Raw genomic sequence first — 137,906 nt, 5'->3', positions numbered from 1 at the left:
TTTTCATTTTATTTGTGACTTGGGGGCCTGGAGTGGCCTGTGGAGTGGAAGGGAGTGTGGGGTAAGGTGGCTGGACTGGAGTGGCCCAGAGATAGAGGGGGGTGGGGGCTGGAGTGGCACATGAGGGTCTGCTGTTGTGACATATGGGGGACTGGAGTGACACATGAGGGGCCGCTGAAGTGACAAATGGGGGTTGCTGGAGTGACACATGGGGGGTTGCTGGAGTGACACATGGGGGGTTGCTGGAGTGACACATAAAGGGGCTGCTGGAGTGACAAATGGGAGGCTGAAGTGACACATGAGAGGCTGCTGAAGTGACACATGAAGGGGACTGGAGTGACATGGAGGGGTGGAGTGACACATAAAGGGGCTGCTGTTGTGACACATTAGGGGCTGCTGGAATGACAAATTGGGGGCTGAAGTGACACATGAGAGGCTGCTGAAGTGACACATGAGGGGAACTAGAGTGACACATGGAGGGCTGGAGTGACACCAGGTGGGTTTAGATTGTATTATGTGAATCTGTTTTTTTTGTAATGTATTTTATGTGGATGTGGCTTTTTCAGTGTATTTTATAGGGATCTGGCTTGTTTTAGTAAATTTTATATTGTTCTGGCTTTTTTTTCCCCTTTTCATAGTTACCTCCACGGTGATTGTGTGCATGCGCTTTTCCTACAAACATCATACCGGGGGCGGTGCCTAGCTGACCACACCCCTTTTGTGCATGCATCTTCGGTGTGCACATGAGCTTGGCTCTTTGACATACCTACAGATATTTTTGGGTTCTTTGCCTCTGACTGGTTGGCCACCCCTGACATAGATTATTATTGTCAAGAGTTATCGGGCATTAAAATATATTAATAAATGTTGCAAAAATTAAATACAACAATGATTACAAAAATTACAGTCTATTACTACCAGGGTAGGAGAGGCAGATATTCCATTGTTTTTATGGAAAGGGAAAGAGAGGAGGTGGTAACGTTTTGTGGATAGAAATTCTTCACACAGCGGAGATTCCAGGCTGCATGTTAGTACAGAGGCCGCTTGCTATGAATCAGGGCGTCTTTTTTTTTTATGGAGCTGCCTCCTGGCCGCTCGCTTTGCTGTGGGTTGCCACCCACAGCTAATGCGAGCGGCCAGGATGATGGTCACGATGGTCAAGACCATCGCGACCATCGGGCTTGCGACGAGACCCTTGTGGTAGGGTCTCGTGGCCGCAAGCCCCAGAGAGCTTTCGGCTCAAACAGAGCAGAAAGCTCTCCCACTGACATCACTTGTGATGTCAGTGGGGCCGCCCCCAAACGGTAGGCGTTCTCATGGGAACACCTCCGTCTGGGCAGCCAACCCCCGGCCCGCCCACCAAAGGGGTCGTGCTGTCACTCAACATCGACAGCACACCACCTTTGGTGCGAGACCCGGAGCGATGGATTGCCCGTCGCTATCCGGGTCTCGCGCATGCGCACGACGGAGCCGGATCCGTCGTGCGCATGCGCTCTGGGCCACCATCGACCCAGTTGCGAGCGCTCAGCGCTTGCGACCGGGTCTGAATCAGGCCCACTGATCATATTGTAAACCAACAGCAGCACATGTAGTGAATTGCAACACAGAAACAGAGATAGTGGCTATCTCTTACCAGAATGGTTTTACAGCACATAAATAAACTGTAACAGCAAAACTAAGCAGTTATATACTCCATTCATACTTTCCCCTGTCACACACAGCAGCAGCACACACAGCTCTATGCTGTGATGTACAGATTGCTATTACCTGTGTGCAAGGAGTTAATCACGAGTCAGCTTGCTGGGGTCCTATTAAATCACTGATGGAGAGTCTGGAGCAGTGAGTGCATCAGTGAGGAATGCAGGCTGCCTGTGACACTGCTCAGTCACAGAATCACATACAGCCATTGCCTTGCTGTGAATCCTCTGACAGTCACCTCTGGCACAGCACACGGACCCAATTACACTTTTTACAAAAAGCGGTGCCAGGGCTAGTAATATGCCAATGCACTGCCCCCTCAAGCCCCAGAACACCCATGTAGTACCTTTTTGTCGGCACTTGGTAGCTGCTATCCTTGACTCCTTTTCGACTGTATGTGCTGCTCTGCACATTTTGGACCACCCCCTTTGGATGACAATGCCCCGGCGCAACCAATGAAGTCATTAAACAGAACATATGACATCTGAGGTGAAATGCACCCTCCCCTCCAGGCTATGCCACTGCTGCCCCACAGTATAGGTGATGTAATTCTCAATCAGCAGGGCCAACTGGGGATGTTCGCTGCTGCAGCTCCTATGTTGACCATATTAAAACAGGAACACAATGACCAGCACAGCACTGCTCAGTATGGCGAGCAGCATTCCTGCTGTCATTACCTCCCCAGCGGGGCTTTAGGGACAACAGTGTTCTAATCAGATGACTGGGCCTCTAATAAGAAGAGGAGAATTAATATAAAAAATGTTATTTGAAGTTTAAATCATTAGAAGGTCAGGGTTTAAAACATTTTATTATTGTGAAGTCCCCCACCCGGCTACTTCTTGATGCCACCCAGCTGGACAAATTTTCTGGGGAGAACACTGGACAGGGTCAGGCCCATGCTGGAATCTGGTGTCCGCCAGTCTGGCAGGGGGCTCCGATCCGTGCGGTGGAGAAGGGAGATCCTGGACGAGCTTGAATCCGAAAGGATTCAAGTTCGTCCAATAGAAAGCTCCAGTTTTGAAACGGGCGCTCTTCACGAGCCAATCATGGCTCGTGGGTGGACAGCCAATCATAGTCTGCTAAGATGAACAAATCGCAGCTTGCCGCATCATGGCTCCGCCCCCTTGTGGCATCTTATATTAGGCACTGCAGAGCGGGATGAGTCAGTCCATCAGCGGAGGCCAAGTGAAGAGGATCGCCTGCAAGCGAGAAGAGCTCCAGAGCTGGAAGATGCCGCGATCAACAGGAAAAGACAGTAGCATGGCGGCTGAGCAGTGAGGAAGCCGCAGTCGGTGGCTGAGCAGTGAGGATGATGGCAGGCGGCGGTGGGCGGAGCCAAAGCTTTCAGCAAACTAAAGCAAGCTATTTGTGGGGTAGATACTATAAGTTCAGAGGTGTGAGCAGCTGTGCGGCACTCACCCTACATGTACAGTGTGAAGGGCTGTCTGGTCCCACTACAGAAGTTATCTGACTACTTCCAGGTTGGGGTAAAGGTGAAGGGGTGGTCCAGCTCCCCACTTTGAGAGTAACATTCTAAATTCCGGATATACAAAGGTATATTCTGTGAATAAATGCAATGCATTTTGGACCAGACAGAAATAGGATGAGTTTAATTGCATTGTGTGTGTCTCACATTGATCAGTCCTTGCTGAGTTTACTGCGTGCTTATTTAGAGTAAAAGAAGATTTGTTATTTCTGTTGATGACCGTTAACTGCAGTTATCTGTGATTTGACAAAGAGAGTACAATATCCAGGTTAAGTTAATACAAGTTGGTTTCTTGTACTTGGCTATCAGCAGGGTAGCTCAGTTTTCTAATATTGCTGTATATCGTAATAATTGTTTGTTAAAGTAGGTAGGCTGTTTTGTTTATCCTACAGGAGCTGCAGATCGACATAGCAAAGAGTTCCAGTGTGAGTATCCCGCTTTGTCTGTTTGTCCTACCACATGAGCAGCGGTTAAGGGATCTCACACAACAGTGTGAGATCCAGTGAACACCCAGTGTGCAAGCACTGCATAGGTGATTACCAGGTGGTTGAGGCTTCATGCCAATGATGATTATTCACCCATACGCTGAAGGTCGCAGTCATCCTTAGTGTGTTCATTTTTCCCAAGGGGTAGGAAAACTCATAGTGACTGCCTGTCTGCTTATTACGTATCCCCGAGGTGCGTCCAAATCCTAAGTTGGACTGTCAGAGGAGAAATATGAAGAACAAAGCTCCTGGAGCCCAATCTTCGGAGGGAGTGGTGAGTACCGCCTAAGGGCAATAGTCCTTGTCTTGTAGCGCATACATCTTCACAATAGGTGGGTGCACACCCGAACAACCCGTATTTTGGTCTCTGATCCCAGGGGCCGGGGAGACTAGGGCAAATAGTGTATGTCTAGAGATAGGGGTGTAGAGTGGTTAGTGTATGTCCAGGGGAAAGGAATGGTGGGTAATGTGTGATCTGGGTGGATTTGGCTATGTCTGAGGGAGGATGGGGTGTTGTCGCACATCCTGAGCCTGCGCATGTCTATGCTTAGTAGTAGAGGCTGATAGGTTCCCAAATATTTAGAGGACAAAGTAAAGCCAAACTAGCATGCTGCAACATGGCGGGAGGCCCAAAACTATGCACAATACTGGGAGAAGATGCGATGGCTGACCGCATCCAGCATGCCACAGAGGATCCAGCCAGCAGGGTCCACAAGATGAGGAAGTCTCCAGTAGAGGTGAAGATGGCAGGCACAGTAATTAGGAAGCAAGGTGAGTATTGTGATCAATCGCAAGAATCTGAAGCAGGACACCGATGTAGCCATGCGAGTCCAAGGCTGCAGAAGCGGGTCCAGGTCACAAGGGGAAGCAGTCAGGAAGCCGACGGACATAATCCCGACCGCCGGCTTCCCAACTGTCTAATCACGGCAAGGCACTAATGACAGGCATCGATATCCCAACGCATGTCAGTAGACTTACCGATCGAAGGTAAGCCGTTCGCCGGGTGCGGACAGCCGCGCGGGGGGGTTAAGGTTAGGTTAGGGGCTCCCTGGGAGGGACTTAGGGTCAGGCACTCCCCCCGGGAGGTTAGGTTTAGGCTAGGGGAAGGGGGTCTTAGGGTTAGGGACCCCCGGGGGAGGTTAAGGTTAGCCACCCCCTGCGGGGAAGGGGGGGGTTAGGTTTAGGCACTTAGGGGGGGATTAAGGTTAGGCACTTGGGGAGGAGGTTACGGTTAGGCACCCCTAAGGAAGGGTTAGGGTTAGGTGGGGGAATTAGGTTAGTTATACTTTTCCTAAGGACGAACGGGATTTCCTCCTCTGTCAGGCTGCCGCTGTCGGGATTAGGTAAATCATACTGAATCCATGGTGATGATGATCAAACAGTATGGGCCGAACTCCAAACTAAAATTCCAGATGTAACCTATGTAGTGGCCATTGAAGCTGTATTGCAGCGGGAAGCTGATGGGTTTCAGCAGCCAGGAGTCTGAGTGGTATAGTCATGGGTGACCGCATTTAATGCCCCATGGGTGGTCTGCTTCACTCCCATAGGTCCGGGCAACACTCTCTGGCAGATAGTGGTGGTAAAGTTGCCAGGAGAGATGAATCCTCCACTGTCAAAGAGCCCGGAAGAGTCTGCTGGAGTTATTGGCGTGGCAATGCTGAGGCTTTGAAGACCAAGCTAGGCTACAGAGACGGACAGTGTCCTATTGACTCAAGCAGGACACTGAATGGGAGCTCACAATGTGCTGGAGGTAGTATGCAGCTCAAGCTACAATCAGCAGGAACAAAGCCCTGCAAAAGGGGTTGGGTAGATTACAGTCAAAATTTAGACATTCAAAACTTAGACATCATATTGTCGTCAGGTACAATATTTAGGCAATCAAAATGTCGACATGGACTATTTGTAGACAATCAATATGTAGACAGGCAAAATGTCAATTAGGAGATAATTTACTCAAGGACAATGATAATATAAGTTAGATATTTCTTACATAGACAGTGTAAAATGTAGAAACAGTCAAAAGGTCAACAATAATAATATGTCTATATTTTGCATGTTGAAATGTTGATATTTTGAGTGCAGGGTAAACTACTGTGCAGTTAATTTTATTGTTACTGGCACCTTCTAACTGTAATACTAACTTGATATTAATTTTAAATATGTCTATAAATACCAATCTATGTATCTGGTAATGCCAGGCTCCAGAGTCCAGCAACTCCTGCTGCCCGGCTCCAGAATCCAGTGACTGCCGCTGCCCAGCTCCATAGTCCAGTACCGCTGCCCAGCTTCAAAGTCCAGCGACTGCTGCCCACCTTCAAAGTCCAGTGACTGCCATGGCACAAGTCTGAAAGGTGCTCACCATCTTGCCAGAGGCTTCAGTGGTGCTTGCCACATTGCCTGAGGTCCAGGAGGAGTCAGTCTACTGTTATGAGGTTCTGTCTGCTCAAGCCTCCAATCTGAGTGCCGTCGTGCCAGCCACTTATCAAGGTAGTAATCGGCCAGCCACCGTGCTGAGTGCCGTTGCCTTCAGACATGAAGTTCTGTCTGACCTTGCCTCTGGACATGAGTTTCTGTCTGCCTCTGGGCATGAGGTTCTATCTGCCCACACCTCTGGGTGTGAGGTTCTGTCTGCTCATGCCACCAGGTGCAATGTTCTCTCTGCCCATGCCTCTGTCACATGAGATCCCGCTAGCCAAAGTTGCCAGTCCTGCCAAGCTTGCTGAGGTCCTGAACCATGTATCCGTGACTGTCGAACCTATGGTGCATCAATTCTTTGAGAATTGTTGGTCTGCATCATCTGCTTGTGCCTACAACTTGGCAGTTGACTGCCTGGAAGGATCCAGTGGCAGAGCACACAGCAGCTTGTACAGGCCTTATGGTTTAGCCCAAACATACACTGGTGCCAAAAGTAATGGGATAGATGACTAGTATTGTGTAGGAGCCCCTCTATCCAGCAAATTGCAGCAACTCAACGTGGCATCGATTCCACAAGTGGATGGAAGACCTCTGGAGAGATGTTGACCCATGCTGTCTGTATAGCTTTCCGCAGCTCCCTGATATTTGTAGGTACAGGATCTTGGTGTCACAAACTCTTGGGCGGATTGTGGATGCAACCCTTATTCAGGGATTTGTCTAGACCCATTCCTGAGGCGCGGAGTCTAATGTGCCGGCGGTATTCACCAGGGACCCTCGCAAGAAGGTATGGACTTGGCTGCATCCGACACACAGGTCACAGCCCTCAGGTTAGGTTTCCCTATACAGGTGCTGGCGAGCTTAGTAGGAGTGCAGGAGACCTTAACGTAGTCGACAAGCCAGGTCAGAACCAAACAGAAGAGACGGTACCAGGGAGAAGGCGTAAACGGGTCACAGGGAGAAGCCGAGGTCAGAACCAGATAATCAATGCAGAACCAGGGATCAGGCAGAATCAGAGTCATGAGCAAGCCAAGGTCAGAACCAATAGTCAGGATATACACAGGAACGCTGGAGGGAATCAATATGATTTACCGCTGGACCCCAAATCACGACAGTGGCTGCCCGAACAGGATGAAAATCCCGATCGTCCTAAGGTAAGTATTCACTAACCTATTCCCCCACCCTAACCCTAACCCTCCCTTAGGGGTGCTTAACCCTAACCTTCCCCCCAGTGCCTAACCCTAATACCCCCTCTAAGTCCCTAAAAAGAAGTCCCCCAGGGGGGTGCCTAACCCTAAGTCCCCCGTGGGGGTGCCTAACCCTAACTCTCCCTCCCACTAGCCTAACCCTAACCTCCCGGGAGGGTGCCTACCCCTACGTCCCCCCCGGGAGACCTAAACCTAACCCTCCTTTCCCCCGAGGCTGTTCGCAGCGGCGCCCGGCATCACTTCGATCGGTATGCCCGGCGCCGGTCTGCCGGCGTCAGTAAAATGACAGGCATCTAGGTGTAGATGCCGGTCATTTAACCCTCGCCGGGATAAAGGAGTCGGGAAGCCGGATGTTAGGATTAGGTCCGCCGGCTTCCCGACTGCATACCCGCTGGAGTATGGTAATGGAGCCTATACTCTGGCACTGAGGTGCTCCCAGGAACTTCCGTATATAGGTCAGGGTTCAAGCCAGCCCCAATCAGTGACTCCCTAACCCTGCCTATTTCTTTAATCTACTTGCAGTATGGCAAGCGCGCCCCTAGGAGGAGCCGCGACCGTCTGCACATTTGACAAAGGAAGCTTGCAGCAGCAGGCGCCGGGATCTCCCAGCTTGCCGCTCGCCGAGGGACAAGACAGGCAGCAGGGGAGAACGTCATCAGCAGCGGGCGCCGGGATCTCCCTGCCTGCTGGCCTTTAGGAAACCAGTGCTGCCGGACCCGGTAAGTTACGACCGGTGTCCGGCACACTGTGACACTTGGGTGTGAATGGACCACTCCATCACTTTCCATAAATGCTTGATTTTCGTTCATGTCAGGTGAATGTGGTGGTCACACCATTCGTCCAAACTTTCCAGAATACTCCTCAAACCAATTCTGGACAACATGGGTCTGATGACATGCTGCATTATACTGTTGGAATATTCCATCGTTGTGGGGTACATGAAATCCATGAAAGGTTACAAATGGTCATCAAGTAATGCAACGTAGCGGTTACTGGTCAATGCCGTGTTCAGGCGGACCAGCGGAACCAACCCATGCCACGTGAAGACACCGACACCATTATAGAGCAACCACCAGCCTGCACAGTGCCTTGTTGACAGCTGGGGTCCATGACCTCATGGAGTCTGTGCCACACCTGAACACTACCATCAGCCCAAAACAACTGGAACCGTGACTCATTGGACCACGCCAAATGTTGCCAGTGCTCCAGGGTCCAATTAGTGACATCACAAGCCCAGGTGAGGCGCTGTGTCCACTGCCATAGTGTTAACAGGGGCACTCTGGTGAGTATTCTACTCCCATATTCCATGGAAGCTAAAGAATGCTGCAGAGACCTGCTGGATATGTGTCTAGTACCTACTGCATTGAATGTGGATGTGATTTGAGACAGGGTCGCTTGCCTGTTACCACGAAAAATTATGGGCATACACCGCTGGTCATGATCATTAAGCACCCATGGTCGGCCATTGCACTGTCCACAGTGGGTGGTAATGCCTTTCATGAGGTATTCCCGGTACACACATGATAACGTAGATCAAGGAATGTTGGCTGACCACACAACTTCGGAAATGGAATATCCCATCCATCGGGCACCCACTATCATGCCTTGATCAAACTTCAATAATTCATGTCACCTTGCCATGAGCAGCCTAGCCGGTGTTAAATCTGACTCATGAGATGTCAGATTACCACTGATGCAGGTCTGGGCTTTTCCAAGATGTCACAATACAGTGATGCCACCTACTATTAACTTTACATACTGCTATCCCCTGACTATTGGCACTTCAGTGTATGTATGACCTCACCATCAAATAATAGAGCATTCAGGTTTATCCTACCTCATTCCGATACTGCGGAGACTGTGCATGCACCAAGGTACCTCTGTGATGCCGCCCGCAATGATGATTTCTAAAAATCTAGTAGCTGGTGCAGGACCTGTTCCTGCTGCTTCTGGTGCTCCTCTTCTGCCTTCTGACTCCTTCTAGCCAACTGTCTGAAGTATCATGAACACATGCAGTCTGCACTGTGATCCTGATTTTCATAAAATGCTATCTTGTAGCACATTGGTTTGGTCCCCTTTTGTAGACATCATGATGCAGCTCAGAGCAATAGATGAGTGAATAAAAACATAACCCCATCTGCCTGAAGCAAGTGATTTTTTGGGTGGGTTTGCTGATGGTTTTCCGTAAAAAAACCATTGGATGTAAACTGCTGATCTATTGTATTCTACACTATACCTTCTGTGTGGTTTTCCATCAGTTTGGGCTTTAGTAAATCAGCAAATTGAAAAAACTCAGGAGAATGCAAAACTGTTGCTTAGTGAATTTACCCCTGGTGTCAATTACAGTAGGAAGGGATTCAGGCCCTCATTCAGAGCCACTCGCTATTTGCGGTCGTTCGTTCTAAAACAAGGGGTGGCTATTCAAATGAACCGTTCGCTGTTTGCGGTCTGTTCACGCCTCTAGGTCTGAACAAGCGAACAAAACTTGCGTTCGTTTTTTTGAAAAATACGCCCCCTGGCCGCTCGCATCCTACGTCATGTCCGCTATTTATTAGATTAATCGAGTACATCGACCAGGGTATGAACTGCTCGCTATTCTTGTGGTTGGTTTTTGCTACCACAATTTTGCAAGCAGTTCTGGCTATAAAAGAACCCAGTGACGTGGTCAATGACGCTGCTGTTTTAAATATGCACACCCATAAAACGCCCGTTTTGACCTTTAAGCACGCCTGCGATCGGATCTCCACTCCCCGTTTTCAAGCACCTTCCCCTGTTACCACCCACATGCGCCTCTTTCTGTCACTCAAATTATCAGGCATTTGCTATTTTGCGAGCACATGAATTTCGGCCGCACTGAGTGGTTCGCGCATGCGTATAACGATCCGTACGCATGCGCAGTTGGGCAAACATCGCTCGGAGCGAACGAGCAGCCACTTGCGTCCGGCTCTGAATCAGGGCCTCAATTCACTAATCCTATAACATAGGCTACAGGGGCTTCCCTGAGCCAACCCCTGGTGGATTGGTTTCTAGTGTTAAGAGGCTTGAGTAGAGGCACTGCCAATGTACTAGAAGACAACATAGAGAAGACAACATCTAGTGATCCAGTAACCAAAAAACACTGTCTGTGAGAAGGGGTTACATAAGGAAAGGGGAGAATTGGGGATATACATATAAACAATAGGATCAGAAGAGAAAGACACAGAGAAATGGGGGAAAGGGGGATAGTCATTAATGGGGTGAAGAGGGTACAGAGAAAAGGAACAAAGACAACCAGTAACAGTAATGCCGTCCACAACATCTAGTGACCCGGTGCATGACAAGTCCATAACTTGTACATTTTTACCTTTCAGCTGAGCTGGTACTTGGAGCTTCTGCTTTGACCTGTACCTTGGATATTGCAATATTGTATATAGGCACCTGGCGGCAATGAGGATTAAGAGGGAATGAAATGTGCCAATAAGGAATTAATATGTTGGTAATAACGGCTGAATATTGGGGAGAAGATCTAAGATCTGACTGCACTATGCAACCTCTTAACCTCGTGGAAAATGGATGCATGCAGAATGTAGAGCTGTTTCCATCCATGCTTATCCATGCTTTGTGCTGTTAGATGTATGGCAATGTAACCCACAGTGTGTGTCCTGTCAGGAGCTATTAGGAAAGTTACTGCACAGGTGAGGGTTCAGTAAGTGTCCGACACTTAAGGGTGTAATTATTAAAAAGAGTCCCCTATTGTGAGGGATATTTTTAATTCTGAATGAAAATGTCCCTGCTACAGTATGTACCAAAGTTAACTCACAGAGACAGTGATCTGAGGATGGTGTAAACCAGCGGGGCCAAACTGCAAAAAGTTTAATAATAATGGAGACTACGATCTGTACCAATAGTTAGCCTATTGCAGGAGATTTCTGTGAAATCTTCTGCATTAGGCTGTTAGTACATATAAGTGATACATACAATTATGCAGAAACTGTAGTTTCTGCATAATTTTATGAAAAAACGCCTTAATGAATGAATAGGCCCAATAGCATACTTACCTACTTTTTTCATCTTTATCTGTGTATAATATTGTTTATTCCACTAAGAGGCTTTAAAATCTATATTCACTTACCAGAAAAATTAGCCAAACAAAACCCCACAAATTCTGACAAACTCCAAGTATTGATTAGGCAAGAATGTCTGCCATCAGTCAGTATGTGGCCCAGAATTTGATTGACAACATGCCAGGGCGAATTGCAGAGGTCTTGAAAAAGAAGGGTCAACACTGCAAATATTGACTCTTTGCATAAAGTTAATGTAATTGTCAATAAAAGCCTTTGGCCCTGATTCAGAGCCGGACGCTCTGACCAGAGCGCTCGCTCTGAATCAGGGCCCTCCTCCATTAAAATGGAGCGTCCTCCTGGACGCTCGTATAGCTGTGGGTCACCACCCACAGCATATACGAGCATCCAAAAAGATGGTCGCGATGGTCTTGACCATCGCGACCATCGGACTTGCGACGGAGACCCTGCGGTAGGGTCTCCCAGCCACAAGCCCTGGAGTGATTTTGGCTCTATCAGAGCCAAAATCACTCCCACTGACATCACTAGTGATGTCAGTGGGGCCGGCTTCAGACGGTAGGCGTTCCCATGGGAACGCCTCCGTCTGGCCGCCACGCCCCCGGCACGCCCACCAAAGGGGGCGTACTGTCAGTCACCATCGACAGCACGCCCCCTTTGGTGCGAGACCCGGAGCGACAGCTTGGCTGTCGCAGTCCGGGTCTCGCGCATGCGCACGACGGAGCTCCCTCCGCCGTTCGCATGCGCAGTGGGGAACATCAACCCACTTGTGAGCGTACTGCCGCTTGCGTGTGAGTCTGAATGACCCCCTTTGACACTTCTGAAATGCTTGTAATTTTACTTCAGTATACCATAGTAACATCTGACAAAAAAGTCTAAAAACACTGAAGCAGCAAACTTTGAAAAACAATATTTGTGTCATTCTCAAAACTTTTGGCCATGGCTGTATACCATACGGCCCTCGATGATGAATAGAGCCCTAAGTGAATTATTTTGCTAGCAAAGCCTGTCCCTTGGGATCAATGTTATTGTCTGTGCAAACTCCAGGTCACATTAGTGTCTTGGTTTTTCTTACCAAGCTTTTGGGAGACCTACTCAGCTAGCATGTGAGAGAAATGTAAGAATTATAACTAAATGTATGATTTTAGAAAAGTAATTAAACGGGAATTGTCCTCAAAATGAAAGGTTACTGAAATTGCTTGGCATGTAGGGAACCAGCTATGACCTGTCTTATTGGAAGCAGCTGTCTAGGGCAGTGGTTCCCAAACTGTGCGCCCAGGCACCCTGGGGTGCCTCGGGACACTTGCAGGGGTGCCTCAGGTTGTTGGTCCAGCACCAAGTCAAATTATTTATGATCAATATAATGTAAATATGTGGGCAAACAGAAGCACAAACCTGTCCACAACCACATAACTGACCCTAAGAATAACAGGTCAGCACAATTTACTTCACTTTACTACTTCACTAAATTTTTTTCGGAATTTCTCAGTAACAACTTTTGGCTTAGGGGTGCCGTGAAAACAATGCTGATACTCTAGGGTGCCGTGATTTAAAAAAGTTTGGGACCACTGGTCTGGGGTAAAGATTTTCAACCAATACAATGTTCTCCAGGCATTATGGCGAGAATTCCAAAATCGAGGAACTGTTCTAAAAGAAGAGTGGGGCTGCCAGAGGAAGTTGGAGTGGAAATGAGGCACAAAACAGTAAATCTGCTCTCTAATAAATGTAATTTCAAATATTAATCTATAAAAATAAAAATTCTAAGGTAAATCATTGTATGCTATTTTCAAATCCTAATTTCACAAATAAAGACAGAGATTCCATTTTAAATAAATACCTTTTACAAGCAGATTATGTGCACTGTATTGTCCTTTACATATAAATCTGGAAAGATTCATTGAAAAAAGACCAATGTATTATCTGCAGAAAAAGAAGAAAAATAAACAAAATTTTGAGTGTATATTATAAATAGAATGGGAAAATATCATGGAGCTTATGGTGCAACTGCCAGAGGGGAGGCTGATGTAGTACAATGAAAAGAAAAGAAATAGCAGATTAAGGGGGGAATCCAATTGTGGGCAGAAAATATAAAAAAAAAACACGGCATAGGCAGTAGGTGGCAGGGGCAAAATACATTTTTTATTTTTTTTTAAGTTGGGTGTGCTTGATGGTGGTGGGGAAGGTACCAGACTAGAATGACAAGTTAAAGAGGTTTGCGTGCCCAATAGAAAGAGCAGAGAAGGTGATGTGGAATAGGTTCTTGGAGAAGATGAGAGAAGGACGCACACTTTGTTCCCAGGGATAGGGGTGGCTAGGTTGTGATGCTAGAGAAATAGGATGGTGATTGGGGTAGAGGAGGAATCTGAAGGGCAGACTTTTCATGTTGGATTCAGTCACTTTTGGAGGTGAAGTGTGTAGTAAAGTCAAGAACGAGGAGAGGAAAGGATGGGGAGCAAAGGAGAGAGTTGAAGGTGGCGAAGAGTTGGCGGGGGTTGGAGGACTGGTAGGGAATGAGTGGTTTCAAGTAAAGGCCTCCATCCATCAGCGATGGATTGCCGCAATCATGCGGTGCTGCAACCCGGCATCACCGGATCGCAGAAACCCAACATGTTGGATTTCACAGATATGACAATCACCATCAAAAACTGATCGCGATTGTCAAATTGGTGAAATTTAACATGTAAAATTTCAGCGATCCTGCAATGGATCGCTGAACATCGATGTCCACCGGTCTCCATTTCCGACTGGCAGATTGGCGTTTCCCATCCGATCGCAGGGTTGCGAGATCCTCGATCAGATGTGTGGGGCCTTTAGTCTGTTTGGAGAGCAATTTGGCAGAACTGTGAGAGGAAAGCTTGAAACTGAAGGGGAGGAAGTCATCATAAGAATGTGATTTCCACCAGTAGCTTTCAGCAGTGTGAGAGCTTTTTTGCAGGCAGCTGGGCAGTTTGGGATGCCAGGCAAAGAGTTATAGTTGGGGCAGCAGATACAGTATGTATACACAAATTTAGTTTTGCATCAGTTTTAAAGTTATCTGCATCATTAATAATTGGCACAGTGCACATTGCTTTGAGAACATACTTTCAATGCTCTGCTAAAAGAAGGGACAAACTTTGATAAGTGCTAAACATAGACATACAGTAATGTGTTAATCAACAGCACAGAAATTAAGGGGTTTGAAGAGAGCTTGCATCATCCAGCTAATAAAGTGGGATAATAAACAGACAAAGCTTCAAGAGGAAAGGGTTTACCTGTTTGGAGCAGTGCCGGCAAAACCTGCAAACTGGAGAAACTGCAGCAGACGTACAGACAGGATCAAAGTACAACAGCATTAAATGACCTAGTTGGTTAGCCAAGTCCAGGTGATTAAAATATGTGATATGTCTGTAAATGTTCAGCAAGATTTGTTTTATTGTTGATTTTTAAAGCACTAGCAACATATACAGTGCATCCGGAAAGTATTCACAATGCTTCACTTTTTCCACATTTTGTTACGTTACAGCCTTATTCCAAAATGGAATAAAAATTCATTTTTGTCCTCAAAATTCTACACACAATATCCCATAATGACAACGTGTAAAATGTTTTTTTGAGATTTTTGCAAATTTAATAAAAAAAATCACTGAGAAATCATATGTACATAAGTATTCACGGCCTTTGCCATGAAGCTCAAAATTTAGCTTAGGTGCATCCTATTTCCACTGATCATCTTTGAGATGTTCCTACAGCTTAATTGGAGTCCACCTGTGGTAAATTCAGTTGATTGGACATGATTTTGAAAGGCATACACCTGTCTATATAAGGTCCCACACTTGATAGTGCATGTCAGAGCATAAACTAAGTATGAAGTCCAAGGAATTGTCTGTAGACCTCCAAGACAGGATTGTCTCAAGGCACAAATCTGGAGAAGGGTACAGAAAAATATCTGCTGCTTTGAAGGTCCCAATGAGCCCAGTGGCCTCCATCATCATCCATAAATGGAAGAAGTTCGGAACCACCAGGACTCTTCCTAGAGTTGTCCGGCCGTCTAAGCTGAGCGATCGGGGGAGAAGGGCCCTAGTCAGGGAGGTGACCAAGAACCCGATGGTCACTCTGTCAGAGCTACAGCATTCCTCGTGGAGAGAGGAGAATGTTCCAGAAGGACAACCATCTCTGCAGCAAACCACCAATCAGGCCTGTATGGTAGAGTGGCCAGACGGAAGCCACTCCTTAGTAAAAAACACATGGCAGCCCATCTGGAGTTTTCCAAAATGCACCAGAGGAACTCTCAGACCATGAGAGACAAAGATTTAACTCTTTGGCGTGAATGCCAGGCGTTATGTTTGGAGGAAACCAGGCACAGCTCATCACCAGGCCAATACCATCCCTACAGTGAAGCATGATGGTGGCAGCATCATGCTGTGGGGATGTTTTTCAGCGGCAGGAACTGGGAGACTAGTCAGGATAGAGGGAAAGATGAATGCAGCAATGTACAGAGACATCCTGGATGAAAAACTACTCCAGAATGCTCTTAACCTCAGACTGGGGCAACGGTTCATCTTTCAGCAGGACAACAACCCAAAGCACACAGCAAAGATATCAAAGGAGTGGCTTCAGGGCAACTCTGTGAATGTCCTTGAGTGGCCCAGCCAGAGCCCAGACTTGAATCCAATTGAACATCTCTGGAGAGATCTGCAAATGGCTGTGCACCGACGCTTCCCATCCAACCTGATGGAGCTTGAGAGGTACTGCAAAGAGGAATGGGCGAAACTGTCCAAATATAGGTTTGCCAAGTTTGTGGCATCATATTCAAAAAGACTTGAGTCTGTAATTGCTGCCAAAGGTGCATCAACAATTGAGCAAAGGTTGTGAATACTTATGTACATGTGATATCTTAATTTTTTTTTTCTTTTATAAAATTTTCAAAAATCGCAAAACAAAACTGTTTACACGTTGTCATTATGGGGTATTGTGTGTAGATTTTTGAGGACAAAAATTAATTTATTCCATTTTGGAATAAGGCTGTAACATAACAAAATGTGGAAAAAGAGAAGCATTGTGAATACTTTCCGGATGCACTGTACATTCATTCATGTCAGCAACACGAAGCTCAGACCCTCATATGGATCTCCAGAGGTTTACACACTAGTAATCTGATCATAGGGTACTTTCTTTTTTCTAGTGAATGTGATATCAAATCCCAAGCACAGCAGAAACATCAGGTTGCCTATTATATGGTTGATATTGATGAACTTGCTGCTTGTGGTGTGTGAATAAAGCTAGCACTCCGATGTCATAATGTCAGGAACAGTACACATGCTCATCAGGTGCAGGAGTAGATTTGGGGATCTGTGTACTAAGCCTTGGATGGAGACAAAGTACCAGCCAATCAGTTCCTAACTGCCATGTCACAGGCTGTGTTTGAAATATGACAGGAGCTGATTGGTTGGTACTTTGTCTCCATCCAAGGCATAGTAAATAGACCCCTTAATTTGAAAGTATGTAGATTATCTATTTTGGGTGTCTGCCTGGGAAACAAATTCAGTTTTGTGGGATTACTTTAATAAATCATGTTGACTACTCCTATGTATAGCATTTCCTGGGGCTCTCTCATTAGAATAATAGCATTTTGAGAGGAATATCTAATGGGAGAGCCCCAGAAAATGCTATATGTAGGGGTAGTCAACATGATTGCCCCACAAAATGCTATATATAACGGTAGTCAACATGATTGCCCAAGGAAATGCTATATGTTGGAGTAGTAAACTGAATTTGTTTTCAAGGGAGACACCCAAAAGAAATAATCTATATACTTTCAAATTAAATCTACTCCTGCAGCTCATGTGTCCATCTCAATTGGTACTGGGGAAAGTAAATATATCTACCAATGCTGTCATTCCTGATTGGTAACACCAGAGGTAACACCTTTTTTCTCCTTTGCAGACGTCACTTGACCAAGCCGTCGTTATGGGTCTCGCACCAAAGGGGGCGTGCTGTCGATGGTGAGTGACAGCACGCCCCCTTTGGTGGGCGTGCCGGGGGCGTGGCTGCCCAGACGGAGGCGTTCCCATGGGAACGCCTACCATCTGGGGCCGGCCCCAATGACATCACAAGTGATGTCAGTGGGAGTGCTTTTGGCTCTGATAGAGCCAAAAGCACTCCAGGGCTTGCGGCAACAAGACCCTACCGCAAGGGTCCCGTCGCAAGCCCGATGGTCTCGACCATCATTTTGGCCGCTCGCTATAGCTGTGGGTGGCCCTGATTCAGAGCGAGCGCTCTGTCAGAGCGTCCGGCTCTGAATCAGGGCCTCTGTAGGATCTGTGGAGAGAGAGAGACAGAGAGAGAGAGAGACAGAGAGAGAGAGACTTTCCTACACTCCCGATTTGGTCGGGAGCCTCTTGAATATCGGGTGCCGCTCCCGACCCCCCAGAAAGGCAAGCAAGCCTCCTGGCTGCCACCTGCCCCCCCTCTACCTCATAGAAACCCCCGCAGCGGGGGGGGGGGCAGTGACGTGAATCGTGTCATCGTGGCCCCACCCCCTGCTTCACAATGCCAATATTTTCATCAGGGGCCACCTTCTAACACCCACACACAGGGAAGATCATTCATATAAAACACATGCTTACTTGTAATTCTTCTTTTGTACTATACATGATCACCTGTCCGTGTGGCCTCTGCTATGTAGGGATGACATCCAGGTAAATTTAAAGAAAGGATGGCCCCTCCATAGGTCAGCCATAAAGGCCGCACTTAACACGTGATACACCATTAGAAAATGTAGATGTGACATTTCACACCATTAGAAAATGTAGATGTGATACAGGAGAATTATGCACAGGTTATGTAGTGTCTTTTGGCTAGTTTAAACCAGTTCTTCGGCGGGAAAACCACACAAAGAAACTTCTGAGGAGCTGGGACATACCCCTAGTGACACTATGAACTGACCTATGACCTGCATCGTACCAGAATGTCCAGGAGCAAGAACCATACTTGCCTACCCTCCCGATTTGGTCGGGAGCCTCCCAAAAATCGGGTAACGCTCCTGACCTCCCAGGAAGGCAGGCAAGTCTCCTGGCAGCTGCCGACCCCTCCTGCCCCCCACCGCAATTACAAGAAAATCCCCAGCAGCGGGGGGCCTGTGACGCGATTCGCGCAGAGTCGCGTCATTTTGGCCCCGCCCCCTGCTTCACACTGCCTGTAATATCGGCAGTGTGTAGCGGGGGCGGGGCCAAAATGACGCGATCGTGTGGCTCCGCCCCCGCAAACTATTGTTGTCTGGCCGGCCCCGCCTTCGTTTGTTGGCCACGCCCCCCCAGTCAAGCCGATCTGGCTGCTCCCTCCCGGAAGGGGCAGCCAGATAGTCGGCAAGTATGGCAAGAACCAATGGAAATCTATCAACTAGTTTCTTTGTTAGAGCTTAACTCTGTAAGGTATATAACCTGAGTACTGATTATAGTATGCAGCCATTCTCTTTGGATGACCACAGGCTTCTGGATTGATGACTGGATACTGGGATCAGTGCGCACGCGTATGTATCGGTTTGTACCTTTGTATTTACTTGCTTTTTGTTTAGATCATAGCGCGTTATTCTTTTCATTGAATAATATAACTTTTTGTGCTTTGGAACCACAATTGGAGTGGAAAGCAATTATTGCTTATGCAACTTGTAGCGCTAAATAGGGACATTTAGGTATAGCAATTAAGGGGTATCAATAGGCTCTATTTAGTAAAGAAAAACAATAATCTCTTCTCTGCCATTTTTGAGGGATAAGGCCTTTTATTTTGTTTGTCACTATATAGAAAAAAGAAAAGTGCGGAGAAATCACTGATTTCTCCTTCTATTCTTTTCTCTAATAACAGTGCTGCAACCACTATAGGTTTTAATGGGGGCTTCACACAAACTGTATTTAATAAAATGAGAGAAGTGAAGCTTCTCTTTACATGTGTCAGTCTGGGTGCACACTGACACATGTAGCGACAGCTGCGGGGAGGGGGTTGGAAGCACCCCCAACCCGCTGCTGTCTGGAAGATGATGGTCATTCAGTGTATACGAACGACCATCATCTACAGATATATCTGCAGATGTACCCACCTTAACACATAACACCATCTCAGGATAGCATTATGTGCGCCCTCAGGGTAGATAAGCAGGAAGGGAATGTTCTCTTCCTGGTCTCTTCCATACTATGTAGCATCCCCACCATGCGCACAAGGTACATGTCTTTCATCTCTGCAAAAGATGGTAATGGGTTTCTTTAGCTCCTCGCCAGGACTTGCCTTTACTGCTAGGTCTGTCCTGCCACCTAAAAAAATTTAAATCTGGAGATATAAGGAAAGCGATAAATGGCAAAGTATTTATGCCACTTTTTGTTTTATTTTTAAATAGAACCCTAAAAATGTAATCATACATGGTTGAAAATTTAGAACATTTTCAGAGGGTGCAATTTTAAAATACAAGAGGTTGATTTTTCAAAGGCATATTTTCGCAAGCTCCAGTAATATTAATAATTCTATACAAAAAAATCCTATATATGAATATGAATATGCATGGACCAGTATTATCATTGCAGATATTTAATTTTTAAAAGGAACAGCTAAAAAAAAGCAATTCATGTATTATTTTACTGCAGTGACTAGGGATGTGGGATGAACACTTATAGAAATATGGCAATAATCATTAAACAATTTAAAAAAATTAATTTATTTTTCTAAACTATTCTAGCAGTCAATGAAAGGCATACAATACAGTTCACACCCTTTCACACAGATAAAACTACTTTTTCTTGTAATTGCTCCACTATAGGGGCACCCATGACACAGGCCACACCCTGTGTGGGTCACACCCATGCCAGTTATGCCCCCACATCACTAGTTACACCACTGCAGCGACTATCACACTCCCTGCAGCGGCACACAATAGGCCCTTCATAAATTTCAGCTCCAGGCCCATGAGAACATTAATTGGGCACTGCAGATAATTATATGCTGGTTGTCACCATCATTGTGTATGGCTGCCCCAGCACTCCAGCCACTGCAAGAGATACATCTCCAGGCATGTATATCTGCCTTCAGGTCTGCTTCAGTCATAATTAGGAGAACACGCCCCCTTTCCTTCCCTTCCTCACGCCACTGCTCCAGGGCCTAAGAAATCCTAAGTGTAGGAGGCGCCAAAGTTTGAGTATGCAGGTCTATGCACTTTTTATGGTATGTAGATGCAGTATGAAAATGCTTATCTGACTCAGAACAATAGATATACGTCCAACACTACATGAGCCTCACCCTGTATATGTTTCCACTGATGGATAGAATGAGCCTGAATGTATCACAGACAGACAGATAATACACATCACTGCTGTGTGTAATGATTACATTTCTGCTCATCCCAATTAGGTGTTTTTATTTACTGACATGTAGTCATACATTATATTTACTATAAACCCCCAAATCCCTGCCTGATATACATAGCAGTGCCCTCCTGCCAGGGCACCTAGTGATGTCATAGTGGCAGCTAATGATGCCACTATTGGAGGTGTGATGGGTATAACAAGGCAGCTAGATGCTTCCTGTGTAATATCTGATATTGCTGGACTAGTGACAGTACAGATATTTTTTCTTCTCATTTCTGAGTTGATAAAATGATTTTGCAATGAAGAAAACAGGAAATAACCATCCTAAGGACCATCATATTACTGTAAGTATCTCTTATAGAGCTGCCGTGGACTCTCTGTATTACTGATGGGTAATGATAATAGGTCACTGTTATATGGTTTCATATAAGTTCAGGGTAAAGGTAGATACATACTTGCCTACCCTCCCGATGTGGTCGGGAGCCTCCCGAAAATCGGGTGCCGCTCCCGACCTCCCGGGAAGGCAGGCAATTCTCCCGGCTGCCGCTCACCCTTCCTATCGCCCCCGCTATAACCCCTGCAGCCCCCGCAGAGGGGGGGCCGGTGACGCAATTCGCGTCATTTTGGCCCTGCCCCCTGCTTCACAATGCCTATTTTATCGGCATTGTGTAGCGGGGGCGGGGCCAAACTAACGTGATCGCGTGACTCCGCCCCCGCCACGCCCACAGGTGATGTCACTGGGCCGGCCACTCCCCCTGGTCTCGGCCACGCCCCCCCTGTCCTGCCGATCTGGCTGCTCCCTCCCAGAAGGAGCAGCCAGAAAGTCGGCAGGTATGGGTAGATACATTACTCCCATTTCTCTGTATTTATACTATTTATGTTTTGCCTAGAAGCTTTCCAGACTTTATAATAATTATGTTAAGGTTCTGAAAATATTTAAAATAAAAGCAAAACTATTGTGAAATGCTGTTATACAAGGGGAAGTGCATCCATATCACTGTTTGGTTTGCTTTATATTAGTGTTTTTTGTTTTTGCCTCTATAGTGGGGCTTCAATTAGAAGTCAAATTTGTGTATTAAAAAAAAACAGCCAATTCAATATACAGGCAATAAGGGACATTAGAGGGCGATAAGCCCGTTAAGTTAATACACATTAATGTTTTATCGCCTGTAATTGGATCCCCCTATGACTTTATTCCTGCAGCCAGTTATCCTTCCTGCTGATTTCCGATGCTGCCATATTCCTGAGATACTAACTCATCTCGCTGATTGGGGTTTTACAACTGGCTCCAACTGTAAAATAGTCCTTTATTTATTACACATAACCAAGTCAGACCAAGACAATTAATTGTCCTTTCTCTCGGCACAGAATAGGCTGGGTTGGGAGATTACCTTGGCATTAAAAATCCTTCAGTGTTCTTATATCTGTTTCATTATTTCACAGGTTGCTCTACGCATCCGTCCATTTAATAGGACAGAGGCTAAGAGCAGCGCCCGATGCATTATACACCAGCTCGGGCAGCAGGTAAGAAAATGCTAATGACATTATTTTAGTTTAAATCATTGAATTAGTTTAATATTTAACACAGTTCATTTTAAAATAGTTTTCATACCAATACACTATTAATAGATTTATTTGGGGTTTAAGGGACATTATTTTACATTACAGCACATTTACTTAGATTTTTCATATTGTATATATATTTGTGTTTATAAATAAATATGATAAAAACTGTATCAGAGGTGGATCGCTATCCAAGGTCCCCATATACCCATAAGCAAATTAGAGTAATGGCCTGCTGCTCAGATAGTGCCAGGTTTTGTCTCTCTGTGCACAAGAAATGGGAAAATCATGGACCATTGTTGGCTTATGCAAATGCTGGGCCTGGGCACCATTGCAGGGCTCCTAAGCTGCTTCTCCCTCTTAGTAACCATCTGATTATATTTGTCAGACAGGGGTGTGACCTCACAGACCAGTAGGAATTGGTGAGCTCTCTGCTTATGGCTTCCTAGTGGTCTGCATGATCACACACCCCTAGGCTGCACATGCAGCACCACACCAGCTATTGCCATATCCTATGAAGATAGTGTGAGGAGAAGATGTATCTATGTTTATACTGGAGAGAGGCCAGACAACATCTTCCATCTTGCGCTCTCTGCCCTATCCAGGGCTCTCAGTTAAGTGGGGAAAAAAGATGTCATGCACATATTTTATGGACAGTAACATATGGCATTTCCCGCCAATAATAAGGGTATGCTGAGACTTGTAGTTCCACTATAGGTTGCAAAACACTTGAGGCACAATCCAATAAGTTATTATAATATGTCTCACTTACAATTGGACGGACCCCCAGGCTTATTAGGTAGACCATTCTGTATCTTAAGGGCCTAAGAACCAGTGACTAGTAGAACTTTTATAGACATCAGCAAAATGTTTCTGGAAACTGTGCTAAATGCTGACAAATATCACTTTATACTCCTGGAGCACGCTCCTATGTGTGACTTCGCCGTCATCCATTAATACAAACTGGACTTAAGATGTTCTGCTCCAGCTGCAGAGATGCTTGTAGAACCTGGTGATATCTACTGAACATGTGTCTTCTCTTTCCTTACAGACAGTACTACTGCAGGACCCTGGCGCGGATCCTGATGACGTCCTGCATTGCTGCAGGACCAGAGAGAGGATGTTTACTTTTAATTAGGGGAGTGCACCGGCCACTTTTCGTGTTTTGTGTTTTGGTTTTGGATCTGGATCTTTCTTCGTGTTTTGGATCTGGATTGGTTTTGCCAAAACCACCCTTCCGTGTTTTGGGTTCTGGGTTTTGTGTTTTGGATCTGTATTTTTTTGAAAAAAAGCATAAAAACAGCTAAAATCACAGAATTTGTAGGTTTTTCTGCTCCTATGCTATTATTAACCTCAATAACCTTAATTTCCACTCATTTCCAGTCTATTCTGAACACCTCACAATAGTGTTTTTATGTCCAAAAGGTTGCGCCGAGGTAGCTGGATGACTATGCTAAGCGCCACGAGTGGGCGGCACAAACACGTGACCCATCTAGGCGAGAAACTGCAGTGCCAGACAGGATGGCAGTTTGAAAAACTAGGCCCCAAACTGTACATAATGCAAAGAAAAAAAAGAGGTGCAAGATGGAATTGACCTTGGGCCCTCCCACCCACCCTTATGTTGTATAAACAGGACATGCACATTTTAACAAACCAATCATTTCAGCGCCAGGGTCTGCCACACAACTGTGGCTGAAATTATTGGTTCGTTTGGGCCCCCACAAAACAAGCTGGCAATTAATCTGTCCCTGCACAAACTGGCTCTACGGAGGCAAGATGTCATCCTCATCCTCCTCATCCACCGATTCCTCACCCTCTTCAGTGTGTACATCCTCATCCTCACAGAGTATTAATTCATCCCCGCTGGAACCACAGGTCCCTTTGTACGTTCTGGAGGCTGGTCTCCCTGGAAGAGTTGATAATTCATTTTATGAACATCATCTTCTCCACATTTTGTGGAAGCAACCTCCTACGCCTTTCGCTGACAAGGTTCCCGACTGCACTAAACACTCTTTCGGAGTACACACTGGAGGGGGGGCAACTCAGGTAAAATAGAGCCAGTTTGTACAGGGACCTCCAAATTGCTTCTTTTTCCTGCCAGTACAGGTACGGACTGTCTGACATACCTACTTGGATGCTGTCACCGATGTAATCCTTTAACAGACAGACGCACGCTTGTCGCTGCTGCTTTGAGGATGCAAGTGCGGCTACAGCCCACACAATTCACAAAGACAGAAAAAAGAAGAAGAATATTTTTATTGTTTGTGTAGCACACTTTGAGGGTGTCACCACCCTTTAACAGACAGACGCACGCTTGTCGCTGCTGCTTTAAGGATGCAGGTGCGGCTACAGCCCACACATTTCACAAAGACCGAAAAAAAAAGAACAATATTTTAATTGTTTGTGTAGCATACTTTGAGGGTGTCACCACCCTTTAACAGACGGACGCACGCTTGTCGTTGCTGCTTTAAGGATGCAGGTGCGGCTACAGCCCACACAATTCACAAAGACAGAAAAAAAAAGAACAATATTTTTATTGTTTGTGTAGCACACTTTGAGGGTGTCACCACCCTTTAACAGACAGACGCACGCTTGTCGCTGCTGCTTTAAGGATGCAGGTGCAGCTACAGCCCACACATTTCACAAAGACAGAAAAAAAAAGAACAATATTTTAATTGTTTGTGTAGCACACTTTGAGGGTGTCACCACCCTTTAACAGACAGACGCACGCTTGTCGCTGCTGCTTTAAGGATGCAGGTGCGGCTACAGCCCACACATTTCACAAAGACCGAAAAAAAAAGAACAATATTTTAATTGTTTGTGTAGCACACTTTGAGGGTGTCACCACCCTTTAACAGACAGACGCACGCTTGTCGCTGCTGCTTTGAGGATGCAGGTGGAATCTAGATGGGATATGGAACCGGGGACACACTACCTCCATCAATTGTCTAAATCCCACTGCACTAATGGCGGATACCGGACGCACGTCTAACACCAACATAGCAGTCAAGGCCTCAGTTATACGTTTTGCTTCAGGATGACTGCTGTCGTACTTCATCCTCATCGCTAGGGACTGTTGGAGGGTCAATTGTTTAGTAAAAGTAGTGATGTTCCTACTTCCTCTCTGGGATGATGAACAACTCCCAGCAGCAGCAATAGCACTAGGAGGAAGTGGTTCTTGATTTTTCCCTATTTTATTTTTATCGGAGAAAGTTTGGTCCTCCATTTATGTTATATTGATATATACGTGCGGCTAAAGCGCACACAAACACAGAAAATATTTTTTTTTTTTTGCTGGAGAGTAGTGCACTTTGTGGGTTACACCACCCTTTAAGAAATGAGCCAGCCGGCTCTTTACTTATGGGACACAGGCGCACGCTTGGCGCTGCTCCTTTGTTGATGCACGTGCAGCCACAGGGCACACAAGTCACAAACACAGAAAATATTTTTTTTTTTGGTTTGGAGTGTACTTTGGGGGTTACAGCACCCTTTAACGGTCAAGCCAGCCGACCCTTTACTTATGACACAGGCGCACGCTTGGCACTACTTTGTTGATGCACGTGCGGCTACTGCGCACACAATTCACAAACACAGAAAATATATATTTTTTTGGTTTGGACTGGAGTGTACTTTGGGGGTTACAGCACCCTTTAACGGTCAAGCCAGCCGGCCCTTTACTTATGACACAGGCGCACGCTTGGCACTACTTTGTTGATGCACGTGCGGCTACTGCGCACACAATTCACAAACACAGAAAATAATTTTTTTTTTGGTTTGGACTGGAGTGTACTTTGGGGGTTACAGCACCCTTTAATGGTCAAGCCAGCCGGCCCTTTACTTATGACACAGGCGCACGCTTGGCACTACTTTGTTGATGCACGTGCGGCTACTGCGCACACAATTCACAAACACAGAAAATATATATTTTTTTGGTTTGGACTGGAGTGTACTTTGGGGGTTACAGCACCCTTTAACGGTCAAGCCAGCCGGCCCTTTACTTATGACACAGGCGCACGCTTGGCACTACTTTGTTGATGCACGTGCGGCTACTGCGCACACAATTCACAAACACAGAAAATAATTTTTTTTTTGGTTTGGACTGGAGTGTACTTTGGGGGTTACAGCACCCTTTAACGGTCAAGCCAGCCGGCCCTTTACTTATGACACAGGCGCACGCTTGGCACTACTTTGTTGATGCACGTGCGGCTACTGCGCACACAATTCACAAACACAGAAAATAATTTTTTTTTTGGTTTGGACTGGAGTGTACTTTGGGGGTTACAGCACCCTTTAACGGTCAAGCCAGCCGGCCCTTTACTTATGACACAGGCGCACGCTTGGCACTACTTTGTTGATGCACGTGCGGCTACTGCGCACACAATTCACAAACACACAAAAAATATTATTTTTTTTAGCACTTGGGGGGAGCACCCCTGATGGACAGAGCACCCCCTGGACAACACTACAGCACCCCTTTAGGACTGGGACACTGCACAGGACTTTGGAGTGGACACAGCCCCTATGGAGAACTGACTGCACAACACAGTCCAGCCAGCCCCTATAGACTTTGAAGTAGTGGACACAGCCCCTATTAAGAATAGCAGCACAGCACAACACAGCCAGCCCCTATGGACTTTGAAGTAGTGGACAACAGCAGCACAGCGCAGCACAGCACAGCACAGCACAACACTACTCTGCACTACACTACACTACACTACACAGCCCAGCCAGCCCTAACTCCCACCCTCCCTCTTCACTGTCCACAGCCGAGTGAGAAAATGGCGCCGACGCGGGTACCTTATATAGGTTCCAAAACCCGCGAGACTCGGAAGGCGGGATGATGACGTTTTGCCTCGATTTCAGATCCGAGTCAGGCGGGAAAAGTCGAGCCTGACTCGGATCTGCCTCGGATCGGGGGGGCTCGGGGGGGTTCAGATTTCAGAAATCCGAACCCGCTCACCCCTACTTTTAATGAGGTGTTTGATCAAGCAGCTACCCAGGTGATTGTAATACTGAGATCAGTGGCATCACAAGGGGGGTGCGGGGGGTACGGTCCACACCCGGGTGTCACCCGCTGAGGGGTGACACCAAGATGCAGACTCCTCCTCACTGACAGGAGCCGGGTACTGCCAGTGCCAGATTAAGGCCCACATGGGCCTGGAGCTGAAATGTATGAATGGCCTATTGTGTATACCGCAAGAGGTGGGTCCAGAGGTGGGGGATGACTAGTGATGTGGGGTTGTATCCAGTATTGTGGGGGTGTTGTCTGCACAGCAGGTGTGGCCTGTGTGGTGTGGTGTGGTGTGACTAGACCCTACCTTTAAAAAGTTCAATATCTCTTCCCTCTTCGCTTATATCAATAGTGTAATGTGAGAGTCTATGAATGAACAGAGGAAACCCCTCCTTGTTAAAGTGGTACAGTGATGAAGTAAATCTGAAAATTTCTCTATTAAAGAGCACAGGGGTCACTTAGTGATGTCATGAATTTTTCTCTGTCTCTATAAAAATATCTTATCCTATTAGTAGTTATACTGAGAAGATATTAGATCTAGACACCGTTCCCATTGTTCATTCTTTGTTTGATAGATTATATATATATATATTAAAATCTTGTGAGTGCGTAAATACCAGTGAGCTTTGGCCTGGTAAATCACTGACGCCTCAGGAGGATAGTCACGCAGCCGAGTTACCTTCACAGAGCAGTGGCTGTGTTCACTGGTCGGACACGGCTGCTTCAGTGAGTGGTGGTGTGGTGGCACCTATGTGAAGTCACACACAGAGACATATCAACGGTTAATGGCACACAGGGCAAAGAAAATCATGGGGCACCTTGAAAGCTGTACACAGGGCAAAGAAAAATTATGGGACACCTTGAAATCTGTTTTATAAAATTCTATCTGAATTCTTATGTTGGCGCTAAAACACACACTAGAAACGGCAATTAGGGACAATATTCTGTTATCTTTAATATTTAAAATCAGTTAAATAAAAGACATATTTGTGCACAAACAAAACAAAATGAGAATAAAAAAAACTGTTTGCTTTCCTGCACTCTAAATAATTCAGTGTGATGGAATAGCTTTTTTTGGGTTACCTGTCTCAATGATTCATTTTATTATTATTTCTCACAGTTCTCTTTGCGGGACTTTTTATGGGGGGTGGGGGTAGTTTAAAGAGGGACCTATCAGCAGGGGTCATGCTTGTGCTGTGTGCAACACTGCACATTCCCTGGCCTGCCATCAAATGATATTACATAATAGAGCCTTAATTTAGGGGGAAAAGGGGTCTGTCTCTTAAACAGTAAATCTCACAGTATAAACTAATGGTAGTTGATTGCACCCTCTACTGCTGTGTATATATATTTTTTTTGTAGTCAAACTTGGCATCAGGGGATGAACTGGTGCTTCATGACGAAAACTTACTGCACAGCAGCTTCTAATAGGGTGGGTTAAAAAGTCTAGAACATAGGATTTGCTAACTTAACATACTGAAACTCGTAATATAACTTAACATAAGCACATTTTTCACTGTATGCACACATATATATATACATGCCTGATGTACAGTCCTGATGAAAAGGTCTGCGGACCTTGAAACGTTGACAAATCTCTGTACTGAAATTCAACATGTTATAAGTATATTATACCTTTTTTTTAATTCTACAAGGGAGTGACTCCTCTGTTTTGTTCTACCCCGGGGTTTCTTATACCTTTCATAGGAAGAGCATTGGAATATATATATATATATATATATATATATAAATAAAATTAGATATTAGTTAGATAAATAGATATAATTAGATATAGATATGTGTATATATGGGTTCGGTATGGGATGCCGGTGGTCAGAATAACGACAGCGGCATCCCGACAGTCAGAATCCCGACACCTGCAGGTAAGTACCCTAACCCCTAACTCCTCCCCAGCAGCCTAACATTAACCCTCCCCCTAGTGCCTAACCCCTGCCCTAACTCCAAGCCTAACAATGTCTGGATGTCAGCGGCCAGCTTCCTGGCATCCCAACTGCCGAGATCCCAACTACATACTGAAAAAAAAAAAAAAAATTATATATATATATATATACACATATACACTGTAGATATATAGATAGAATTTGATATAGATGTCTGTAGATAGATAGATAACAGCTGGAGGCCTGTAGTTGCCCACTCCTGCTGTCAATAGTAAAATATAGATATGAGATAGATAGATAGATAGATAGATAGATAGATAGATAGATAGATAGATAGATAGATAGATAGATAGATAGATAGATAGATAGATAGATAGATAGATAGATTTAAGCTAAATATAAGATAGATAGATGAATAGATATGAGATATATAGATATGAGATAGATAGGGAATCAGTATGGTTCAAATCCTGACAGCAGCAGCCTGACACAGGAGGAAAACCCGATCGTCCTAAGGTAAGTACTAACTAACCTTATTCCCCCCCCTAACCCTAACCCTCCCCCCTTAGGGGTGCCTAACCCTAACCTCCCCCCCCCAAATGCCTAACCCTAACCCCCCTCTAAGTGCCTAAACCTAACCCCCCCTTCCCCGCAGCCTAAACTTAAGTCCCCCGGGGGGTGCCTAACCCTAACTTCCCCCCGGGGGTGCCTAACCCTAACCCCCCCTTCCCCTAGCCTAGCCCTAACCTCCCGGGGGGGTGCCTAACCCTAAGTCCCCTATCTAAACCCCCCCCCACGCGGCTGTCCGCGCCCGGCTTACCTTCAATCAGTAAGCCGGGTGTCGGGCTCCCGGCGTAGGTCTAATGACAGGCGTCGGGATTTTGACGGCTGTCATTAGTGCCTTGCCGGGATTAAGCAGTCGGGAAGCCGGCGGTCGGGATTACGACCGTCGGCTTCCCGTCTGCTTCCCATAGACAGATATATAGAAGTGAGATAGATAGATAGATAGATATGATATAGATATATAGAAGTGAGATAGAGAGATAGAGAGAGAGATAGATAGATAGATAGATAGATAGATAGATAGATAGATATGAGATAGATAGATATATAGAAGTTAGATAGATATGAGATAGATAGTTAAAAGGTTAGTGTACCCCATGTTCTGAACTTTAACCAGACAAACAATATACAGGATGGAGTGTAGGTGCAGTGGTTACAAAATAGCAGTAATAAATAATACCTACAATATTAAAAAAATATATATATTTACCATTCAACCAAACAGTATAATAAACAGAAAATAATATTCAATATAATAAGAAAAAAACAAACAAACAAACGTAAAATAGATATCCTAAAACTGCCTTTTTCATTCACTGTGTTTTTCAGTGAAGATAGTCAGCCAGCAGTTTATCTCAATATTAACCAGCCCCCCACCAGTACCTGCATCTTCATTCATCCAGCTCTCCATTCTTGCCTATTAGTTCCTCTCTCCTAGCATGTTCCTCTGCAGAGCGTGGCCGTGTGCTGACAGCGCACTGCTGCGATGTCAGTCTGCTGCCGCGATACAGTGAGACAGATGGCACGGGATCTTAAAGGTCATGGTGGCTAAGTGGCTCTTTGAAGCTGCAGCGCATGTATGCCTGTCTGGGTGCAACGGCTCTGCTTTCAGTATGGGCCTGTCTAAGGCATAGAAGCTCACCGGAGATGTCCATGATGAGCCTTCTCTGGCCCTGACGTCCCAGTGTTTCAACTTCCACAGGAGGGAGTGAGGGGGGGGGTTGGACCACGGTGCGTTCGGGGGGAGGTGCGGGGATACGGACGGACACTAGCAGCCTGCGGTAAAAAAAAAAAAAAAAACCTTGCCACAGATGCTATGGGCCTATATTAATATGGGGCCTGGAGCTGGAGCTCCATCTGCCCCATTGTTAATCCGGCCCTGGGTACTGCACTGTAGCATTAAGTGCAGCACTCGGCTCCTGACACTGAGGGAGCCGACCAGCACTGCACACAGGTACCTGCTCCCCCCCCAAGTAATAGACACGAGGGATGACCTCTTCTCACAAGGCCATGCCCCTGCCTGCATGGCTATGCCCCCTTTTCAGCAGCAGATGCCACTGCCTGAGATATTTACAATGAATAATACAAGTTAATAGTATATATAATACAGTACTCAGGGACATCTTATGAGAGGAGGATTCCTGTGTGCAGTCTCTGAAAGGGTCCTCCCCCAAACTATTGTATGTGAGGTGTAGTCTCTGGTACTGTGCCAGAGCCTATTGCGCATGCATATATCTCCAGATAAATGGTGCCACAAGGTAGATTTCTTTTGAGGCGGCTGCATGGTAAGTACATTTAATGGGTGTACGGAGTGCGGTGTGGGCCCCCCTGGACTCAGGTGCCTACGTGCACCACACACCCCACACCCATTATACATATGGTAGCGCTGCTCATGCTGCATCTTGTAAGGGAGTCAAATAGCGCATGAGAACAATTTATCATCACATGTGAATGTAGCATCAGACATTAATGCCTGTACAGCTGTCATTTCTCCTTATTCAGTATAGAGCATGTTTTAAAAAATATTTGTATGATTGCTTATGTAGCATCAACAAATGTGTCTCATTTCAGGAGCATGTTTATCAGTCCACAGTGAGGAACCTAGTGGATGGTATCATTTCGGGGTACAATGCTGCTATATTTGCCTATGGCCCAACAGGTAAACATAATGTTATTAAATCATAAGTGTAATTGTATATATTTATTGTATGTGTAAAAGTAGTGAGCTGGTGAAATGAGTGGTGGTAAAAACATGTGGACCATCTGTATTGTTAGTAATTGTTAGCTAGTTTCCTTACGGGCTGTGCAATTATCCATGTGGTTCCAGAAAGTGAGGCGTTAGGTGCATGGCAGCTTGTGAATACCACTGCTTCTAACTCTCACTGACCAGGGAATAGGTGCACCTATCACCAAACATGATAGGCAGCATTTTATTGCCAGAACAAATATACAATAGTGTAGTCTATCCATTCACTAACAAGCGATGACATACCTGAGTGTGAACTGATGAGCAGCATCCTGATGAATATTGGTTTAGTCACATGATGTCTGTCACTGTTCATTACTGACGACACATTGTATAATTGCATATCTGCCATTCTTTCTTGTAACGTCAGTGAGTGTATGCTTAAAACCTTTATATTTATTACAGGCGCCGGGAAGACGTTTACCATGATGGGCAATGGTCATGAGCCCGGAGTAATATTCCACACTCTGAAAGATCTTTATGAGACCATCGAGGAGCAGAGAGGACCAAATAAATTCTCAGTTTCATTGTCCTATGCTGAGGTAAATATGTGAGGAAAATATGCTTGGTTTATATTCTATGTGTCTTATTTGGAGTTGCATGGAACTCTGGGGGTTTCTGCATAATATATGCATTTACATACTGCACATGCACAGGCAGCGGCAAACATGCATAGGCCAAGTATATTGCAGCACACTTAGACATAATGCATAGTCAGATTTGGGGATGTGCATCTATTGCCGGTGCTGTAGGGCCGGAAGCAACTTCACAGAGTGATGATGTAAATGACACCTCTACATGTGCAATCAGGGGCATAACTAGCATTCACCAGATGCCCTAGCAAAGTTTGAGGGGGACCCCTACTCTGCTTAGAATTCCTTTCCTCATGATATACAGCATCTGGAGAACCACAAGTAACCCAAGTCCTTTCCAGAGAGTAAATGTGGATTACACACCTGTCGTGCTTGTATTGCAGAGAGCGATTATTCCTTTATTACATTTTCAGGTCTACAATGAAACCGTTCAGGATCTGCTAAGACCGTCCTCTGGATGTTTGACCCTTAGAGAGGATCCCTACGGCAACACCAGGATGGAAGGGATCTCTGAGTTCTTCCCCAGCAGCCCTGAAGAGGTGACTATCATTAGTCTGTGCTAGCCTTATGCATCGGCCATGCTCCACTACTAGTCATCCCTGTCTATATTATTATTATTGTTATCACCTTTTATTTATAAGGTAGCCTAAGGGATCTGCGGCATTAAACAAGGGGGGTACAAATAACAATGTTATATAAGTACAGACTAATACAAACAGGTTTGCTGTCTGCAAAGAACCTATTAATGTGTGAATTAATAAGAGGGCCCATGATTATGTGATCGCTGGTGTGACCCCATTGTAGCTATAACACATGGGTATAACTTTATGAGTTGTTTTGTGTAACGACAAGAGTGCTGGTGCATCTATATTACTCTCTCTTTTTCAGGCCATCGCTTTACTGATGAAAGGGAACAAGCGCCACTCTAAGGCAGCCACAGCTGCCAATAAGAACTCATCCCGCTCCCATGCTATGTTACAAGTCACCGTAAAGCAGACGAGCAGTGATGGAGTGTGCACCGGCAAGCGAGCATGCCAGGTATCACTTGTGATTTACATATCATTATAATTTTTTTGTATTACCCCTTGCAATGCCAAAGAGGTAGGGGTGTTTTAAGAGAGGAGATTGCCCATGTACGGCCTCCATTTGGGCCCCCCTCTCTACTGCACATGCGTGGGTCTCCAGGAAAATGGCGCCCGTGCCTTTTTCCCAGGGACATTTTTTCTGCACATTCACGAGTCACTGGTAAAATGGTCACCGCCATTTTCCCTGTGATTTTTGCAGTACTCTAAAGACTGCAGAAAGGTAAACATTAACTAAATATTGGTGCAGGGTGTGCGGTGTGGGCCCCCCTGGACTCAGGGGCCCGTATGCACAGCACACCTTGCACCCATTATAAATACGTCCCTGCAAATATGTGAATACCGTTAGTTTACTGTCCTGTTGCAGTGTCCATGCTTTACCACTTCTACTCTACAGAGAGAATATTTGTCATTCACATTAGTACCTAGCCCATTGCAGGTTACAGTCAAAATTCTCTAGCACACATACACACACACACTCCCATACAGGGGTCCATTTTTTGGCCAGCTGCCAATTCACATGCCAATATGATTTTGGAGGGAATCAGAGCACCCAGAAAGAACCCACGGAATCACAGGAAGATGCAATGTATTTTCAGGCATATAGAAGGTTACTAAAACTGCACTATGCTAAATGCTTTGGTTTTGGACCAGTGAGCACAGATAGTCCACCCAGAGCACGTCTGGGTCTGTACCTGATATCTGCTCTGCAACCTAGAGAACAATCTCCAGATGTGCACTGTGCAAGCTTTTGTTCTAGTTCTGCTCTGTACGACAAGGAGCTGTGATGTGCCAACACCATACATATTAGGCTAGGCAGCTAGGGACACCTTCACTCCACTTAATTTCTCCCCTTTGCCTTTATATTCTGCTCCTCCGCAGATGCAGCCACCTTGCTTGGACTCGGCAAGCGTCACTTCTGGTCTGATGGTGACATGGAAACTGGAAGTTAGACGCCAGATACCGAAGACCGGGACAGCACGCTGCAGGAAACTGCACCTTGTCTGTAAGTATAAATCACTTGTGTTTTTCATTCATTGTTTATGTCCTGATGCCGGGGGATGGACCCCGAAACATCGATGCACTAATGCAATAAAGCATTAGATTTTTTTCACGCTTATGCAGTCTGTGAGTGCCTCCTTATTGAAATTTGATATATATATATATATATATATAAAAATATATTATGCTTTTTCATTATATACTCTTATACTCTTTGCTCCACCTCTTTGGGGAATACTCCACCATTGTATCCTGGTCATTCTAGTTACTACTCCATATTGTGTCCCTGTGTACTCTAAGGGTGCCAGTGTCAGTGACTCTCTGCTATCCACCCTTCTTCCTGTAGGTGAAGGCGCACCATGTGAGTCTGGCTCACAAGATCCCTGAAGACGCCATAAAAATCAATGTTCAGCTGAGACTCCTGCCAGTACCTGAGGTTGTGGTCCCTAAGCCAAGAAAACGCCTGGCAGTACCTGAGGCCATGGTTCCTATGCTAAGAAAACACCTGGCAATACCTGAGGCCGTGGTCCCTATGCCAAGAAAACACCTGGCAGTAGCTGAGGCAATGGTCCCTATGCCAAATAAACATCTGGCAGTACCTGAGGCCGTGGTCCATAAGCCAAGAAAGTACCTGGCAGTACCTGAGGTAAGTGCTTTCAGTGTTATTGTGGCTACTTAAACTTTCCTTATGTCCTAGTATTTATAGATCTCTTTGTCATACCAATGTAATGCTTGACATTTACATCTTATATTACTCCTTAAGTGTCACAATTTCTACACAATATGGAGAAAGGAAAAATAGGTTTCTTATAGTACACATGGCCTTGCAGAAACAGTCCATTATAATTGTAAATTAAATAAAGATAATGGTAGTGGACAGGTCCATAATATAAGCTAAATATATATAACTAAGAAATGGGAACAAAGGCATGAAAAACCTCCAGATAAAACTAGTAAAACAGATATATTTCAATTATATATATAACATATCTAGTCATTTATTGTAGTATTTTAGAATAAAGATATTCTTGTAATAAAATATTACCATTTATTTATTTTTAATGTATACTACCCTTGAGGATATGAGAGTAATTACCCTTCCCACCTTCACACCATATTCTTACCCTCTTCCTGTCAGACATAGGGGGAGATGTATCAAACCTTGGACACATAAATAGGAGAGAGATAAAGTACCAACCAATCAGATTCTAAAAATTGCAAACACAGCCTGTAACATGACAGTTAGAAGCTGATTGGTTGGTACATTATCTCACTCCGGGGCTTGATACATATCCTTCATAACCTCCCTTCTTAAACATTCTCAGCATGTACTCTAAGGGTGGCAGTGTCAGTGACTCTCTGCTATCCACCCTTCTTCCTGTAGGTGAAGGCGCACCATGTGAGTCTGGCTCACAAGATCCCTGAAGGCGCCAGAAAAATCAATGTTCAGCTGAGGCTCCTGGCAGTACCTGAGGTTGTGGTCACTAAGCCAAGAAAACACCTGGCAGTACCTGAGGCCATTGTTCCTATGCCTAGAAAACACCTTGTAGTACCTGAGGCTGTGGTTCCTATGCCTAGAAAACACCTGGTAGTACCTGAGGCTGTGGTTCCTATGCCTAGAAAACACCTGGCAGTACCTGAGGTAAGTGCTTTCAGCATGGGCTTTTTTAGACAGGAGAGGGCCCGTGTGTGATCTCTGTCTGGGCCCCCTCCTCTCTCTCAGGGGGCCAGCAGTGCTCAGTGCTGTACCTGTAGACATCGGGCACTAGTGTGCGCAGGTCACCGGAAAAATGTTGTGTCTGCCATTTTCCCCATGACTCCCCTAGTGCGCATGCGTAAAATGCCAGAAAAATAGCCGTGGTGGCCATATTTCAGGTGTTTTGTCCAGTGCTACAGCCTGACGCGGGATCGGAAGGGTAAGCATTAAAGCATATGGATGCAGGGTGTGAAACTGTGAGTGTTTATATTTTATCATTATATACTCTTTGTTCCACCTCTTTGGGAAATACTCCACCATTGTATCCTGGTCATTATTGTTACTACTCTGTATTCTCTTGTCTCCCTGTGTACTCTGAGTGTGCCAGTGTCAGTGACTCTCTGCTGTCCTCCCTTCCTCCTGCAGTTGAAGGCGCACCATGTGAGTCTGGCCCACAAGATCCCTGAGGGCGCCAGAAAAATCAATGCTCAGCAAAGACTCCTGGCAGCACCTGAGGCCATGGTTCCTATGCCTAGAAAACATCTGGCAGTACCTGAGGCTGTGGTTCCTATGCCTAGAAAATACCTGGCAGTACCTGAGGTAAGTGCTTTCAGCAGGGGCATGTCTTGAGAGGAGGGGGCCCGTATGTGGTCTCTGTCTGGGCCCCCTCCTCTCTCTCCGGCAGCCAGCAGCGCACAGTGCTGCAACTGTAGACCCCGGGCACTAGGGTGTGCGCAGGTCACCGGAAAAAAGTTGCGCCCGCCATTTTCCCGTGATTCCTCTAGTGTGCATGCATAAAATGCCGGAAAAATAGCCGTGGTGGCCATGTTTCAGGTGTTTTGTCCAGCGCTACAGCCTGACGTGGGACTTTGGAGTGGCAGATATTAAAGCATATGGGTGCAGGATGTGAAACTGGGATTGTTTATACTTTATCATTATATACTCTTTGTTCCACCTCTTTGGGAAATACTCCACCATTGTATCCTGGTCATTATTGTTACTACTCTGTATTCTCTTGTCTCCCTGTGTACTCTGAGTGTGCCAGTGTCAGTGACTCTCTGCTGTCCATCCTTCCTCCTTTAGGTGAAGGCGCACCATGTGAGTCTGGCCCACAAGTTCCCTGAGGGCGGAAGAAAACTGAATGCTCAGCTGAGACTTGTCCTCCAGGTATTCTTGTACCATGCAATTAAAAGTTAGAGGGTTCTGTTTATCATAGTTGTGGTCTAATAATCTGCATCACGGCTTATCGCAGCCATACAAATTGTAGTTTCCCCAAAAGTTACCATGCTTGGACTGTTGGGAGGTGTGTACATATGTTGGTCTTTATAGTTGTTCGATATTTTATCTATGGTACATTTTGTGACCATAAAAAAACCTTCAGTGGTTAAGTGTTTAATAGAAAATATATTTTCAAAAAAGTTAAAAAAGAAGGCTGCCTTGGGGTATGCTGTAATGGAATAGTGTATATTGCACAAGACTAGATTGCAGATTAGGCAAAGGAAATAACTGACCTGGGAACAAAATGAACTAATAGTGGTTTATACTTACAAACTATAATCCATTGACTAACTGAAGCAAAACATATACCAGACACAATAATAACTGTACTATTTCTGTATTCTTTTCCGTAGGACCGGACTGGAAGGACAACAGGCTCAGTTCCAGGGATATTGTGCTTATGAGATGCACGTACGTACTTTGTGCAGATATCACATGAACAATATGTAACAATGTGATTTATGGATAGAAATTTAACATAATGACAAATACTGTAGTTTATAGATATGAATAGAATATTTGAGCTAATTCTATTTAAATGTTAATAATATATCATTATATATAGTTATGGATCCCATTCATATATTAATCTTACCTATATTTGCATCTCAGTAACATAAAGCATATTATATTTTACTTAAAATGTCACTATATATTTATTTTTCTGTATAATAATATAGAATAACTGATAAGTATAAAATGAGAAGGACAATGTCCCACTGAAGTGAATCAGCCTAGGAAGGTTGTATAATTGATGTTCTTGTGGAGTCATTTAGGCACAATGGTGTCTATTTTCTCTTTTTAGTGGTGCGCTGCATAAATTACCCCCCGTGGTCCCTATGCCAAGAAAACACCTGGCAGTACCTGAGGTAAGTGCTTTCAGTGTTATTGTGGCTACTTATTTTTTCCTAATGGCCTAGTATTTATACATCTCTTTGTCATAACAATGTAATTTATTTTTTTTAATCGTAGTCAGAAAAAAGAACATGGGGTACAAAAAAAAGGGGAAAAGGTAAACAATAAGGGTGGGGGTACAGGCACAAGATAGAATGATATAAACCACGAGCACCATTAGTCACAACCAGAATAAAAATAAATTATAATTAAAAAACAAAAGAAAAAAAACAAAACAAGAAAAGACGGATTGGCATTATTACCATACAGGGCAATCAAAAGACGAGGAATTGAGGGCAGGGGAGTTCGACAGGGGAGTTCAACAGCTCTAACATCTCCAATTTGGAGAAAGGAAAAATAAGTTCCTTGTAATTGAAATGACCTTGCACGAACATAGGGGGTCATTCAGACCCGTTCGCGAGCAAAGGACACTCGCAAACAGGTCGATGTTGCCCCACTGCGCATGCGCACGACGGAGGGAGCTCCATCGTGTGCATGCGCGAGACCCAGACTGCGACAGCCAAGCTGTCACTCCGGGTCTCGCACCATAGGGGGCATGCTGTTGATGGTGACTGACAGTGGCGGCCAGACGGAGGCGTTCCCATGGGAACGCCTACCGTCTGAAGCTGGCCCCACTGACATCAGTAATGATGTCAGTGGGAGTGACTTTGGCTCTGATAGAGCCAAAATCACTCCTGGGCTTGCGGAAGCAAAACCCTACCGCAGGGTCTCGTCGCAAGCCCGATGGTCGCGATGGTCTTTGACCATCGCGACCATCATCATGGACGCTCGCTATAGCTGTGGGTGGTCACCCACAGCTATACGAGCGTCCAGGAGGACGCTCCATTTTCATGGAGGAGGGCCCTGATTCAGAGCGAGCGCTCTGGTCAGAGCGTCTGGCTCTGAATCAGGCCCATAGTTAATTATAATTGTAAATTAAATAAAAATAATAAAACTAAGAAATGTGAACATGAGCATAAAGATCCTCCAGATAAACCTGTAAACATGGATAAATTCCAATAATATATAATATATCTAGTCATTCATTATCATTTTTGAGAACTAAGGCCCTCATTCAGAGCCGCTCGTTAGCAACAGTACGCTCGTTCCGAGCGATGTTTGCACATCTGCGCATGCGTACGGATCGTTATACGCATGCGCGAACCAGTCAGTGCGGCCGAAAATCGTTTGTACGCTATATAGCGAGTGCCTGCTATTTTGAGTGACAGAATGAGGCGTATGTGGGTGGTAACAGGGGAAGGTGCTTGAAAATGGGGAGTGGAGATCCGAACGCAGGCGTGCTTAAAGGTCAAAACGGGCGTTTTATGGGTGTGTATATTTAAAACAGCAGCGTCAATGACCACGTCACTGGGTTATTTTAGAGCCAGAACTGCTCGCAAATTTGTGGTAGCAAACACCAACCACAAGAATAGCGAGCAGTTCATACGCTGGTCGATGTACTCGATTAATCTAATAAATAGCGGACATGACGTATGGTGCGAGCGGCCAGGGGGCGTTTTTAACAAATAAACGAGCGTATGTTTTGCTCGTTCGTTCAGACTTAGAGGTGTGAACAGACTGCAATGTGCGTACGGATCATTTGAATAGCCACCCCTTGTTTTTAAACGAACGACCGCAAATAGCGAACGGCTCTGAATGAGGGCCTAAGCCATTCTTGTAGTAAAATATGCTCCTTTAGCCATCATTAGTGTATAGTGGCTAGTGTAGGATTGGATGACAAATTAAAAATATTTTCCTTTGGATTCCTTATACTGTGTAACAGAATCCCATTGGATTACAATTTAAGAGATGGGGTTAAAAAATTATTGTTTGGGGAATTGTATTCTGGGTACAATTTTCCTTTCATTGCTGATATTTTTAGAGTATTCTAACTGTTGTTAAAACATAAATGATTAATTCTTCTAATGAATTGATGATCTAATAACTTTAATTGAACTCCCTTTAGATCAAGACTACAGCTCGTTGTAGCGCATGTTCTCTCATCCATCTGGAATGTGCCCCTAGAAGGTGATGAAAAGATCCGCTTGGGCCGAGGCTGTCACCTTGCTGCATTGTCTGCTAACACCATCGGCCAACTATTAAATAAACATCTTACCAATAACATAAACATCATTTGTGATTTTACTGGTTTCAATTCATTACATTTCACAATTGAATTTTATTGTATCCTTATTTTACTGTATTCTTTTCATAAGGTTTATCTTAGGTCAGTACCCGTAGAGAGATGATAAGACCTTTAGAACTTGAGGTATTCACCCTTAGCAAGATACCTTTCCCTTAAAGCAAGATGTGCTTAAGCCCTGGGGATAGTACGGTCTACATTTCCCACCCAACAAACACACTAATATAAAGTAGGTTTTGGACTGTGGGAGGAAGACGAGGCACCTGGAGGACACTACACAAACATAAGGAGAACATATTAACCACACACACTTATAGAGCCCTTGTCAAAGTATAACCCATGACCACAGCGCTGTGAGGCAGTAGAGCTAACCACTGTATATTCATGAGAAGGCAGTTACTTTACCAGTAACAAGTAACATCAAAGAGGCGCTGGTTCCTTGTAACTACACAGACTGAATTAGCATTAATATGGATGGTGTACAGGGCCAGCACTACCATTAGGCAGCTGCATATGGCGCCAGCACCTAAGGGGATGGCACTGAGGCTAAAAGCACAATTTAAGGATGTCTCTGATGTCCTTATTTTACTGAACACTGGTGGCAGCCACAGTTTGCATAAGCCATGGCCAACACCCCTGTACTTGTCACCAGCCCCCTTTCCTCAGTCTCGGCATGATGGCTGCTTCCTCCCCTGGAACCAACATCCACCGATATACTGTTGTCTTTTTCTCCCTTCTCCTTCCCCCATAAGGCTCTGCCCCATCCCTCTAAGACTCCACCCAGTTCAGCTCCTGTGCCTAGCTGATTACTCCACAGAAGAGCGCAAAGACTCTTGCACAGTGCCAATGTCTTTGCAAGCTCCTGTGCGGAGCCATCTTTCTGAATAATCACTAAGCAGACTAAGCCTCCACAAAAGAAGCATAGGAAGCTGGCACACCCAGCGCCATGCAGAAGGCACAGTGGTTAGTCCTAGATGGACCCGTGTGCACTGCACACTCTGCTTCCATGACAGATACGCAACTTGAGGTCTCCCTGTTTTAAGTGTTTATAGTCTTAACCCAGCTCTGGTCAGCACCATGCGTGGGCCGTAGTCACACCCTGCTGTGAATACTAGGGCCTTCTGAAGAAGCTATGCACCTTTTAAGTGTCAGGGTGTGTTGATAGGGCATAGATACAATATTTTGTTATGGGTGACAGAACCACCCTCTTCTCGGTGCATGGAATAAACTCATTAGTATCTGTTCTCAAATTATGTTTGAGCTTTTGGCATCTCCCCAGTGTATTAATTACATGAGGGGTATAGCTCTTCTTTTGTGGATTTTCCAATTATAAACCTGTCTAATTAGATTTAGATAATCTGTTAAAGTGACTCTGGGCCTGATTTAGCAGTCACGCAGATTCCCGATTATCTGGAATCTGCACGTGAGCAGGTCCCATTCTGCAAGTGTGCAGAATGGCTCCTGCTAAGACGCATGCAAGTCCTGGAATGCCTCTGCCTGATTGACAGGCAGAGGCATTTAAGGGGCGGTGCGGGGGCGGACAGAGTTCCCAGAAATGGGCTTGTCTGCCCCGTTTTACGGGAGTGGCCAGCCCAGAGACTGCGTGAAAGTACACAGGACCTCATTCAGAGTCGGTCGTTGCGGCCGCACGGTCGTACGGGAAAAGGGGCCGGATATGCAAATGATGCACTCGCATGTTGCGTCCCTAAGATCGGATCGGCAGCTGGCTGACCAAGGGGAGGAAGCGGCCGGAAGACAAAAAAATATGCCCCCTTCTCGTACGCATTACATGTCATCTCCAGGCATATAAGGATTAATCGAGACCATCGGAGCTGGTCGTAGAGCTTAAGGTTGAACATACCCTCTCTTAAGCTCTACGATCATGTCAGTGTACAAACCTCCCATGTCACGTGTGCCATGACACTACTTTGTTAATTATGCACTCCCATAAAACGCCGTTCGCATAATTAGGCAAGCCTGCGTTCGGATCTCCACTCCCCCGTTTTCAAGCACCTTCCCCTGTTACCACCCACAAACACCTCAATCTGTCACTCAAACTACCGACCTGGCTGTGTTCAAGGAGAGAGAAATTTCTGATCATAGCGGCTAGCTTGCGCACGCGCATTGCGAACTTTAAGCATGCGCAGTTTAGCGAACATCGGTGGCGTACGACCGTGCGGCCGCTACGACCGACTCTGAATGAGGACCACAGTCTGCTGGGCTCGCAAGCCGGCAAGTCTGAGTAAGCTGAGGCTTACTCAGCTGGCCACCCGCCCGGCACCATCCACCATCGACCACCGATGGCGATCCCAGCCTGCAACCCCATTGCAGTGCTGGGATCGCAATGCAGCAAGAGGTGTGTGACAATTGCAAAGCTGCCTGCTTGTATAAATCATATATCTATAGCCTGCGTGTAGCTTTGCAACAGCGATTCTTGCTGAATCAGGCCCTCTGTCGGCTCTATTTATCATCTGTTTGTAACTAAAATAATGTAAAAAAGGCTGTTTTCACACCCTTTTCACATTATTTTAGTTTCACCTAAATGTATTGAAGCGCAATTAGAGTATTTTTCGTTAAAAATTACTCCAAGCCCTTTCATTCTGATTTCTTTAGTAAGCAAATCGCAATCCCCATTGTGAAAAAATTCCGGGTTGGAGACCTTCTATATCATTGCCATCTGGCGTTAAGCTGGGTTCCCCCTGGTTCCCCGGCTCCTGCTCCACTCTGACAGGCAGAACAGAGCTGGGAGCTGGCCCCCTGAGATCAACTTTGTGGTCTAAACAGACCACAAGCTGATTGCTGTTAAAAATAATAGTGTTAAAAAAAAAATACCTCAGACACTTACCTGCAGCCGGGGATCCTCTGATTGGTGATCTCTCTCCTACGGTCAGCTGGTCACTGGGGCTCCTGCACTGTGACCCTGGTCAGTTGTGCTGTAAACCGGCTTCTTAGTTTACAGCACAGCTGACCGGGGTCATAGACCAGGAACCCCAGTGACCAGCTGACCGGAGGAGAAAGCTCACTGATCACCCAGGTAAGTGTCAGTTGGAGGAGAGGGGGAGTGGCCAAGTGGGGTCACCGGGGGCACCTGCTGGGGTTGAGGAGAGGCGGGCATGGATTTGTATCGCTAGCTGGCGTCAGCGCATGCGAGGAGGCACTGTCACTGTATTTCGTGTAAAAAATACAGTGAACAGTGGGCCTGATTCAGCAAGCAATGCAATGCTGCGTTCACACGCTCTCGGGCAATGTTTGTGCTCTGCGCATGCATATAAGACGCAGTGCGTGTGCATGAACCAGGTGCTATGAAAGGGAATGCGAGCGCAGACAACACGCAGACCTATCACCCAGTGATTAACAGGAAGTACCATTTGTGGGTGGTGACTGTTATATCCTGATGTACCTTTCTTCATATCAATGACTTCAAGTATGCTTAAGATATTATCCAACGCTGGTAAGACAAATGTGGCAGATGTTGAAGATATTATTTCAAGTACAGGATATAGTGAATATTCATCCACAGCTGCTAGTATGTATTTACCATTGTATAATGGGCCATAGAAGTCAACATCAACATTTTCCCAGACATTGTCAGGTAGGTCAGTCATCCGTAATGGTTCACTGTAAGGTTGTGTAGAAAGAAGGGTGCATGTCATGCAGTTTTGGATTTCTGATTCAACATCTTGCTCCATGGAGGGAAACCATACCTTTTCACGTAAAAGTTGTTTGGTCTTTACAATTCCTAAATGACTGGCATGGGCAATGTCAATTACTTGCTTTCTCAAAACAGCTGGAATGACAATTTTGTCACCTCTGAGAATGATTGAATTATCATGCACAATTAGTTCTTGACATCAAACCTTGCAAGCCCCTGTCTCCATAATTCTGCAGCATTAGGAGCATCAACATGCAGAAACTGAGGAATTAATGCTAGCATGTCAGCCATGGTAACTGTAAGATAGCTGAGTGTGAGTAATGAAAAGTTTATCCTCGTCGCCAGTTGTTATATCCTGATGTACCTTTCTTCATATCAATGAGTCATCAAGTATGCTGTTTATGTATTTTATTTATTGTAAGTAATACTTGCATTAGTACAGGTAATAAAGACATCATATCCTCATGGCTGTTCTCCGTTCTCTTACTCCTTCTATCTCCCCACTTCCTGATCACATGTTGTGAGGAATACAGCGATATGGCGCATAGCGCAAATGATAGTTTTAATGTCATAACAGATTGGTAATTAAAAGCCATAGAATAACTGGTTTTCTGAAAGTGAGGGCAGGAGAGCTGACTGTCTTTATTAGGTCATGTATTCTTTGAGTCCTGTTACAAGTTAATGAAACGCAGGGAAGATGGAAACTAACCCTTTGACATTCAAATGGAACCTAGCTCTGTATGTTCCTGAAAGGGCCTATTCTCACATTTCGGAGCCACAGCTCAATTTTAAGAATTGTTAAATGTCATAGGACTCACATAATAATTACTCGTGGACGTGTACAAGGCAGGAAGCCTTTGGTTAGAATCTTGCCCAGGTAATGAAATTAACAGGTTCCCGCTAGCCTGTTAATTGAGTAAGGAAATACTACCTTAGAGCTGTGTGTCCACTCAATTATGGTAACCTTGTCACCAGGACATGTGTATTGCTCAGCCTTTGTGTCTGCCTCTATAGACAGTCAGCACCATAGGGGGTAAAACAAATAGAAACCAGGCTGATGAGATATGGCAGATCAATGATCAGTCATATTTTGATGGTTTATGTGATAAAATTGTTGTATCAGTGATAGCTGGAAGCTTGGAAAATTATATACATATAACTGGACTCCATATCCAGGTTGTGTGCGATTCCCAGATCACTGAGACATACAGATTTGAAGATATGAGATATCTCAGGAATGCACTATGACAACCACATCATATTTACACTTGTATAACAGATAAAATATGGACAACTATGATTAATACCCCATATTGTAGGTAGTCCATCCACAGGGAAGTTATTAGGTTTATTTTGTTATAAGTTTAAAGGGATTTAAACTTAGCTGGGAGGTTCCTGTCCTTCAATTATCTAATCCACCAATCAGAGCGGACTGATGACATCACCTGAGGTGTGATACTCCTCTAATAAAAAGGATTGAAGTCCTGTGTTCTGTATTCAATTTGTCATATTGAAGTTTAACCTGCAGTCTCTGCATTTCTTACCATTCCTCCTGGGTGGAACGCAGCGTGTTTTCCGTAAGTCTACCTCTACCATTTTTATTTTATATTGCTGTATGTAGCTTTGTAACCATTCTTTTTTCTGTAACATTCTTTTTTAAGCATTGTACTACCTTTTGTGTAAATAAAGTATTCTTTATTAGTTTATTTCATATATGCTCCGAACCCTAGTCTTTGAAGAGATTATTAGTGACGCTACACATATTGTTAAGTACAGGAAGCAGAGGGTTGGTCTCAGCGAACTGTGTGGTTGTCTGGGACGCCGAGTCTGCGCAATTGTAGAGAGGTTAAGCAACAGATTAACTGCGTGGGAATCTTGTTGCTGAGCCTGTGCAATTATTGGGATAATAGAGAACCGGTGGCCTCTATAAATTGTTCCATCGGTGGTGGCAGTTTCGTAAGTAAGGTATTTGTATTACGGTGCTCTGTCTATAGCAGAGGTGCACCCCCCCCACGTCAGGGATACTGGGTACGGGTCCCTGACACATGTCCTTCTATGCTGCATGATCCTTAAAGGTACACTACCTCATCTTACTATTACATGACAATGCACATAAACTATCTATATAGATACTACAGTGATAGGGTGTGGTCATGCGAACGCAGGCATGTCAGTGCGTTTCAATGCCGTTGAAGAGGCGTACATAAATTAGGCATTGAGAAACCCTACGCACCTGAGCTGTCACTACGTGCAGGAGATGTAGCAAAGTCTGCGGGAGGGTCAGGTCACCCACTATTGTACATATGGTTTTGATGGTTGTCGATGCATACACTCAATTACGTAGCAGGTGTTCTCCATTGCATGGAGTGATTGCACAGTCCAGTATAGGTGCTAAATGCAATTTTGTTTCTAAGGCATGAATGCAATCACATTTAACTGTATGTAGTGTAAAGTGTTTCATAATGTGATGTGTTTACATTTTGCAAATAAATATCAGTGCCCTAAAAGTTTACATCATGTTCCTTGTATAAAAACTAGAGATGTGCGCCGACACCCATGTTTTGGTTTGGATCTGGAGCTCCCCTGGATTTGGATTCGGATTGGTTTTGCCAAAACCTCACCTCCGTGTTTTGTTTTTCAGTTTTGGTTATGGATCTGGATTTTTTCTTTAAAAATCATAAAAACAGCTAAAATCACATAAAATGGACCTGTAATTGTTCCTACAGTATTATTAACCTCAATAACATTTATTTACACTTGTTTCCAGTCAATTTTGACCACCTCACAGCTCACTATATTGTTTTCATCCAGTTTAGGCCCAAAGTTTTGCACCAAGCTAGCTGTCTGACTAAGCTATGTGGCAGCAGTGGGCGGCACAAAAACGTGGAGGTTCAACATGGCACATCAGGAAACAAATATTTTTATTATTCAAGAGAGGCCTGAGGGAGTTGAAGTATGTATGTAGTTGAAGGCAGGGACAGGAAGGGTTTGGTTTTAAATTTTATTACATTTTTTATACCAAAGTAAATTTATGAGGGAGAAGGGGATGGGAGGAGGCATTTACAAAAAATATATTACTCATTTACATCAGTCCTTGCCTCAGAAGAATCCTTGAGCGCCATGCCTGCTGCTGGGAGTGGATTTTCTCATCCCAGAAGGGGACCAGGAAGACTTCTAGTAGTGCATTCCACATGAAAAAGCATTTCCTAACCTCTACAGGGACATTAAAAAACATAGTTAGTTAGTGGCCTCCAAACTGCTACTTAACCAGCACAAAGATATTAAGGGGTAAATTTAATTTACTAAAATGAGAGTTTTTACAAGTGCGTTTTAGAAGTGATGTTGCCCATAGCAACCAATCAGATTCTACTTAACATAATTTACCTAGCACTTTCTAGAAGATAATAGCTAGAATCTGATTATTTTCTATGGGCAAGCAGCATCACGTCTAAAACTCACTTCTAAAAACTCACTTTAGTAGATTAAATTTACCCCTTAGGGTCTTACGTTGTCTTTCTTGAGAATCTTGCACCAACTTCTGCTGCTAGGAGTGGATTTTCATCCCAGAAGGGGACCAGGAAGACTGCTTTCCAAAACAATTGACTATAAAATAATCCTTTGCAAAGCTTCCACAATGAACATTTCCCAACCTGTACAGGGACATTAAAAAAACATAGTTAGTGGCCTTAAAGTGCCACTTAATCAGCACAGATATGTGGACAAGCGTAAGATCTATCATTTAAGGCAGGGTTAGCCAACCATGGTCCTTGAGAGCTACCAACAGTGCATGTCTTCCAGGTCTCCTCACAGAATCACAAGTATAATAATTAACTCCACCTGTGGATCTTTTCAAATGTGTTTCTGAGTAATGAATACACCTGTTAGTAGCTCTCGAGGACCGAGGTTGGCTACCCCTGATTTAAGGCCTTACGTTGTGTCTTTCTTCAGAATTCTTGAGTGCCATTCCTGCTGCTGGGAGTGGATTTTCATCCCAGAAGGGATGAAGACATTGTTTTTTCTTCCCAACGGACACAGATCTGAAGAGATGTAAATAACTACTGACAGGAAAAAGAGGCAATTTCGAGGCTCTTACACAAAACTGCCTTTGCTTTACTTGAGCTGCCCACCTTCCAGTGTCTACTCAGAGTTTTCAGCACAGCCGGGAACCTTGTCAGTGATCGGACTGAGACTACTTCCCAAAAATGTGGAAAAGATTAAGTCCATCAAAATGAACTACAAATTCTACGAGAAAGACCTTTACCGTCAATTATTCAATTACATGCAAAAATTACAGAGGCACCTGTAATGGTGGATTCCAGCAGGGACAAATTAATATTGTGTGAAGCGGATGATGTATACATCACCCCAGATTATACAATCACCGAAGTCTATATCGTCATCCCATCCTGTGTTGTGTATAAATTACAGCTGTGCTCCCTGTTAAATTGGAGATTCATTGTCCACTTTAGTGGATGTGAGCTCCATTTTAGTCCATAGTCCATATTATCACCACACCCCCTACACATCTTCTGACCTGGGCTACAGGAGGAGCAGCTGCACTCTGGAATACGGTTGCATGGAGTTGCCCCTCTGCCTCGCTGAAATTCAGGTAGAGGGGCCATGGGTAGGGACTGGGAGTAGGGACACTATAATCAGAGAACGCAGGCATGGTAGTGCGTTTATAAAGGCGTTGCAGGGGATGGCATAAAGTAGCCACTGCCATACTAGAGGCCGTCTGAGGCCTCATAGCGTGCACTGAAGCAATTCCTGAGTAAGGTCTATGCTTCATTAACTGTCCGATGTTACTCAATGTTACCGATTGTTTCTCTATGTTGTCCAAGTATATGGATGTGAGTAAGGGGAAGTGGGCATCCTTATGTCAGGCTGCGACTGCAATGCGAATGCAAACATTTATATATCACCGCTGATATTAGCAACTGCGTTGCGTGCGTATAAGCAGAATAGTGATCCATAGTGAATCAGGCCCTAAGTCACATGTGCACAAGCACGGATATATCCGTAAAACGTGGACTGTAATGGCGGAGTTTGGGAACCTATGTTCTAACAAATTATCTTTATCCCAGTTATCCCAAATCCACAGTCCCCTATCCTAAGCCCCAAATAAATTATTCATTTCTAATCAGGGATGTAGGGAGAACACTGTGATCAGTACTGTTGCCTGGGGCGTGATGCTAGTCCGTGATGCTCCACCGCTCTGGACCAAGACTGCAATAAAGTGCCAGATGGCTGTCACAATGGATAATTCACGAGCCAGCTTTCCCTGAGTCCACTCCTCTGTCCTGTGTATGCTGGGCAGGCGGCGCTAGTGGTATGACACAGGAATTAGGCGTCATGACATCACTATGTCATAACGTCTCACTTCTGAGAAGACCATAGCAGCAAGAGGAGCGACTGCTACCATGGCCAGGCTGAGCCAAGACCCATAGAGAAGACTCAGGGCCTAATTCAGACCCGCTCGCGAGCGTAGGACGCTCGCAAGCGGGTCGATGGTGCCCTAATGCGCATGCGCACGACGGAGGGAGCTCCGTCGTGCGCATGCGCGAGACCCGCATAGCGACAGCCAAGCTGTCGCTATGGGTCTCGCACCAAAGGGGGCGTGCTGTCGATGGTGACTGACAGCACGCCCCCTTTTGTGGGCGTGCTGGGGGCGTGGCTGCCAGACGGAGGCGTTCCCATGGGAACGCCTACCGTCTGGGTCCGGCCCCACTGACATCACTAGTGATGTCAGTGGGAGTGATTTTGGCTCCGATAGAGCCAAAATCACTCCAGGGCTTGCGGCAACGAGACCCTACCGCAGGGTCTCGTCGCAAGCCCGATGGTCGCGATGGCCATCATCATGGACGCTCGCATAAGCTGTGGGTGGTAACCCACAGCTATGCGAGCGTCCAAAAGGCCGCTCCATTTTTAGGTAGGAGGGCCCTGATTCAGAGCGAGCGCTCTGGTCAGAGCGTCCGGCTCTGAATCAGGCCCTCAGACCCATAGAGTTCTGACGGTAGGAGAGCCTTTCTTGGTTTTGATCACTCCGCATAGAAGTTCCAGGAAAAATAAGCAAGGTTTAACCTACCGTAATAGACAGAAATGCATGCAGCTGTGCACAGTTCTGACGGGGCCTCACAGCTAATAGAATCTACCCTAAAGTTGTTAAAATGTTGGGGAATATTTGAACATATTCAGGTTTATCCCCATGTACACTGATACCCTGACATTTATGCAGACCAGCAACCACGTCAACAAAGGCTTTTGCTATAGCCAGAGTAGCTTGTTTGACTGCTATCATTATCATCTATTTATAAAGTAACAAAATATTCTGCTCACTGTGGAGCACAGCACCCAGAACACTTTGTCTGAAAGTGCTGCATAGTGATTTAGAAGCCATTCAAATTTTAAAGTTTAGAAATACAGTAAAATATTTAATATTTGCCCTCCCTTTGACCCCGTTATGCCCTGCGGAAATTATTTTGTATTTAAGTTCTATTTTTTATATGTTATAATTATTATTTGTTTTTGATGATCAATATTAATTATGATATTATAATTCTTATAATTACCATGGAACATGATATTCTTCTTGATCTCTTATGTATATTTGAGTTTTGTGCTAAGTTTATCTTTTTAATGTGTGTAACTATTCTATACATTTGTATTTTGATGTTTTCCTTTTTTCAATCCATTGATGTATGTTTGTTTTTTGCTTTTTTCTGCACATGCTACAATAAAAATGTATTTTATTTTTTTTAAATGTGTATATAGGGCCTGATTCAGAGATGTATGCTGCGCTGATGTTTTTTGCAGTTGAGCGATAATCACCAATCCGCGCATGCAAGTCACACAACGCATACGTCATGGTACATTACCATAGTCGACTGTTTATTTGCAGTGTGATTGGCAGCCAGGGAGCATATGGGGGAGGTACGGGGAGTGGAGGCAAAGAATGCCGTTTTGGGGACGTCACATCTTGCGTCTGACGTTTCGGTTCCCACGGCTATTCTGCAGGACCATAGGCTTACTCAGGGCCGTGACAATGCAATTTTCTGTGACAGATGCGTCTTTGCCCAGACGCTTGGATTTGCAGAGCCGCTATTGGGCATCTCAATACATCTCCTTTCAGCTGCGATATTTGCATATTTTCACATCACAGCCTCGTTCACTTACACAGCATTAGCGCACAGCTCTAAATCAGGCCCATAGTTTGCAGCTGTATTATTATTACATGCACTTTCTGTATTGTATTGATCAGTGTAGCAGATCCGCATACAGTAGGTGAGCGCGTCTGTACTAGTGGAGCTTATCATGGTCTGATTACCGGTACCTTTAAAAGAGTAAATTACTCTATAATACTTTAAAAAGCGATGATTGAAGATCACAAAGTCCATTCATAATGCTGCTCAGGACATTGGATAAAGAGATTGGGAGGAAGTAATCATATGAGCTGGTCTATGCTTAGTTGATTATTGTGTTTTGTATGGTGGGATTGGTCCATATGCTCCTCATTTTAACATTTGCTCCATTTAATATGGGTTGCATAGAACACAGCTCTGCAGAGGACAATGTGGGCTGACCACTTTTGTGAAGGTGCCCTAAGACTGGCAAAGGACCTTTTATGCTACAGAAATGCTACTGTACCTAAAGATTGAGATAGAGTGGAAGGAGAAAGGTTCCCTGCGGCATCTGTAGTACTAAATGTACTTCTATATATCAAACAAAGGGCCTGATTCAGAGCCGGACGCTATTTGCGGTCGTTCGTCCAGAAAATAGGGGTGGCTATTCAAATGAACCGTTCGCTCTTTGCGGTCTGTTCACGCCTCTATGTCTGAACGAGCGAACAAAACTTGCGGTCGTTTTTTTTAAAAATACGCCCCCTGGCCGCTCGCATCCTACGTCATGTCCGCTATTTATTAGATTAATCGAGTACATCGACCAGCGTATGAACTGCTCGCTATTCTTGTGGTTGGTTTTTGCTACCACAATCTTGCGAGCAGTTCTGGCTATAAATTAACCCAGTGACGTGGTCAATGACGCTGCTGTATTAATTATGCACACACTTAAAACGCCCGTTTTGACCTTTAACCACGCCTGCGTTCGGATCTCCACTCCCCGTTTCAAAGCACCTTCCCCTGTTACCATCCACATACGCCTCATTCTGTCACTCAAAATAGCAGGCATTCGCTATTTAGCGAACAAACGATTTTTGGCCGCACTGACTGGTTCGCGCATGCGTATTACGATCCGTATGCATGCGCAGTTGGGCAAACATCGCTCGGAGCGAACGAGCGGCCGCTTACGAGCGGCTCTGAATCAGGCCCAAAGCTCATACTTCCAGTTTGTTTGCTTGCACTTGTATAGAGGACTCCAAAAGTTTTCCCTATATAACATACTGCTTTGGGCCAGATGTACTAAGCTCTGAAAAGTGATAAACTGGAGAGTGATAAACGACCAGCCACTCAGCTACTAACTGTCATTTTTCAAACACAGCCTGTATGACAGTTGGGAGCTGAGTGGCTGGTCGTTTATCACTCTCCAGTTTATCACTTTTCAGAGCTTAGTAGCTTAGTTACTCTGGCCCTAAGAGAGGTGCAAGCATTTAGCTGTAGAAGAAACATCTTCCACCTGTGGTTTATAGATGAAGTATTGGACAGTTCAGCTTTGTCATGGTGAGGATTCCATTTTCACAATTTCTGAGACAAAACCAGTGAGGTTACACTTTAGTTTTCCTTGATGTATGCCCTGTGGGCATGATTCAGAGCTGGACGCAAAGGCGACTATGCACGCAGATCGAGCGATTGTTTGCCATCACACATGCGTATATGCTGCACTGCGCATGAGCAGCGATTGCGCTGCGTCTATGGACACACAGAGGAATCCATCGCAGAGTGAGTGACAGGTTGTCAGCGTTTGAGGGGTGGTCTGAAAAACGCACTTGTGTATCCATTTGAACGGCGTTTCATGGGCGTGCATAAATTAGCCACTGCGATTGCAAACGCAGCTCTGTGTGTCAGAAGAGCTTCCAAGGCTGTGGCAGGTCAGAATTGCCGCAGGGGCAAGATGGCTGCTCGATGTGCGCTGATGATACCGATATTTCCGCAGATTAGCGACGTCATATGCATATGAGAAGGCAGCAGTGGTCGTCTTTATGCTCGGGTGAGCTTTGCAACCATTAGCAAATTTCGCAGCTGTGATACGTACAAAATCGCAGCTGCGATCGTATTTTCGTCCATCTCTGAATCAGGCCCTGTGTACAGTATATGGCAGCAACCTCCCCTTTTCCCTTCTTCAAATCTCCTATAGTTTGATCAATATCAAATATAGACATCAGGCATTACGCTCTTCTGTGATGAAGGTAAAGAGGAGACAAATGGAAGATAATTAATAATACAATGCTGGAAAACTTGCCCAATGATACCCTGGTTGCAGCCTTGAAATTACCATGCATCATTGTACACTGGGCACCAGTGAGTGGACTGTACAGGTCACATGTAGACATCAGGCCACACCTCCTCTGTATAAGATAGGTCACTCTATTTATGTTTCTACTTCACCTGTTATGTCTCCCTCAAAACCAATATGGAATGTTAAAACTTGTTAAGGAGATTGATATAATATAGCTGTGTTAGTAAAGCATTCCAACATGGCAAAAATGCAGATTTTCCTGGGATTGCCCCCGTTAGTTAGCGGTTGAATGTGGCATTGCCTGTCTATAAAGATGTGGCTGGCCGTGTTACATAGAAGTGGTTTGGACAGGACAGAGTGTAATTTGGGTGAATCTGTCATGTTGTAAAATAATTGAGATGTATCTTCATTTCCACATGAAAAGTTACAAAATAAAAGGAATGTGACTTTTTCCCCAGAATGGCATTGCACTCTTACAGCACTACATTGATCTGCCCGGGAATGCAGGTCTGGCCTCATGTGAACGTATGAGCCAGACGGAATGCAGTACATGTTGTTCTAGAATGATGTCACTTCAGCCAGAATTTAGGAGCTCTCATTCCCAGCAAACAAATCAAGCAAACAAATCTATGCATATACTTGTGACAAATAGACATAATCCATGTCGGGGTCACACAGGAGTCAATGCTTTACAGGAAACGGATATCTTAAAATATGACATAAATATTTATTGCGATTTATTGTTTCTTCAACTTCAACAAAACAACAGAGTGACTGGTTCATGTACACTGGGTGCATACTGGGGTGATGTGGCTCGCAGAGCTGGATGACTAAAGCCGGCCATACACGGTGCGATATGCAACATGCGACGCGACGGGGGAGCCAACATCCGACATATCAGGCGGTCCCCGCACGGGGCCTGATTCAGAGCTGAATGCTCTGACCAGAGCGCTCGCTCTGAATCAGGGCCCTCCTACCTATTTTTGGAGCGGCCTTTTGGACGCTCGCATAGCTGTGGGTTACTACCCACAGCTTATGCGAGCGTCCATGATGATGGTCGCGATGGTCAAAGACCATCGCGACCATCGGGCTTGCGACGAGACCCTGCGGTAGGGTCTCGCTTCCGCAAGCCCAGGAGTGATTTTGGCTCTATCAGAGCCAAAGTCACTCTCACTGACATCAGTACTGATGTCAGTGGGGCCGGACTCAGACGGTAGGTGTTCCCATGGGAACGCCTCCGTCTGGCCGCCACGCCCCCGGCACGCCCACCAAAGGGGGCGTGTTGTCAGTCACCATCGACAGCACGCCCCCTTTGGTGCGAGACCCCGAGCGACGTATTTCTCGTCGCTCACCGGGTCTCGCGCATGCGCATTCTCACAACATTGACCCGCTAGCGAGCGAACTTTGCTCGCGAGCGGGTCTGAATGACCCCCACGGTGCGATCAGGTAGCCGACCGTCCGATATGCGGGCTCCCCCACCCGCATAGCACTACATGGGATCGCACATCGCATCCCCAGATCGACTGAACCTGCAGTAAGATCTGAGGGTGTGATGTAAGACCCCACGGGTGTGCGATCTGTCCGATATCATGCTCATACACGGTGCGATATAGCAGCCAAATCGCACCAATCCGTCGGATCGGCTGATTTATTGCACCGCGTATGGGCACCTTTAACATATGCACCAGTTTTACACCAGGAGAGAACAGTAGTATATGTGCCAGGTTTACGCCACAAAATGTGGCTTCACAGTGTTAGTACTAAATGGTAGAGTTACAATACAAAAATCGTTCACAATATAGTACATTAATGAAGTATCACATACATAAGACAGTCTGACTGTATATGCACAGTGTTATTAATAAACAATAAGTCACATTTACCCTGTAAAATATAGACGCAATACAACATTAAAGTAACAATTAAGTACAAGTAAATACAAATATACCTTTTATTCCCCTTTAAAAAACAAACAAATGGGAATTAGCTTTGCTGCAACAGACTGGCTGGGAAATAGATCACAGCAACTACAGTAGTATGAATAATATAATGGGCGAGACGCACTCAGCCAATCAGAAACTGTTACCAGTCGTTGTGCTCATCATCAGTGTGTATTTTATATCAGGGGTCAGTTACCACCAGTGACATAATTCTGCCAGACACATAGGTGTCTTTGTTGTGGTCTACATGGGACACCCTTACAGTACTTAGCCAATGATTGCACGCCCCTCCATCATCCATCCAGCCTCTCTAAGGTTAAAGGGCGTAAACAGAAAATCCGAAGCTACAGTACATAGGCATAGAGGCACAAGAATTGTTGTGCGCTTTCAAAAATATTTTTTTGTCAAACTCTACCTCAGCCTCTAAGTGCTCTCTTCCCCTACATACACTTTACACTGGCATCAACATGGAGCCTATAAATACTGAGGGACTGGTGAAATGAGGCAACTTAGGGCATTAGTCGCTAAGGGGTTGATGTACTAAGGGGAGATAAGGAGAACAAACGGTAAAGGCAGAGAAAATCCCTCTTCGTATCACTTCTCGATATGTACAAAAGGGATTTCTCTGCCTTCTGCCTGCTGCTACAGAGCAGGTTAGAATATCGTGCTGCCATAAGCACCTATGGCAGCACTAAGTGTCCAAGGTTTTACTAAGAAGAAAGGCCAGTTATTGCTGGGTAGCTTCTCCAGCACCGTCTTTGCCCACTCGAGCTGCAGTTATCTGTCTGCTGCAGTGTGAAGAGTTGAGATCCGGATGTCATCTTTGTCGGTTTGTTCATTTATCAATAAAGTTTTTTTTTCTCCAAAAAGGCAAAAAGCAGCTGAGCTGCGCTTGTTCTCATGAGACTTCATTGGACAGCATATAGCGCGGAAAACCCATCATGTATGGGCTATGTATCTGTGCTCTCACCACCGAGGAGGTAGCTGTCCGTTCACCCTCTTAGGCAGGAGCATTCCTAGTACACAGCACAGTAGCTGCCTTCAGCTTAGCACCGATAGCAGCAGTAGCGGCTTTTTCTCCACGGTAAGTGGATGGTTAGTACATGACCCCCAAGTTCTAGAGAATTGACTGCATATTGGTTCAATCAACAATCAAGAAAATGAATGTGTGCTGATTGGTATTCTTTAAAGAAGACCCTTGAACAAACAAAGATTTGTGTAAGAACTGAGTAGAATTGTAAAGTGATACTGCAAGATAAAAAGTGAAGATTGGATGAGGTAGCTGTGGGGTGGGCTTGAGCGCATAGTGAGGTTATGTACAGAGGTCAGAAGGGTTGATACTAAAAAAGCACTCGCTCAACGGTGGGCTACAGCAATAGTAAAAGGAGGAAATTACTCTTCAGGATCTGAATATCGAAATGAGTCACTTCAGGAGCACAGTATGACAGCCCAGGAGAAATCCTGACATCAGTTGTGGACGTACAGGACGAGAACATAAGACCTTATGGGTTAGGATTGAAGGAGGGCTGAGGCAGGAGAGATCCAGGTGAAGAACTGAGTGCAGAATAACTGGACCACGTGACAGGCCTATCCGGTGGTGCAATGATGGGCGATACAGGTGGAGCATTATTTGGGGAGAGACAACTAGCTGCAGTAGCTAGCTTGCTCTTACCATGGTGTGTATATAGAATAGATAGTGGGAGAGGAGGGTAGTAAAGCTAACCTAGCGACAATAATCATCATCTGGGGAGATGCCACCAGTGACAATGATATTGACACAGGGATTAGGGAAGATCGGATCATGAGTATCGGGCAGTTCTCAGATACAACACTCAATTATTTATGCACTGGCAGTGGACTAGATATGTGTGGGACAGAGTGAGAGAGGTATCTGGTGTTGTCGCGTGGTTTCAGTAAGTGTGTGGCGATAGGAGTCAATGGCCTCTGCATCAGGTAATCTAGTACAAATGTAATCCCTAACTGCTTCAGCGGAGATAAGTTATCTGGGGCTGGGCAGGGGACATTAAGAGCACTGGTAGAGTGTCAGACCTGGGTTCAAACTATTGGTTAACCCCTTTTGGTGACTCTGGGGTAATTAACATGGCAAAGTGGAGGCTGTATATATGTTTTGAAGACAGGCTTGTGGCCCACCTCAAACAGGTCGATAATGAATAGATTCCTCAAGTATGTGGAAATATTTTCAATACTCCACTTGGAACAATTTAGCCTAGATTGAGTGAAGAGAGCATATGAGAGGAGAATGCTAGGAGGTACTATAAATTGATCCGCAGATCATTTGGGAAATATTCAAAGGCCTTTATGAGTTGGAAATTATGATATATAGAGTGGAGTATTTATTAGCCCCCTTGCCTCACTCATGGGCAGTCCTAGAGGGCTCTCAGGATCAGGCATAATTGTAATATAATGCTATATAATGAGCAATCCAGGTTAAGCAAAATTTCTCTGCATGGAATGGAGTTGAAATAACTTAGATATTTGCCTATAGAGAGGTCTTGGATTTCAACAAGCACTAGCAACAACTAGGGCCTGGTGGTGCTTCAGGGACATGTGGGGCTTAAGCAAAAATATGGAAGGGATCATGTTGATAGTTCAGTGGCATTTTAAGTGGAGGTAAGCAAAAGCTATTCCCAAGGGCAAGGCTTCAAGGGGATGATGGCTACGGGAATTATGTGTCGATATAATGGCACACATTTCTAAAGATGACAGCAGCAGTGGTACCTGTCAACTTTACTGAATGGAAATGCAGATAGGCCATATGCAACCAAACTTTGCCCTTTTTTGATAAGACCATGAATCATTTCCAATAGGCCACACCTTTTGAAAATCAAAAATGGGGACTTCACTATGAAAACAGGACTGTTGAGAGGTACAGTATGTTCCTGCACATAGTGCAGGCAGCCATTTTGAAAACTGAATCAATATTCAGGAGAGCGCAGCCAATCAACACCCTAGGATTGAGGTACATTTCCAAATCATGAGCCAATTTGAATGACTCCACTTTGAGCCTCATTGATGTCACTGGTTTCTAGCAAAATGACAGGCAGCATTCTCAATAAATTTTGTTCATAACAAGTCATGGATGCCTCCATTTTGTAAAGATGACATGTACACATTCAGGAAAACATCCTCTCTATATCACAGCATTTTATTCCTGAGCAAGGAAAGAGGATCACAGTTTTCATTGCCATGTAGCAAAAGACTAAAACATGCCCATGGATCGTGGTATCTTGTAAAATGTCAATCACCAAATTCCTGTTTGTATGAAAGGAGGTTGTTAGGGTTCTGATCACCATTTAGCAACAATGTGCCACTCAAGGGAAGAAGTATTGGAGACAATGGAGGCGCCTGCCGCCGGGCGCCAGCACTGAAGGGGCACCTCCTCCATCACGCACAATATATTCACCCCATTTAGGGCTGTAAATATGGAGGATAGGGGGGACTGGGGCATGCCTCCGGGCATCTGGGATGAACTTACGCCACTGGATGCGGTTTGTGCATGAAAGTCTCCCTAATATAATTGTGATGTTGTGTCTTATGCTGGGTACACACTGGCCGATATATTGGCCAATATATCGTGCCCCCGTCGGCCAGTGTGTACAGACAATATGTCTGTGAACATCGTCGTTCACAGACATATCGCATTGGCTGTGCTGCACAGGAGATGAACAGATATATCTGCAGACATACAGTATCTGTCCATCGGCAAGTGTGTACGGGCGATCAACCGATCGCCCGTACACAGGGGCACCGAGAGGTGGGGGGGGGAGCCGCGGGCGGGTACCAGAGCCATAACTAGACTTTTTGGCGCCCTGTGCCAGAAAGAGCATTGGCGCCCCCTTTATTTTTCAAATGGGGCAAAACGCACCCGAAAAAAAGGCATGGCCTCATGGGGAAGGGCCAGGGAAAACATGGGGAGGCCTGGAGATGCTGGGGATAAAATAAGAGGAATCTACAAGTGAGAATGATAATAAACAGAAAATTGAAAGGCTCGAATAGTGCCCCCTGCCCTGCGGTGCCCTGTGCAGTGGCACAGGTCACACTACCCTAGTTACGGCCCTGGCGGGTACTAATTGCCCGGGTCCGGCACCGCTCCCCATCCCTCTTAGGTCAGCAGCCCAGTACACGCTGCTGTGTGCAGGGCTGTACTGGGAGACTGTCCGAGGCTGCTAAAGCAGCAGCCAGAGCAGTCTCCTATAACAAAGGGGGGAGGTATCACGCTGATCGCGCCCCCCTTTGGCTGTGCGCCGGGCTGAGGGGCACACAGCGCCCCCCTCTCCATCGTGCAGCACCGCAAATGGTTATTTTTAAGGGGGCATAGCCATGAGTGCCATGATTAGGCCACGCCCCCTACCTGCCCCCAGGCCGCCCGACCCGCTGCAACATGCAGATGATGGTCGTTCAGTGTGTATGAACGACCATCATCACTCGATCTGCAGATATATCGCTATAGTGTGTACCCACCTTTACGTTATTAGCTTGTTTGTCTTCTCAGAGATTGCATCTTATCTAATGTTTAAGAATTTATGTGCACAAACTCTCCCAACTGTTCTAGATATTAACGTCTCTGGGGAGAGCAATGTATTTGTACTTGTATTAACTTAAACCTTTTATGTAATCTGGTATGTTATTTACAGTATATATTTTATGAAAGTAAAACTTAAGAGAAATACATATTTGTTTGTTGATCATAATTTTGGGTTCTCAAATCTCTGTAAATCAGAGAATATGATCCATAAATCAAGAAGCCCAGTTTACTAGAACATCAGTCGGCCTTTCCTATCTACTGGTAGTCACCGGGTGACACTTTATACATTAGCTCGGTTTCATGGTGTCCATGGGTTATCAGTCACAAGCGGGCAGGACCATGAGCGAGGGGTCATCAGTGTCCAAAATGTTTTCTGTGGACAATAAAATCAGATCAGTTGTCTAAATAAAGTTACGATCTAATCACATAACGGCTATTTAAATGGATTATGCTAGCGGCAGTGTATTTCAGGCTTGGACTGGTCATTAAAGATAGATACCAAAGGAAAAGTTTAATAAAAGATGCTCTCACATCATTGCCAAAATATATTCATTTTAAGTATGAAATCGTCTGACGACACTGGCCTCTCTTCATACAGTTGGGGAGATGTATCAAACAGTGGGCCTGATTCAGAGCCGGACGCTATTTGCGGACGCTTGTTCAGAAAAAGGGGCTGGCTATTTAAATTGAGCGCTCGCTCTTTGCGGTCTGTTGACGCCTCTATGTCTGAGCGAGCGAACGAAACATGTGCTCGCTATTTTGTAAAGACACCCATTGGTCGCTCGCATCATACATCATCTCCGCTATTTATTTGATTAATCAAGTACATCGTAAGGCGTATGAACTGCTCGCTATTCTTGTGGTAGCATTTTCCTACCGCAATCATGCGAGCAGTTCAGGCTAAAAGACAACCAAGTGACGTGGTCGATGACGCTGCTTTGTTAATTATGCACACCCTTAAAATGCGAGTTTTGACTGTTTGGCACGCCTGCGTTCGGATCACCACTCCCCGTTTTCAAGCACCTTCCCCTGTTACCACCCACAAACGCCTCATCCTGTCACTCAAATTAGCAGGCATTCGCTATTTTGCGAGCACACGATTTCCGACCGCACTGACTGGTTGGCGCATGCGCATTACAACCCATATGCATGCGCAGATGTGCGAACATCGCTCGGAGCGAACGAGCGGCCGCTTACGAGAGGCTCTGAATCAGACCCTGTATGCCTTAGTTATGACTACTGTTTAAATAAATGAGAACTTGCAATGATTTTACACTGTGAATATCTTTTCCTAGCTATTTTTAATATGTTCTATACAACAGCGGTCACAGATTTGTGCCTCTAGCATCAAGTTAGTGACATTTTTTTTTTACAGTAATTATTTAATTTGAGATATTCAGAAATCCTGGCCTATGTCTATCTTCTAATGCTTGTAGCGGTGGAGTTCTGGACTAGAACAATATAACCTAAATAAATATAAATATGTATATATACGCTTTGTGATACACTATATACCATATAGAATTATGCACACATTGGCTCAACAAACACAGGCCAATAGTACCTCAGTGATTGGGCAGTGGATTTGTGCATACCATTCCTGACAGTACAAGCACAGCTGGATGCCCTGGCCAATGAACAGGAAGATCCACACTATCACATTCCACACAGGGCTGGTCCATTTATCATCCATGGTGAAATTAAATGCAACTGGTTGGCACAGAGCAGAAGGAAGAAAAGTATTAATCACGGTATAAATTTCTAAACACAAATAAGATAAAAATGAGGTAGATTATAACCACCTCACAATTTAATTATTATTTGTTAGAATTTTCCAGGCAAGACAAGTGAGATAATGTTCTAGCGCTGCCCACCCACACATATAATGATCTAGTGTTGCCCACCCACACATATAATGATCTAGTGCTGCCCACCCACACATTATGCAATATGATTATTGGTGACATGCATCAATTGCCAAAGATCAGGTCATTTGGAGACAAGGCTGAAAAACCAGAGTGTAAAGTACGAAGGTGGATCCAAAAGTCTGGGTCCTGACGTAGTAGAAGATGTCAACCTGTTTTGATTTTGTGTATGTATATTCTAGATGTCTTAGTAGAGCACTGTGGAAAATTACAGCACAATTCTTCTTTTATTTTTGCAGATATTGTATAATAAACAACATCACTAAAAGTTATTAAATGTCTGCAAATGAAGAAGATGGCACCTACTGACATTCACACTCATGCTCAAGGAACACATTCGTGGGAAAACTTTTGCGTCAATTTCATGACTGCTGACTAGTTTTAGGACCAGTCACTGGACTTTTTTCTGAATGGAATCAACAGGATGGAGCATCGATGGGAGAAGTGTATTAAAGTAAATAGAGACTATGGCCCGTATTCAATTAGGTGCGAAAATTCAGTTTCTGCGGAAAAGTATCACGAGTGACGTCATTTCGCCCTGCGATAAGTTTCCTCCGTATTCAATTCCGAATACTTTTCGCCGGTGCGGAAACTCAATGCAATGGAACCTGCAAAAAAGTTTCGCCTATGAATAGGTGTTGAAAAAATGTGCATAATTGGGGTTTTGGGGTGCAAAGCTGCGGGAACCACCCTGCTCCCTTGGGACAGTCCCGCAAAGGTAAACTGCGTTAAAAACTCCCCAAAAAAGTACTTTCGTTTTGGGGGTCAAAAAGTCCAAAGTTGGGGGACAACCTTAAAAACTAGCGAAATAGACTCCAGGGGGGTCCCCAAGTATGCCCCAGGTGTTTTTAAGTTTGTAGGTGCTTGCGGCAGGTGCAGCTTTAAAGAGTTTTAAAACTACACTTTAGCAATTTAAAAATTTGCTAACACCCATTCTCAGGTACCCCAAATTTGCTGGGACTAGTTATTTTGAGCCTAAAATCTGCTAAATGCTATTCTTCACCACTTATGCAAAGACGCAAAATAGCAGCTATTGAGAGCATTTAAGTACCCCAAATACTGATTTCCCCAAATCTGACAGTACTTTTCGCATGTTACAGTTTCGCCGGGTCCCGTTTTTGTCGATTTGTGAATACGGGGAGAAGCGGGCACGCGCACGATACTTTTCCGCATTGAAAACCAGCGATGTAGACGAAAAGTACTTCATGCGAAAAGTACGGGACTTTTTGCCTGGAATTGAATATGCCCCTATGTCGTAAAATAAATGCCATTTTAACTTAAATTTCTCATTTATTCATGGTCAGGACACTGACTTTTGGATCCCCCCTCGTACATTTTCAGATTCCTCCCTTCTCATTAGCTATTGACCTCTCATGGTATAGTAAAGATCAGATTTACATCTCTGAAATACTGTACACTTGGGTTAGTTAGTTAGTTCAAGAAATTATTTAACTTTTTATCTGCCTTTTGTTGAGCTGTCTGTCCTATAAAACTCATATATATTCAAATATTGTGTGCTAAGTAATGTACTAAACAAAAAAGGTCTATACCTCCAAAAATAGAAAAGAGACAGAACATGACCGGGTAAAAGAAGCCAAGAGACAATGTAAAGACATATTCATGTACAGAGGCTGAGATGAGGAACACAGACAGCATCACTCCTGAACGGAATCGCTGGTTGATGAGCTAAAAGCAAGAAAATTTATAATATTAATCATTTCATAACTGGACACAAACTTTTTGTTTCTTTTTTTTAGAGATTTTCCTATCATCATAGCACTGAGGCCTCACCCATAGCACATCCTGGTAAACATAATGATACAGCCAATCATGAACGACCACATTCCATGTACGGTAATAGTTTGAGAAGGAGGTGGAATTCCACCAGTCCTGTGGAGGATTGAACAGGATTAATATGAAGCAATAAGTCGTACAATGTAATTATTGAAGAAGCGGCTATGTACTGTTACCTTGTAAAACATGCGATCTGCAAAGCGGAGCATCTCAGCAAAGGCATTCAGCCAACAGTGCAAGAAGGCAAAAAATGAGAGTAGCAACACAAACAGACCTGAGAGAGAGAAGAAAAGACAGACATTATAACATGGACAAAGGGATGGTTCAAGAGGCTATTACACAAGGTGCTGCGACCTATGGGTGCAGTTGCAGTCACCCAGCCAGCACCACCGCCTTGACTCCTACTGGCTGGTAGCCGTTGGGCACTAAGACTCAGCAGCTCTTCACAGAAGAATGTCTCCTGACATGCAAAGCTCACTGCCCCATCTCTCCTCCACACTGTGTCGCTGAGGAAGAGGAGCAGACATTCCAAGATGAAGGTAAGTTAAAGGAGTGGGGATGGAGTTGGAGTGACGGGGGAAAGTGGATGGGGTGGCAGGAGGCAGGAGGATAGAGGGGCAGGAAAATGGAGTGATGGGACTGGAGGCTGCTGGAGTGATGGGGCAGGAGGATGGAGTGACAGGGGGCAGGAGGATGGAGTGGCAGGATGGAGCAGGAGGCTAGTGATGGGGCAGGAGGGTGGCGTGACAGGGGGCAGGAGGATGGAGCAGGAGGCTAGTGATGGGGCAGGAGGCCAGAGTGACAGAGGGCAGGAGACTGGGATGAGGGTGGTATAACCTGGTTTGTTGCTCCTTATTTTATGTTGGCTTTGTCCTTAGGAAGGCCAGGTTATGGGCGAAATATCGACTGCACTATGATGTTATACCATTTTTGAAAAATAAAATCTAAAAGTCTCTGGTGAGTGCACTCTATTACTTTGTTTTGGATTATATATAAATATAATATAATCCAAGTATATAAAATATATATTTTTATTTAAGGGGGGCGCCAATGGCACATTTTGCCCTGGGCTCTACTTGGTCTAGAACCGTCCCTGCATGGACAACAAGGTTTATTTTTAGGCAGAATATGATGTGATTTTTTTTTTTTACATGTAAAGCCAACCTGGTTTACCTAAAAAATATTTGGCACAAAATTCACAGACAAATCTCCAGTTTTATTAAAGTTGTACCCTATTACATTCCTCCTATGTGTTAAAGGTCAACTCCACCTCTGTGTGAAGCCCACGCACCCCCTTCCCAGTCACTCTACTTTTTTGCATAATTATAAGTTATCTCCCAAACATCACCAAATTTAAAGTCCCAAAAGGTAGAATTTGTCACACCAGAACTTCACATTGAGTAACATAAGGCACACCAACATTTATTTTCTGCTTTAGATATTTAGAAGTTTAAGGTCTATACTGTTATAAAGCAGGTTTTCTGCTTTCCCATGTTTTCTTACACTGAATGCAATGAAGATCATTTTTGGCAACACCCTTAGTAATATGAAAATTCTCCTTTTGACCCACTGGACAGATAACAAGAAGCATAAGCACTTTCTGCTTTTGGAAGTACATATCCTAAATACCCAGCATAACCATTTCCAGGATTGAGGGCTGAATAAGAATGCGCACATTAACAAACAATAACTGAATCTCTTCAAATGTCAGCATATGACCAACTCTAATTAATTTCAACTTATACCATTAAAGTCTAATTTAGGTCTTAGGCCATGAGAGCAAGGGACATCAGAACTGTTATAAAGTGTCACATTGCTACATTTGAATACTTGCATTTTGCGCATAACATTTTTGCACAATTTTGACACCATACAGTTGTCACCATGACACGCTAAGCCATACTGTTACTCCCATAAATCAGCTCAATCATGCAAGAATATGGGTACAATATCACCAAAAAAGATATTTGTGCTCTGTATCTGCTGTATTGCGACTGCACAAATGACCCTATGTAATGTCCTTTATTTTTATGTTATTGTGTCCAGTAGCTTGAAGGTCATTTTTGTAAACACTGCCTCTGGCTACTCTTCTTCTGTTTGTTTGATATACTCTCTAGTGGAGTGTATCAATCAGTACTTGCAATGTGCTTCCATGTTCTTCGAATATTTGCCGTCCCCTACATTCTCACCATTTGTCCAACATCGGCAAGCTTACATTTTGGATCACCAAGCATAAACATAAATCACATGCCTATTGTCTCATACTGGTATAAGGTGTTCAGCGCCGCCTCTGCAACTTATTCTTCTCATGTATGGATGCTGACCATTCTTCACTGCCAGCTACATGATGATCATTTAAGAAGAGCAAAATGGTGCATGTACATAAAAAAAAGCTTGAGACCCATCACACACCTCGACTTGTGTATGTGCTGATACAAGAGGGGAGGTGTCAGAGGCCAATATGAAAGGAGAGGGGAAGGGCAAAGCCAATCAGAGAGGGCCAGTGACAGAAGACAATAAGAAAAGGAGAGTAGAGGGGCAAAGCCAATCAGAGAGGGCCAGTGACAGAAGACAATAAGAAAAGGAGAGTAGAGGGGCAAAGCCAATCAGAGAGGGCCAGTGACAGAAGACAATAAAAAAAGGAGAGGAGAGGGGTTGTGACAGAAGCCAATAAGAAAAGGAGAGGAGAGGTGACAGTAGCCAATAAGAAAAGGAGAGGAGAGGGGTGGTGACAGAAGCATATAGGAAAAGGAGAGGAGAGGGGTGGTAACAGAAGCCTATAGGAAAAGGAGAGGAGAGGGGTGGTGACAGAAGCCTATAGGAAAAGGAGAGGAGAGGGGTGGTGACAGAAGCCTATAGGAAAAGGAGAGGAGAGGGGTGGTGACAGAAGCCAATAAGAAAAGGAGAGGAGAGGGGTGGTGACAGAAGCCTATAAGAATAGGAGAGGAGAGGGGAGGTGACAGAAGCCAATAAGAAAAGGAAAGGAGAGGGGTGGTGACAGAAGCCAATAAGAAAAGGAGAGGAGAGAGGTGGTGACAGAAGCCTATAAGAGAAGGAGAGGAGAGGGGTGGTGACAGAAGCCAATAAGAAAAGGAGAGGAGAGAGGTGGTGACAGAAGCCTATAAGAGAAGGAGAGGAGAGGGGTGGTGACAGAAGCCAATAAGAACGGAGAGGTGAGGGACAAAGAGTCAATCAGAGAGGGGTGGTGACAGAAGCCAATAAGAAAGGAGTGGGCAGCAGCAAAGAGTCGATCCCATGGTAGAGAGGGGAGGGAATTAAAGAGGTGAGAAGTGAATGTAATCAATCTGACAGGAAAGGGGAGGTGACAGAAGATGATCACAGAGGAGGGGGGGCTGGAGGGGAGGCAATCTGGGCATCTTGAGGAGCATGAAATGTAGAAACGGATATCAGATCCGTAACTTATTTAGGATATAGAGCAAACAAACTGAGATAAAACTAACAGGCTGCCGTCATACTGTGCAGCGCCCCATGAATTCGGGAACCCTGGATGGCATCCCCTGTCCATTTTGGCACCTGGAGCTCATGCTCCACTGGAACCACCCTAGCTACACCCCTGGGTGGAACAGCAGCTGTGGTGGGAAATGAGAAATACAAATTTCATCATGGCACCATCTTGCTGTGCATATTGGTTTATATATAACGGTGGCAATGGAATAAATTTAGAGGAATAAATTGCAGTTGGTTCCTAGAACTGCTTTTATGTTATTTGGGACCAGAAATTGAGCGTGGGGTTATGGAGATTTTATGGTCTGCAGTAGTTACAAGTCACAGGCGAAAACCAGTTTTTCATTTCAATGTGACTGGTACCCTATGAAAGGTGCAAATTGTTTATTTAAACCCTCAGCATGGGCTACACGTAATCCAATGCAGTGAATAGTTCTTGCAAAAACCAGTTTGCTAATCTTACCTGGCAATGTGGCATGGAAGATGGAAAGCACCAAGATCTTCGTATTCAGTGGTTGTTTGCTCATGTTTTTGAACACTGGTATGCACAGATTGACCAGGACAAAGTATCCGAAAAATAGACAGCCCAGGAACTATCAGTGTTGAGCAGAAAAAAAAGAAAGAAATTATGGGAAAAAAAAAACCCACAGCCATATAGTATAACATAATATATAATATGCTATATATTGTCCATCGATACTTCTTTTATATTATTAACAAAAAAGTTTATTTTCTTGTAGGGTCAATTAACTTTAGTCAACAAACATAACAATATAAACTCTATATAATAAATCTGCTAATCGGTCTGCCAATGTGTTAGCAGCATCGGATATTGCTAGATTAGTGGGAAATAATTTAGCATTTAGGAGTCTATTTAGTAAAAACACGTGAAACTGGCAACATATTTTTGCCTATATCACACTAGAGATTGCACAATGGGCCTCATTCAGCAAGGACTGTTGATGCGATCACGGCTGCAATCACGCACACAGATCTGCTGCCGAAGTATGCTAATGCAAGCAATCGCAAAGCGCTCACACGGACAACATGCAGACTCCCACTTCCCCTCTCTCACATCCGTAATACCTTGCAAACCTCAAATATCAGAAACATCGAGTACCATCGACCCCTCACACAGAATTACAGCAGCCCTGACCTTACCTCTAAATTGCTAACCTCGTTGCACGCATTGACTACTCAGGCTGGTATGCAATCGCAGAGGCTAATTTATGCACGCCCATGCAACAGCGTTCAAACGGACAAGGTCAGCACCCCCAAACGCTCACTGTCTATCAATCATTCAACGATGGCTCTACGTGGTCTCCGTGATTGCAGTGGTGCCTTCACGCACACGCACTGCAAAGCATACGCATGAGCAGTAAGCAACAATCGCCCATCTGCGTACGATCCTTGCTAAATGAGGCCCAATATCCTGCTGGCACAGAACCAGCCAAAGAGCAAAACCCTGCATTTCGGCTTGGAAGATGTCTATCACAAAATAAATCACAATATCTCTGTAGGTTCATTGCACATGCACAGAAAGTGTCAGTCATCGGTCACTGTTCCGCTGTTATCAGTGCTATTTTTGTAGAAAAACGGGTTCCGCAATCCTTGGGGGAAGGCAGAGGTGGGCGAAGCTGTGGGAAATGTGGGCGGAGCTATAGTGGGGGTGCAGCATACCATATTACGAAAATTACTTTAAATTTCACATAGTTTGTGTGCCAGCCCAGAGCCCCCCCATTTTGTGCCAGCCTAGAGCCCCCCCAATCTGTACCAGCCTACAGTCCCCCCATTATGTACCAACCCAGAGACCCCCCATTATGTACCAGCCCAGATTCCCCTACCATTATGTGCCAGCCCAAAGTACCCCCCTTATATGCTGGCCTAGAGTCCCCATAGTGTTGCCTCTCCTGATCTGTGTCCAAGTCCTGCTGTCTCTGGAGCCTGCCCGACTGCTGCCGCAGCCACCAACTCGCTTAGCCCTCAAGTGCCTCTACATGCAGCTGTACAGGGCCCGGCAACGACACCATTGCCTTGCAGCACTGCTACAGGAGCGGCCGTGGCAGATCGAATATGGCGCCGGCCGCTAGCCAATCACATCTCCTGGTCAGGCAGCCACTCCTGATTGGTAACCGGTCCGCGAGCTGTGATTTAATCGCAGCCACTACCATATTCCAAATGCCGCGGTCTCTCTCTTCACTGGAGGGCTGCCGGTCCGCAACTGCAACCAGCTCAAATCCGGCACCAATCCGGTCACAGCCCACAGCTACCAGTGCCGCAGACAGAAGGGTTCTGGAACGCCGGTCCTGATGAAAGCATTTTTCAAAAGAGCTTCAGGAACGGTGTTCCGCCCAGGCTCGGACTGCCGAAGATTCGGGTATTTCCCTGGTGGGCCTCCCTGATTTCATACCATGCCTCTTTCTGGGAGGGGGTGGGGTTTAGCATCCTGTGATCGGGAGGGGGAAGGGTTTGCTGCCCAGCCTGTGTAAGTGCCCCTTGACCTCCCATTACCAGTACTAGGCAGTGCACTGCCTTTCAGTACCTGCACCATGTCCCAGATCCCTGCCTAATGCTGCTATGGAGCAGCTCAGCAACGAGAATGGAGCCTAATGCAGAGGGCAGGGCCTATCACCGGGAGCAGTTCTGTGAGGATCAGCGATCCCTGCTGCAGTCAGCCTAATAATGATGTTCTATTGCCCATTAATCCTCTCTCAGGGGCCCCCCAAGCCAGGTTTGCCTGCCAGCTTCTGCCCTTTGTCCCTAGACTACTACCACATGCTGCTCTGCTCATTACAGTTAGAGAGCTGAGCTCTATAGTTGATGGACGGTGTGGACTCACTTCGCTCGCCACTCTTCGGACGAAGTGGCTCACTTTGCTTGCCACAGGCTTATATTCCCCCTCTATGTTCACGTTGATAGTAAGGAATGACGTTGGACTGTAACTAATGACGTCAGGGTACATCTACAGAAGGGGATTTATCCACTACCATGTCAGCAGCAATGGGGAATTCTGCCCAAACCTCTGAAGGAGAGCCATTTCTATGGAGGGCACAGCTGACCAGGCACAATAATGGTAAATAAAGATCTAAGGGCCTGATTCAGAGCCGTTCGCTATTTGCGGTCGTTCGTTTAAAAACAAGGGGTGGCTATTCAAATGATCCGTACGCACATTGCAGTATGTTCACACCTCTAAGTCTGAACGAGCGAGCAAAACATACGCTCGTTTATTTGTTAAAAACGCCCCCTGGCCGCTCGCACCATACGTCATGTCCGCTATTTATTAGATTAATCGAGTACATCGACCAGCGTATGAACTGCTCGCTATTCTTGTGGTTGGTGTTTGCTACCACAAATTTGCGAGCAGTTCTGGCTATAAAATAACACAGTGACGTGGTCACTGACGCTGCTGTTTTAAATATACACACCCATAAAACGCCCGTTTTGACCTTTAAGCACGCCTGCGTTCGGATCTCCACTCCCCATTTTCAAGCACCTTCCCCTGTTACCACCCACATACGCCTCAATCTGTCACTCAAAATAGCAGACACTCGCTATATAGCGTACAAACGATTTTCGGCCGCACTGACTGGTTCGCGCATGCGTACTAAAAACCGTACGCATGCGCAGATGTGCAAACATCGCTCGGAACGAGCGTACTGCCGCTAATGAGCGGCTCTGAATGAGGGCCTAAATTCAGTATCACAATGGAATTGAGACTTCTGCTACCAGGGGTGAGTAGGGGGTTTTGAGGAAACAACTTCTGGTGCAGACTCTGTGCATGCCAGGAGGAAGATATTGATACTGATATCTTAGTGGCCATTTAAAAGAAACAATATAAAATAGCTTCACATATGGCAGGAATATTACTTAAGATGAGTCGGATGCAGCATCTTTTGCCAGTTGCACGTCTGTGACTTTATGCTAATGCCACTACAAGCCCTTCCCCTGGTGTACACCTGTGTGCATGACTGTGCAAGGATGGGGACCCCCATTTAGAGCGCCACCAGACACTGCAATCATGCTTGGTCCATCTTAGTGCAAAGGAACGAGCCCCATGCTAGGCGCAGAATCTCTGTCTAAGTATGTGTTACATGTCATGGTCACGACTTGTTTTCTCCTAGCAGTTTACCTCTTTCTGACGCTATTGTTCCAGCGCCGTTGGTTGCTAGGCGATCGGAACGCCTCAGGGAGTGACATACTATCCATAGCACAGCATGATTGGATGGTATACCTATTTCAACACACTGGACTTTTTCTGGCTCGCTGAATATAACGTATCTTTGGGTTCCCTCCACTCGGCTGCATGGTCAGAGTTCTGTTCCTCCATGTGGTGAAGATTTTGGTTTTTCCACAGTGGCTTCCGTGCTATCTACGGCTCTCCAGCTTCCCTACGGCTTCCTAGCCGCACCTATACCACCGTGCTGTCATCGGCTCTCCAAGCCGCAGCACTGACTACCTACTCCTCTACCATCGGCTCTTGCAGCACCTTCGGCACATTTGCCGCACCTGCAGCTTCTTCTACGGCTCCTTAGACGCGCCAATACTTCTGCGCTGCCATCGGCTCTCAAAGCCGCAGCACCTACTACCAACTCTGCCCTCGGCACACAAGCCACGCCACTGGCACATTTGCTGCATCATCGGCACACTTGCCGCACCATCAGCTCCAAAAGCCACAGCATCTACGATTAACTGTTTACCACCGGCTATTGCCGTACCATCGGCACACAAGTCGCACCATTGGCACATTTGCCGCATCATCGGCACACTTGCCGCACCATCGGCTCTCAAAGCCGCAGCACTCATTATCAGTTTCCTACCATCGGCACATTTGCCACATCATCAGCACATTGGCCACACCATCGGCTCACAAGCCGCACCTCTCTAAACTATACCATTAATTTTTCCTGTACAAGACTCTTTCCCTCATCACAGGATTCCAGTCAACACCCCTGTAAGCTGCTACTACTCCGAGCAGTCAGTTAGTCCAGGCGGCCGCCTAAGTACCAGTGAGAGCAATTCATCTCTAAGAGGAACAACGGGCGGTTGTTAGTGGCGGAAGACCTCGTGGCCTGAGTTCTAGATGGCTTACTAGGAGTGGTTACTGGAATTCATAACAGTATGGGCTACAATGTGATCGATTAAGTGTCTGTCTGTGTACAGAACCATTTCAGCGACATGCCCGGGGCACACCCATAACACGCCCATAAGTCGGACCATCTCGATGTGTTTGACCAGCCACCTCCCTGTCACCGCCAAGGAATGCCCAATCCATTTTAAGTACACTTCTGCTTCTGTGTATCTGAAATCACTACTGCGACTCTGTATCAGAATGTGTCCAGCATCAACGTAGTGTCCGACTCACAATCAGGCCCTACAAGCTCTCCCACTAACAGAGCAGGGGAGTTATCCCTTGCAGGACTGTAGAATGTCAGCACAGGCATATAAGAGCATAGTCCTGACAACCATGCATCTAATAAATTTTTCTGGTTATGTCCCTTTACTTTTCACTGCTCCAAAATGCTTCCTCTGCACCTTTCCTCCTCCTCCACCTCCTCCTAACCAGCTCATCCTTCACTTCACCCACTTTCCTCCACCTTACTCCCCTCTGGTACAAATTTCTTATGATATATTGTATATTATGCACTTTCTGGATTGCTAGATCTGTCTGCAATAAACTGGTCTCCATTCATAATATTTTTATCTCTAATATCCTAAAACTCTTTGGCCACAACCCTACAGTTAATGACCACATCTACCTATTGGCTGGTCACGCCCCTTCAGCGGGCCCCTTCCGTGACATTTCCCTGGTGGGCCCTTTCTGCCCCAGTCCGACTCTGGTTCTGCCTGAAAAATTGCCCTGTCTGTCATTATATTGAACTAAGAACCAGTACCAGAGTTTCTGAGACCACATCCACTATGTTCCTGGCGTGCGGTTACAGTCTCCGTGAGTTCACCTGATCTGAGGTCACCCTGACATATCTGTTTGCTTCTGACAATCAATATTGTGACTGCACTGACATAGCCACGTGTAGCAGTACATATTTCACAATCTGTGTAATCAATGAACTCAAGGCTGCCCAGACAATTGAACAGTATGGGGAGGGGGGTGCACTGTGGGAATGTGGGAGGGAGCAGGGTGACATCTGTCTCAGCACTTCGTCTCTCCGGTCCAGACGCCTTGTGAATACACATGACACCGTCCATAGAGGTTTTTCTAGCTAAACATTAAAGAGCCAAATGTTTTCTCTTCTCTATAAATTGTGCTCATGAAAAATCAATAAAATCTGTGATTTCTCCACAGTTTTGATATTTCTGGATATGGTGAAAATAGCAAAAAAAAATGGTAAGAAAGTATATTTATCACTTATAAATAGAGTCCTTAGAAATCGAATACAAATACAAGCACAACTAAAATAGTTGACATTGAAGCGCATATTTATCAAAAAAAGGTCTGTGGGTGATTTCGGGGACTACCTGCAAATATTAAGCATCTCCAGAATATATGTACCTCCAGGTTCCATGGGGGCTGCTAAATTGCCAAATATACTATGCTCCGGAGCTTGGCCCGGCAATTAACACCATCTTCAGACGGCGTTAGGTATTATGCCCTATGGACAGGGGCATATCTATAATGGGTGCAGGGTGTGCGGGGCACACGGGCCCCCGGGTCCAGGGGGGCCCCGCAAAGCACACCCTGCACCCATAGCGTACTTACCTCTCCGGAGTCCCACATCGGAGCATGGGTCCATGGCTCTAAAACCGACTGGGAAATGGCCGCGACGGCCATTTTCCCGTCCTTTGCGCATGTGCAGTATAGGGAAAATGACCGCCACGGTCAACTCTGGCGCTGGTTGCACACAGCTCAGTGCGCTGCCTGCCTCCGGACAGAGAGGAGGGGGCCCATGTCGGAGACTGCACATGGGCCCCTCCCTCCTCTCCTCTCCCCTCCGCCCCTGCCTATGGACTACATTTTCCAAAAGTTTCCAGGAGAGGGAGAGGGATCCATACGATCCCTCCCTTTAAATGGTGGCTCACACCTGCACAGTCTAATGACCGTGCATGTGTAGTAGCACAGCCAAGTCCCGAACCAGGAAGTAAAGTGATCAGTGCCCCTATACCTGGTTGAGATTAATGTCACATCCTGGCTATATTATTGCCACAATAAGAAATTATAACTATCGGGACCTATTCACAATAACTATTAAACATGCCCCTAAGGGTGCAAGTATACCTAGAAGAATTGATGCTGTTTTGAAGGCAAAGTGTGGTCACACCAAATACTGATTTGATTTAGATTTATCTACTGTTCATTCACTTTGCATTTTGTTAATTGATAAAAATAAACTATTAACACTTCTATTTTTTAAAGTATTCTTACTTTTCTTTACTATATATACACAAGAGGGCTGATTAATACGTAATGAGACTGCCTCTGTTTTTCTGTCCCATAGGTAGATATGGCAATAATATGCTGGTTATTGTAAAGCCCATACATCGATGTGTCTAAACCTGCAGTTGGACTGCCGTAGTCTTCTTTGTTTGGTCACATCGAGTGGAAGATCTTCGTATGGAAGAGGTGTCTGTGAGATTACGTCAGAAGACATACTAAGGTGTTGAGGTCCCGGTCGGACCTCCTGTTGGTGTATGGTGGGCTGAACTTTGAGTCGGGGATGCTGGGCAGAACTTTGACCTGGGGAGTCTGTTCTGGGCCTTCCACTTGTACAATGTATAATACAGTTTTTTGGGGTGCATTTATGATGGTCTTCTGTTTCTCGCAAGGCCATTTGAATCTCTTGTATTGTCCTTACTCCTGAGGCATGTGATTTGCTGCATGGGTCAGTTGGCAATTGCATTAATTGAAAAGTAAACTTATATTTGGATGTTTGGTTTTTAAAAGTTTGCTCCACATTTAATTTTCTTTTTTATGTAATCTGTTTTTATTGAAATCAAAATTGCATAGTACATATATAGCCCACAATGGCCTACATAAACACCAAATAAGTACGAATAACAATATAAATTCAATGGACAAATACAGTCACAAAACATGGAATAAGGGAAAAAAAAAGGTCCCAGATCGACTAGTCTTTAGTCGTACTTTCGGACATTGCTAAATAAAATAAGTACAAACATAATTAATAAATAAAATATCCCAAAATTGAAGAAAAAGAAAGTATATATAAGGAAGGAAAAGTAATGGGGGAAAGGAGAAGGTCGCTATGTCCTAAGGGGCATTGAGGTAGTATGTATTTTGTATTCAGAAGACTCTTTAAAATTCAGCCAACCATACCAAATGACTGTAAAATCTGAGGGAGGTGATCTCAAAGAAGAGAGATCTTCCATAGACATATACTGATCTCTTCTCTGGAACCACCGAAAGACAGGAGGACAAATCGAAGATCTCCAATAACACGGTATCAGTGGCGTAACTAGGGTATTTGGAGCCCAGGGCAAATGTAAAAATGGAGCCCCCCCATGTGCAAAAAAATGGGCATGGTCACCTAAAAATGGGGCGTGTCAACATGACACACCCCTTTATGATCACATTACTTTCCATATGCACCTTAACCCCAGTAGTGCCCCTTATACAGTACCCCCAGTATGCAATGTCCCCAGTTGTGGTCCCTCTTATGCAGGCCCATAGTAGTGCCCCTTACACAGTATCCCCAGTAGTGGTCCCCCTTTTGCAGCCCCTCATTAGTTCCCCTTATTCAGTGCCTCCAGTAGTGGTCCCCCTTATGCAGGCCCCCAGCAGTGATCCCCCCCTATCCAGTGCCCCTTATACAGTGCCCCCTGTAGTGGTCCTCCCTATTTAGTGCCCCCAGTAGTGGTCCCCTAGTAGTAAGCCCCTTATATAGTGCCCTCAGCAGTAGCTCCCCCATGCAGTGCCCCCAGTAGTGGTCCCCCTTATGCAGGCCCCCAGCAGTGATCCCCCCTATCCAGTACCCCCTATACAGGGCCCCTTGTAGTGGTCCTCCCTATTTAGTGCCCCCTGTAGTGGTCCCCTAGTAGTAAGCCCCTTAAATAGTGCCACCAGTAGTAGTCCCCCCCAGTAGACGTTCCCCCTCCTGATGCAGTGCCCCCAGTAGTAGCTCTCCCCAGTAATAGTGTCCCAGTAGTAGCTCCCACCCAGTAATAGTGTCCCCAGTAGTAGTAGCTCCCCCCAGTAAGAGTGTCCCCAGTAGTAGTAGCTCCCCCCAGTAATAGTGTCACTAGTAGTAGCAGCCCCCCAGTAATAGTGTCCCCAGTAGTAGCAGCCCCCCCAGTAATAGTGTCCCCAGTAGTAGCACCCCACCCCCCAGTAGTAGCAGCCCCTCCCAGTATTGGTGTCCCCAGTAGTAGCAGCCCCCCCAAGTGATAGTGCCCCCAGTAGTAGCAGCCCCCCCAGTAATAGTGTCCCCAGTAGCAGCAGCCCCCCCAAGTGATAGTGTCCCCAGTAGTAGTAGCCCCCCTCAAGTGATAGTGTCCCCAGTAGTAGTAGCCCCACCAAGTGATAGTGTCCCCAGTAGTAGTAGCCCCTCCCAGTAATAGTGTCCCCAGTAGTAGTAGCCCCCCCAGTAATAGTGTCCCCAGTAGTAGCAGCCCCCCCAGTAACAATGTCCCCAGTAAAAGCAGCCCCCCCAGTAATAGTGTCCCCAGTAGTAACACCCCCCCAGTAATAGTGTCCCCAGTAGTAGCAGCCCCTCCCAGTAATGGTGTCCCCAGTAGTAGCAGCCCCCCAAGTGATAGTGTCCCCAGTAGTAGCAGCCCCCCCAGTAATAGTGTCCCCAGTAGTAGCAGCCCCCCCAGTAATAGTGTCCCCAGTAGTAGTAGCCCCCCCAAGTGATAATGTCCCCAGTAGTAGTAGCCCCCCCAAGTGATAGTGTCCCCAGTAGTAGCAGCCCCCCAGTAATAGTGTCCCCAGTAGTAGTAGCCCCCCCAAGTGATAGTATCCCCAGCAGTAGTAGCCCCCCCCAAGTGATAGTGTCCCCAGTTGTAGTAGCCCCCCCAAGTGATAGTGTCCCCAGTAGTAGTAGCCCCCCCAAATGATAGTGTCCCTAGTAGTAGTAGCCCCTCTCATCAATAGTGTCCCCAGTAGTAGTAGCCCCCCCCATAGTGCAGACACACAAGTTACAAAAAAATAAATAATAAAAATACACTTACCTGAATCCACGCTCCTGCTCAGGCCACCGCTCCCGCCGCCGCATGTCAGTCCTCCTGGGCTGGCGCGTTATGCATTATGGGAGAGACATCATGACCTCATAATGTCTCTCCCATTACCCACTGCAGGAGCGGGACGGAAGCCGGTCAATGAGAATCTACCTGACTCTCATAGGCTGCTGATTCACATACATCTCCGCCAGCACTGGCAGAGGATGTGTGTGCAGCAGCAGCCAATGAGAGTCTGTCTGACTCTTATTGGCTGCTGAATAACACACACATCACTGCCATGCTGGCGGCGATGTGTGTGTTAGCACAGTCTGAGCCAGCCTGCCACCCTCCTCCTGGCGCTATTGGGCAAGCGCTCAGGGGAAGGGGCACAGCTGTGCAGCACTGGAAGCCTAGCGCCGGACCGCACACACTGCGGTCGGCGCTACACTGGCTAACTAGGGCGGGCCGGTACCGTGGCCGGCGGCGCACCCCCGCGCGCCGCCAGTCCCACGGTGCCCAGGGCACGTACCCCGCTCGCCCTGCCCTAGTTACGCCACTGCACGGTATAGTAGCTCTCGCAGCATTCACCAAATGACGTAACAAGGATTTTTTGTATATGGAGATAGGAAGGTCTGATAGATTTAGTAACCAAAAATCAGGTTTTATCAGATAAAGGAAGACCAGTGATCAACTCCGATATCTGTCGAACCTTCCTCCAAAAGTCAGCTATTATTGGGCATTGCCACCAGATATGAAGAGGAGTACCCACTGTTTGACCACAACGCCAGCATAAGTTAGATGAGATGAGTAAGATTTGGGAACATCCGGTGAATGTGAACAGGGCACGTACCACCTAGCCAAAATCTTGTATTGAGTCTCCAAAACTTGGAGTGAAGAGGAACTAGTAAAGGTAAAACTGAATATTTGTGACCATTGATCTTCTGTTAGTTCCCGTCCCAATTCACCATGCCAAGCAGAAACATAAGAAGGCATAGATGGATTTGAGCACTCAAGACATAGCTGATATATTAAAGAAATAAGGTGTCTTGTCGGGTCTTCTGTCATACATAAAGCTTCAAACCTAGTCGGGATCCAGCGAGGACTACCAGTAGTAAGAGAGGTAATGTAGTGTCTTAATTGGAGATAAACCCAGAATGAACGGGATGGGAGTTGATACAGTTGCTGGGGATCCATAAAGGATCGCATCCCACTATTTGTAACCAAGTGGGATAAACGTGTAATACCCGCTGTGGACCAACCAGATAATTTAGGGGCCATAAGACCTGGGGGAAAATCCGGATTATCTACCAGTGGAGTAGGTAATGAAGCACATGGGCTAAACAAAGGGGAGTTCCTAAATTTGTTCCAACAACGAAGAGTGGGACCTAGTGTCGGGTGAGACAGGGATGGACATTTAACAGTCCAGGGGAGTACATGGGATGGTGTAGCAACTGTATGACCTACTATAAGCGTCCATTGTTTAATTACAGGTATTCTGGACATTTCAACAATCCTGGCTAGGTGAACCGCGTAGTAATAATTAAGAAAATGAGGCAACTGAAGGCCACCTTTTGAGCGACTTTGAGTTAATACAGCTTGTGACAATCTGGGCCAACCTGAACCCCAAACAAAGTGACCCACTAGACTTTGTAACTCCTTGAAAAAGGAGACTGGGATTGTAATAGGTAACACTTGCATCAAATATAAGACCTTAGGCAAAATAGACATCTTAACCGTATTAATGTTACCCAACTAGGATAGCTTCAATAAAGACCATCTTTGAAAATCTGTCTTAAATTGTTTAATAAGAGGGGGAAAATTTAGCTGATACAAATTATTATTGGAGGGAGATAGAAGAACACCCAAGTATTTTAGGCTAGAAGAAGTCCATATTAAAGGAAATGCGCTCTTGAGACCTGTCACAATATTGTCGGGAGATGATATATTCCTGGCAACAGATTTGGAGTAATTGATCTTAAAATTAGAGACCCCACTAAATCTATTAAACTCATGCATGAGGGCAGGGAGAGAGGTCACCGTTGCAGAGACGGTAGCAAGGAGATCGGCAAATAGTGCAAATTTGTATTCATGATCACCAATCTGCACACCCTTAATGTCATTGTTACACCGAATAGCCCTCACCAGTGCCTCCATGCAGAGCACGAATATAAGGGGAGACAGTGGGCATCCTTGACGTGTGCCATTGTTAATCGGGAAGGGATCCGAGAGGGCACCATTGACCCGCACTCTAGCAGTAGGAAAGTGATAAAGGGCCAAAATACGATGGAGACAGTGAGAGCCTAATCCCATATACCGAAGAAAACTCTCCATGAACTGCCAATCGATCCTGTCAAAGGCCTTCTCTGCATTCGTTGATAGCAGGATAACAGGAGACCCATTACCTTTAACATGATGGATTATATCAATGATCTTAGAGGTGTTGTCTTTAGCTTCCCTACCACGAACAAATCCCACTTGGTCTCCATGGACCAAACCAGGGAGAAGGAAACTCAACCTATTTGCCAACATTTTAGCCTATAATTTTAGGTCATTATTTAATAAAGAGATAGGCCTATAACTTGCACATTGGGCAGGGTGTTTTCCCTCTTTGGGGATTATAGAAATATGGGCCTCAAGAGTCTGAGGAGAAAAGCCCACCCTGTCGGACACCTCATTACAAGCTTTCAAGAAAAGTGGCATAAGTATAGAACAAAACGTCTTATAATAGCTCACAGGGAAACCATCTGGGCCATGGCTTTTACCAAGTGGGGTATTTGACAAAGCTAAATTCAACTCTTTGTAAGTAAAGGGACGATCAAGAGAGGTCAGATCACTTTCTTCAATTCGTGGAAAATTGACCGAGGAAAGACAGTCTCTGACCGCCTCCTGATGTGATAAGGGATTAGTAAGAGATTGCTCCTTTCGTAAATTATAAAGTTTCATATAATAATTTTGAAAGGCGGCTGCAATTTGGGGAAATGTATGGACAGTATTCCCCCCAGAGTCCTGAACAATAGAGACATAAGATTGTAATCTGTGAGTTTTTAGCGCTCTGGTGAGCATTTTGCCAGGTTTATTTCCCCATTGGTAAAATTTGTGCTTGCATTTCTGTAAATCTAATTTAGTTTTGTCTTGAAGAAGCTTATTAAGAGCCTGTCTTGTTTCAGTAAGATCTCGTAGTGTAGACTCATCTAAAGAAGATTTGTGGGATGTTTCCAGGGACATAATATGGGCCAAAAGTTGTTGCCGTTGAGCCATCTTTTCCTTTTTTAGTCTGGAGACTAGCTCAATACAGTGTCCTCTAATCACACACATATGTGCCTCCCACACCATCATTGTAGATATATCTGGCGCATCATTGATATCAATATATTCAGTAATGGCTTTAAGAAGATCTTTTTTAGTACGAGGATCACTAAGTAAAAGCTAATTAAAGTGCCATGTCCATGGTCTAGGAGTCATATTAGGAGGACACATATTTGCAAAAACTGGAGCATGATCAGACCATGTGATTTGACCTATTTGACTATGGGGAAAATATTGAAGGTTTGTATGATCTATAAGAAAATAGTCAATACGTGAGTGTACAGAATGTGGGTTAGAATAAAACGTATAATCTTTAACCGTTGGGTGTTGAACCCTCCACAAATCTATCAATTGATATTCAGAAAAAAGTTGACGTACTCTACGATGGTCTCTCAATGGGACTTGGGATGATCCCGAAGAACAATCTAAAACAGGGTCTAAAGACCAATTTAAATCCCCACCTAATACTACGCACCACTCCCTCAATGGCTCCAGAAGTCTTAAGACCCTGCTAAGAAATTGCCTCTGTTTTTGATTAGGGGAATAAATATTCACAATAGTATATACTTGATTATATATCTTGCATTTCAATACCTGACATCTACCTTCCACTAGAGTGTGATGAGATACATCTGAGACAGCAAGCCGATGAGAGAGGAGTATAGCCACTCCCAGGGACTTACTCTGAGAATTATTGCTGCTAAACACATGAGGACAGTAGTAGTTCCCAAGTTTAGGGGCAACTAATTGTTTAAAATGTGTTTCTTGCACAAAAGCCACATCTACCTTTTCTAAGCGAAGTACTCTCAACAAGGTGGCCCTTAACATTAAAGGAGCATAATTTTATATTTTCTTGTTTAAGAGGGGCCATGGGTGTATCTGTGGAGAAGGTGAGTTATGTATAAAGAGAATAGCATTATATGAACCCTATGAGGAAGTACAAAGGAAGTAAGGAGATAGCGACTAGGAAGGGAAAGAATAGGGAGGGAAGGATAAAAACAAAAAATAAAGCAAAATAATAAAGAGAAAACAAACAATCTTGATAGAACATACAGAAAAACATATTTATAGGAGAAGATTACCGCTGTTGGAGCAGGTAGAAGAGAACAGTCGACCAATGCTCCAAGGTCGAAATGCGGAACGACCCAACTGGGGTAAGGCAGCTACAACCACCCCCAGGATTGAAAAAATAACATATACCAAGTAAACAGCAATATCAAAAAATCATCTAGTTAATAAAGAACAATAATACCATTTACATCGTTATCTTAAATGTGTGAGGCATATCTACGAAGCAATTTTGAAAATTTGTAAAAAATCTTTACAAACTCTGGTGTGCGTGTAAAACAAACAAAAAAAATTTTGTGAATGACAATAAACGTGTAGCAAAGAACCGTTAGACAAGGACCAGAACAATTATGTGAATCTATGATTAGCAAATAGTCAGTGAGTGAACTAACCACTAAAGATATGAAAAGGATACGATTCCAGACAAAATCTGTGTCCAAGCTCATGATGGATACAAATAGTTACATTAAAACATCCTAGTTGATCAAGTGCCAGAAGCCATCCGTTCAACTCGCGGAGAGGTCGGCCCACGTTTCTGCCCCTTTACTGGTGTCCAACGAACCCGTGCGATAGGTGGATTAGGCGGATCTAGACATGAGAATAGTTGGATCCAATCTTGAAGAAGTGGTATAGAAATAGAAAGTGCATCACAGAACTTATCTAGGTCAACTGGTGTCTGTAAAATGAGTTGGTGATCATCATGCGATACTTGGATTTTCAAAGGGAATCCCCAACGGAAACGGACACCTTTCTGTTTGAGAATGTCAGTGAGGGGCTTAAGAAGGCATCTCTGTTGGAGGGTGTTCCAAGAGAGATCAGGGAAAATTTTAACTTTATTGCCATTGAATTCAATACCATCTAGTTTGCGTGCTTTGCCGAGGATCTCTTCTTTAATATGATTGTAGTGGAGACGACAAATAATGTCTCTGGGAGCCTTAGATTGGAGACCCTTTGGGCGAAGGGCCCGGTGAGCACGATCAAAGAGAATTCTGGTATCTGGCTCTACATCTGTAAGTTCATTAAACATTTTGGTAAGCGCATCAATGATACCCGGACCTTGAACGTCTTTCCGGGATTTCTCGGATACGTAAATTGTTGCGATGACCTTTAATATCGAGGTAATCTAATCACCGCTGCATCATTCTCACCTCTTGTGAATGCGTAGAAACACTCGGAGTTTTCGTTTCTATAATGAGTCTCCATGTAAGACACCCAATGGGTAATGTGAGAAATGTCCGCTTGAATGGCAGCAATTTCCACTTTAACTGTGGCCCCAATTTTCTTATCTAGGTCTAGAAAGTCCTGTTTTGTGGGAAGGGAGCGTAGGTGAGCCAGGATGTCAGCCATAGTGGTGTCTGCCATATCTCCTGAACTAGTATGAGTTGGTGACTCCATAAGTCCAGTATTATCAGATGATGTAGACGGCTTAGAATCAGAACGTGCGTTGTCTCCAAAAGCACCACCGTCAGGAGTGAGGTAGCGGAATAAGTTGGGTTGTGATGACGTATCCGCGATTTTCTTAGCACTGGGTGTCCGCACTGTTTTCTTGGTTTTTCCCATCAGTGAGATAAAGATAAAAAAACAAAGAGAAAACCACACACATAGAGAAAGGCAAAAGAGCAAACACAGCAGAATGTATAGCTTCAGGAGAGACATTCCCGGGGTGTAATCACCACGTACCCTTCCCCATAGCAGTCGGGTGAGTCATGGGATCATGGCCATATAGCAGCACATATGTCAGCCCATAGAAACCAGCATATGTCCCCACATAAGGATGTGGGAAATTAGGTAGTAATAGTAGGAAGTATAAAATATCAGGAGCAGCTGCTGTGTAGTAAGATAGAGTGGCTTTTCCAGATGGAAAAGTATGGATTTACAAGCGTGACCACATGGGGGAGCTCCAAGCCCAAAAATGTTATAGTATTAATAAATGCTTACAACAGTAATGGTTTCAAATATGTGAAGCCTGTTAGATACACATATAAGTTGTTGCAGACTAAGGCACTAAAACCCTCATGTGAAGGGTGATATACTGTAAGAGAAAGAGAACACATATATACTCCCATCAATATATCCTCAGATACATACAGGAGGGCATAGGAGCAAAGTATGTGTTGCCAGAAGCAACAGTAGGCTGGATAGCAGGAGGAAAACAACCTCTATAGGGGAGACCAATACAGCACCCTCCAGCCCCACAGGACCCACCGCTAGCCAGAGAAGGGCATTGCAGAGAGGCCCCCTGGGTGTATGCAATCGGGAAGCTGACTGCCTAAATACAGGCAGCCGGCTTCCCGGCTGTCATATCCCGGCAAGGGTGAAATGCCGGGCGTCTAGATGTAGACGCCCGGCATTTCCCTGATGCCGGGAGACTGGTCGCCCGGCATCCCGATCGTAGTGATGCCGGGCGCAGCGAGCGGACAGCCGTGGGGGGGAGGGTTAGGTTTAGGGCTCCCGGGGGGGACTTAGGGTTAGGCACCCCCCCGGGAGGGTTAGGCTAGGGGGAGGGAGGGTTAGGGTTAGGCACTCCCGGGGGGGACTTAGGGTTAGGCACCCCCCGGGGGGACTTAGGTTTAGGCAGCGGGGAAGGGGGTGGTTAGGCACTTAGAGGGGGGATTAGGGTTAGGCAATTGGGGGGAGGTTAGGGTTAGGCACCCCTAAGGAGGGTTAGGGTTAGGTTAGGTTAGTAGATACTCACCTATCCACGATCGGGATTTCCAACACTATCAGGCTTCCGCTGCTCGGAACTCTGCTGATGTCGGGCTGCCATGCGGCCGGCAGTATTTCATACCAATTCCCCCCTGGGAGAGGCAATGCAGCGGGGCCTGTCAACTTCAGCCCGCTTCAACAGCATATCAGTTGCCGCCAGTATTGAGCTTACTCTGCAGCAGCAGCCACCAGGAGGAGCGGTGGAGCAGCCGCCGGCTCCGATCCCCGCCGACGCCTGGAACACGTGGTGTTGAGCTATTCACATCCAGCGGGAAGCCTGAAGGAGAAGAGTCCGCCCATCTTCCCCGGCCTCCAGCTGAAGCAAGAGAGGAGCCGGAGTCCACGTCTCCAAGTGGCGTCCGGTCGGATCTCGGAGTCAGGCAACACCCCGGCTTGAGGTAAGTGGACAGGGTGCAACCCGCAGGACTGCTTTTAAGTGGACCCCGGCTCCGCGCACCAAATCCCTCAAAAGGGGTAGACTGCCCCTAAGTGCCAGAGCAGATTTGGGAGCATAGATGAGTCTCTGGGTAGCCCAACAGTGCCTATTTTAGGAACGCTGGGCTGGAGCTCCAAGTGAGCACGTCCGATCCTGTTGCTCGCTAGCAACATTTAATTTTCTTAATGAATGAATCTTTTACCGGCCTTCCACTACATATGCCACCTCCATTACCCTGTACTGCTCTTCGGCCTCTGATCTAGTTCTTGTTAAATTAAAATATTATTGTTTTCTATTGAACACAATATCGTGAGTTTTGAAGTGGTCAAAATTGATCGTAAATAACTGGAAATTAATGTTATTGAGGTTAATAACACTGTAGGAACAAAACAAGGCCCAAATTATGTAATTTTACTGTAGCTCTATATATTACATATACTGTATACAGTATATATAATTATATATATATTTTTTTTTTAAATACAGATCCAAAACCAAAACACATGAGGGTGGTTTTAGCAAACCAAAACACCACGGTGAATTAGCACCAAAACAAGAGTCTCTGAATAAAAAAACAGCAAATATTACATGCAAGTTCCTGTTTTTTACCCAAATACCAATATGAGGCAACATGCTTTGTTGAACATACATGTAATATAAATGTGTGATCCTTATTTCTGCATATCATCTTCACATTTAATAACATCCAGTTTGGAATATTTCATACAATTTTCTTATTTTATTGCTTTTTGTAAAACAGAAGTGAAAGTCAGCGTTGCCCATATTTAAAAAGCCAGCATAACGCGACAGATAGATCTATATTAACAAACACTGATTTTAAAGATCTTATGGGCTTTGTTACAGATTGGGTATGCTGGTTATACATATAAAATATTTCATTGTGAAAGAGCCCTCACAGACACGTTGTAGATTTCATACCTGGGCAAAATTCTTAGCCACATATTTCCACCTGATGTATGGAGTTCTGAGTGGAGACAAAAACAATAGTAACTCAACAATGTTTAAAAAAAAAAACACCATTAGGATGTTGCAGATGGTGTAGTGCATCTATATATATATTTAGAAGTTTCCATAACATCCGGCGGCATAACTTGAGAAAATGGGGCTCATGTACAGTTGAATGCAATTTGTGTCCTAAGCGTACATGTTGAGCTGCACAACGCACATTACAAACTGGTTGCCTGTCTACATATATATCCAAGTAAGAGCGGCTTCGATTTAGTTAGAACATAAGAAAGTCACTTGTATTTAAACCCCAAATGGAATATCCACAATGATGGCGTAAACAATTGGTGGAAGAACTAGGAAGTAGACAAGGTGGGAAGGTAGAGGGAGTGAGCGATGAGTTATGAGGAGGGCTTCAGTTAAAAAAACATACCAGTATGCTCCAGTAGCCATAGGTATGCTGGCCCTTGTAGTTCTACAAACCACGAGTATACCAAAATCTCACTATAACAGGGGGACCCAACACTGCGGATTTCCCTACTATATTATATTTTAGATTGTTGCCTATGCTGGTTGCGGCATTTGCGGAGAGAACACACCTCATCCCCATGCATTTAGCAATAACCAGCCCAGGCTGTGAGAGCTGGCAAAACAAAGCAGTATTTTGTGCTTGACAGTCAGATAAACATCCAACTCTACCCAAGCCTCAATGAGTATTACATTTGTTATAGAATAATACCATCCAGTTGCTATCCACCAGGTCACATTTCTGCTGGTCACACATGGTTTGACATTTGCAGCAATTTTAGCAGCGGATGGATGTTCGTGCCTCCATTCCCAATAATAATGCAATTAAAATGTGGTAGATAATTATTTAGAAAGTTAGCATGGTAGTCAGAATATTGGCAACTAGTCAGAAGAGGACTGGTAACAACTTTACACTGACATGGTGGCATGAGATGTGACCATACCTTTCTGCTCCATCTCCTGGTGGTTTAAAAGAAAATCAGTTCAGAATCAGTAGAGAACTGGCTGCCTCCTTCTCGCCTGGTCCCCGGCTGTGATGTAGCTGTCTCTGACCTCCAACATCATATGCGATTTTGTGCCCCGTAATACCGTATTATCAGCGTTTTGGAGTGCATTCGCTGATTACAAAAGTGCAAAGGGGGGTGGGCGTAAAGCAACAACACTGGAGGGGGGTGATGTTACAAGTGAGTCCTGTGGACATGTGAGTAGGGAAAATTCTCTAGGGGGCGTCAATTGCTAAAAGAAGCCTTATGGTAGCGAAAGCGATGGATAATAATAATAATAATAATTTTATTTATATAGCGCTTTTCTCCTAAAGGACTCAAAGTGCTTTACATTTACAGTACAAAATACAAAACAAGCTTAAACAAGGGACATTAGTGAAATGCTTGGGTGAATAGGTGAGTCTTGAGTCTATTTTTGAAGGATTCTAGAGTGGCGGCCTCTCGAACTGTGCGGGGAAGTGAGTTCCATAAGGTTGGAGCCACAAAACTGAAAGCTCGACCCCCAGACGAATTCTGTGAGATTCTAGGTACTGTTAATAGTCCTTCGTCAACGGATCGCAGTAATCGAGTGGGACAGTAGGGAATCAGAAGCTGCTTCAGGTACCCTGGGCCATGGTCATGAAGGGCTTTGTAAGTTATTAATCCAATCTTGAAAGCAATTCGCCATCTGACAGGCAGCCAGTGAAGGGAGTAGAGAATGGGTGTTATGTGGCTGGAACGGGGCTGGTTGGTTAATAGCTTGGCAGCTGCATTTTGTACCATCTGCAAGCGGTGTAATTCTTTTGCTGGGAGACCGAGGTAGAGGGTGTTGCAGTAGTCTAGGCGTGATGATATAAATGCATGTATGACTTTAGGCAGATCTTCTGAGGGAATTAAGTGCTTGATTCTGGCTATGTTCCTCAGATGAAAGAATGAGGATTTGATTGTGGCTGATACCTGATGTTTAAGTGTCAAGCCACTATCCAGGACAACACCAAGATTCCGCACATGTTTAGTGTTTTGTAATTCTGAACCCCCAAGCGTAAGTCCTGTTGGTTGGCTATGCTGTAGCCCTGTCCTGTGACCTATCATAAGAACCTCTGTTTTATCAGAGTTCAGTCGCAGCCAACTGGCACTCATCCACTCCTGAAGCTCAGCTAGGCAGCCATTTAGGGTTGTTATTGGGTCATTTGTACCTGGAGCAAAGGACAGGTACAGTTGTGTATCATCTGCATAGCAGTGGTAAACCAGGCCATGACGTCTGATTATTTCACCCAGTGGCAGCATGTATACTGCAAAAAGCATGGGAGATAGTATAGAACCCTGTGGGACACCGCATGGAAGTGACACTGGTGATGAAGAGCTTACTCCAGAAGAAACTCTCTGTGACCTGCCAGTGAGAAATGATTTGAACCATCTAAGGACTGTGCCATCCAGTCCACAGAAATTTTTCAGACGCTCAATTAGAATCCCATGGTCCACAGTATCAAATGCTGCTGAGAGATCCAGAAGGATTAAGATTGAACAATCACCTCTGTCTCTTGCCATCAGAAGATCATTAAGCACACATACCAGGGCTGTTTCAGTGCTATCAGTGATAATACTACAGGGGTCTGCTAGACACACCCCCAGCATTTTCCTAGACCCACTAGTTGTCATTTTTTCCTACTAAAATAGCTAAATAAGTCTTTAAATAGATGTTAACTTAAATAAAACAAAACTGAATTTCTGATGACATTTTTGTAAAAAAACATTCATATTAAAATGAATACACAACATTTGATATATGTTAAGGTAATACAACAGCTTAACTTGCTCTATAACAAGTCCTTCAAAATGATCCTACCTGGGATAGTGGTCTCTGTAAATCAGAGTCGGGCAGAAGAGAAAATACAGATAACTGGAAAACAGTGGCAGCTGCACCTCTTTTTCTGCAAGAGAAAGAAAATTTAGAGCATGGATTCTCAGTACAAGATGGAGGCATCTGTGCAGAGGTGGGGTGGGCAAACATCTGCCATTTACCATGGAAGGAGCTGGGCAGATCAGGATATAAAATAAGATAAGTGTAAGAGTTCCAATTATTGCACTTTAGTTAAATAAAATGGACAGGATTAGTGAATGATTTGGGAGAGCGGAGGAGGCACAATTAGGGAGGTATTCCTATTTCACTGGAGGTTGTACATGTACACTAGTTCTTCCCGTAACATTAAGTAAATGGATTATACGGCTGCTCAAAAGTGTTAGGTACCAAACCTCATCAATATACTGATATAATGGGAAATATTTTGCATCTGCCAGTTGCACTTTTTAGTGAAAAAAAAGGATTCCTAGATAAGTTTTAAAAAATGTATAGAAAAACTTTCAAACACCCAAAAGTGACAATTAATACATTATAGTCCCTTCACACTCACAGCCTAAAACGGTGAGGGTCTCACTCTCAAGCGACAGTAGTTCAGAATTTCAGTGACATTTTTATGGACTCCAGTTCTACTATTTTATGCATTTTTGTGATCTTCAAATCTAAAAATCTACAAAATGCAAAAGTCCCTTTAAAAATGAACAGGACGTAGACAATTGAATAAGTGAGAGACCAGGGGTTAAATGTTTTGAAATCTCTGCACATCACCAGTAAATTGAAACACCAAACAACTGAATTTACTATTCAGCAGATTTGATCGGGTTATATAAACGGGATGCAGTCAGGAAGCCGACGGTCGAAATGCCAACCGCTGGCTTCCCGACTGTCAAATCCTGGCAGGGTACTAATGACAGGCGTCAAATTCCGACGCCTGTCATTATACCTACGCCGGGAGCCCGACGCCCGGCATACCGAACGAAGGAAATCCGGGCGGCGGGCACGGACAGCCGCCGGGGGGGGTGGGTTCAGTTAGGGTCTCCTGGGGGGGACTTAGGGTTAGGCACACCCCTGGGAGGGTTAGGTTTAGGCTAGGGGAAGGGGAGGTTAGGGTTAGGCACCCCCGGGGGTAGGTTAGGGTTAGACACCCCCCCAGGAGACTTAGGTTTAGGCTGCGGGGACAGGGGGTTAGGTTTAGGCACTTGGGGGGGTAGGGTTAGGCACTAGGGGGGGAGATTAGGGTTAGCCACCCCTAAGGGAGGGTCAGAGTTAAGGGGGGAGGTAGGGTTAGTTATACTTACCTAAATCCCCTGTTGGGATTTTCACTGCTCTAGGTCTGCCAGCGTCGGGATTCATTCACACTGATTCCATATGACCCACCCGTTTGATGTCCATCTGTTTTACTGCGGTTTTCTGATGGTTTAATGGTAGTTTTGCTCAAAGGCTAATGAGAAAAAAAACACCAGAAAACGCCAGCAACACCCCCGTAACTCAGCTGTATCTATCTGGCCAATCAATAGGAGAGGAATCACAATTCACTTATAATGGGGGAAATAATTATTTACTGGGAGGCAGATACTGTGACATTGTTAATTCTCTTACTATTTTATTAATTTGTTAGGGGAGATTTATTGTTTAGATTTATTGAGAGAGTAATATTTATTAATTATATTTAAGGTGTAGTATTCATTAATTGTTAAATGGTGTTCAGTAATGTTTTTATAATGGGTTAACATTTATTAATTTATGATGTGGGCACCATTTACATAATATAATATATGTTGACCCCCATAATATAAATATTTGTTAATACAAAACTAACAATTAATATTGCCCCTTTAATATAATTAATAAATAATATTGCTCTCTTAATAAAACGAAACAATAATTTATTCAATAATATATTTAGAAATAGTATTTCCCCCTTAAGTGAATTAGCAATGTTATTTGCCTGCTTTTGCAATAATGATTGCCCTCATCGTGGGCCTGTATCAGAGGTGCACGATATGTCAAAGCGGCATGCATAGCGCACCGTGTTTTCAGTCTGCAAATGCTTCCGAGTCGCATTGCATATGCGTCCCGATGGTATCCGCTGAAAGCCACAGAACGCAGAGAGAATTAAGCACAGTGGGCTCTTCTGGGTGTCGTCGGTGTGTCTTAGTCAGCAACTGCATATCTAGACGCAGTTGCGCTAATCCCAACAGCCATGTTCAGATGGAGAAATAGCACCAGCCACAGTGTAATCTCTGATGGTTCAGCCAGTGCGGCCGATGGTGAGTCTTAATACGCACAACAGCGGATTAACGACACAATCAGTGGGCATTTCTGTACTAATCCCATCGGCAGCGACATTAGCATACAGACACCGTCACGCTGCGTCGAGACTGCAATAACGTGCATCTCTGAATCAGGCCCTATTAGTGTGTGGTGATTCCTTTCCTTGTGAATGACCAGCTACACAAACAGCATGAAAATAGCATCATTATGTCGTAGAAACTCCTAGAAATAACCTGCACTTTGTTTCACCTCAATCCGTCAAGTTATAACTGAGCAACAACAAAAACTAAATTTATTGACATCAATGCAAAGATAGGTGCGGCACCATGCGTGCGGCCGGTGAGGGGTGGGGGAGAGGTGATTCGGGCCACGTTAACATGAATAGGATAGGCTACATAGTAGTCTGTGCACAGGGCACACAGTGACATTGGTGTGAGTGGTGGGTGAATAGGATGGGCTACATAGCAGTCTGTGCACGGGGCACACAGTGACATTGGTGTGAGTGGTGGGTGAATGGGATAGGCTACATAGCAGTCTGTGCACAGGGCACACAATGACACTGGTGTGAGTGGTGGGTGAATGGGATAGATTACATAGCAGTCTATGCACAGGGCACACAGTGACATTGGTGTGAGTGGTGGGTGAATAGGATAGGCTACATAGCAGTCTGTGCACAGGGCACACAGCGATATTGGTGTGAGTGGTGGGTGAATAGGATGGGCTACATAGCAGTCTGTGCATAGGGCACACAGTGACATTGGTGTGAGTTGTGGGTGAATAGGATGGGCTACATAGCCATCTGTGCACAGGGCACACTGTGACATTGGTGTGAGTGGTGGGTGAATAGGATAGATTACATAGCAGTCTATGCACAGGGCACACAGTGACATTGGTGTGAGTGGTGGGTGAATAGGATAGGCTACATAGCAGTCTGTGCACGGGGCACACAGTGACATTGGTGTAAGTGGTGGGTGAATAGGATAGATTACATAGCAGTCTGTGCACGGGGCACACAGTGACATTGGTGTAAGTGGTGGGTGAATAGGATAGGCTACATAGCAGTCTGTGCACAGGGCACACAGTGATATTGGTGTGAGTGGTGGGTGATTAGGATAGGCTACATAGCAGTCTGTGCATAGGGCACACAGTGACATTGGTGTGAGTGGTGGGTAAATAGGATGGGCTACATAGCCATCTGTGCACGGGGCACACAGTGACATTGGTGTGAGTGGTGGGTGAAGGTGCTGCCGCCACCAGTCTGTATAGCGCCGCTAGTCACATGGGCCACTCCTGCGACAGCAATACAAACTATAACACCTAAAATACCAAAAAATGTTGGAAGAAGAGAATACACCATGGGCGAAGCTGCAGACAACAGCTAGTATATAACAAGGCAAGCTGATGTCATTGTCTCAGAAGAAACAGGATAAATAAAAATGTTGTTGCTTCAAAAATGTAATAATTTTTTTTTCATACAATGATAGAGGGGGGTGATTCAAGGTCCAATGGTACTGCGATCGCTGCTACAATGGCAGCAGCTGTGATCACACTATTATAGTAATGCAGCAGGAGGCATTACAGCTTCTGTATGCATTACTGGACCGAGCTGCGTCCCTGGACACAGCATCGGAACATCTGCGCAGTCCACTGCCAACTTGAGTGACCATGGAGTCACTCAAGCAAGCTAATGCAGTGCTCAAAAGAGGCCAAGAAATCCAGGCCTCTTCCCTCCACCCCAATGCCGCCCCCACCCCGCCCAGAAATAGCAGCAGACTGTCAATCACTGAACACGCTGGACCCATACTGCACATGAGCAGACCGGCACAATTGGAATCTGCGCTAGCCATCGGGTTAGCTGACATCTCTGAATTAGCCCCAGAGTTGTTAGAATCATGTAATAATGTAATTAGTGCTCTTTTATAGAGCACTCTACCTTTGTACACATATTTATTACAGTTTGTTAAATGTTTGTGTTATGTATGGAAAGGGTACCAATTCTATATACAGCTCAATCTTTTTCATGTTGAATTGATTAACGGTGTACCAAAAACCCCACCATCCTCTACTTACTGTCCGCCTGCAGGATGCTCGGCACTGTTTCTCTAAGTAATGAGTAACTCTTCATAATGAAGCGGATCTATAGGGAGAATAGATAATGTTGCACTAGATGTACTAAAATGATACTCGATTTGCGTAATATATGATTTGCATGTCATATGTATACACGCTGAGGTAACATTTTATGTTAAAACTATTAAAATCATGTTCAATTGAGAAATAACATGGGGACAGGCTAGAAATAGACAAGTATGACATTAAACAGTCTGGGTTCAAGGGTGGTCTACATGATTCAAAATCCAAATTAAGTAGTGGAAGGTGATAAATTCAGTTCCTTCTTCATTCCCACGGTTTAGTTTAATGGCTAGTAAACATTTATCTAGTTATGTTTATTTTTCTCCAGATAATAAAGTTTATCTGTAATGTTATCCTAAATATAATGCAGCAGTCGACCTTCATCCAACTTTGACTGCCTGGTCTCTTCGGTTGTTGTTAAAAATAAATAGGTGTAATTTTAAATTTTGTGGTGGCAAACACAAGCACCTTAGCTTTATTTTGCTACACAGTCTTGCTCACTCCTAATAGACACAATGGAGGCAATTCAATTAGCCGAGGAACTTAAGAGCCCGGAGCTATTCAATTACTTTCTGCGGTAAGGCCCGATGGTGCACTTAACATGGATTTTCAGTTCATACCTCAAGAGAGTGCAAACAGAAATCCACATTAAGTGGACCCCCAGGGCTTCCCACTGGTTTACTGCGCACGGTAATTGCATAGCTCTGGGCACTTAAATTGGAATCTATGCTTTAGCACACGACGCGCGTTAGCTTCGGGGATTAACACGGGATATAATTGAATAGCTCCAAGCAGTTAACCCAGAGAGGTAAATCCAAAAGCTAATTTAATCACCCCCCACAAGGTTATGCCATGATATAATCAATAATACACATTTAAATCAAAATCTATGCTGTAACTTTCTACAACAATCTAAATCCAGCAGATTTTCAATAGCAAAATGCAATATTGTTAGTTTGAAGGCATCAATAGCTCGACTCCATTCATTATATTTTTTACTGAATTCACCTGTTCCAGGAGGACAATGAAACTTGAAGCCGGAGGCAGTTGGTAATGTTTTACCACATAGATGGGGAAGACACAGAGCACACACGTCTGGCTCACAAGCAGGAAGGTGCCTAAAAAGGCAGACAGCAGGATTTTGTGGTTGGATTTTGGATATAAATATCCCCAATAAGTTAAAACTTTGTAGGGCACTATGAGAGTGTATGTAAGCAGACAGATCCATGACCATGCCACAGTGCCAAATTGTCCAAAGGTATAAACCAGAATATCAAACTCCATAACCAACCTTAAAAAAAGAAAATGTAAATCGAGATCATTGAAGAATGGACAGAAAATTACTGTTTTGTAAACAGTCAATGGGATAGCAATAAACGCGTTGCAAACAAAATCGTTAAAAATAAAAACTGCCATTAGTCTCATTAGATATGGAGGTAAACCGAGAACCTATTATTCTATTACACATAAGGGCCACATACGCTCATATCTAGAAGTACCCGTGCTAAGAGAGCTGTCAACTGTTCCAACCTATGTTGGTATAACCCCGCTGATGGACAATTCAGAAAGGAAAAACATCTACTATAGGATTTATGACAGTGTATTTTGGAAGACAAAAAAACAAGACCAAACCAAATGAAGCAACCTCATATTGTGAACCAATTACGTATAAACATGGATATGATCGAAGACATTTTCAACACATGTCGAGTACAGATTATTAAATATTTTAAATAAGGTTAGATTTTATTGGGTTTATATACTCACCTTCCCTGGTCAATGATATCCACAGCTGCTGTGCTAATAAAGAAAATGCAGAGTGCAGCCACAAACATGTGGTAGATAGTGCGGAAGTGCTCCACCTCCATAAGGTCACTGTGGACAGAGAAGAAATGAACATGACAGAGGCAGTCACTGAGAGATATGTATTAACATTGTTCAAAGAAGAAGATCATGATGGTGATTGGGCCTGATCATTGGGCCAGATTAATTTGCCGCAAACTGCCACCAGGATGGCTTCCTGTGCTTTGCGGGATGTCTCTCTCTACTAGGAGGACTGATTAGGCGTCTGCCCAGAGATAATTCATCAGACATCTCATTGCATTGTTCTTATGTACTACATGTATTACTCTGTACTTTGTGATGCAGGTTAAGTCTCCCATATCCAAAATGCTTGGGACCAGAGGTATTTTGGATATCAGATTTTTCCGTAATTTGGAATATATGCATACCATACTGAGATATCTTGGGGATGGGACCCAAATTTAAACACAGAAAGCATTTATGTTTTAAATACACCTTATACACACAGCCTGCAGGTCATTTTATACAATGTTTTGAATAATTTTGTGCCTTAAACATAGGTTGTGTATATTGAACCATCAGAAAGCAAAGGTGTCACTATCTCAGTAAAAACATTCTGTATTTCGGAATATTCCGTATTTCTGAATATTTGGATATGGGAGACTCAACTTGTACCGTATACAGTGGTCTGCTCTTGTATACTAAGCACCTTAAGATGGCATTACCAAACGCAAGCTCCAAAAATGTAACAAGCTTTTTCAGAGCTTGTTACATTGCTCCAGAACCCCGACCCTGATGAAAATTCTGTGGACAGCTCCAGCGAAGGCTAAAGATCGGAAAGCAGGAGACATTTCCGCTATCTCCTGTTTTTTCGTGTTAAATACTAGCAACACTGAATTCTGACCTTAAACATGCAGCCAGAAACTGTAGTTTCCGCTTGTTTTAAGGTCAGAATTAGCTGAATAAATAATACCAGGGCCGTAGAGAGCTGACCTGTGCTCGGGGAAGGGGCGCGACCTAATCATGGAAGGCATGGCCACGCACCCTTAGGAGGGAAAAAAAAACTTATTGCCACGCCGCCGCCGCTCGCTGGGGAGGGGGGTGCTGTGAGCCCTTCAGCCCTGCACAAATCACCCCCCCACAGTCAGAGGAGACTGCTGCTGCTGCTCAGCAGCAGCGAACAGTCTCCCACTGCAGCCCAACACAAGGCAGCATGTTCTGGGCTGCTGACAGGTAAGGGGGTGGGGTGGCGACGGACCCAGGCCCCCGTCGGGCCCCTCCAACAAGCCCAGGCCCGGGTAATTAGTACCCGCTCCAGGGCCATAACTAGCATAGTGCAACCAGTGCCATGGCACAGGGTACCGCAGGGCAGGGCGTGCCATTTGGGCCTGTCAATTTTCCAGTTTATTATTTGTAGCTTCCTCTTCTTTTTATATACAGTATCTCCTGGCCTCCCCTATCTCTTCCCTGGACCCAGGCCTCCGCCGGACCCCTCCAACAAGCCCAGGCCCGAGTAATTAGCACCCGCTCCAGGGCCGTAACTAGGGTAGTGCGACCAGTGCCATGGCACAGGGCACCGCAGGGGAGGGGCCGCCATTTGGGCCTGTCAATTTTCCTGTTTATTATCATTCTCACTTGTAGCTTCCTCTTCTTTTATCCACAGTATCTCCTGGCCTCCCCTATCTCCTCCCTGACCCTTCCCCATGAGACCATGGCCCTTTATCAGGTGCACTATCTTATGTCCCTATTTAAAAAATGGGGGGGTGGGGGCGCCAATGCTTTCTCTGGCAAAGGGCACCAAAAAGTCTAGTTATGGCTATGACCTGCTCCCCCCCTTTCGTTGCCCCTGAATATAACCCTATACAGCTACACTACATAAACACACAAGACAGGCTGAATTGCATGAAAACAAAAGTTTGTGAAGTCATTATGAGTAGTGATGGACAGGTACTCACTCCAGCAAAGACGCACGATGCAGAAACACTTTTGTCCTTTCAGATCCGGCCACATGGGGTCTAAAATGAAATAAAAACAACTGGATACAAAATAATTATTGATTATGTGTCAATAACTAAATTCAGCTGCTCATACAGAGATAAGAATGTAAAAAAAAAATGTTCTCTCACAGAACACAATGCAAAATTCCACCTGTCCCTCTTTTAGGGGGGTATTCATGAAAGCTTGGAGAGAGATACAATTGTGAGAGATTCAGGGTTCTATTTATGAAACCTTGGATGAGGATAAAGTGAACGGAGATAAAGTCCCGACCAACCAGCTCCTAAAAGTCATTTTTCAAACACAGCCTGTAAAGTGACAGTTAGGAGCAGATTGGTTGGTACTTTATCTCACACAATTATATATCTCTCCAAGTTTTCATGAAAACCCCTTAGGCTGAAAGCCAATGTACTTCTTTCCCTCTAAATTGCTCCTCTTATATACCTTCCAACATTCAGTTATGCCCCCTTCGTGTTGGGGATGTGGTCATGTCATGCTGTGGGAATGTCACATCCCTAGTGCTTCAAAACGATTACCTGCCCTAAATATACTTCTGCACTTGTAACTGTTGAGTACACAGGGCCCGATACAGATATATATGTAATGCTGATATTTATGCAGTTGAGCGATCATCAACCGACTGCGTATGTATCACGGTCACACTGCGCACGTGCCAAGGTACTTTAGCGATGCTGCTCTCACAGTGTATTGGCCCCAATATCTGCGCTCCGCCTCTGGGGAAGAGACATTTTCCCATTTCTTCCCTGTGAAGGAACAGGGGAAACGTCAGTAAGTCGGCCGCGGCTGGGCATAGACTGCCCGAAGCGGCCAACATTTAACTTACAGAATATTGCATCAGACGGGCATGCCTGACCAATCGATAGTTTAACATTGGTTGGCCGCACACACAGTACAATTATCAGGGCGATCCGCTGATATTGGGCGAATCGGCACAATAGTTGTATAGTGTATGCCCAGCATAAGTTCGCTGTGCATTTATTATGGCAGACAGAAGTAACGGAATGTAGGGAATTAGTTGAAGAAAGGTCAAATGAAGTTATATAAACCTCTCAGTCAGTGTTGGTACATGATGAGGTCGGTGCAATTTCAGTTAGTCCCCTTATATCCAACCTGAGCGTTTGTAGGTTTTTTAGTTTTGTAGCTCATATACGAGTGTGATGTGAACTCTTACATAGAGCTGACAATCAACAATCGTCCGATATAAGTACAGGTTGAGTCTCCCATATCCAAATATTCCGAAATACGGAATATTCCGAAATACGGAATATTTTTAGCATGACTGAGAAAGTGAAACCTTTGCTTTCTGATGGTTCAATATACACAAACTTTGTTTAAAGCACAAATTATTAAAAATACAGTATAAAATAACCTTCAGGCTGTGTGTATAAGGTATGTATGAAGCATAAATGAATTTCATGATGCACAAAATTATTAAAAATATAGTATAAAATGACCTTCAGGCTATGTTTATAAGGTGTATATTTGGGTCCCATTCCCAAGATATTTCAGTATTTAATGTAAATATTTCAAAATACGAAATATTCCGATATCCAAAATACCCCTGGTCCCAGGCATTTTGGATATGGGAGACTCAACCTGTAGTTTGTTTGTCCTGTCCAGAGATAGTGTATGACAAACATGGGTGGTACACATCATGGCTGTGCCCCATAACAACATTTGGTGGAAGGTTTAGTAATGCTGGTCTAGCCTCCCAAGGCCCACACCCACTCTGTTCTGAATATGCGCAGGGAAGCTTGGGATTTTCAGGTAGACGTAAATGAATCAAGATCAGGGTGCTTCAGAAGCTTCCCAGTGATAGGGCAAGCTTGTGGGGTTGCAGTAACCCTAAAGGTGCATACACACACAATGATTTTTTGAACGATTATCGTTAATGATATCATTTATCGTTCAAAAAAATCGTTCACTTTCTAATTTTAAACCATGAACGATTATCGTTCATGCGCGTTCACGTTTGTAGTTCAGTCAGACTGACCAACTCAATGATTTTCAGTAAGGGAATATGAAAAAATTGTTTGTAGGTCAAAAAAATCGTTCATGACATCGTTCCCTTGAAAAAATGATGAAAATCGTTAACTAAAATCGTTCATTTACTAAATCGTTGTGTGTGAATGCAGCTTAATGAAATACTCCTGGCATTACATCATCATTTATATAAAGCATGTCTGCCAGATTGCTTGTTGGCTATACATTGTGTCTTTTCCTGCTTGAGCCATTCTAAATTTCCCGGCCCCCTGATTGGCTGTACTTACGACTCAGGGTTTGCATTCAGAAAGTCATATATTAAGGCTATATTAAGATAGATGTGTGCATCATAGTGCTATGTATATGTAATTATAACCATAGCACATATTTTCTTATTTGATACGCCTAATCATTTCAATTCATCTCACCTGTGATCTACTCCAGGTCTCGCTGTCTTTTCCTCTTTCCTGTATGATTGTATAGCTTCTGTTACAGCTTTATCAAAGAGCATTCTCAGATGACAGCTCATATCCTCCACAAGTTCTTCCTTCACCCCCTAAAATCAGCAGGATATGTTAAAAAATATTACATTGCTCAAGATACAGGTAGGTCTAGCCCTGTAAGTGGTCTTATGATCCCATTAGTTATAGGTTGGTCTGTCCCTTTAAATATTTTAAGGGTCAGATACAAGTTGGTTTAAGAAACACCCACTTCATATATCCTCGTGGCAGCCACATTTCTTCACGACCAAGGATTGATCTCCAAGTTTACACACATAACATTACAACGATGATCTCCCAGCTAGACTTAACTGAATGGGCAGCCTGAGAAAAATATATGTTGATTCAGTTATAGTGAAACAACTATTCTTAATTAATGAATTTAATTATTTTTATTGTATTACAAACACATAATATAATTATTTGCATGAGTTGAGATCAGTTTCACATTGTGGGCTCTATTTATTACAATCCGTATTAAAATGCAGATTGTAGGGGTCTATGCAGCAAGAGTGACGATGTTGCCCAGAATATTATCGGGCAACATCGTCATGAGTTTTTATCAATTATGATAATTTATTGCTGCTATTCAGCAATATTTTGTGGAGGGACAGTGGTTGCAGTAACACGCTGTCCCTGCAATGTCACAGAAGGCATTGTTATCGGGATTCCGAAAACAATAACTTCTTCTCCTGCGCACGCTCAGTCATGCGCTCTGGAAGAGTCTTTGTCACTGCTTGCGGTGACCACCGATGGGGTAAGTACATCTCCAGCCTGTCTAAATTGATTGACATCTTTATACTAGCCTGTATACATGTATATTTATGTGCTTTTATATTTAACATTTATATATAAATGTTAAATATAATCACACATAAATATACATGTATACAGGCTAGTATTAAGCCTGTATACACATGTCAATCATTTTCGGCAGGTTTAACAGGCTCTAGTTGGACTTACAGTACCTGTCGGCGGTCATCGGAAAGTAGGCAAGGAGACTGGGTGGGCTTACAAAATGCTGCAGGGACTTATGGGAAAATGTCCCGCTGTCCCTGCAGTTTTCGGGATATTAAAAGTATTTTCTTCATATAACGCCATTCTGAAATGGCGTTATCGAAAGTAAATATTTTTCGAGTGATTTAATACTTTTTGCTTTGCTGAATAGCAAAAAGCATTAAAGCACTGTAAAGATCAATGGCTGATCCCTACAGTGCGGTACTCTGCAAGCAGGGAATGAATGAAGAACATAATTGCGTTACCTTCTCCATTATCCCACTGCTGAATAAGAGATTTACATAAAATATAGGGAAATCATAGTTTCCGTATTTTTTATGTATAAAAAAAATCATTGCTGAATAGATCCCTGTACCCCTGTGTAATGTGTCTTGATGTTATTATTTGATGATATTATTGTTTTATTCCTTCATTTTTATACCTTCCCTTTCTTTCAATACTTATTGTGAAATACCTGAAAATGCATAAATATACAATAAAATATTAGATGCCATCACACATAAACTTCATAATGGCGTATGTCCGGCCACCTGACCTACCTCTATATGTCTCTTCCATTTAATTAGGTCTTTTATGGGTTCCGATACACTGCCTAAAGTGAAAATAGAAAGGTCAGTGCTGACATTTTAAGTATATTTTGCACACTGGCTGTTATGGTTTTCTAATTGCATATTCTGTACATTATATTTCAATTTGCATTTCCCAATTTAAACTCAGCAGTATTAACAGACATTCAAATATTGAGAAATATTAACTCCTTCATGCAGAATAATGCACAACTGCTAATTTAGAGGACATTGCAATAGTTACTTTGTTTTTCCAATCAATGTATTTGCATTCACATTGATTACATGTGACGGTTATGGTGTGCAATGTACAGTATAGTCCAAGGGGGAGATTTAACAAACCTTCTAAAGAGGACCAGTGGTGGTGTTACTCCAAGCAACCAATCAGATTATAGCAATCATTTATCTAGTACATTCTATAGCTAGAACTTGATTGGTGACCATGGCCAACACCTGAATTTCACCTGGTTTTAATCTGCCACAGAACCTGTGCAATTCATGAGTGTTTTCCGAATTAAAGGGATAGAATGTTAAGCCTACTTGTTTTCCAGTTTAAAGGGAAAGAATGGTAAACCTACTTATTTCTAGTAGTCTACTCTAGGTGTTACCATTGTGTCCATGATCTGCAACTCTCCTTTAATACACCTCTGATTTTCAGTCCGGCCACTTCCTCCCTTGGTTGTCTCCTACTTTCTCTCTCTTTCTCTTGTCCTTTGTCAGTCACCATCCTTAACCCTTATCAAGACATGCCCCTTTCCCATATATTTTATTGGGATTACAGGATAAAGTGATTTCACTTAATTGATTCCAGAGCTGTTCGACAGCGGTCACATGGTGAATGATCACACATGTTTGATAATCACAAAAAATGTTAATTATATGAACAATAAGATATTTAATAAATATTAAGGACCAATATTATTTATAAATTCAATAACGGGAACAATAATATTCTTATGTTAGTTGGGAGAATATTAATTAATTAAGGAGGTATCAATTATATTACATACTACAAGCCGACATATACATAACGTCATTGATTAATATGGCCCTAATTAACATAAAAATATTAATGGACTTGTTACTTAAATGATCAATAATAACACACACATCTATGTCTGTCTGTTATTACCCTGTCTTGTTCTACTACTGTTTGTTCCCAGTTGTAAAGTACAACAGAATATGCTAATTCTATATAATTATTAATAATAATAACAATACATACGTTTAGTGTAACTTTTTATTTTGTTCTTGCCAAACAGATGGCTCAAACATCATAGAGTTTGCACATACTCAAAAATACCCATTTTTCAAATAGGGACAATAAACACATCTCTGAAAAAAGGGCGAGGCCTCATGTAGAAGGGCATGACAAATCTGATTTATCCCATGCGATGATAAAGGGGTACTGATCCTTTTGTACAAACTACCAGAGTCACTGCTATTGTAACACCCCCACTGGATTAAGTGGTATCAAGAGAGGTTTACCCGGAGTTCTTCAGTCAGACAGTTGTAGGATTTACACTCACGCAGACTTGGATAGTGAAATGAATGAATTTTCTGCAGTTTTATTTAATAATACAGCGACTTGTAACGAATATTTACAATTAACAACAATCTTTCAAGTTTACAGCCAATAGTAAAGACTTACACTAATAATAGCATTAAGTACACTAATAACACATTTAACAATGGTTCATACACTTTGGGTTTGAATTTTATTAATCAGGAACGCTTCTGATCTTGTACTGTGGGAAAATGGATTAGTCTCTTATGCTTACAAACTGCTGTACATGCAAATAACGGAATCACTCTATTAGCAGATTATGCACAAACAGGTTTCAAGACTTAGTGAGCTCACAAGTCCCTCAAAGTCTGGCCAATACCCCTTTAGTTGGTGCACATTTGAATATAAGGTTACTTTATTACTATAGTTCCCTGATAACTAATAATGGTTGGTAACGCTGCTCTGACACTTGTACTGACTCTGGCTCTGTCTCTTGTATGTTGCAAGACCGGGCCTGTAGATTACTTTAGGTGGACTGATGCTGTCCCTGAAGATGACTGTCACTCCTTAGGATGGATATTCTCTTTTAATTGTCACTGAATGTACAGTAGCTGACTCTGCCCATCATCGGCGTAATATCCTGATCTCACTCATGGTTCTTTTTATATCAAGCTGAATCTTGCCAGATCCTCCATATTTTGGATGCAATTTTTTAATTATTTAGAACCTGAGTGTCCCTTTCCTGCCACAGACTCTCAGGTTTTATATATATATATATATATATATATATATATATATAAATATAACAAAGGTGTATTACATCAGCAGTAACCTGTTAGGTTTTACCCACTGAGGGATCCTGTTATACTCTCCTGACAGTTCGATTTACCTCAGGTCAAGCTTATTTATTAGTGGATCTGTTCTACCTCTGTTCCTTCTTAGTAGATAGGGTAAGGAGAGGATTTGGCATTAATGTAGCCACTACTGGTGAAATGTTTAACTTAAGCCGTTTAGCTAAAAGCTAAATATATCAGTTCAGTAGATTCTTCTACTAACAGAAGATACTAATGCTGATTAGGACCATACAATAGCTGTATAACTGTCTATTATATATGCAGCGTGTTGTACTGAGTGACGTGGGGCCAGGCACACGATGCGGCATTGGGGGCGGAGCATGGGGGCGTGACATCACGATTGCGTCATCGTGGCTCCGCCCCCTCTTCACAATGCCGTGATTAATGGAGCCACGATGACGCGATTCAGCGTGAATCGCGTCACTGGCCCCCCTGCTGCCGGGGTTTGTACTTAAAAGCGCGGGGGGGTGCGGGCACATCGCCGGGGGCCGGGAGGATTGCCTGCCTTCCCGGGAGGTCAGGAGCGGCACCCGATTTTCGGGAGGCTCCCGACCAAATCGGGAGGGTAGGCAAGTATGATTTAGGGCGGTCCCGTGGATGCTACTTCCCTCTGGCAGCTTCCTGTAAGCTCCAGTTCCTGCGCTCCCCACACAGCTGCGGACCCTCTCATACAGCCTCCGATGAGTCATGCTCTCGTCCCCTCAGGCAGCTCACTCAGGACCCGTCCTGCCCTCCGACCAACACGGATCGGATGCCGCTCCCTGGACACCACCTCCGATGTCCCTGAGGTAAGGAACACTTAATGCAGGAGCTCCTTTCCACTGAACTGCCTCAGGCACACTCCTCCCAACTGTCAGGTCTCTTTATAACCTCTCCTAGCCCTCACTGCAGTGTCCAGCGCAAGTCCCCCCCTGCAGTTAATGGTGAAGTCCGTGCTGGGGCTGTTTTAGAAAAGTCCATCACTCACTGATGGGGGAGACCAGCAGGACAATAGGGCACCGGGCTATAGGTGCCATTACATTGCTACAGCCCCTCTTACATTACCATATCAACATGAACATATATATATATATTACGGTGTACATCAATGCATTTATATATAACTAACAGGCTCTATATGATTGAATAACTATATCCATTTCTTCTGGGGTATCACATTATCCAGGTATCACTGCCAAATACAGTGTAAATCCAATGGCTGCAGTGTTAATACACAATAATTGGGTGATGGGTTCGAGTCCCGGGAATGACAGTATTTTGAAATGTGTATGTTAAACAAAGAAAGATGTGACTGGAGGGGAGGAGGCCAGGTGGAGGGGGAGTTGGACAGGGAGGAGATAGATGCCAGGCATCAAAGAAGAGGAAGCTACAAGTGAGAATGATTATAAACAGACAATTGACAGGCACAGCTGAACAGCACCCCCTGTCCTGTGATGCCCTGTGCCACGGCACATGGTCGCACCACCCTAGTTATGGCCCTGACTGAGGTAACTGACCAGGGAACCGTAGTTGTGCTGCTGAGGCAAGGAATTGACATCGGCACCTGAGCCAGGAGGGACTGAAGCCCCTGACAGTTTTTGGGGGTGGTAGATTTTCTGCAGTATATGTAATTATAACCATAGCACTTAGAGTTATTAATGCCATATTTTCTTATTCGATACTCTTTTCCCAATCATTTCAATTCATCTAACCTTGTTGCTGTTTTTCCCTCTGGTGCAGAGGAAGACACATTCTGGCCCAAGGCACCAAAATGCCTATTTATGGCTCTGACCTCAGCCTCCTCATAACTGCCGCTTGCTTTTAACTGTCCCTTGCCTTACCACCTAACATTCCTCATGTGACCTGCTCCGGGTTTCTTGAGCAGCTGCAGAGGCTGCTGGGTAATGTCTACCTCTGTAATGACATACTCATGCACAGTAGAGCAATGCACAGTATCAGGCCCAGGGCCAGACTCCCATCTGGCAAATACCAGAAGAGCCGATGGCCAGATGGACTGGTCCAGTGTAAACCCTGGCCGGGCAGCTCTGCCTCCCGGCACTCTGCTTGGCCAGGACACTGAAAGGGGTCGTGCTGCAAGGCCAGGCCCTCGTGACTCGCGGCATGCCCAGTGAGATGTGACCACACCCCTTTGGGGCAAAGCCCTAGCCCCTTTTGTGGGCACGCATGCAGTGGGACTGCCAGGGCTGATAAGCAGCCCCAGTCCGTCCCTGGTCAGAACTTATACCTCGCATAGCAGGGTATGACATATGTATACATTGACAACAGGGCTTGTAGGCCCTGAAATGTTTGTATATGAACTTGATTAAAAGTCTTCAAGTGCCGCCGTCTTCTTTTTCTTCTTTGGTTAACGATTCTATATGGAGGGCATCGGAACATTATTTATTTGTGAGTGGAGGCAGGGCTGCCACCAGAAATTGTGGGGCCCAGTACTAAAAAAATAGGCAGGGACCCCTGGGGGAGAGCATAGGGCAGGGAAGACTGAACCTTATCGGGGTGGGGGGGGGCAGGGTAGGAAAGGCTTGAGTAGGGGGGAGGCACAGGGGAGGGAGGGTTGTTAGGAGTGTCAACAAGCACAAGACAACGGTATGTCGAACCCAACATGCCCACATGGTAGTAATGTGGTGTACAGCATCGTAACAGTGTCGACTTTTAAACTATAAGGGCGGGATGTACTAAAGGGGAAACTGCTGTAAAACCCCCCAAAAATACAGTTTTCGGGGTTACCGCATTCCCCGAATGTACTAAGCAGCAGAATGTGATGCATTTTCCTGCTTCGCGTCCCTAGGACATTACCCAATAGAAGCCTATGGGCTTCTTATCGCAACAATCCTGTCTGGGAGGGATCCGATCAGCTAGTCCGCATGGAATCTGCTGAAAACGGCCATCCAAAAATGGCCACCACCAAGGAGGAGACAGACACTAGATGCTGACATGGTAGTAATGTAATATACAGCATCGTAAACATTTGACTTTTAAACTTTAAACATGACAGTAAAGCTTTAGGGTGGGAAGTACTAAGCATCGCTTCTGCGATGCAGTACATCCCCCCTGACTTCGGGTACATACTGCGGTTCATTACCGCGGTATGTACCAAGGATTCGCAAAAGACAGCTCTCCCGATAAGAGCTGTCCTTTGCGATGCTGCCGGGCAGAGGGACTTCTGGGTTGAACACCCAGAAGTCCTTCTGCCCGGCAGTGTTCAACCCAGAAGTCCCTCTGCCCGGCAGCATCGCAAAATCAGCTGCAATACTGAAGCAGGTGACCAGCTTAAAACCTATCCATGTGTGGTGCCCTCCTCCCAGGGCCGCAACTAGGGGAGGGGGTTAGAGGTGCACGTGCACCAGATGCCGGAATGCAGGGGGTGAAAAAGGGCTGACTCGTGGTGGTTTGGGGGCTGCAGATTCAGAAATGGCCATCCAAAAATGGCCGCCGCCAAGGTGGAGACAGATGCTAGAGGTCCTTACTGGACTTCTAGTGTCTGTCTCCTCCTTGGTGGTGGCCATTTTTGGATGGACGTTTTCAGCAGATTCCATGCGGACTAGCTGTCCGTATGGACTCTGCTGAAAACAGCCATCCAAAAATGGCCGCCACCAAGGAGGAGACAGACACTAGAGGTCCTGCTGGACCTCTAGTGTCTGTTAGGCCAGTGCAATGCACACAGCGTTCCTGGAAGTGCCAGGAGAAGATGCTGAAAGCTGCATCTTCTCCCGTGAAACCCCCTGGCAACGAGCATAAACCCCATAGCATCGAGCATGAACCCCCCCTGGCAATGAGCATGAAACCCCCGGGCAACGAGCATGAAATCCCCGGGCAACGAGCATGAAACCCCCTGGCAATGAGCATGAAATCCCCTGGCAACGAGCATGAAACCCCCTGGCAAGGAACATGTAACCCCCTGGCAAGGAACATGTAACCCCCTGGCAAGGAACATGTAACCCCTGGCAAGGAGCATAAACCCTCTGGCAAGGAGCATGAAACACCCTGGCAACAAGCATGTAACCCCTGGCAACAAGCATAAACCCCATAGCAATGAGCATAAACCCCATAGCAACGAGCATGAAACCCACTGGTAAGGAGTATGAAACCCCTTGGCAAGGAGCATAAAAGCCCAGGCAACGAGCATGAAACCCCTTTCCAATGAGCATGTAACCCCTGACAATTAGCATAAACCCCATAGCAACTAGCATGAAACCCCCTGGCTTCGAGCATGTAACCCCTGGCAATGAGCCTGGAACCCCTGGTAATGAGCATAAACCCCATAGCAACGAGCATGAAACCCCTGACAACGAGCAGGTAATTTTAAAGTAATCAGAAGCCTTACTGTGGGGCATAAAATGGTGTCGGGCAAATATGTGACACTTTGGTAATATGCATTACAGTGTGTGGCATAATGTGTAATGGGCATTATGGTGTGTGGAATAATGTAAGTCACTATACCAGGGACGTTTGACTAGTGCACTGCCTTATGGAGGAGCAAGGACAAAATCCAGGTACAGGAAGGGAGGGGGTGCAAAATTGCTGCCTTGCACCGGGTGACAGATATCCTAGTTTCGGCCCTGCCTCTCCCTTGCTGCACCATTGCTTGTTCTCTGTACCAACATTATGACATGGAAGTCCCAGTAACTTCACCAAAGCTTTTATTCGTCATAACATTAATACTCGTAATTGTGGCACAGCGTGATAGGGCCTCACGTGACAGCTAGGTTGCAGACTATTGGGTCGTCCTTTGTAGGGCCTCACGTGACAGCTAGGTTGCAGTGGCTTCGGTCGTCCTTTGTAGCACTATGAGGATTTAGCATTCAGGCAATTCATAAAACTAAGCTTTATACAGGGTGTTTCACTCGCTATTGGCTCCAAAGTTTTTCTTATAACTTTTAAAGTAATGAATGTAACTTAGTGAAATGTGACGCAGACATACCTTGGTCTATGAGAAACATGAGGAAGTCATAGCAAGTGTTGAAAGTGTTCCCCATTAGCATCCAGGCCAGCTGTTCACACATGAGCGAAGTGAAGGCCAACTGTTCCCACACTAGTGAGCAGCACAGTCCAAAATTCAAATAGGGGAGCAAGTGAGGGTGCCAGTGGGTGCGGCTCTCCTATTTGAATTTTGGACTGTGCTTCAGCCCCACCTCTAGAAATCTGGTCAATTACTTTAAAAGTTATAAGTAAAACTGGAAGGTTAACCAGTCAATTCTTAATTAGAGTAGAATAAACTCAGCCCTTGTTAATTGTTCCTTAAGTGTGTCAACAGTAACACTGCATAAACAAGAAAATACAGATTATGAGCTATGACTCTGTATGCCTTTTGTCCCAATTGGCTTCTGATAAAGAGCTTGTCGAGACCAAGATCTGCTCTTTGTACGTCGGGAGGCTTGCTACAAGAAACAGCTGGTAAGTTAGACAGCAAGACTTCTGATACTGCACCATGACAGGGAGAGTTATGACAAAGAATGTGTAGTTTATGCTGCACAAGGATTGCCATGTACAGTCATTGCTTACCTGAGTTATCCTACCCTCCAACATGACCCATTCCACCAGGTACACAATGCTCTGCCCCTGGACTTCCCACCTAATGTATGATTGCAGTCACCTCTGTTGAACTAGTTAATTGATTAAAAAGGTGTTTCACCACAGGTGGCTGCAATCATAAATTAGGTGGAGAGTCCAGGAGCGGAGTATTTTGTACCTGGTGGAACGGGTCATGTTAGAGGGCCTTCTCTTGCTGCTGCTGACTGAGCTCCGATCTCTAAACACTGCAGTGCACTTCCTGGTCATATGACACATCCAAAGGTGTCCATCAGTGCTCAAGGAATGCCCCACATGCTCAGAGGCATGCCTCTAGTAGCAATTTTTCTGTTCAGCTTACAGCCCGTGGTGTGGCCCCTCCCCCAGCTCTGCAAGTAGTGTCTGACTATACAGAAGCGAGGCTGAGCTGTTGCTGCCTCATCTCACATCTCCCTGCAGTCCCAGGGAGCGGCACAAAGCTGATGAGTGTCAACTATAAAAATGATTACAATAAACAAAGAAGATATTTATAAGTTATAAATATCTTCTTTGTATTATTCTAATAATTTTTATATCATCTCAGGAGTGTCTACCCTGACTGCACGCCCCTGGTATGATCACATATAGCTTTTTTGCACATATTCTTCATTCTACATGAGTGGCTACTGCTACTGGAGCACAGCGCATACTTTCACTAGCAATTATTCACGATGTTCACAGGAACTCAGCTCAAACTTTTTTAAACTGGAGACCTTCTGATTTCCAAATGTCAAGTTCATCATCGCAATTACCAGTTATGTGGTAGTCTCCAATCCAACTGTTGCTAGATGGTAGATCTAACAGTGGCCAGCTCCATGTGTGGCAGGAAAGTGAAAGCTTCTATTTATTACTCTTCCTGACTCAGCACCATGTCCGAAGGCTTTCTGTCCAATCCATCAACTGTTGCTTGGTGACAATCCTATTTTCCTAGAGCAAAGCAAGTTTGTAGACTGGAATTTTCTCCTAATAGTCTGAAACTTATGTGCTTCCTGCACTGGCATCACAAGGGGGGTGCGGGTGTCACCATCCGAGGGGGTGACACCAAAATAGCTGGCTTCCTGATTGGATTAATCTACCAAACCTCTAATTTGATCAATGCAGATATGTGTGTTCTGTGTAAAATTGTATTGCTGCAGGCCAGTCTTCATGAATTAACTTTTAAGCAGATATTTATCAACCTCACTGCTAATGGAAATTAGTGTGTGTCATATATATACATATATACAGTGCAAAGAAGAACCTATTGGCACCTCACTATATTTCTGTCTGCTCACAACCAGTATTATGTGATGGTGAATCACACATAAATAAATGGAAACAGCAGAGGAAGAGTGGAGCGCCCTATTGTGTATATCACAATATATCTTATAGCACAAACTTGTGTGAGCAGGTTACCCGAGGTGAAAAGAAAAGATAAAACATGAATTACTTATCTTTATGAGCGTTTCTTCGGTCACATAACAATCAGCAGGATAAAATGGAAAATAACATAGCGTGCACTGATAGATGAATTACACTGTAAAAAAACATTATATTATAATATCTCATAACCATATTAGGAATGTTTTCCTTCCCATGAGATAAAACTACCAAAGATTAAAAAAGGTTTCAATTCAAATATTTATTACACAATGTAAGTCGTATATGTAGAAGAAAACATATAAAAAAGCGCTTATCTGTCCATGAGATATTCTCAGGTACAGCAGTACAATACTGACGCGTTTTGTCTAATAAATTGACTTCAATATCCCCATGATGAAGTTGTATTTATCAGAGGTAACTGCAGTGCACACAGTGATCCAGGAAATCTGCAGGAGAAGGAAGGGTGCACTGTTCCAGAGAGTTGGATGCAACTGGTTAAAAACATATATAAACTGAACTCTGCAGGACTTCAAAATAGCAGGTTGGACACTAGGCGTGTTATTAACCTGATTCACTCTATCCATACCCAAAAAACACCCTCGATAATTATGGCATTAGATGACAAGGCATTTGACCGTATTTCCAGGGCCTTTGTCTTTGGGGTACTTCAGAAAATGGGGTTCTCGGGGAAATACTTGGATGGTGTTTTAGCCCTATACCAATCTCCTACTGCCACGGTCTCAGTCAATCTTTTGGAATTGCCAACGGCACCAGGCAAGGCAGTCCGCCGGTTCCTCTGAGCATAAAATTGCGTTTTATGCGGATGACGTTATTGTATCCCTTGGAAATCCTGCTCACTCCCTGCAGCCTCTCCTCACTGAAATTGATCTTTATTCCGGTTATTCGGGCTACAAAATTAATACCAGTAAAACGGAGGTATTGGACTTTTATGTTCCTGGGCCAACGAAACTCCTATTGGAGACATCTTTCCAATTTAATTGGCATAAACAAAAAATCAAATATCTTGGCGTTTTTTTAACACATCGCCACCACCAGCTATTTCAGGCAAATTTTCCCCGAATGTTAGACCAAATAAAATCAGATCTGAATTCTTGGTCTGGTTACTATATATCTTGGATAGGCAGAGTAAACTCTGTTAAAATGAACGTGCTCCCTCGGATACTGTACCTTTTTCAAACTCTCCCGATTTTTATTCCTCCCTATGTTTTTAAACTTCTACAGTTTCAGACTACACGATCTATATGGGCTGATAAACACCCTCGGGCAGTGGCGGGCTGGGCCGGGGGGCAGGGTGCCATGTGCCCCCCGGGCCGCAGCGTCACGTGGGCCGCGGGCAGTCTGTGTCACTGTGACACAGACTGCACCGCGTGTGTAGCGCTGACCGGACGGAGTTCGGTCAGCGCTACACACCACAAACACAGCCGCCGGCTCCGGCAGCTGTGTTTGCTTTAGCAGCTGATGAGAGTCAGACAGACTCTCATCGGCTGCTGCTCCCACTGCCAGAGCCAGACATCTTCCGGCTCCCGCAGAGGGGAATGGGAGTGACGCGTCACTCCCATAATGCAAAGCGGCGGACGGAGGAGCTGATCTCGGCGGCGGGACCAGGTGTCAGGTAAGTGGGTTTTTTCTATTATGTCTCTACTGCGGGGGGGGGGACTACTGGGAGCATTACAGGGGGGGAATACTACTGGGGGCACTACAAGGGGGGGGACTCCTGGGAGCACTACAGGGGTGGAATACTACTGGGGGCACTACAGGGGGGGAATACTACTGGGGGCACTACAAGGGGGGGAATACTACTGGGGGCACTACAAGGGGGGGAATACTACTACTGGGGACACTACAAGGGGGGGAATACTACTGGGGGCACTACAAGGAGGGGGAATACTACTACTGGGGGCACTACAAGGGCAGGACTACTACTGGGGGCACTACAAGGGGGTGACTACTACTACTGGGGGCACTACAAGGGCAGGACTACTACTACTGGGGGCACTACAAGGGGGGGACTACTACTGGGGGCACTACAAGGGGGGTACTACTACTGGGGGGGACTACTACTAGGGGCACTACAAGGGGAGGGGACTACTACTAGGGGCATTGCATAGGGGGAGGGGACTACTACTAGGGGCACTACATAGGGGGGAGGGGACTACCACTGGGGGCACTGCATCGAGGGACCACTGCTGGGGGCTCTAGAAAAAGGGCAATATTGGGGGTACTGCATAGGGGGAAGACTACAACTGGGGCCACTATTTAAGGGGCACTGCATAAGGGTTACCACTACTGGGGGCACTATATAAGGGGCTTACTACTGGGGGCACAAGGGGCACTGCATAGGGGAATCACTACTGGGGGCACTACTCGAGGCCTGCATAAGGGTGTCCTCCTGTGGCACAGGGGGGCACTGCATATGGGCACTACGACAGGGGGCTGCCCCTAATCTTTATTTTTACCTTACATTAATCCCATATGGACCCGCCTCCTCCCTAGAACACTTGAGGGGGCCGTAGCACGCACGTTCTTTCGGGCACCCTGGCTACACGCTACTCCTCTGCCAGGGCCGCCTGCATGCATTTGCCCCCCAGGCTAAAAGTTGCCAGCCAGACCCTGCCCTCGGGTACGATTAAAATTATTGCAACGTCCTACGCATAACGGAGGGTTGGGTATCCCTGATTTTAAAAGATACTATCTAGCTGCGCAACTAGCTCATTGTGTGCAATGGTGTGACCCGAATGCTGGGAAGGTCTGTGTTGCTATTGAGGCTGCTGAATTGGGTCTATCTACGGTTTCTTCTCTCCTTACGAAAGGGCGTGGGAAGCAGATTTGGGTACTTCTCTAGATGACGAGGAATGGGCAGAGATCTGGGATAATGCTGCCTCCAGCTCAATCTGTGTTAAGATCAAAGAGAATACGTACAAGCTATTATATAGGTGGTATTATGTTCCCTCTAGATTGAGTAAAATGTATCCTGGTACATCAGATAGGTGCTGGAGTTTGTACAGCTGAGGGTACCTTTCTTCATATCTGGTGGACATGCCCTAAGATAGTAAATCTTTGGAAGGAAGTTATTGGCCTGATACATAGTTTGCTCAATATACCTATCCCTTATGATTTTAAATATATTCTTCTCACTTTAGATTTTCCTATGTTAACTAGACACCAAAATAAATTGATGCGTCATATTGTTAATGTAACAAAATGTCAGATAGCTTCGGATTGGAAGCTCGATTCCCCCTCTATGCAGTCTATTTTACCTCGTATCTGGTATGTCTATCGTATGGAATATATGACTAGCATTATTAACCATTCTATTAAATCTATTGAGAAAGTATGGAGCCCGTGGTTAGGTTCCCAATCTGCTCCTTCCCGTTTTGCTTGTAAAAACCGTCTCTATGTATGCAAATATGTGTTTACAATTTGTGCGCACATGTATGTGCGACTATTTATATATATATATTTTTTTTAGTCATGTGACCCACCCCGGGATCACTTTTTTTTTCTTCTCTTCTCTGTTCTCCTTCTTCTCCTTTTTTTCTTTTCTCTTCTTTACTCAGACTATTTTTACTTATGTGTTTTTTCTCCTTTTTTTTGAATGTTTCGATTTCTTTGAAAATATGTAAATGGATCATAATTTTCAAATTTTATTTTTTGTGAAATTTGGAATGTCTTTGTGACAAATATTTGTTCAAATGTGTTTTTGATTTCTATGATTTCTGTTACTCCATGTGGTCCGGCAAATAAAATGTATTTAAAAAAAAAAAAGAAAATAGCAGGCTGGAGCACACTGGAGTTAGATGAGGTGAGACTCACAGGTGGAAGCACAATCAGGAGAGAAGTCTCAGCACCACTTATACCCCTTTTACACCAGAGCAAAAACCTGGGTTTTTGCTGGGTCTACCCAGGTCGCAGCTCTGTGTAAAAGGGTCCTGAAAAATAACCCAGGTCAAGTGACCCAGCAATCCAACCCAGGTAGCTACCAGGGTTGGACCCAGGATTGACCCGGGTAATGGTGCAGTGTAAATGGTGCAACCCGGGTTATCTGACCTGGGTCATGCCTAAAATGAGCTGATTGGTGGTTGTGGGGCATTCACCTCCCACTTTTTATGACATCACAGGTTTAGCAGGGCAGACCTGAGTTCAGTGTGAACAGGGCTGACCTGAGAGTAACCCAGATCGAAGGTGTAGTGTAAATGGGTCTGACCAGGGTTGGAACCATGTCCAAAAACCCAGGTCGGACCTGGGTTTTTGGTGGAAAAGAGGTATAAGATGTAGGCATATAAACAAGCTGAGAACTTGAGCACACTGAAGAGTCTTAAGGGTATATTTACTAAAGTGAGAGTTTTTAGAAATGGAGATGTTGCCCATAACAACCAATCAGATTCTACTTGACATTTAACTAGCATTTTCAAGAAAATAATAGCTAGAATCTCATTGGTTGCTATGGGCAACATCTCCACTTCTAAAAACTCTCACATTAGTAAATATACCCCTGAAGATACCTGCTGAAGTGCAGCTGGAAGCAGTTCTGAGCTTGAGACACAAACCGTAGCTTGAAACACTGAGGCTACCTGAGAATATGCACTGGAATCACATGAATAATCTATAGCGTGAAAAGCTCAGAAGTGCTGATACTTACAGAGGAAACCCAGCAAAACTGTAATCACACTAGGAATTGCAGACTTATACCCCTTTAAGATCAAAATGCCATATCGCACCCGGGATTTTGAAGGCGCGTCCAACCCGGAAGCGACCCGGCTGAAACCCCTTTCAGACAGGCGGCTTATTCCCTGGTCAGCCACAGCGTTTGGGGATGAGATTATCTCCAAGCGCTGGTTCTTGACCAGGGTTACCTGTTTATACTGCATCACGACCCTGGTAGAGCCCGGGTTCAACCCTTGTAACTACCCCGGTTGAAAAGCCGGGTCACTCGACCGGGGTTTCGTTCAAGGACCCTTTTATACTGACATGAAAATCCCAAGTTGATGCACATGAACGCGCATCAACCTGGAAATTTTGTTGATGTAAATGGATCCACCCGGGTCCAGGGACCCGGGGATCCAACTCGGGTAATTTGCAGGGTTGACTATGGGTTGTTCCCATGACACCCGGCAGTGTAAACGGCGTGATCCTGGTCACGATGACCCGGATCGTGACACATGTCGCCTGATTGGCCGGCTTCCGTGATGCTTGGAGATGACATGGCGGACCAGTACGTAGCAGCGCACCTCACCCGCCCTCCCTGCCTCTGGACCGCTGCGGAGTGAGGTAAGAGGGTAAGAGGGTCGGGGAGGGGAAGAAGCGCTGCTCACCTGCGCTGGAAAAGCCGGGTTAGTGCTGACCCGGCTCCGGTGTGAACGGTGTGGCACCGCAGTGTAAAAGAGGTCTGTCCTGGGTCTGATCTGGTTGGAAACGTGTTCCAAATCCAGGGTCAGACCCAGGACTTTGCTATAAAAGGGGTATTAGACTAAGCAAAATTCCAGGTTCATGTGCAATAACCCGGGATTTTGATTCTAGTCTGAAAGGGGTATTACTGCTAAACAGGCGCCAGGAATTCAGCAATGTGACTTGTTACTCTGGCAGTGAGCAGTAATATGGGGCCTGGCCTAATAGCGGGAGGTGTGGCCACGCCCCCTTGCCGATATAAAAAAAAAAAAGATTTGCAGTGGCGCGAAGCGCTGGGGAGGGGGGTCGCTCTGAGCCCCCTCAGCCCGGCGCAAAGCATGGGGGGGGCGCGATCAGTGTGATCGCTCCCCCGCACAGGCATAGTAGACTGCTGTGGCTGCTCCTCAGCAGCCACGAGCAGTCTCCAACTGCAGCTCAGCACACGCTGTGTGCTGGGCTGCTGTGAGGGGGGGGGGCGGTGCCGGGCCCCCCAGAAAGCCCGGGTAATCTGTACCCGCTCCAACCCCCCCTCTCAGCGCTCCTGGCAGCGAGCTGTGCTGCAGATCACAGATAGGCTGACAGAGTCAGCTGAGGCTAAGGCGCACTCTGTTTGGAGGAGGTGCGGTCTGCTGACAAGATCCAAAATGGCGACGTCCAATGCGTCAATTCCAAAATAGCGCTGGGGAGGGGGGGCGCTGTTTAGCAGTAATACCCCTTTCAATCGACGATATCTGCAGCAGTCCTCAGTTTTCAACCACAAAAAGCATAAAATATTGAAGTTACCAAGCTCTGAAATGGAAAGCATTCCGGAGTTTGGCCCTGGCAGCTAATGCAAACTTTAAATAGCATTAGCCATTGTGCCCTAGGCACATTGTACCCTTAGGCACAATGGACCTCATTCAGAGTCGGTCGTTGCGGCCGCACAGTCATAACGTAAAAGGGGCCGGATATGCAAATGAAGCGCTCGCGAGTTGCGTCGTTAAGATGGGATCGTTAGCTGGACGAGCGAGGGGAGGATGCGGCCGTAAGACTAAAAATACGCCCCCTTCTCGTTCGCATTACACGTCATCTCCAGGCATATATGGATTAATCGATACCATCGGAGCTGGTCGTAGAGCTTAAGGTTGACCATACCCTCTCTTAAGCACTACGATCTAGTCAGTGTAAAAACCTCCCATGTCACATGTGCCATGACACTACTTAGTTAATTATGCACTCCCATAAAACGCCGTTTGCATAGTTAGGCACGCCTGCGTTCGGATCTCCACTCCCCCGTTCACAAGCACCTTCCCCTGTTACCACCCACAAACGCCTCATCCTGTCACTCAAACTAACGACCTGGCTGTGTTCAAGGAGAGAGCAATTTCTGATCGTAATAGCTAGTTTGCGCACGCGCATTGCGAATTTTACGCATGCGCAGTTTAGCGAACATCGGTGGCGTACGACCGAGCGGCCGCAACGACCGACTCTGAATGAGGTCCTATGTATCGGGAGAGGGATCTGAAGGATTCCTCCCCAAGCAATGCTGCTCACACATGCACAGTCTGATGTCCGCAACTTGTGTTTTTTAATAAATGCCGACGATCCTTTATTTCTTATTGCTGCAATAATGTGGTTCTAGAACCCGATAACACAGGACTACAAAAATTTTTCTTTTTGTAGTCCTGTGTTAAACTTTTCTTTCACAAGAACTAAATAATGAGGCTCTACAGTAAAAAATGTTTTCCTGCTGAATTCGAATATGCATTGAGATGTTTTCTGGGCTGTTTTTTTTGTGACATACGTTTAAAGTTTTATTAAATTAGTACTTACGTAAGTCTAAATGATAAATATACACCTCATTTTGGCTGACCTAAAAACTTGTAGATGATGATTTTCTGGCATATTTTGCCTTTGGGATGTCTATCTTCATGGTCCAACAATAGTCAGCCAGCATACTGGAACTCCATTCCCTCCAAATCATAGGAATTGCAAATGGCATAGGGTGTGAGCCATTTTTCCAGCCAGTGAGAAGCCTAACACATGATACACAACATATATATGCGGAACCCAGTCCTTAGCCAGATCACCAAGTTTACACCGTACTTGCCTACTTTTCATTTTGCCTTCCCGGGAGAAGCCTTACTAGGAAGTTGGCAGGAATGCGGGAGAAGTGCCTATTCTACCGGGGGGTGCAGGGGGTTACCCGAGAAATCATGAGCCTCCCGCGACTTCTGGGCAAGTAGGCATGTATGCTTAGTTTACACCCGTAAAGTTCTTTTTTACAACGTTAAATCTTTCCTCTGAGAGTTGAAGGTTACTTCATCACACACACAACAGAAATTGTCTGGATGTTTAAACACTTTCTTGGCATTATTATAAATATTCTACCAACTAATACAACAAATACTTGTGCTAACAGGCTCCTCTATGGTGAAAGACACCCAGGGGTCACAGGAGAATGTGCTGAGCCCTAATTGGAGGAGCCCAGCACACATGGGGGGGGGGGGATGTATGAACCGCCAGAGCTTCTCCCCTATATCACCCATGATATTGCTTCTTCCCCATGTATTATTTAGGGGCTGAGCGGTAAACGACAGGGGCATTATGTTCCTTCACGTCTCTCTAAACTCCTCCCACGTCTGTTCCAACCCAAATCAAAACTCAGGGGTGACACCCTGTACACTAATTCATCACTCCCATTACCTCTTCACAGCTTTATTATACCCTTGGAAAGGTTCATTTCCCCTCCACAACATTACATATACTGTACATACACAAGAGAATGTGCAAGTCTTTGAGCTCATAGGACACAAGCAGAATATCTGATTTGATGGAGGCATGAGCACTGATTTAAGCGCAAGACTGAGTGTATCAGAGCACAGCCTAAATAGATCAAGAGTGTAGTCAATTTTGGTCAGACTTTTCATTTCAGGAAAATGATTGCTCTGAAAGCCTATGGAGAGGAATGTAATATCTGAGCTGCAAGTTGCGGAATGTAAGAGAATGGGAGTGGCCACAAAGTAGCCAGAAGTCCTCCAGAATGAAACACCTCCAGTACCGATTCTCCTATTATTAGACTTTACAGACTGCAAAATGTAATAATCAGCAATTTTGCCACTTGACAGAAATGCAGTAGAAAAAAACAGTTGTCTTTGGCTGGAGAGATCGCTGCTAATGCCTGCCCGGCACCATGTGCAAAATATAATAATAGAGGAGTATGCCCATAAGACGCTGTTGGTCTCCTTGCTATAGTAGTACCAGCATTGACTGGTAATGCCTAGTGCTGGTCATGTACATTTTCGGGGGACCCCATGCTCTTTGTGCCCCCGATTTTTCCAATTCAACCTAGGCTGAAGCACAAGTATTGGTTTAACATTAGGGGGGAGGATACACGCTCTGTTTTTCTCCATTTATTTAACAACATTTAAAACATGCTGGAATGCTGTTGATGTGTGGATCTGTAACCCTTCACACATTGGGCCTGATTCAGAGCCGCTCGTAAGCGGCCGCTCGTTCGTTCTGACCAATGTTCGCACATCTGCGCATGCGTACGGATTGTAATACGCATGTGCGAACCAGTTAGTGCGGCCGAAAATCATTTGTTCGCTATATAGCGAATATCTGCTATTTTGAGTGACAGGAGGAGGCGTATGTGGGTGGTAACAGGGGAAGGTGCTTGAAAACGGGGGTGTGGAATTAGATCGCAGGCGTGCTTAAAGGTCAAAACGGGCGTTTTAAGGGTGTGCATAATTAATACAGCAGCGTCATTGACCACGTCACTTGTTTTTTTTTTACCCCGAACTGCTCGCAAAATAGCGGTTGAAAAAACCAGCCACAAGAATAGCGAGCAGTTCATACGCTGTTCGATGTACTCGATTAATCTAATAAATAGCGGACATGACATATGCTGCGAGCGGCAAGGGAGCGTATTTTTCAAAATTACAACCGCAAGTTTTGCTCACTCGTTCAGACTTAGAGGCGTGAACAGACCGCAATTTGCGAACGGTTCATTTGAATAGCCACCCCTTGTTTTAGAACGACGACCGCAAATAGCGAGCGGCTCTGAATCAGGCCCATAACCAGCAGCTTGGCAGCTCAGCTGCCAAGTCCCCGCCTATTACATTAACCCATTTGAAGGCCAAAATCAACCTGAATATCACTGAGATATGTGCACTCTACTGCATTCCGGTTTCTGTCTGCGGTATCTGCCCTAAGACATCCTCTAACAGAATGGTCCAAACTAGTCTGTCTCAAAGCCACTAATTTTAACTCAATTAAATTGGTCTTATTATAGGTGACCATACTGCATTGCAAAAAGGTACACAGCAACACTGCTACATGGAGCATATTAACACTTAAGAATAAAAACTCAAGATGGCACATGAAGCCATACTCTGTACAACAATTCCAAACGCAGAGTACGTCAGATTACATTGCCTCACATTTGTAATATCATCAACGATATATAGCTGTCATGGGTTACGGACTATAGACAGACAGTAATTAGATAGACAATGTCTAGATAGATACCAGATGTTAGACAGTCAATAGTTAGACAGGGACAAAAGTAAGACACGCTAAAGTTCGACATGTAAGAAGGTCGACAGGTATAAAAGGACGACTGGGTCAAAAGTTCAACATGAAAATGGTCGATGCCAAAATGGTCGACATTTTTTTTTTTTTAGGGTTAGGCACTTACTGGAGGGTTAGGGTTAGGCACTTACTGGAGGGTTAGGCACTTACTGGAGGGTTAGGGTTAGGCACTTACCCCCACGGTTAGATATGTTTGATGTTGTCAGGCCACCATTCCACAATCCAAGTCCCCTATACTGCAGAGCAATGGAGATTGGGGAGTTGCAGAAGAATCTAGCACTGGACCTAGACATATATATATATACACATTGGTCTCCTTATACAGTGGATAGTGTATATAGGGCCTGATATATTACCATTCACAACTGCCATTGCAATAGCGATTACGCACGCAGTTCAACTGCGATAGTATGCTATCCCAGTTGTGATCAGTAATATCTCAGGCCCTATATACACTATCCAGTGTATAAGGAGACCAATGTGTATATATATATGTCTAGGTCCAGTGCTAGATTATTCTGCAACTCTCCCAATCTCCATTGCTCTGCAGTATAGGGGACTTGGATTGTGGAATGGCGGCCTGACAACATCAAACAAATGTATTGAGCTCAGGTTGGCTAGTTCTATTTGCACGTCTAATGACTTACTGTTATCAATGGCTCTATGTAGTCAGAAATATTACATACACTGCACTTTGTATGAGACAGACTACTAAGTATGCTCTATTCATGGGCTGGCGTCACAAGGAGGGTGCGGACCGCACCCGGATGTCACCCGCCGAGGGGTGACACCAAAGTGCAGACAAAGTCAGGGAGTTAGCACTGAAAACAGACTGTCCCCGGGGGCAGTTCGCATCTCTGGGACCCACGGAGTGACTAAAACTGGGGTTTGGACCACGTCCCCATCTGTGAGGCCATGCCCTTTTTTGCCGCACGCACTACAAGCCCATCCGCCCACCCCTACCTGCCCCGGGTGTCAAAGACCTAGGGACGCCACTGGCCACACTTGCTTTAAAATCAAGCATTTGGAAACCGCCCCCACTAGAAATCCTGCATTTGCCCCTGCACTGGATGCTGTCATTTTATAGACAGACTTGGATAAGTCAACAGAATGCTTCAGCCATGTAGTCATGTAATACTGGGTGTTATTGCATTAAGCATTAGTACATTTTCCAGCTGTCTATATAGTCATAGTTTATTATTATTATTTAGTATCTTTAATTGATCTATAAAAATTCTGTAGTACATCAAACAACAGCAGCTTAACACACAGAATGTTGCTTTTTGGAGACAAACATCATCAACCATAAAAGTCAGGTACAGTAGTGTCCATGTATATAAACAGGTCCTTGGCATAGTTACCACTGGTCAAAAACCAATCTCTGGGGACATGGGACCTTATTCAGAGTCGATGCGCTCGTGACCAACTCGATGGTTAGTCCTGCGCACACACAGCGGCCGCACTGCGCGTGCGCAAACCCCGGAGCAACAGAGAAACTCTGTCGCTCCGGGGCTCGCTACCAAAGGGGCGGCTGTCGATGTTGATCGACAGCTTGCCCCGTTTGGTAGGCGGGCCGGGGGGGTGGTTTCCAAAACGGAGGCGTTCCTTAACGAACGCCTACCGTTTTGTGGGCGGCCGCACTGACATCATCAGTGATGTCAGTGGGGAGCTTCCTGCTCCATCAGAGCAGAAAGCTCCCTGGGGCTTACGAGTGCCCAGACCCAACCTTAGGGTCTGGTCGCAAGCCCCGATGGTCGCGATGGTGATTACCATCGCGACCATCAACCTGGTCGGTCGTTAAGCTGTGGGTGGTAACCCACAGCTTAACTAACGACCAGGAGAACGCACTTCAAAAATGAAGCGGCCGCCCTCATTCAGAGAGAGCGATCGCTTCTTGCAACCGCCTCTGAATGAGGGCCATGGTGCTGCAGACACAATACAGGGGTCTATGTACTAAGCCTTGGAGAGAAAGTGGACAGAGATAAAGTACCAGTAAATCAGCTCCTAGCTGTCACTTTACAGGCTGTGTTTGAAAAATAACAGTTAGGAGCTAATTGGTTGGTAGTTTATCTCTGTCCACTTTATCTCTCTACAGGGTATGTATACTATAGTGCAGGTTTTTAGAAGTGGAGTTGTTGTCCACAGCAACCAATCATATTCTACTTATTTATCTAGCACCTTCTGGAAAATAATAGCTAGAATCTAATTGGTTGCTATGGGCAAGCAACTTCACTTCTAAAAACCCGCACTTTAGTAAATAGACCCCTAAGGCTTAGTACATAGACCCTGCAGTCACGCATTGTCACGGTGGATCTTGGAGCACTATAATCCCCATAGAGTTAGGTTTACTGAAGTTGAACATATTTGTTTTGTACTGTACTCAATACTCAAAGTACTCCATAATTATTCACGTATCCCAGGGAAAAATCTGCAAATCCTGGTACTGTTCTTAATATACATGAAAAACAGTTATTAATAACAACAAGTAGTATGGTGGTCTGTTTGTTTTCATATGCCATAGGTCAGTGTTTCTCAAACTCTGTCCTCATTGAACCCTCACAGTGCATTTTTTAAAGGTATTTTCATGAATAATTAGTACCACCTGTAGATCTATTGGGTTAATCAATTAACACACCTGTGCTCCAGCTAGATGATATGGAAAACATGCACTGTTAAGGCCCTCATACATCTGCAACGGATTGCCGTGATCCTGTGATGCCAGGTCGGAGGATTAGTGAAATCCAAAATGTTGGATTTCACTGAATTGCCAATCACGATTAAAATATGATCGTGATTGGCACATCGATGAAATTTAACATGGAGAATTTCACCGATCTGTAGACTGATCGTGGAACATCGATGGCTGCCGGTCGGCATTTCTGACTGGCGTATCGACACTTCCAATCCCATCAATGGATCCGGCTATCCGTTGGTAGATGTATGGGTTCCTTTAGGGTTACATGAGGATCGAGTTTCAAAAACACTGCCATAGGTAACTGTCCTACAACATTTTCTATTATCTTATCAGTCTCATGGAACAAGTCATTCTGACATCATTAGTGTGTATGTACATAGTTGTGACATCTGTCTGTAATGTATACACAAGAATGCTGCAACCTTACGAGAGATAAAAAGTGTTTTTAGGACGGATGTTTCAAATCCCAGATGCTAATTCTCCTTATAATATTATTTTCCACTCCTCAGGCTTTCTTTAATCATGCACAAGTAATTAAAATTTAAATTGCTGAGTAAGTAATTATATCACCCGTTACAACAGACAGATATTTTGAAATCATGACCTGGCTGTTGGGGGTTCTTGAGTTCTACTGGAGTTTAAAACCATTCCTTATAAAGCTGGCCATACACGGTACAATTATTGGGACGATCCGCTCGATATCCGCGGATCGCCACGATAATTGTAGCATGTGTGCTGGTGACCGAGGGTTAAATATTGCTCTGTGGGGCATGCCGGATTGTCCAGCATGCCCGTCAGATGTGATATTTATGAGTACAATGTCGGCCGCATTGGGCAATGTATGCCCAGCTGCGGCCGACAGACAGATATTTCCTGTGTTCCTTCCAATGGAAGGAACAGGAAAATGTCTCCTCCCCCGGGGGCGGAGAGCAGATGTCGGGATAATATGCCGCGGACATCTGCGGCTGACAGGCTGCCAGATAAAATGTCTGTCGGTCTGACAGACATTTTATTTGGCCGTGTATGCCCAGCTTAAGACAGATATTCAACAATTTGTATTTCTGTAGTTTATTTAAGACTTGGGGGCCTATTTATCAAGCTTTTGCATAAAATTATGTAGACACTGCAGTTTCTGCATCATTTTATGTATCCCCACTATGTACTAATTGCCAAATGCACAGAAATCCCCTGCAAAAGGCTAATTAGCGCTGCAGACAGCAGTACCTATTAGTATTAATGGGGACTACGGGCTGACCCCTATGTACCAAACGAGCAGCCTCCGTCTAGCTCACTGGGTGACTTAATACACACAGCAACATATTAGTGCCGCATTAGCATGAAGACGCAGTAACGACTGTGTAAAAAGACACTGCACTGGCTGCAACTGTGTCCACCTATGAATCAAGTCAGAAATGCCCTAAGGCTCTATCCACACACAGGATTCTGGCTTGCAGAGAAAATATCGCATGGAGGTGAGTGATGGTGCTTTTCCATGCTTAATAAAAGCACCTGTATGGACATAGCCTAAAGCTGGCTACCCAATGGGTGATATATCAGCCGTTCAATCGAATGGTCGATATACCGATAGCAGGTCGGCGGATGTGTACCCCCGATATGTCTGTATACGATGTAGTTCGCAGCACAGCAGATATACCGGCACATCTTGCTGTGTGTACGGGCGTTGAGCCGACTGCCCGTACACTTGCCTCAGGGACCGTCGGTGACTGATATTGGGCTGAGCGGGCAAATCAAATGCCCATCCAGTTGCAATGTCAGGGCAAACACGTTGAGCGGCCGATCGGTAAGTGTGTTTAGCTTACCTGATCGGCCGCTCTGTCAATGCGACAGCGGGTCGGCAGAGAAGTCTGCCTGGTGTGTTCCCAAGAGGGAAGTTGATGGTGTCATTGTTAGCATTACTGCCTCACAGCACTACGGCCCTGTGTGGAGTTTGTATATTCTCCCTGGGCTTGCGTGGGTTTCCTTTGGGTGCTCTGGTTTCCTTCCACACTCCAAAAATATACTGGTGGGTTAATTGGCTCCCAACAAGTGTGTGTGTGTTAGGTAGGTAGGTAACATAGATTGTAAGCACCACTGGCGCAGGGAGTGATGTGAATGGCAAAATATTCTCTATAAAGCGCTGCAGAGTATGTGTGCGCTATATAAATAACTGGTAATATATAAATGTCACTATATTGTAAGCAACTAGTACCCTCATCAAAAACACACAGAAATCAACTATTTTTGTCGTCTGTCCCACCAGTATGAATTAGTTTAGTAATTACCATTTTGGTCTTGGTCTGTCTTCAGATTTTTCTTTCTCTGACGCAATTTGGTTTCTGTTTTGTTTTCGGTAGTTGCCATGGTGTGTCACTGCAGCGATGGCCCAAACAGACACACTTTCATAGTGGGCAAAGTACCCCTAAATTCCCTTTCAGTGATAGTGTGTCAGGAACTCCTTGTTCTGTTATAAGTCTCCTTCTCCCAGACAGTTAAGATTTGACTAAGCTAAAACCTGCAGTTTTATTACTGATAGCTCAGGTATCCAATCTAACCTTTGGAATTAAAATGGAACTTTGGCCCATTTATCCAAATTATCTGAATGAAAGAAAAATATGTACATTAGGATATTGCTGGTCTTTAACGCCTTAGCTTATCTAATCATTAGTGAGATTTCACTATATGAGTTTATGCTATCATACTCCACTTTCTAACCCGGTTAAGAAATAGGAACATTGTGAAATAGTGTGTAAACGACACAAATAATTCATGTATTTTACAAAATTGAATGTTTTTAGATTACGTGCAACTCTGTAAATTAATACAGGTGCGATATGAATTGTCGATCAATCTCTCGCACCTTGCTGTCACACAGCATTTCAGGGTATACATTAATTTGTTTCCAAATAGAACAACTAAATGGCCCATAGCCAATGGTTGCAAAATTACAAAGACTCTGAAGACCTGATATACCTTTTGGAGCCTGGACTGACCTGTCTGTTCTGGGTTTCCGTGAATGACCCCTTTTTGAGTACAGCTGAAAAAGTTAAGCAAAAAAATAATTAATCCTGTAAGAGAAAGGAAGACAAAGAAATAAATAAATGAAATACAGTACTGCTGGCTCTCAGTGCCTGGACACATTCATTGTATAGCGCTTTACAGAGAAAATATTTGTCCATTCACATCAGTCCCTGCCCCAGCAGAGCTTACACTTTATAGCCCTGATTCAGAGCCGGTCGCTATAACAGAGCGCTCGCTCTGAATCAGGGTCGGTCTTTTTTTTTTTTTTAGAACGGCCTCCTGGCCGCTCGCATAGCTGTGGGTGACCATCCACAGCTATAGCTTGTGGTAGGGTCTCGTTGCCGCAAGCCCCAGAAAGCTTTCGGCTCAAACAGAGCCGAAAGCTCTCCCACTGACATCACTTGTGATGTCAGTGGGGCCGCCCCCAGATGGTAGGCGTTCTCATGGGAAGAGGCAGCCACCCCCCCGGCCCGCCCACCAAAGGGGGCTTGCTGTCACTCAACATCGACAGCACGCCCCCTTTGGTGCGAGACCCGGAGCGACGGCTTGCCCTTCGCTATACTGGTCTCGCGCATGCGCACGACGGAGCCGGCTCCGTCGTGCGCATGCGCTCTGGGCCACCATCGACCCGGTTGCGAGCGCTCAGCGCTTGCGACCGGGTCTGAATCAGGCCCTATATTCCCAATCACATGTACACGCACATACTTCGACACTAGAGTTATTTTTGTTGGGAGCCAATTAACCTACCTGTATATTTTTGAAGTGTGGGAGGAAACCAGAGTACCTGGAGGAAACCCAGGCAAGCACATGGGGCCTGATTCAGAGCTGAACGCTCTGACCAGAGCGCTCGCTCTGAATCAGGGCCCTCCTACCTGTTTTAGGAGCGTCCTCATGGACGCTCGCATAGCTGTGGGTTACCACCCACAGCTTATGCGAGCGTCCATGATGAGGGTCCATCGGGCTTGCGACGGAGACCCTGCGGTAGGGTCTCGCTGCCGCAAGCCCTGGAGTGATTTTGGCTCTATCAGAGCCAAAATCACTCCCACTGACATCACTAGTGATGTCAGTGGGGCCGGCTTCAGACGGTAGGCGTTCCCATGGGTATGCCTCCGTCTGGCCGCCACGCCCACCAAAGGGGGCGTGCTGTCAATCAACATCGACAGCACGCCCCCTTTGGTGCGAGACCCGGAGCGACAGCTTTGCTGTCGCAGTCCGGGTCTCGCGCATGCGAACGACGGAGCTCCCTCCGTCGTGCACATGCGCAGTGGGGCAACATCGACCTGTTTGCAAGCGTCCTTTGCGGCAGTACTCTCGCAAGTGGGTCGATGTTCCCAACTGCGCACTAGTGATGTCAGTGGGAGTGATTTTAGCTCTGATAGAGCCAAAATCACTCCTGGCCTTGCGGCTGGGAAACCCGACCGCAGGGTTTCCCTCGCAAGTCCGATGGTCGCGATGGTCAAGACCATCTTTTTGCACGCTCGTATATGCTGTGGGTGGTGACCCACAGCTATACGAGCGTCCAGGAGGACGCTCCATTTTAATGGAGGAGGGCCCTGATTCAGAGCGAGCGCTCTGGTCAGAGCGTCCGGCTCTGAATCAGGGCCTAAATCTCTCTGCACATTTTAAACCTGTCCAACCTAAGGATGGCCATCGTTGGGTTAACCATTGATGGTGCCATCGGTGAATAACATCAATTGCATAAACACATTGATGGCCATCCCTGCTTGGGAGCATGGCGACCAGTCAAGTATGAGGTCTTAGTAATGCAATGTGGGGGTGGGACTTAGCAAAGGTCCTCCACCCCTATGGTGGAGAAAAAACAATCAAATAACATTCCTGGCCTCAACCATCAATGGCAGAGAACCATAAATGGTTGAGGCCATCCCTAACCCCACCTGCCGTGCAACATGGTTTTGCCAAGGTGTAAAGTTACTATGTTTGTCTAACTTTACTCCATACTTGCCGACATTTAAATAGAGCTTCCCAGGAGAAGGCTCCTCCACTAGTTTCAGGTGGGCAGTGATGGGTGTGGAGGCATACGATCGCATCATTAGGCCCAGGGCCGGATTTACCGCCTTGCATCCTAGGCACCTGCTTAGGGCACGGCGGGTCCCGGGGGTCCGCCCCCACCCTCCCTGAAATCCGTCCCTAAGTATTACAAAGACAGGCTTCTCTCTTGTAGATGTAATATTACAGAGGCTCCGCTCGGTGCTCAGGCCAATAATATTGCTATTACTGGCACTGGGCTCCGTTACTGAGCCTCTGCAAAACATCTCCCGAGTCCCAGCAGAACACTGCGCGATGTCATGATGTCACGTGACCCCGCCCCACGCTCCCGCCACACTCAACACTGACTGCAGTCAAGCCCAGGATCTCAGCCAGCCGGCCCCAGCCCAGCCCCACAATAGTGACGAACAGAGGTAGAGGGACATGTTGTTGTTGTAATTATGTAGTACATAAATTTTAGTAGGTGTTGCTGGAGCAAGGTACTGTACACACGCAATATATATTTAGTGTTTGAGGAAGGGGGGCCCCAAATCGGTAACTTGCCTTGGGCCCCATGAGGTCTAAATCCGACTCTGAATAGGCCCCATCCCACTCCGGCGAAATGCCGCTAATCGTGGGCATTTAGATAGGGGTGGAGCCAAATTAAGTGATTATCATATAATGGCTTCATTAAACCATGCCCCCTCCCGCCGGACCGCGGATTCACGGTAAGACTCTCCCCATTCTGCCCACTTCATTAGGAAGAGGACGGGATGCAGTAGAAGTGCCTACTATTCCGGGGTTGCGGGGTGTACCTGAAAAATCAGGAGCCTCCCACAGGTTCTGGGAGGGTAGGCAAGTATGCTTTGCTCCCAGCTCAGAATCAGGGCCCGATTCTGACCCGCTCGCAAGCGGGTCGATGGTGCCGAAGTGCGCATGCGCACGACGGAGGGAGCTCCGTCGTGAGCATGCGCGAGACCCGGCGAGTGACGAGGTCGTCGCTCCGGGTCTCGCACCAAAGGGGGCGTGCTGTCGATGGTGAGTGACAGCATGCCCCCTTTGGTGGGCGTGCCGGGGGCGTGGCTGCCATGGGAACGCCTACCATCTGGGTCTGGCCCTACTGACATCAGTAGTGATGTCAGTGGGAGTGATTTTGGCTCTGATAGAGCCAAGATCACTCCAGGGCTTGCGGTCACCGAGACCCTACCGCAGGGTCTCGTCGCAAGCCCGATGGTCTTGACCATCTCGACCATCATCATGGACGCTCGCTATATCGGTGGGTGGTAACCCACAGCTATGCGAGCGTCCATGAGGCCGCTCCATTTTTAGGGAGGAGGGCCCTGATTCAGAGCGAGCGCTCTGGTCAGAGCGTTCGGCTCTGAATCAGGCCCTCAGTCCCTATGTTTTTAGAACAGGAGAAGAGGGTAAACTGCATTGTCCTTTATATGTCTGAACTTTTCCTGTTATTCAGAAAATAATTTAGAATTTGCTCACTGCATATATACTCTAACCATTACTCCCATATAACTAGTCACTGACTAAATAAACCTTCTGTACCTGTTTACATACACATGGTGACATAGAAAATAAATTGCTTCATTATATAATCATTGACTTTATTGTACATTTTTCCTTGCTCTCCACATATACAGCATTGTACTGACCTAGTTGAGAGAGAGTGAATTCTGTTTTATCTTGGACTAAGGAAATATATAGATTATTTTGCAGTGTTTACAGTCCGTTATCAGTAACATTACCAGTGTGTCAGTGTGTTTTGACAATCTCATTCACTACAGGGATCATAAATTCTATTTTATAACCTGTGGTTTCTGCAGCTTCAATGGAATGTAGTAAAGGAGGAAAATAAGTGCCAGTGAGTATCCATCGCAGTACATCCATTTATCATTTTCATGTCTATGAATAGATGTTTTTGCTAAAAATAACAATTTTAACGTTTAGAGAACCAATCCACTTTATCCAATGTCTTCACAAACCCAAAATATTAAGGATTTATTTTCAACTAAATAATTACCCCTAGAGATAACCAAAACTCTCATTATCATTGAATATTTGAGGTAAAATCCTCGAAAACACCAGTTTTCGGGGGTTTACCTCAAATATTAAGTATGCCCCGGATGTATCAAGGAGGGACTGCAGCAGGTATCTCCGATACCTGCTGTGATCCCTCCATTCCCGCAGGCAGCCGCCTCCCCCACAAGTTTCTATGGGGGATGCGTTGCTACCAGATTTACCAATATCCGGAATGCGATGCATTCCCGATCTTGGCCGCCTCAGCTAACGCCATCTGAAGATGGCATTAGCTACTGTAGGCTATGTGCTACCAACGTATAATTAGCCGGCGGAGGGATCCCTCGGAACCCTCCCCCGGCAATGGCTACCAGTCAACGGGAATGCGCATGCGCAGCAGCCCCGGCACTGGCCGGCGGCTCTCCGGAGACATTGCAGGGACGGAGCCTGTGTCCCTGTATTTCCCGGATGATACATCCGGCCGTTATTTGCAATGCGATCATGGGCGGTATGGACATGCCCAGATCGCATATACAGTAAATGGGGGCCTATATGTCCCTTTTTACTAACTATGCCTCCAGAATCACTTAGTAGCACAGATAGTCAGATATGCAAAGTCATATATCCATACTTGCCAACTTTTGAAAAGCCCCGTCATGGAGAGCCCTGTGTCCCACAGATCAAAGCCGTGATTTGCGGATTTGTACAGTGGGAACTGGGACTATGATAGTGTAATTTAATGCGGCATCTAACCCTGGGAGAGTGGTAAGTATATGTCTTATTTACACACAGCTGTCTTAGCATTATCAGATCTTATTTAATGGCAATAAGAAATAATTTACTGTCGAATGTATAAAAAAATACAAGCAGGGACAGAGGTTCCATAGGGATCCCGTCCCTGCGATATGTTAGTAGTGAAGTGATCGCATTAGCGGTCACTTCACTACTATATCGGGACCCCCTAGGGCACTACTGCGCATGCACAGGGCCTGATTCTGCAAGGATCATAATTGCAAAGCTGCACTCTGGCTATAGATATATGATGTATGCACTCAGGCTATAGATATATGTATGCACTCAGGCTATAGATATATGTATGCACTCAGGCAGCTTTACAATTGCGATCCTTGCAGATATGGTAATGCAGCAGGAGGCATCACGCCCCTTGTGCATTACTTATCCGAGCTGCGTTGTCCAACTCAGCATCGGATACTCTGTGTACCATCGACCGGCTGCGGTGACTCATGGGGTCCCGCAGCCACAGTTTAGAGGAAGAGTCAGCTGACGGATATGCTGGCTACTCCCCCTCCCCGCAACGGCGGCGACATGCCTGTGTGTCGGGATGCAGAGGGCATCGCCGCCCCCTCCCGACCTCCGAACGGCAGCAAACTGTGAATCACTGACAGTCTGCTGTTTACGTGCGGGCTCGCAGACCCGTTCTGCACTTGCGCAGAACGGGTCTGGCACCTGCGCAGATTCCCGGCCCACAGTCCGCTGACTACACATGAGCAATGGCTATTGCTGGAGAGGGTTCAAATATTTAAAGTCTGTTGAACTAAATACACATGCTGTATGGTTGCACTGGAATTATTTCAATTGGATGTTGTAAGTTTGCAATTGTGGTTCTAGACACAGTAATAAAGAGCTCCTGGCACCCCTCTGTTCTACAACTGTTTTGTTTTTTGCTTATTTGCATAAGTATGACCCATCCCACCCACTCCAATATAATAAGTACATATATCACACAGTATATGAGGGCTGATTGAAAAGTAATGAGACTGATTTTTTATTCTGAATCAGATGACTCCACAGCATGTGAACATTTTTCTTTTCCAAAGTAGCCTCCTCCACATTCAATACATTTTTTGCAGCGTTTCAACAACGATTCAGAGACGCGCAGTAGACTGTTTTGTGAACTCACTTTTAGTGTTGCAGCTGTAGCATTTTTCACTTTATCATCTGTTGAGCAATTCTTTCCACACAGTTATTTTTTCAGGGTTGGGAATGCCCGGAAATCACAGGGAGCTAAGGAGCTCATTCAGACCCGATCGCTAAGCTGCGCTATCTCGCAGCTAAAAAGGGCCGGGTATGCAAATTATGCGATCGCAATGTCTTAGAGAGGGACGGCAACGCGAACGCACGCCGGTATAAAGACGCCCACTTTTCTCACTTAACACACGTCATTACCAGGAAGTGTATGAATAATCGGAACCATCGAGAGCCATCGGAGCTGCAAGCAGAGCTTGAGGTAGACCTTACCCCGCCGCAAGCACTGTGATCAGTGCTGTCTAAAATACAAGTGACGTGTACAATGATGCTACTTTGCTAATTATGCACATCCATAAGACGCCGTTTTGACGCCCAGACACGCCTGCATTCGCACCACCACTCCCCCGTTTACAAGCACCTTCCCGTTACCACCCACAAACGGCGCTGTCACTCAAAATAGCCTCCTGTACTACGAGCGCACAATTCCCGAACGCAGTGACTGGTTCGCGCATGCCTACTTTGTTGCATACGCATGCGCAAACATGCGATAATCACCCATAGCATGCGTCCCCATCTTAGTGAACGGGTCTGAATTGGGCCCTAAGTCCAGTGCTGTCCCATTAATTTCAGTCAGTGCTGCCAATGCAACAGCAGCAACATGTAATCTGGCATTGTCTTGGAGAAAAAACAGTGTTTCTACAGCAAATGTGGTCTTTTCTTCCTCATGGCTCCACACAAATGGGTTTTCAAAACACTTTGCATAGTAGTTGTCACGCCTGAGGTTAGGAGTTGATCGGAACAGGCGTGGGAGGCTGAAGAGGAGTAATATGAACTGTTGAGGATGATGGGCCTGAAGGCAAGGACAGTAAAGTAAATGTCTTTATTGAGCATTAGGTCGGAATGGGAACTGGATACTGACTAGATGGGCAGAATTGGATTGGGGGCAAATATGCTGGATTGAGAGATGGATCGGTTTGAGACCAATACTGATGAATTGAAGAACTTGATCGGTTTGAGACCGATATTGATGGATTGAAGAACTTGATTGGTTTGAGACCGATATTGATGAATTGAAGAACTTGATTGGTTTGAGACCGATGTTGAAGAATTTGATCGGTTTCAGACCGATGTTGATGAATTGAAGAACTTGATCGGTTTGAGACCGATGTTGATGGATTGAAGAACTTGATTGGTTTGAGACCGATGTCGATGAATTGAAGAACTTGATTGGTTTGAGACCGATGTTGAAGAATTTGATCGGTTTCAGACCGATGTTGATGAATTGAAGAACTTGATCGGTTTGAGACTGATGTTGAAGAATTGAAGAACTTGATCGGTTTGAGACTGATGTTGAGGAATAGCAGTACTGGGTTGGTTTGGAAGAGATGATGGAGGTATCGGATGGGACCGATGGTTGGAGTTATCGGCAGGAACCAATATAAGTTATTGTTAACAAGTCTCTGTGGTAAAACCAGACTGGAATGTTAGATGGATTAGGAGAGTTGATAACCAGACCTGGACCTGTAAAATAACGGACTGGAACCGTTCAGATACAGAGTACCTGGAAGCTCATCACAGAGCTGTAACTTCAGCAGAAGCGACGTTGTACTGGCAACAAGGGCCAGTCAGGCAATGGAATTCACAGTAGAGGATCCCCAGGTATTGAATGCTGCGATCAGCTGGTCTGGGAGCAGTGCTCTGAGGGCCTGATTCAGAGCCGCTCGTAAGCGGCCGCTCGTTCGCTCCGAGCGATGTTCGCACATCTGCGCATGCGTATGGGTTGTAGTACGCATTCGCAAACCAGTCAGTGCGGTCGAAAATCGTGTGCTCGCAAAATAGCGAATGCCTGCTAATTTGAGTGACAGGATGAGGCGTTTGTGGGTGGTAACAGGGGAAGGTGCTTGAAAACGGGGAGTGGAGATCCGAACGCAGGCATGCCAAACGGTCAAAACGGGCATTTTAAGGGTGTCCATAATTAACAAAGCAGCGTCATCGACCATGTCACTTGGTTGTCTTTTAGGCTGAACTGCTCACATGATTGCGGTAGGAAAATGCTACCACAAGCACTGCGAGCAGTTCATACGCCTTTCGATGTACTCGATTAATCAAATAAATAGCGGAGGTGACGTATGATGCGAGCGGCCAGGGGGGCGTTTTTTCCAAAATAGTGAGCGCATGTTTCGTTCGCTCGTTCAGACATAGAGGTGTCAACAGACCGCAAAGAGCGAGTGCTTAATTTAAATAGCCGGCCCCTTTTTCTGAACGAGCGTCCGCAAATAGCGTCCGGCTCTGAATCAGGCCCTGAGTGCAGGAATAGCGTCAGGTGACAGAGTCCAACATGGCTGCACCCATACTGTGGTTTAGGAGGGAACTCTGGCGTGCAACTTGTGTACCATCATGCTGGGAAGAAACACTGTGAGCAAGGGGTTTGCGAAGAACCACCTCCATGTTCACTGACAGGACATTGAGGAGACGGGGCAGGAGCAGCACAGACAGACATTTAGCACCAGAGTGATGTGCAGCATGAGCGAACCTCTGTGCTAGTTTGGACAGACACCGGAGAGGCAAGAAAGTGGTTTTTAAGGGCCGGAGCGTGACAATAGTCACCATTAATTGTCAGTCAATGGAGAATTCACAATTCAGTGCTGTATGATCACACCGTGCGCATCAAAGAACAGCAGAAGCATGACTTTACACGCCGAAGGAATCACATGGAATCGATGTATGAGCTTCACAATAACCAGAATAGTGTCGCCACGTCTACCTATGGGACAAAAACACAGAGGCAGTCTCATTACTTTTCAATCAGCCCTCGTAATTAACCACTACAGTTCACTAGTGGAGTTAAGCAAGTCCCACAGATACCAGAGCGTCATGATAACTTAAATGAACCGGCTGCTATCTTATCTTTGAGTATACACTTCATTCACTCTCATGTGGAGATTCTCCCAGACACCTTTACTACAGTAAGTGATGAGTATGGTGAGAGATTCCAGCAGGTCGTCTCAGCAATGGAGAGAGAATAGTGTTCTAATATATTTTTGTATCACAACTTAACTTTTAGTTAATTAAAAAAAAAAATCATTATCAGAGTATATTTGCATACTCTTTATTTCCCCTTTTTTGGTTCATGTACCCTAAGTTTTACTGCATAAGACCGAGTGGGTATTTTTTTAAAAATTAGCAACTAATCCGTTTAATGATTATTTTTGAACTCACCACGTGCAAATCCACAAAGCAAAAAGAAAAACAGTCTATTCACACTGCTAAATTAATGTTTCTATTTGGAATGAGACAGGAAGAGATTTTCAAAGTGGAAACTAATAGATGTTTGTATTTACTTTCGTTTAATTGAAATTCATTCGTATTTGTGTGGTCATTTAATTATGTTTTAAAATGGTAAATACGACTTGGGCATCTATTAGTAGCACATAGCCAACATACTATTTTCTCTTGTGTATATAACACTTTATTACATTATTATATTGTATAGAAATCGTGTAGTGGGACTTGTGTATTTACTAACATTAACAAGCTGCATCTCTATGCTTTATAAATCTGGCAAATATGCTAGAGATAAAGGACTGATCATATGCAGTTACCAAGTCTATAGTCACTATGGCGATAGTGACTATATAGACAGGCGAAAGCTGGCAATGGTTTCCTGACAGAAGGCCCGCAACAGCGCAACGGATTACGGATCGCAACAGCGTACACAGATCGCCCGATGATGCGTATTGCGCATGCACCGCAGTGCGCGTACGTGAGTTAGCTTTGCAATCGCACTGTGATCACCTATTCAGATAAGAATCCATTGCAGAGTGAGTGACAGGCTGTGAGCTTTTGGGGGTGGTGCCGGGGGAGTGAAGAAATGCAGGCGTCTGTCCGTTTGAGCCCCGTTGCATGAGTGCATAAATTATCCACTGTGATGGCATACACAGCCTGAGTACTCACTGCGTGCAACGAGGTTCGCAATATCTGAGTAAGGTTAGACCTGTTGTAATTGTGCGTGAGGGGCTGATGTTACTCAACGAGATAGCGGTAGTGGGCGGCAGTGGCGTCTCTATGCTGGCTGTGCGACGGAATTGCGATGGCATTCATTAGCATATTTTCGCAGCGGGTCTGTGTGCTTAATCGCAGCTGTGATCGCAATAGCAATCCGCAGTGAATCAGGCCTAGAATTACAATGCTCTATTAAAGCATTTTAACTGTGCGGTCATTTCAACATGCTCCTAAGGTGGCATATTTAACGTTACAATGCCTGCACGGTTACAATCTTTTATGTAGGATTTTAATGGTGTCAGGATCTCCGGCGCTAGCTTTCTGCTATCTACATAGACACCAGTGTCGGATTTTGCCTAGGGGCTGCAGCCCCCAGTAAAATCCGCCACCTCAGCAGTGGCATAACTAAGGTCTTTGTCGCCCAGGGCTAGATGAAAAATGGCGCCTCCCACAACTGTGTTGTTCGTGGCAAAAAAAGGGAGTGGCCACATGCCACAAGGGGCGTGGCTACTGAAAAATGGGAGCATGTCAACATGACACGCCATGGTTTCTTGCCACTCTGGGAACATTTCTTTTCATTCCATATGCACCTTAATGCCCCCAGTAGTAGTGCCCCATATGCAATGCCTAGTGTAGTAGTGCCCCTTATGCAATGCCCCTAGTAGTAGTGTCCCTTATGCAATGCCCACTGTAGTAGTGCCCCTTAGGCACTGCCCACTGTAGTAGTGCCCTCTATGCAGTGTCCCCAGTAGCAGTGCCCTTTATGCAGTGTCCCCAGTAGCAGTGATCCTTACGCAATGCCCACTGTAGTAGTGCCCTTTATGCAGTGTCCCCAGTAGCAGGGCCCTTTATGCAGTGTCCCCAGTAGTAGTGACCCTTACGCAATGCTCCAGTAGCAGTGCCCTTTATGCAATGCCCACTGTAGTAGTGCCCTCTATGCAGTGTCCCCAGTAGCAGTGCCCTTTATGCAGTGTCCCCAGTAGCAGTGACCCTTACGCAATGCCCACTGTAGTAGTGCCCTTTATGCAGTGTCCCCAGTAGCAGGGCCCTTTATGCAGTGTCCCCAGTAGTAGTGACCCTTACGCAATGCTCCAGTAGCAGTGCCCTTTATGCAGTGTCCCCAGTAGTAGTGCCCTTTATGCAGTGCTCCCAGTAGTGCTCCTTATGCAGTGCCCCCAGTGGTAGTGCACCTTATACATAAAAGACACAGACATACACATAATGCTGTACTTACCTGAATCCCCGCTCCTGCGCCCGCTGCCGTCCTACTGTTCCTCCCGATCGGCACTATGGGACTGGAAAATAGTTTGCTTAGCCTCCAGGTTTAGGAGTAAATGGTCTCCCAGGCGCCAGAGGCTGGGGGGAGGTCTATGAGATGTAATGTCCCAACATAATTTGAGGGCCAAATGCTCAGACCATGTTGTGGGCAGGATAGAAGACTTTTTAATCTGTTGTAGGGACCACTTATCTGAAAGGGACAAATCGATTTGTGAACATGAATGGTGAACGTAAGAAAAAAATGTATAATCTCTCACGGCAGAATTTCGGGCACTCCAAATATCATATAGATCATATTCTAGTAGTATGCGTCTGAACGCGTGAGAGTGATCACTAGTCGCAGGGGGTCGCCTATTGCGCTGAGAAGAGGACCTATCCATAGATGGGTCTAAGACCATGCTAAAGTCTCCCATGACAAGAACGGAGCCATAGCAGCAAGACCGCAAAATATTGCAAAATTTCATAGTAAATGAGACCTGTCTAGTATTCGGGGCATATAGAGATGCAATAGTGA

General features: G+C 45.2%; 1 protein-coding gene across 1 annotated transcript; it reads right to left on the bottom strand.

Annotated features, from left to right (window-relative positions):
• Positions 1-60,489: 60,489 nt before the first annotated feature.
• On the bottom strand, positions 60,490-128,157 carry SOAT2 (sterol O-acyltransferase 2). Its single transcript, XM_088469080.1, has 16 exons — positions 128,043-128,157; positions 126,082-126,156; positions 101,122-101,174; positions 99,494-99,621; positions 97,022-97,081; positions 95,031-95,138; positions 94,272-94,554; positions 93,201-93,267; positions 88,845-88,929; positions 85,962-86,007; positions 67,839-67,968; positions 64,087-64,184; positions 63,908-64,006; positions 63,667-63,802; positions 61,756-61,901; positions 60,490-60,564 (listed from the first exon to the last, which is right to left on the bottom strand). The coding sequence occupies exons 1-16, from the start codon at positions 128,155-128,157 to the stop codon at positions 60,490-60,492; spliced, it is 1,704 nt and encodes a 567-aa protein (XP_088325206.1).
• Between the last annotated feature and the right edge of the window lie 9,749 nt (positions 128,158-137,906).

This window comes from Taudactylus pleione, unplaced genomic scaffold (assembly GCF_031769625.1).
Source record: "Taudactylus pleione unplaced genomic scaffold, aTauple2 ptg000089l, whole genome shotgun sequence".
In the NCBI taxonomy this organism is placed as follows: domain Eukaryota; kingdom Metazoa; phylum Chordata; class Amphibia; order Anura; family Myobatrachidae; genus Taudactylus; species Taudactylus pleione.
Note: the sequence above shows the minus strand (reverse complement) of the source record. Positions and strands in the feature narration are given on the sequence as shown.

Excerpts from the sequence above, each read along its gene's own strand:
- SOAT2 (XM_088469080.1), bottom strand. The coding sequence starts at position 128,157 with ATGCGATCGTATGCCTCCACACCCATCACTGCCCACCTGAAACTAGTG. Across the intron at positions 97,082-99,493 it reads AGACCTGGAGTAGATCACAG|ACCCCATGTGGCCGGATCTG; the intron begins GTGAGATGAATT and ends ATTTCATTTTAG. Across the intron at positions 86,008-88,844 it reads TACAGAGACCACTATCCCAG|AACTCCATACATCAGGTGGA; the intron begins GTAGGATCATTT and ends GTCTCCACTCAG.